Raw genomic sequence first — 144,179 nt, 5'->3', positions numbered from 1 at the left:
TTCTGCCTTCTCTGGAATCATCCCCATTTCCCCCCTTACATGGTCCATTCTGAAACAATCCCCATTCAGAGGTCTAAATGTCAACTGCTTTGAAATTCTGATGGTGAATGAATGTGTAACTTTTCAAATAGATACTCGGTGGAATTTTATCACCACTGCCAGAAAGCAGCCAGGGAGAGAACTCTGGCCATATACTGAAGCAAGGCCTGGTTTCTGGCCTTGTAAAGCAATATCTCAAGTATACAGTAGTATTTTAGTACCGCATCCCATTGACAGGTTTCCATCCCAACCTGGAGTGCTTCAGTAAACCCAGCATTGCACATGATCAGCCCCATTTCCTGACAAGGTCAGAGACAGGAGGGTTCAACACAAACCGAGAAACCCTCACCCAGGGTCACAGAGCAGAAAGTTCCAAAGAGATCTGCAAGAACTATGAATCTGAGGCCTTACAAATAAATAACTAGTGAGTCCATATTTTCAATGCTGTGACTGTCCCATACTCTTTGTCCTTTACCTCTATTGGCACTGTTATTTTGTTCCTGTCCAAATGTCCATTGGAGGACAGGCCAGAGGATACCTCTTATATGTTTTTTGTCTTAGCACACTGTTTTTGTTTTTTTTTTAAATCAACCTTACTTTATTTTCCTTTTGCAGACACCGCTAATGGAGACTGAGTTGGAGTTCCTCCTCGTTTGACCTTCTCTTGTACAATGTGTCTTAATAGTTACAATAACCAGTGTAGGTCAGAGCGTCATTCCAATGAGTGGAATCTTCTCATTAAATGACAGTGAACTACATATTCATTTTATCATTTAATTTTTTTTCTAAGCAATTTTCTAAGGAGTTGGAATAATTAAAGATCAGGTCATGATAAAAGATACAGAAGATATTCATTTTAAAGCAAGATTTTCATTTAAAGGCAAGTAAATGGTTTCAAATTCTGAAGCCGAATAGGTCATTATATTCATAATAACAATGTTAAGAACTAGGCTGCATTAGACTAAACACCGGCGTCTCTGCTTTATAGATGACAAAAGGAAGACTTTAAAAGGCTAAGAAAAATCACCTAATTTGAGCAAATATGAGGGTGTTTTGACCACAGGGTTAGCCTGAATAATAGGAAACACTGGGCTAGATTGGGTCTGATTCTGGAAATACATTCTGAAGAATATTGTTGAGCTATAAAAGAGAAGTTATTCATTTGTTCCCCATTTCTTGGGAATAAAATGAATAAAAATTTATCTATAGTTTCACTTCTCAGGTGAAGGAGGAAGGAGTACCATTCAAGATGCTGGACGGAGAGCTTCACAGGAGGACTGCTTCTTGGACGAAGTCCTTGCACCAGTTTCCTGTAAGGAAGCAAGTGTGCCAGGCAGGAGCACAGCAGGAGTGTGTGGGTTTGGCTGGGAGGGGTGGGATTTGATGGAGGGTCTTAGAGAGGAAGAGATGGAAGAAGTCCAAGAAATGCTGGTTACAAAAAGGCGAAGCCCATGTTATAGAATTAGACCAAAGAATTTGAGACAGTCTGTCACTTCAGTGGATGGCAGTAGAAATGACATCTTTACCAGTGTAATAGTAGGAGCAAATGTGACTCCATTTTGTTTTATGACTTCATCCTGTAAAACAACCCTGCCAAGTAGAAGAGTCATGACTGGAGCAAGATGTTCTTTTCCTTTTGCTATAGAAACCTTGAAGAACATGGAACTACCTAATGGGGTATGGTTTCTGTAACTAGGGTAACGGGGCTCTGTTTCTGTAACTGGGGTGACTGGGCTAATTGTGATTGGTTAGGCTTCCCTCCGCTTGACTGCACTGTCCCGCTTCTGTAACCTGGCTTGCTTGCGTCGGCTAGACCCCCTGATCATCCCTTTTGCGGTTTTCAGGCTTATAAGGAGCGCCCTTGCAATTGTTCGGGGCTGATCAGGGGAACAGCTTTATGTTCTGGTCAGCCGCCACCGGTGTGCTTCAATAAAGGCTTGATTCGATTATACGTGAGTGGTCTGGAAATTAGTTTATGAAACCCCGGGACGAAGCTTTAACTATAACACCAGCAACAGTTCAGCAATGAAAGAGGAAGGAAGTCCACAGTTTGGATTTGAGGTGCCACCCCTCCCCCCATGTTAATGGAGGAAGGGTCAAGGTTGAGGTGATTAGTTTATGAGAGCTGTAAGGTAATCAGTAGATTAGTCCGACTGATGGATTAGTAATTTGAAAGAACTACTGTACTGGGTGGTAACTGGAGGAAGTAGGTTACTGGGGGCGTGCATTTGTGGTTTATATTTTGTCCCTGGTGAGTGACTGCAGCACACTCTACTCCCTTCTCTCTCTCTCTCTCACACACACACAACTTCCTGGCTGTCATGACCTGAGTAGTTTTCTTCTCTTTCATCTTCTGCCTTGATGTTCTGCCTCTCCTCAGGCTCAAAGCCATGGAGTCAGTCCACCGTGGACTGAACCTCTGAAATCATGAGTCCTAAATAAACTTTTCCTCCTCTGAGTTTTTCCTGTCAGGTATTTGGATGACAGGGATGAAAAGCTGACACAATTGTGATCCAAGTGCAAGTAGTAAAGAATCAGAGTGGGATCTGTCTTGTTGCTCTGCCTGAAAGGTGCTCTGTTGCTTCAAGGCCTCCCTGCCCTGGTCCTCGGCAGTCTCCTCCATGGTTGTCCCCTTCCTCCTCTCACCACTCAATCATGGGGATGACCTCAGCATGCTGCAGTGGGGTGCTTCATGCGCTAAAGGTCATTTGTTCATTTTCTTCACACCGGAATGCTCAGTTCACAAACTGAGCAGCTCACAATATTTACCATCCTTCCTTTAGTTCTGCAAGCTCAGTTGGCTTTACCACTGAAATTTACAATAGCACTTTAATATTGATGAGTTCAGAGTAGAACTGGCTTCAAGACTATGGAAATGGCTTTAGCCCTACTTGAATAAATAGATTCTAAAAGGGTTGCTTACATTTTTTTGTCATATTATACCAAATTTTATGTTTTAGTGATATTCATAAATGTTAGGATTTGTACATATCTTGAATTATATCATTTATCAAGTCAATAATCATTATTATTAAAACTCTACCCCCAACTTTTCCCTTGAACCTCAGTTTTAGTATATCTACCTCCTTGACATGTTGGCCTGGCTGTTCCGTTTTCAGTTCAGATGTTGTAAAATAAAAATCTTCTCCCACAAACCACCTCTAAGACACTAATTTTCCAGCTTTTATCTTTTAAGTGAAAAGTACATTTGAAGCCAGTTTTTTTTTGTACATGTCCATTAGTAGTTTACTCAATTTCCACTCAGTGCTTGATCTCTGGAGTTAAAATCCCAGTTCCTTACTACTAGCACATGTTTCACAATGAACATCTTTACATTTCTCTTTTGAGCCTCAGGTTTTTTTTTTCTTTCATGTTTAAAATAATAATTATCTCATGGAATTGTGGAATTGGAAAAGATCACTCATGTGAGTAATGTAATGCACTACCCAACGGGCAGCAATCAATATTTGCTGCTGTCACCATCATCTCACCTCTACCCCATCCTCCTCTCGTTTTTCCCATCAACAATGTTGCCTCTTAAAACCCAGAGAAAACTGAGGCTATTAGATATAAAATTTCTCAACTTCTCCTACCCCTTCAAACAGGGCTGTATCTCTATCCATGTTCCCTCTCTGCATGATGGACAAAGGTGTCCCCTCCTATGTCTTTTCCTCCCTCCATTGTGCTCTTTCTGTCATGTCCTCCCTCCATGATGTCAGCCCCCCTTGGGGTATGGAGTGTGTTCAAGTGACTGAAGTTTGGAACTGAGCAGAGCTGGTGTCATTCTTAGATCTGCCTCTTCCTAATTCTTCCACAGCATCCTCATTTTGCAAAATGGAGATGATGATTGCACCCCTGTTAAAGGGCTTGGAGGCAGGGGAATTGAATAAAATAATGACCACACTGAGTGCGCCTAACCTCCTGGGACAGAGCAAGACCTGAACAAAAGCTAGCTTTTTAATTGTTCTTCTGCTGGTTAGTATCCCAGTGCCCATCCCTGCCGGCCTAGTGCCACTGTGCATTACACAGTGCAGGTGCTTGACAAACATTTGTTCAAGTGCTGGTGGTGAATGGTGAATTATTAGCCATGATAAGTTGCCTCTGGCTGTGGCTCAAGACTCTTGGCTCCTCATTGCTTCTTGATATCACCACCACAAGTCCCAGAGAACACCATTTATGTAGAAGGGGAATGCTCCAGGGAAAATCATTTTATTTCTATGAGGATTTTGCCCCCAAATTAATGTTGCCTGGACTGGGTCAGGCAAAAAAAAAAAAAAGGAAACAAAAACCTCATTCTAATTGATTTTAAGGCTTAGAACCAACTCTCTCAGTGTTTCTTTTCCTAGGATCATACTTCAGTCTATTAAAGAAGAAAGCCAATGCTAAAGTAAATGCCGAAAGAAAATGAAAAGATCCAGAAAATCCCTTGTAAACATGCTGGGAATGGGAGGAGGTGGCCTTCTAAAGTGAGGAAGCCCTGTTCTTCTTGTCTCATCAGCCACTTTAGACAACTAGGATTCCCATAATGCAGTCCTTGGCCCACATTTCCAAAAACATTGCCGAAAAGGAAAATAGAAAATTAACCTCAATGTTTGCAAAGGAGATTGTGGAGGAGGAAAGTATGTGGATGTGGCATGGGACAGCAGATGGATGGCAAGAGGCACAAGATACCAGTGCCCTTAGGGATGAGAATGTGCCAACAGTTTTGAGGAAGATTGTGATGTTTAGAATTAGAATCTCTGATTTAAATGTAGATCATCTCTGCCATAGTTTAGCCTAGTTCTAAGGACAGAGTACTGCATTTAACTAGAAGCATATGAATGCACATTGGCACCACGTCGCCAACATGCATCTTGCTTATTGATTGATTGAGCTCGTGCTATGTGCCAGGCTTCCTACTGGTTTCCAGGGAGATGCTTATGGAATACACCCTGTCCTTGAGTGGTCTGTGTTATTTGAGAAGACAGACATTCTGACCTTATCTTAGGGAAGCTGATACAACTCAGAGGTATGTCAACCATGTAACAGAGAATAACCATTCTTGTGCCTGGAATAACATCTTGGGGATACAGATTTTAAAATTATTTTAATCACAAATTGTGTCATTGGTTTTATTTCAAAGTTCACTCAGACGTTTGATCTTAGCTAAGCCAATGATGGCTCTGCAGGAAGAGTGGCAGAATGAAGATGACTGCAGAGATCTGGAAAAAAATGTCCTATATTTTTCCATAATTTGGCTACCCAGGTTCCATTTAGCAGTCTGGTTGGCTATTTAAAGAATTCTGTTGTTATCCTCCACTAGAATTCCTTTTAGGTGCTGTTATCAATCCCAACCACACAAAATCCCCTGAAATCATTACCCAGTGAGTCCTAAACACATAGCTGTGACAGATGGTTCATTAATGATTTTGAAGGTTATGTGAAGGACAAGATACATAGCTTTGGTTCCCTGGATGTAAATTGCATTGGAACAAGTTTAGTTGAAGGCACTTAATCTAAAATTCACTTTGTCATTTTCCAGTCATATCCACATTGCTTCGTAAGAATTACTTAAGCAGAATTACTGTCTTATGACATCATTTGATTAGATTGGAACTTGACTTTTTTAACCTGACCTTTTCCATTGAAGGGAAGAAAGAAAGATAGTCATGGGGATTAACTCAGCCTTTTAAGGCAGAAGTGACCATCTCTTTCTGTTTAAAAACCAGAAGTCTATTTCTGTAAATAAATTTGCCATTTCATCATTACTTAAAGCCAGAGATTGTCCATGGCTTCTAGTATTTTTCTCTTTGTTCTGTGCATGACATTTAATGAAGATGAGTCACATGTGAACTCTGAGTTCATGAAGGATATATAGCAGTAGTTTTGTTACAACATTCAGGCTATTGCTGGGATGCAGACCTTCTCTAAGAAGCTGTTCTGGATGCAGCTTTCTGAACTTGAAAATGAAAGGAGTTAGAAAAGTGGCTGCCAATTGATAAGGCAGGTCCCATTTGTTTCTCCCTCCTTCCTTCTCTCTTCCTGCAGACTATTAGATGCTGATCTCTGGCATTCCTTTCAGCCTTGAGAGTCAATTCTAAGTTACAGGGTTTGCCTTGGTGGATTGTAATGCTGGGAAGCAAGGGATCGATCTAGAACATTCTTTACCATGATCCAGTCTCAGACTGTGTCACTGACATTGACAGATTGATTAGGCTGAGTTGAATCTTTCTTATGAACACACATTTCTTTTTCTTACAGGTATCCATTATTTTTTATCATTAATTTTTATTGGTGTATTATAACTATACATAAAAGTGGAGTTTCATTGTTACATATTTGCACATGCACACAATATAACAATATAATTTGATCAGCTTTATTCCCTAGTACCTGCCCATTCTCTCCTCTTCTCCCTCCCCTTGCACCTCTTCCTCTATTCTACTGGTCTCCCTTCTATTTTCATAAGATGCCCCTGCCCCATATTTTCCCTTTATTTCTCTAGATTCGACATATAAGAAAGAAATACACAACTCTTTGATTTTTTGAGTTTTGTTTATTTCGCTTAACATAATGCTCTCAAGTTCTACCAATTTTAAATGAAATGACATAATTTCATTCTTCTTTATGACTGAAATATCCATTGTTTTATAACAGTCATTTTCCAAGTTTAGTATTATGAGTGTTGTTTCCCTTGACCTTGTAGCTCACTAAGCAAGATCCTGTTGGTGACCATTAGAAGAAGAGGTATGTGTTATTCCTTCAAAACATATGCATGCTGAATTCCACAGGCAAAGTGACCATATTTTCTTAATAAAAGAAAATAAGAGGAACTCATGTTTTTCCTGGTGCTCTGGGGAAGGTCTGCAACCACTTGTAATTGAATCTGACCTAGGAAATCTAGACATTAGAGTGTTCATTCAGCCAACTCTATGGACTATAAGTCTAACAAAGTGAATCTAGAGAATTAGGAGGAAACAGTGACTCTAAGTTTCCCCAACCATGTGAACTTGGGGCAATCCATTTAACCCTTTCAGCCTCAAGTTCATCTGTGAAAACAGGGAAACAAAGATCCTCTTACACAGTGAGACTTGGGTAGTGAGTATAAAGTGGCTAACAATAGTGGGGTTCAGTGAAGGACCCCGGGCCATGACGTGCTTGGAAAACCCAGCATTCTGAGGAATATGCTCTTGGTGGCTCCTCATGGAGTCAAAGTCAAATAATATTTGGAATCGGCCAATATTCTTCACTGAAATAATTGCACTTATTCTCATCTCTGCATTTTCCCTCTGAGTTGCTTTCTAGATCTGAGTGTCTTGTGAGGCGTGAATGGCAGCTTATCTTGCTGAGAGTGTGGAATAAACCCTTAGCAGCCTCTGGTGTTAAAGGGCTTGACTTATCTCAGTGTGGTGGCAGAGCGCCCTGGCTGGGTTTCCTTCTTTGTCTTTGCACTCTGTGTCGTTGCTTAGCACAGCTGTCAAACACCTCTAGTGATGCTAAGAGCAGGTTGATGTACTGTGTCTTCCACTCCCAGGATATCCTAGGTCGATGGGCATTTTCATTTTTAGCATTTATAACTTAAGAAGCACATGCAAAGAAGATTGTTAGCTTTCTAACAAAATATGTTTCTTAAAATTCAGATAATATAATCTTCTGTGACATGTAAAAAAGTTGCCTCACTCCAAGTCATAAATGTGTTTCTGAAAAGAGGGTAAGTGTAACGAGCTTGATTGAAAATGTAATTGGTAAACTCACTATTCCAAGGAAATCTTGGTGAAGCTCTATTTAAAGATGATGATCATGATGATATACTTTTGCAATTTGGAATTTGATGTATGATATCAAGCTTTTTCTAAATATAAGCTGTCTTCTCTCTCTCTCTCTCTCTCTCTCTCTCTCTCTCTCTCTCTCAGAAAATAGGATAATCCCATAATCTCCTTTTTATCCTCTAGGTTTGGAAATGGCATATGAGGCAACAGATTTTACCACAAAAGCCCCCCTCCTCCTAGGACTTCTCCCAGACACAAGTTTAGAATCATTCTTCCATGTGCATCCCTTAATCACCTAGATTTTATTTTTGCATAACATTTTTATTTAATTATTTATCTTTCCTCATTAATCTGCAATGCTGACTGTTTCACATCAATTCTATTATTTGTGTGAGTCTTTATTCCCAGGCTATGTATTCTATTGATCTATTCCTAAAACAACATAGTGCTGTCTTGAGTATTAAAATTTTTAATAGATTTTAATATTTGGTATGAAAAGTCTTCCACCTATTTCTTTTCCAAGAGTATCCTAGTTATTACTAATTCTTTGTTCCTACATACAAATTTTAGGATCATCTTTTCAAGTTCTACTGAAAAGTCTATCATGATTGTCAGCAAAGTTTAATTGAATTAAATTTCTGGGGATTATTGACACCTTTGTTATATTATCCTCCTATTGATAGGTGTGGAGTTTAGCTACATTTATGTAGGTTTCCCTTCCTGTTCTTCAATAAATTTTTTTGCTCCTGAGTGCCATGGGACCAATCACTCTAAGTGGGGGAGCCAACACAATACTTTAAAAGCAGTGCCTCCCAACTCAGACCAGAGACTGTCTCATTCCCTGCTGCAGATCTCAGATATGAGTAAGGGAGAGATCTCAGATATGAGTAAGGGAGAGTTGCAGAGACGAGAGCCTCCTAGGCTCAACCCAGAGTCCCCGCAGTCAACCAATGTGGTGCTGTTAGGGATTGGAGCAAAAAGAACTCTTGCTGGAAGGAACAGAATTAGGAAATTCGTTTAGGAAAACAATTTGGCACTACATAAGATTGTCAGAGTCTTCTTAGACTACTGATCAACAGTTCTATCCCTGTATGTATTCTTATTAAGTACTACCCAATATGGTAGTTACTACTCACTTGTGGCTATATATATGTAAATTAAGATTAATTAAAATAAAATTTAAAAATTCAGTGTTTCAGTTGTACTATCTGCCTTCCAAATGCTCAGTATCTATGAGTAGTTTCGGTGGTGGCTACTGCTTTGATTAGCTCAGACTGACATTTCCATCATAACAAGGAGTTTTTCTGGCCAGCACTTTTTAGATAATTTCCTGAACAGAAAAATAGTTCTAAGATTATTTACAGTAGTACTATGTATAACTAGAAAAAAAGAAAACAAATAATCCAAGTGTCTATTCATAAATGCACAAATAGAACTTTATATATTCATAAAACTGACAACCATTCAGTAGTGAAAAAGCAATGAACTATAGCTATACATGTCAGCATGTGTAGATTGAAAAACATTCTGTTGAGTGCAAAAAAAAAAAAAAGCAAGTCATACAAGAAAGCATAAAATGACTCAACTTGTATATGTTAACATAGGCAAACCTGTCATATAACTTATTCAATATTTTATTTTCACATGTGGTTTGAGATGCACCTCAAAGTCTTGAAAATTTCTGAGTAGGTAGCAATAATAATATGATACTTCTAATGTGGGATCCAAGGTGGAGAGCATTTCAAGAACCTAGAGTCATGTCCAAAGACCTGCTAAGTTCACTGGCCTCTTGTCAGCCAGGAGAAGTCTTCTGATAGCATCTGGTCAGGTTCTGCCCACTATTCAGAGAGAACAGCAGAATTCATAAGGAGGTAGCCCAATGGTTCTTACCTTGGCTGGATTTGATCACTGATCCATCTCTCGATGGATCCAATGAAGTTCAATGCTAGATCCTTCAAGTTTGCACAGTTATGGAACTAGTCTTAAAACCTGGCCCCAGACTTTTAAGTATTTTTCAGTGAGATAGGAAAGCACAATATATCATTAGTATTTTACTTTCCACATGTATGGGTTCTCTTAAAATGTCTAGAGCTGCCTTCTACATCTTTGGCTCAGCAGTATAATGACCTTCAGTCTACTCTGAATGAATTGGAACACATTTCCAATGAGTAACATCAAAAATAACAAGACATGTTGCTAAATAATAGAATACATTGTATCCAGAAAAATCAAGATAGGGAAAAGATAGTTGGATGTTTTAACATCAGAAAAGAATCATCAGGGAAAGATTTTGGAGAATAAATCAAAGGATAAAGAAACTCTGCAGTCAAAACGTAAGGTGTCCCAGGTCTAGATGAGGGAGGAAGCTGGTGCCTTCCTGCACAAAGCCCAGCCCCGCACCCCCAAGTCCAGCACAAGTGTGTGGTGTAAGGACTTTTACTAAACATGCATTTCAGAATGTTGTAGTAAGATGTGGTTATGGTCATTTTCCATTTTCTCTTTTAATCAGCTAAAAATATAAACATTTTGGTGAAGAAATGGTCCACATATTTAACTCTATAATTTCCCTAACACCAAGTATAGAAATATCAATGAAATCTGTTACATTATTTTCCTGCCTGAGAATGCAAAGGACCAGAACTCTGCAACATGGGACACATACCTCTCCTCTTGACCTTTGAAACCAGCGCAGCCAGGGGGCTGTACGTACCACCACTTGCTCTGTTGTCCTGTGGCAGTTTCACGCACATGCCTGCCATTCGGAGTTTTGGAGTGTGCGTTGACATCTCTGTGTGTGGAGATAAACCGGTGCTGGGTTTGATCAGGACATGATTAGCATGCCTTGCTGGTATGCTGTCAGAAACCTCACATTAAAATGTCCTACCCACGGAACAGGCTATGGCTTTAGGACTCAACTCACTTGGGCACCTGTTTGGGATATATTCAGTGTTACAACTTCCTTCTTTCTCTTTCTTTCTTTCTTTCTTTCTTTCTTTCTTTCTTTCTTTCTTTCTTTCTTTCTTTCTTTCTTTCTTTCTTTCTTTCTTTCCATAAGAGCAGGAACTTTAATCAAAATAGAACATTAAATGAAAATCATCAACTGCTAGACAAATGGGCATTTAACAGCTACTAAACAAAATGTAATTCTTTCTATGGTGACTAAAAAAATCATTGTAAAATTGTACATGTTAGGAGGAGAAATATTTGGAAGATGACTAGAAACCTTGGGAAGTCTGGTGAAAAGAGAAAAATTCAAAATATTCTGGGTAACTGCAGGAAAATATAGCTTGCAAACTAATGTATTCCAGGGTAACAAATATCAGATCCTGTCCTCTGAAAGTAGCAGCTTTGGGCTGCCTGAATAGTTGCACAGGGAGTGCACTAAACAAACCAGAGAGATACCAATACCTCTGCTCCAGCGGGAAAATCATTCCCTGCAGTTGTCCACAGGGTCACCCTGACTGCTCCATGGTTGCTACTGCAGCCATTCGGGTGGAAAGCGTGATAAGCCTGATTAGTGTTTCCTAAACTGGACACAATCATGTCTGCCATTTCTTTCCCTTTGGACCAAGGCATTTGGTATATTTCATCTGCCTAGTAATGCTTGACAAATTTTGCCGGGGCTTTTTTTTTTTCTGATGACTGATTTGATATAGTCTTAGAGACAAATTTGGCAGAGATTTTTGTCATATAATAGTTGCTTACACAAGCAAAGGAACTGAGGTCCACATCCAGCTGTAAATTGCTGCTTGTCACCTGGTGGTTATGCCTAACCAGTGAAGGGCTGTTCCGGGGACTGGGTGGCTTTTCAACATTGGGACTTATGCCCTAGTCTAATGGAAGAGTGGTTTTAGAGTTAAGATTGTGTTCTCTTTCATAAGAAACAGACTTCCTGAGTTTAACCTGTGGCTTTCTCACTTTGTAGCTTTGTGACTTCTGGCAAACTATGGAACCTCAGTGTATAAATATACATGTTTATACCCCCCCACACAGTGGGGATAATAATAGGATCACTACAGGAAGTATACTAGATGGTATATATGAGGCACTCAGCACAATGCCTATTTGTGGGAATCACTTAATAAATTTTAGTAACCATTATAATTAAGCACTTGCTCTATTTTTCAAAAGTCATTTTAGCCTGATGGAAGCTGTAGGAAAAAAGGCCATTGACCATGAAGTTCATACTTTCCTATTTCTAAAAATGTATGTTCCAAAGTTTATTTAAATTCATTTATGTTGATTTATCTAACTTGAAGTTAACTATTTGGTTCATCTTCAGAAATGTCTATTTGACACTGTAAGCCCAATCACTAGCACGAAGATGTATCACCGTTGATGCATATCATGTTGATTCTTAATATCTATTGTACGCATGTGTGACACTGAATGCCATAAAAGCAGAATATAGGCATTTCTGTTGAAAGGAAGCAAGAGCCTTTGCAAGGAGAAAATTGTCCTATCTCTCAACCAGTGTCAGAATGTGGAAATGTTTACAAAATGCTCATTAAAAGAAAAAAGGGATTGCAAGATAGAAACAAAATCTAGTGCACAAGTTTACACTAAGGAGATAAGAAAGGCTAGGCCCCTCTAGAGGATTTTGTTAGCCAATTACTGCAACCTGACTTTTGGGGGGAGAGGAAGAATGAAAGGGGGAGGGGGAGAGAGAGGAAGAGCTTCCAAACTTGTCTGCAGTGACATGAGACATTTACGCTCTGCTAGATAAAACTGCCACTTAGAGCCCAGGAGAGCTAGACTTTCCTGGGTTGGCCTGGGGGCTTGAGCGGAGTCATGGATTCTCTGGTCCTGCGGCTGTGCGCTGTCTTCTGCCTGGTGGCTCACTCCGTTTCTGGCAGTCCCATCATGGGCCTTGAGCCTCTGGAAGAAGATATGCCCTTCTTTGATGATGTCTTCTCAGAGCAAGATGGTGTTGACTTTAACACACTGCTGCAGAGCATGAAGGACGAGTTCCTCAAGACGTTGAACCTGTCGGACATCCCTATGCAGGACTCAGCCAAGGTGGACCCACCAGAGTACATGCTGGAACTCTACAACAAATTTGCCACAGACCGGACCTCCATGCCCTCTGCCAACATCATCAGGAGTTTCAAGAATGAAGGTAAGTCTGCACTTTCACTGATGAACTTCGGCTTGGGCTTTTTCCAAGAAGGTAATTTTCAATGCATGGGCATATGGGTAAGGATGAATACATCCATTTGAGGGTATGTATATACCAATAACCCCAAACAGTGCCGATTTTGATCTCTACCATTTATATGGTTGTTTTAGAACCCCAATAAAGACACAGAAAAACATCTTTTAATAAAAAGTCGCAGAATGTCTATAGTTATGATATCATAAGATCTTTAAAAAGTTTCAATTTAGGCAACAAGTAACACAAAACTATTGCTGGGCTGCTTACATTTTTCTCACTTTCCAGATGGGCCTCAATTTCCATTTTGGTTTTTACTTAGAATGGAAATAGTAAAAAAACATAAAAGCCTGGAAAGTTATTTTTTTGTTGTTGTTGTTCAAACTTTGGATGCTTCTATTTTGTTACCTTATTTAAGAAATCTTAGAATAGGATGGAGACTTGGATTGTGCAGATGCTTCCTAAAGTTGAACTGTGTTTGGTATGTTATGTACATCCTTGGAGCGCTGTTTATAGGAAGTATGCAATTAATGATCCAGCTTGTCATTTCTGTATTTTTATGAAGAGCAATGTACAGGCTTTAAATTATTGCTGAGAAGTGTGTTTTCTCCTCTCACATCTTTAAATTCAGTAACTAGATCTAGAGAGCTAGAAAGTTAATCCTTTATTTAGTACGGTACTAGTAGAGGAAAATTATCTATGATAGAAGCTGTGGATTGAAGAAGATGAATTCTTTAGTATTTTCCAATCATGCTTTTACAATCATTAAGCAGACATAAAAGAGGTTTTGATTGATGTTGTCCAGATGTTCTGAAAGCCAAAAGGCAGTGGCAAGAAAGAACTCAAGATATGAAATTTTGAGAGTTGGTTGACTTGGGTATTTATGGATAATTAATTTACTCTATCCAAGCCTCAATTTCCTTATCCATAAAATGGGAGCCGTAATACCAACATAACACAGTTGAGGGAATCATGTGAGGCTACAGATAAGCACTTTGGTTTCCTATGAAGGGCTGGAAAAACTTTAATTGTTATGAATGCATTGCTTAAAATTGTAGGCATTGGAATGTATGCTGACCAGGTATATCTTATGCCTTGAGATATTAATTGCCTTTAAAATTGACTGCTAAAATGTATATTTAGTAACATATTCCTAATAGAAAAGCCAAGCTCAAAGATTCCTTTTGGAGGAGAGTTTGAATTGGAAATTGAGCAAGCTCCTACTGTGGGAATGCTTCCTAAGGCTTCTCAGCACTTGTCCCTTAGTGTCTGGCTCAGGGTGTGGGTGGAGAAGTGTCTGCAAGCCCTGGGAAAGCAAGAACACTTTTCATTCTCACTTCTCCTGTGGAGGATTTGGGGGAAGCCAGGTCAGAATGTGGAATCTACCCAGTTTTTTACTGCTGAAGATCTCCGTGGGCACTCAGCCCCTACACCTCCCTCTGCCAGTCTGTGGGAGGAAATGCAGTCTGAAGACAAGTGTCCCCTCACTGGTCTCACTCTGTTGGCTGCTATGATCTCCCATCTGGTCCTTCAGTTCTGCTCAGTGCAGACCCAAGATCTCCAAACTTAACTCACGTGGGGAAAGCAAGTGCCATATCCAAAATGGGAAAACCATGCCTTCGGTTCCCTAGCTCCACTCCACCCTCCCTGCATCGTCTAGGGAAGTCAGTTCTCTGCACTGAGATCTAGTCTCTTTTGGTGCAAAATAGACAGAGGATCCTACTTGAATTATGGGGACATTGTAAGAACTACTTAAGGTCACACTTGCAAAGCCCTTGGCATGTGAAATTTGTGAAGAACATGAGTTCTCTTACTCTCAAATGTAACTCCTCCAAAATACACTCACTGCATCTGCATATGAAAAGAATTTCAGTGAGTTAATTTAAAAAAAAACAATTTTATTGAGTTATAATAGACATATAGATATCTGCATTTATTTAAGGTATATAATCAGATAGGTTTGCACATATGTAAGCATCCACTGAAAGCATCACCATGACAAATACAGTGAGTCTATCCATTAGCACCATTTTTTTATAATATCCATTATGCAAATTTTTCCTTATTTGCCTTTACAACCTCTCTCTGCCACTACAGTGAACTTTTACTTTGCACTTTTCTCATGGAGAGACCAGTCTTCTCTCCCATTTTTGGTCTTTTTGTGTTCCCTGTCCAGAGGAAGTAGTCTCCCTCATTTTTATACTAGAGAGACAACTCCCAAGTTACTTCTGTTTCTTACCCTAAAACCTGATATGTTATAGATATATGTCATGCCCTTAATCAGTTAGCCTGATACCCAGAAGCAACAAATAATTAACATCTTAAGACACTGTCTCTGTTTAAGGCATCATGATAAAATACAGATGTAATAGGGAGTTTGAGTCATAGTAACTGCCCCAAGGATATTGGCAATCTAGTTGTGAAGATTCATTCATAAAAATTACAACAGAAACAGAGTAAATGACAAAAGTCAGAGGGGAGACAGAGAGAGCAAGTGCTCAAGTGACTCATAACGGAGGAAGCTTTCAGATAGAGACTTGTTGTAAGGAGGGTCTCATAGGGGAGAGGCCAGAGATGGAAAGGGAAAGTGAGGCAAGAGGGCCTTCTGAAGGTAAAAAGAGCATATTTAAATGTGCAAAATACAGGAAAAAGGAGGTGTTTTTTAGGACATGAAAATATCAGTAATTGTCCAAAAAATATTAATAGAGCAATTGCAATGTTCTGTGCACTGTAGAGGATGAATAGGAACTGTGGCTGGATCGAGAGACCAGGACCCAGTTAAACCAGGTCTTGAAAGTCATCCCAGTGAGTTGAAATTCATTGCATAGGTCAGTATTTCCCACTGGCAGTGCGTAAGGTTATTTTGGGTGGTACCCAGAGCAAATTGTGAAGTACATGAAAAATCATTATAAATTTTTATTAATGTAGACTTTGTAAAACTCCAAATAATTATCACCTCAACCATAAGCCTTTCTGGTCTTTTAAGAGGCAGTTAAGTGTAAACTAATTAGATAAAGTTGAATAAAAGTATGAAAAGGATATAATCTGGTAGGGATCCCACTGAAATCATGAGCTGGATATACAATTGGGGGAATGTTGCCAAAGATGATAGAGAACGCCTCAATTGGTGGTCCTTAGCATCTTTGGTGTTTTGGAATCCTTGGACAGTCTGATGACAAATGTCCTCAGGGATTCTTTTTAGATATATATTGCCTAAGTCAAGTATGCAGGAGCTTTGGGCTCATTGTAAAATTCTCAGATAGAAAGTCAACATGATAGTTTGGAGGTGTGCTTCCATGACTAAAGGAACTTTTAAGAAGTGTTTCACATAGGTTCTTGAGTGATTTGTATGCATGTTGAACTCCTTGTAAGTTGGTGGAGGTATAAGACTAAGGCAATCCATCTGCCCTCAGTATTCATTTTCTCCTACTCCTTCTTATAAAGGATCACAAAATCAACTGCCGTGGTCCCTGATTAATGGCTGTTGTTATTGACCCTAATAGGCTTTGTTAACTAGAGCCAAGGCCAACAAACTTTTTTTTCTGCAAAGGTCCAGAGATAGTCAATATTTTAGACTTTGCAGGTCATATATTCTCCGTTGAGACTACCTAACTCTGCCCTCAACCATAGACAATGGAGAAATAAATGGGTGAGGCTGTGCTCCAATAAAGCTTTATTTTGAAAAACAGGTAGCAGGCTCAATTGGCCCATGGGCATTAGTTTACCAACCCTCCGTCTATATGCAGATCTTTCAGGAAGATCAGTGCCCAACTGGAAGGCCAGATCTCCAACTCTGTGGGGATCTCCACCCATGATAAACACAAACAGGAAAAGCCATGAAGTCATTATCCATGAGAAACTGCAAGAAAAGAACAATCACCACACACCCCATTTAATGTCTCTTTATTGGTTAGAAAAATAGAGTGCTCTTCCACGCCATCTCCAGGGTCCCTTCCAGATCTATAACTCAAAGGAGGATAAGTTACTCAAGGAAAGCTGAGTGAGAGTTCTCTCGTCCGTTTGGCGGTCATTTTCTGTGTTAGTTCTGAATTCTCAACTCAGCTTAGCATTCTGTCATTGACCTTTCGGTATTTTCTGTGTCACAGAATATTAACATTATTTTGGTTTTCATTGATCTTTTCCGCTTATTTACTCTACATCAAACTTCCTGCATGAGCAGGCCTTCTTCTGACGTAAATAAACATCTGTTTTTCTATGAAACATACAGCAAGTCTGATTTTTTGCAAATCTCCCCCCCCCCTTTTTTTTTTCAGATCTGTTTTCTCAGCCAGCCAGTTTTAATGGACTCCGAAAATACCCTCTCCTCTTCAACGTGTCCATCCCTCATCATGAAGAGGTGATCATGGCTGAACTCAGGCTGTACACGCTGGTGCAAAGAGATCGCATGATATATGATGGAGTGGACCGGAAAATTACCATTTTTGAAGTTCTAGAGAGTGAAGGGGACAATGAGGCTGAAAGAAACATGCTAGTCCTAGTGTCAGGGGAGATCTATGGAACCAACAGTGAGTGGGAGACGTTCGACGTCACGGATGCCATCAGACGTTGGCAAAAGTCAGGCTCGTCCACCCACCAGCTGGAGGTCCACATTGAGAGCAGACATGACCAGATCGAAGATGCAGGAAGGGGACAACTGGAAATAGACACCAGTGCCCAGAATAAGCATGACCCTTTGCTTGTTGTGTATTCTGATGACCAAAGCAATGACAAGGAGCAGAAGGAGGAATTGAATGAAATGATCGCCCATGAGCAAATCCCGGAGCTGGATAACCTGGACCTGGATGGTTTTTCCAATGGACCTGGGGAAGAGGCTTTGCTACAGATGAGGTCCAACATCATCTATGACTCCACTGCCCGAATCAGAAGGAACGCCAAAGGAAACTACTGCAAGAGGACCCCGCTGTACATCGACTTCAAGGAGATTGGCTGGGACTCCTGGATCATCGCTCCCCCAGGATATGAAGCCTATGAATGCCGTGGCGTTTGTAATTACCCCCTGGCAGAGCATCTCACGCCCACAAAGCATGCCATTATCCAAGCCTTGGTCCACCTCAAGAATTCCCAGAAAGCTTCCAAAGCCTGCTGTGTGCCAACCAAGCTTGAGCCCATCTCGATCCTCTACTTAGACAAAGGTGTCGTCACCTACAAGTTTAAATATGAAGGCATGGCGGTCTCTGAATGTGGCTGTAGATAGGAGTCCTGTGGCTTATTTAATAACTGTAAATGTGTATATTTTGTGTTTTATTTAATGAGAATATTTAATGAGGGTGTACAGATAACAGAGGCTTGCTGCCTTAGGGAAACGGACAGGTTGGTTTATTGTAGGAAATGCATATTTTGCTAAACAATCTAGTCCCTCGCAAACTGTTTTTGTCTAAACTTGCCATTTCCTGGCAGTCCCATCTTTAATAGGAATGGCAAGTCACACTACTTATTCTCCAAATCAATATGGAAAGAGCAACCCCTAGTAAAATAACAGCATCAAAAAATTTGTCTATAAGGATATGTGGACATAAATGAAATTAGGAAAATCTTTTTGGCTCTAGAGGAAGATAATACTCATATACATGTATGACTCACTGAAATATATATGTATGAAAAGCCAATGTATGTTCTCAGTCACCTCTTCTCTGAATAGGGTCTATGTCACTATTAAATTCACATCAGGAATTTAATAGTGGTAGGAAGTATTAACCATTGTAGGAAGATATCTGAAGATATCCTGTTATCTTCAGAGTGTCTGAAATACTCTGGAAAGTGTAGCTGTTGTCAGTTGAGTTCTGCCATGGCTCAGAGCAGCAGGCCTGGTGAAGGAGGCTGCATGCTCCAGAGGAAGGTTTTTAAGATAACAGAAACCAAACAGCTCTGGGAGGCAGTAGCCCCAGGGGCACAACAGCAAAGAAGGAGCCCCATAGAGACTAAATTGCTCTAAAGGGTAGTGCCTGGTCAAGAATTGAAGACAGAGGGGACTTGGGGATGAACTCAGATGATAGGTCTTTCTGGCTGCAGGGTGTAGAGCACTTGGGAGAGGGAGAGGTGGGAAGGACATAGATGCTGTCCTCAGATGAGTTTGTGAAATCCAAAGCAGTTCTAATTGGAGAATCAAGTCTTTTAGATGAAAAAATGATCAAAGAGCCAGAGGAGGGAAACAGAAGGGAACTTTTTGTCAGATTCTTCACTTCTTAAAATACTTGTCTGTGCTTCATAAACTTTCTCCCTTGCCTTTGCACCTCTGCTTTCTCTCTTTTCCATCTTTCTCTCTTTCCCCAACTATCCTGTGTCCTCTGTCTCCATTGGTCTGCTGTGAGCCAGAGGGAGATCGCCAACAGATTCACTCTCAGGGAGAAAGGAGTTAGTGATCTAATGTCTAGATTTCCCCATGATATTTAATTCAATTTTATTTTAATAATATCCTTTATTACATGTTTTATGCATGAAGAATACTCAAATACAAGAAAAAGAACACCAGAATCCAGATGAATACATTGAAATGTGGGAATAGGCACATGAGCAAATGACTTACAAACTTAGCTTGAATTTTGAGATCAGATTTGCTCATGGTAAACACCTTGCAGCTTTCCAGTTCTGCCTTCTTCCCATTTTGGAACTGGCCAGGACTTAGGGGCTGGGAAGTGTTCCCAACAGGAATGATCTGGCAGGCAGCTAATTCCGCCTAGATGGAATTTCGCCTAGGTTGGAAGGACATTGAGATTCTGACTGCCGTTTTAGTGCCCCCGAGCAGAACCATGCTCTGTGCAGGAGGAACCAGAGTCCAGCAGGTCCCATGCCATCCTGATGTCTCCAGGCAGAGGACACAGACCATTTACACTGAAATAGAGAGTGTGGTTCCAGGATGTTGCCACACCCTGCAGAACGCTTCATTAGGAAATCTTGCGCTTTTTATTTTTAGCCCTGGAAAACTATTAGCTTCCTTTTTGCAAACCTCTTGAGGTCATAAACTCATGTTGCCCTAGAAAAAGAGGTCAGGAAAGCTGTTTTGAAGATCTTTTTCCCAAGTTGCAGCTCAACTGAGTACATTTATTGTTCATTGGTTCCCAGAGGGCAAATCCTCAGGAATTCTTTGCTTCTGGAAGAGTGATATTTTGACTATCAATGGTAATTGACAATTTGAGGTAACCATAGTACTCAGAAGCACTATTTCTGGGCTGACTTCTATGTGACAGGTGGGCACATGTATGTATGCTGTGCATGGGCAGGTGGCTTTGGGTAGCCTCGCTCAGCATCCTTGGTGGAAGATGGTGCATTTTTCATACTCCATGGTACGCCACGTAGTCTCAATACTCCAAGGTACTTCTCCTAAGGACACTGTAAGAGATGAACAGTAAAACCTCTTAAACTACATAGGATAGTTTCTTGGTAAGTTTTATTTATTTTTATGTCTAAAACATATAAGAGAGTGGTGTGCTGGTAAATCCTTTACAACCAGCATGCGAGGGTGGGAAAAAGTCCTGATTCACAAATCTCAATAGTGTGAACACTCTCATCATGGCCTACTTTAAGCTACCAATGTGATCCCATTTGGCTTGCAAACTTCCTGAATCTATAACAATCAGCTCTAGGGAGCTGTGTGTGTGGCAGCCCCAGCAATCCACTGACATTAGCACGCCAATATTAGAAAGCTGACCAGGTGACAACCCCTTCATCCTGGGTGCCCACTGCTGGCTCTACCAAGCTTCTAGAAAATCCTTGTCTTGAGCACTTGTAATCACTCTGCTGTAAAAGAGAGGTGAAAACCTTGGCTGTCTGAAATCAGGCTGCATATCCCAAATGTTTCTCCATTAACTGCAGTCTAGATATAAACCTGTGTTTCTATGATGTTCTTACTTATAAAACAGGAATACAGAATGTCACATATTGGATATTCAAATGTTGCTAGTTGTATGATTATTATTATTTGATTTCTTCTATAAAAAAAGTGAAAAGTCAAAATACATAAAAAGGGGATTCTCCCTGCCTCTAACAGCACACCTGCAACTCTGCTGTATTACTACAAAGCCATACAATTGTCAGATCCTTAGAGCTTTCTAATGTTTTCTTTGCTCATAGAGCTTTTGCTACAGCCCACACCAGTCTTTTCTTTCTCTTCCTTAGAACAACAAAACAAAACAAATTTTATGGCAGAATTATGAGCACTGAAGTTGAAATTTTTCCTGAGAAAAATTATAGCAGAGGCACTTGGGCAGCCCACAATCAAAATAGTCATGTAAAAGTTTCTAGGCTTCCTACTATTTATTGACTGATATATTTATTTTTGTAATATAGTGTAGAATACCAAATATTTTATTTTTATGTTTGTGATTCCCTCCTGAATAAAATATTCTTCTGTGCATTTCAAATAGTACCCTGTCCCAGAATATGGCTCACTTAGCATATATGGCCTGTAATTCCATCTCTCATTTTTTTTTTTTTGCATCTAGATGTCCTGTTATTTTAAGGAGTCTTGACCTAAGCTTGCCATAACTTTGTATATTTGTGTCTTGTAGGTATGCTGTGAGCCTCTTTATGTATTCACTGTTTTGTAAATAGTACAATTTTAACCGAAGTGTCGATGTTCCAGAAAATAACTAACCAATAAATTGCCATGCCATTTCATAAGCTGACATTGTCATTTTTATCATGAGAGGCAGATACTGTCCAGCTGTGAGGGAACATGATTGCTACTCAGTGAATGGAGGTAGAGCTAAATTGGATTCCACCTAAACAGGTGTGCTCCATCTAAATGTACCCTTTGCCTTCACAGATCCACCAATTCAGAGACCTGATTGGCTAACTTTGTCATTGGACCAACTGCTCTCTAAATGTAAAAAATATTAATTCAGTGATTCCTCAAAGAATTGGCCTCAAAGGGCCAGATTCTTTTCCAGTGTATCATTGTTGGTCTGGAAAATTAATGACACAAACTTGTTTTCGAAACTGTTACTAAATGTTTTCGTATTCTTTCTAATTTATAGTCTTCAAGTAAAAGATATATTCATATAAAGAATTTTTATATATTATTTATTATTGAATTTATCAACAGAAAACAAAACCCAGGCATGTTCTGGCAAAACTATTTGTCCTTTATCTGTGACACAGAAGGACATCACTCTTTTTAAGGATTGTAGATCTTTGTCAGAGTCCGTAGATTATACTTAGCCCTTTGCGGTTCTGTAAGCTCATGTGGTAAAGGAAGGAACTGTGTCTCTGTGCATTTTCTTGCCCCTAAAAAAGAACGTTTGACTTCACCCATTAAATGGAAGGAAAGTAGATTATACTGTACTATAGCAGTAAAAATGGTGTTTCTGCATGTGGAAATGTATTCATAAGTTAATAACTCCATGAAGGAATGACTGTTGTGATCAGCATGTTTCTCACACACACAAGCACTAACTTTGTTGTTTTGTGAACAACTGGCCTGATTGTGGTGGGAAGACCCACTCACTGGTGCCCACCTGATGGGCTTCCATGCATGTGGGAAATCCGTTAATACCTCAGATGCACCAGATCAGCCGAAGCACCATCACATTCTTGGGTAAAACTAGTCTATTATTCATTTTCAGACTTATTTAGTGATTGCTAGATTGAAATGATGATGGAAATATCTTACACTGTGTTCAAAAACCAAATGTGTACATTTGAAGTCATCTTGTTAAATAAAATCGAAAAATTATTTTGACAAGAATTATTGGCAGCTATTTTTCCTTGAGATGAAAACTTTTTCTTGCAATGAAACTTCTTGCTGGATTCTTAGAGAATGGCCTGATGAAACAATCAGTTATTTGGAATTTCTCAATGGTCTCACTAGAAAGAAAGATTTTGTAAGGATATGGTTCTCTCATTTGATCAGACTTTGGGTGAATTCCCTAAATGCAGAGACATACACAGAAAATGAAATTGGCTCCTTTGTTGCTAACTGGGAAATAGTTCTCCTTCAAATTTCAAATGAGACAAATTAAAGAGAAATTACTTTGGGAAAAACATTCAGGCTTAATTTCACTATAATGATGAAACTCCACAGACTCTCAGTTACCTAGTATGCCCTACTCCCTTGAAGCATGCCAAAGCACTTTTCATCTCTGTGAATGTCACTGATGCAAAGGGAACCTGCTACCTTCTTAAGGGTACATATTACATTTTTAGAGGTCTCTGCCTCACTACTCTTAGTTTAAGGAATAGTTTGGGTCATTATGTATGCTAGTCACTGGAGACAGCAGCAAAGGTAAGCAGAAAGTTGTTAGTAATTCTTCCTTATAGGTTACTGAAGTCCATCCTGGTACCCCTTATAACCTCCCAATCCATAACTCTTGGGGCCTCACGTGCATGTCTAATCCGCCATCTTCATGATAGGTTTAAGGGTAGCTCTTCTGCCATTCTGGGTCTACTGTTTGCTATTCCCTACAATGATGTGTGCTATGATTTGAATTTGTTCCCCAAGTTCATGTATTGGAAACTGAATCTACAAATCCATATGTTAATGATATTAATGGGTGGGACCCTTGGGTGGTGAGACCATTCACAGATCAGTGGCTAATGGGCTACGCAGAAGTGCTGTTTTATAAAAGTGAGCTCTCCCTGGCACTCTTGCTCCATCTCACCATGTGATGCCTCCCTCTGCCATATTACGATGCAGTAAGAAGACCCTTACCAAGGGCTGACCAGATGGCAGTTCCATGCTCTTGGACTTCCTGGCCTTCTGAACCGTGAGCTAAAGGAATCTATTTTTAATGAATCACCTAGTCTCGGGTATTTTGTTATAGTAACAGAAAATAATGTGTATCTGAGCATGCGGCCAGACATAGTTGGTTCCCTCAACTGGATGGAAACAGATGGAAGGGCTGGACCTGGGCTGAACCTGTCACTTTACAGGCAACAGGGCTGGTTGTCAGACTCTGCTGCCTGATCTGAAAGGAAGTTCATTCTTATGGCAGAATGTGGGACTTGAGGGGCACAGAGACAGCCCACGGTAGAATAAAATTCCTCCCATCAGATAATCATCCTGCATCTCATTTGAGGGGAATCCTCCAATATCCTGTCTGGCAGCCTAGCTCTATCCAGGGTGTCAGCAGGGAGAAGAGGCCTTGTCCTTGGCTAAGTCCTCACAAGGTGAGACAGAGTTCCAGTCATGGGGGAAGGGAGCTGAGCACCCAAGATGGGCTGAAGCCAGGGTTTGGACTGAGGAAGCCTGAAAAGCCATTCTTACAACTTGATTTTGAATCTTTTAACAATCTATTAATTCTCTCCTATAATAAATAATTCCATTTATGGATGTCCCTCAGGTTGGGGCTTAGAACCACTCTCCACATGTGGTCTGACCTGAGCATGGAAGCTCTGGCTCTGCCGCTTTGTTCTGGGGTTTCTTTTCCACCGATGAGGGCTGGGATTGTATTGGGCAAACGCAGGGCTGCAAGTTATTGGGGGGCGGGGGGGGTAGTTTAAGATAAAAACTAGCAAGAGAAAAACTTATGTTCAAAGTGCATATTATACATGAATAATAGATTATGAATTCTAAGCGTGCTCCTAATGTCAATTGATCTTTGTGGTATTGTGGGAAAATAAGGCCATGAGACTCACTGCATGTGACTCTAGTCACATGGACGAGAGCCCACTTTTGCACAGAAGTGACTATTTGTAAATAAGGGGCCTATTTGGAGAAGGTGAGAGCTTGTTAACTTGGGCGGTTATAAATGGATTATGTGATTATCTTGGACTCACTCTCTTGAACTGTCAGCTTACAAGAAACAGTTCCTGCCCTCTCTTAACCTTCCTCAGACCATTCACGCAGATCTGAAGTAGCTCGTCTCACCCCAAGAAAGCCCCCAAATTCATGGGTGCCTCTGTCCATTTTTACTTTAAAATGTGATTCTGAGAGTCATAAAAAAAAAAAATCAGGTCACCCAGTTCAAATTAAGATTCTTGAAGGCAGATGTGGAGCCGTATCAAATTGAAAGTCAGTAGAAAATTTTCACACGCAGAATCTTGGGCCAACTTCCTTGCACAGCATGGAAATCGTTTTAGAAAATCTAGCTCTAGCTTGTCATTAGTATTCCTGACTCAAATGTGTACCATAACCCATAATTGTGAGGAAACATCAGATGAACATTGGAGAACTTTCTACAAAATAGATGGTACATTTTAAAAAACAATAAAAGGCAAAGGAACTGTACAAGATTAAAAGACACTAAAAAGATATGACAGCTAAGTGCAAAATATAATTCTGAGGCAGACCCTAGGCACCCCTCCCCTGACCCCCTGCCAAATTTGTCAAAAGGACTTTTGTTAAACTCACTTCTTTTCTGCTAGTAGTTGGTAAACTATTAATTGCACATTCCTAAGTGACATTCATTTAAAGGAATCTTCTGCCTGATTACTGCTCTTTTTCTGAAGCAGTTAGAATTCGTCTTAGGAGGCACGAATAGGCTTTTGCTCAATGCAGTGACTAAGAAGCCAGCAGCAGGCAGCTGTCATTCCAATGAGAGCTTTGACCACTAGGCGAACTCAACAGAAGGGACAGAGCTCAGGGGAAAGTGTTCTTCAGAGTGGCCATACCTGCTGTGGATAAATGAGCTGGAACACAACATTTTCCTGAAATAACCAAGTTCAACACTCTATTCCCCGAAAGGAAGCATGCTTTTCAGGCAAGAAGCCATCTGTTCCAAGTGTTTAGAAAACAGCTCTCCAAACACTGGTAATTTAAACTTCCTTATACCCCAGTTCAATGTTTGATAAGGAAAGAGTGCTAACAGGATGGGAACTGAGTTACTATATTAAGAAACAGAACAAAAACCAGCCCCCCCTGCAGTTATTTTGTTTATGCTGTAGACCCATCTGTTTTAATTAACATCATATTTACATGAGATCAGCTCCTGTGACTTCTTTTGCTGTAACTTCACATGTTTTGTTCTTTGTTGTTTTTCATTTTTTTTAAAAAAAAGTTTCTGCAAAAATAAAATTGCAAAATATGATTGGAGTGTAACGGTGGAATCACATGGTAGCACTCTATTTCCCAAGGGCCAGGCAGACTCTCTTGATGCATTTCAAGTGCCAGATACCATACAGGATGTCTAGTTAAATTTGAATCAAAATTAAACAATGAATATTTTTTTTAATATAAGTACATCTCAAATATTACATGAGATATACTTGCACTAAAAAAGTGTTCATTGTCTATCTGACATTCAAAAATTAATCGGATACTTACATTTGTTAAATCTGGCAGCCTATGGCAGGCATTACTCAGAAAGTTACAAGAAAGAGAGAAAAATAAAGCAATTTGCCCCCTTAATCCTAAAAGGGCTATATAGATGGTTACAAATCTAGCCTGGCTGGGTTCATTGTTGAACAGCTTTGAGATCTGAGATGGAGGTTCACTTGCCTGTGATACCTACTAATGCTACAATAATAATTCCTAACACACGATTCTCCCTGCTTTATATGTGATGAACTAAATCACAGTGGAAGGAGGCATACATCAGAACTCACACAGCCAGGCAAGAGTTGAACTAGGACTTAAACTACATGTCATGCTGCTTTTTTGTTTAAAATAGTCATTTGCACTCTGAGTCCTGATGACCCATCCTCTATTTTTATTTCTTCCTAAGATTGTCGTAGATCTGGAAGAAGTTTCAGGCTTCAGTTGCTCATGGGAGTTCTTCGAAAACCTGCAGTTCCTGTTACCTGACAGCTGGTTGCTGACTCCTGCAATATCCAGAGATTGGGAGTCTAGCCCAGGTTCTCGTGAGCTCATGTTCCATGTGCTTCTAGAAGTTTAATTAGATGATGTCTCATAGCTACCCTTTGCTGTATATGAAGCCATAGTTAAACAGTGCTTTGAACTATAAAGCTCTTTCGTTTTGCTCATGAATCTGGGGTTGACTTGGCCCTGGGGAGGGAATGGCTTCTTCTTTGAAGTGTCATACAGTCCAATGATGGCTGGGTCCTTATCATGCTGAAGACACCTGGCGGGGTGTGTGTGTGTGTGTGATTCTTGGGTCTCTCTGTTCTCACTATGCTCGCTCCAAGTGACCACCTCAAGATAACTAGACTTCTCCTGTATGGTGACAGAAAACTCCCAGAGTGTGCATTTTAGAGGAAAAAGAAGCAGAAACTTATTACCTAGCCTTGAATGCCAGGCGGTGTCACCTCCTCCATATTCTATTTGGTAGGGGTGATTCACTAAGACCAACTCAGAATCAAGGGGAGGAGAATCAGACTCCACCTTTTGATGGGTGGTATATTGAGGAATTTTCAGACATCTTTAAAAACTTCCACAGATTGGATCCAAAAAACTTCTAAGTGGTTTCTGTCTCTTCTGTGGACTGTTTGTATCAGGTTTCTTTCCACTGCTAACCCAGTCCCTGCTCATTCATGACATCTCTTCTCCCCTTCTCTACTATTCTAGATGTCCCTTCTCTCCTTTGACCTCAGATTTTCTGGGTGGGGCTCTGATTGAAGTGCTTCCCATCCCCCTTCCCCTAAACACCATAAATGCATTAAATTCTCTGGTTGGAAGCAACACCTACTACATTTGAAATGATGGACAGCCACTCCTTCCTTCCCCTTAATTCCAACAACCAGAGTTTAGCTAAATAAATTAAGACACATTTAAAAAAATCAAATAATAGCCACAAAATCAAATTTTTAATAATACTTCCATATATGAAAAATATTTCCTAATGGAATAACAATTCTTCTGAAGTCAAACCATGATAGGAATTTTTAAACTCAATGATCCAAGATGGCTAAACAATTGTGCTTCAGCTAGAGTTGTAGACCCTTTTCAGTTATTTTTGTTTGCTAGTATATATTAAAGTTATATTTGGCATTCTTGCTCTTTGGAAAAAGGAATCAGAGAAGATTAAGTAGTTTAACCCAAGTCACATTATCAATCAGTGGAAGAATTAGTCATAAACTTACCTTTCTTAATTTCTGATACTAACACTCAACCTCGTGTGACCAAGGATGTTTTTGATGAAGTTTTGTCCTAGGATTTTTTTTTTTTTTGTCCTGTCTTAATACTTTCTTTTTTTTTTTTTTTTTTTGTTGTCTGCTTTAATGAGGCAGAAAACAAACAAACAACTCCAGATCCCTCTAGACTCTACATTTTCCAAACTTTCACGGATGTATTTGAACAAAAGTCATATTTTAACAAATAAATAGTGCCCAATGATATTTTTTTAGTAGGTAGGCATCCACATGATGTGGTTGAATGCCATCTGCTTGAGGAGTTGCAAAGTGAGAAGCAAAGTGCTTTTGAGACAACCCAGGACGTGGTGTTGAAAAGCTGCGTGTGGAGTAAGCAAAGGTTGAAGGCAGGGTGGATTCACCCAGCAAGTACAGTAACCCAGTCCCATGATCTATCACCTTCAGGTTTGTTGTGTTTTGCCATGACAACTGCTTATCTTTAGTAGATGTTTTTGGATCCGTAGCTGACACTTGAGGAAGTGGCTTTCCTTAACTGGCTTGACAAATATGAAAATTCAGCCAGAGAGCAAGAGATTTCCATATGGAGAATACTATGGAGCCTGTTACTACTCTTTTTATGTCCATATACATGATATAAAAAAAAAGACATTGAATGGAAAATGCTCATTACTCCAACCTCCTGGTATTCCCAATAGGATGTAATTAACCAACCACCTAAAGCTATTTGATCTACTTCAAAGTTATCACTGGAGCTTAAAATTGGTGAGTGGAAGATGAAACTTTTGCCTCTCACCCTTGCATCTCAGGTGAATTAGATCAACCTGAGGTCCCAGTGTCATATGGCAGACTCTTCTGTGCCACTCTAACCCTGCATGACCAATTTCTTGTCCACCGATAGAAGGCCCTAGTTCCTTCTTCTCACACCATCAAAGGATTCCAGAGGTTTCTGTGAGCTTCCTAGAAAAGACGTGGCAACTTCAGAGATGAGAAAAGTAACAAACGGTGAGGTGGCCCAAGGCTTTGGATCACTGGAGAGCATAGGTCCCTGCTGTCAACAGTAGCAACAGTGAAACTCCAGATCAATGCTGCCATGATAGATTTTAGGCCACATCTTCCAGATCATCTAGATCCTTTCAGAATAAACTAGAAATATGGAATTTCAAAGTTTAAAAATTTTCCATCTGATTCCACAAAGTGTTTACATTCTAGGACACACAGATAATTCATATCTGGGAGTTAAATTTGGATCCGAAGCTACCTCTTTTACCCTCTTTGGCTTTGAGGATAGTGTGAATACTGGGGGAATCACATTCCTCCCCCCATGCCTGTTCCCAGTAAACCTACAGTTCTGATAATGTATGCAGAACTGCAGTAGTTCCTTTGGGGGCTCATCCCTCCATTTGGCTCCTAGCTGGCAGCCAGGAGTTGGGTCAGAAGCTTCGTTGCTTTTACTTTTATTTTGTTTCTGCTCTTCAAAGATGTAGAGCCAACAGCATTTTTGAAGTTCTCAATAAGCCTGTTAAGTATTGCTTTTGATTCTAGCATTGTTCCTGCCATTCAATAACGGAATGGGACTTTCTTCAACCCAGAGCATTCTGCTTTGTTGGTTTTTAAGCTCATTTATGCATCAGAATCATCTGACGGATAATTTCCAAAATAGATTCCCTGGGGTCACTGAGAAGAATCATATTTGGTCAAAGGCATATGACATAAGGCAGAAATTTATCACCTTAAAAGTGATTGCTCCAGGTTGGGATTGTGGCTTAGCAGTAGAATGCTCGACTCCCACATGCGGGACCCTGGGTTCAATCCTCAGCAAAATAAATAAGTGAAATAAAGGTATTGTGTCCAACTACAACTAAAAAATAAATCCTTTTTTTTTTTTTTTTAAAAGTGACTGCCCCTACAGAATGTGAGTTTATATAGGTTATATCTATCTATATTTACTCTGTCAGGGACTGAAAATTTCAAAATATGTACATATTCATGCATTTTAAGATGAAAAACCCATTGCATAAAAATATAAATAACATTTTTTGTTAGTGATATATTTGTTAAAACAAAACTGAGATCAAGAAGAGATCAGCATTGCTTTACAACTTCGTAAATCTCATCAATGTCTAACTTATTAGAAGGCAGCTGAAGTCTTCATCTATTTTGGCATTCAGTGCATTGCAATCTATTGTTTTGGTTGGAGTATATTAATAAAATTTAGCCTCATACAAATTTGTAAATGAAAAGAGAGTCATATTTTAAAAGCTCATTCCAATAATTATGGCTATTCCCATCAAAGCTATCTTAAAACATATTAATGAATTCTTTGTGCTTAGTTACATTAAAATCCACTGGTCTTCTTGCATTTTTTTTATCCAAGCACAATTCCAAAATGTCATAAAGTTGTCATTTGGAAAATGGACTGTTTGCGGTCCTTCTAAATGATAACACATTTCATTACACAGTATTACCACTTGGCCTCTGGAAAACTCCTTCATAACTCTGGGAAAGAATTTGGGTGATAAAAGCAAATAATGCCTTAGCATTATTATGAAAATAATTTTGACACCTATGGACCCTCAGATGTAGCAAAAAAATAAATAAATAAATAAAAGTAAAAGGCCTTTCCTAGAAATGCACAGATCTGGAAGAACCTTCAAGGCTGTACTACAAATAGCTCAATAACCATAAGAAGGATTTTCCGTTTTCCTATGGTTTACTTTACTTTCTTTCTTTTTTTTTTTTTTTTGTTTTGGTGGGGGCGGGGGTGGTCGGGGGAGGGAATTGAACTCAGGGCCACCCAACCACTGAGCCACATCCCTATCCCTATTTTGGATTTTATTTAGAGACAGGGTCTCACTGAGTTGCTCAGTGACTCGCTGTTGCTGAGGCTGGCTTTGAACTCATGTCCTATGATTCATTTTCAACCATACAATGGAAGTTTTGAACTTGAGTCAGTGTGTATCAATGGGACCTGGGTTGGCATTTGAAGAAAAAGTTGTTGTGAGAGATTGTCCCTCATGTTATATGATATTTAATATCCCTGACCACCTTCACTAAATACAAGTAGCATCCCACCTCACCCCAATCTTTATGAAAGCCCAGAACCCTAGATAAATCCCTTGGAGGATAATATTGCTTATAGGTGAGAACTATTGGACTATGTGTCTTTTCAATTCTGATGCCGATTCTATTAAAATGTGACAAAATACCCATTTAAAAAATATAAAACATATTTTGACTTTGTTTTTCCTGTGCATGTGTGCATCTATGTAGACATTCTTAAGTATATTTGATTTGGATAAATGTTTGTGACTATATGGAGAAGAGAAAATCAGAAGAGTAGATGGAGATGGAGGAAGAAAGGAGAAAACAGAGATATCATCCCGGAGCTGAACAGCGGGGTGAAAAGAAGAGCTAAGATTCCCCCCATCTCAGACCATCAAGCTCTAGGAACCTATAGGTAGCCACACAACCATCCCTTGGGCGGCCCTGCTTCCTGCTTCTGGGGGTGAACGGCTGAGTGCTGGAGCCTGCCTGGCTGGGTTTGGATCCCAGCTTGCTACTTCTTGGCTGTGTTACCTTAGAAAGTTATTTAACCTCTCTGTGTCTGAGTTTCTTCATTTGCTCAAAGAATAAAATTCCCTACCTCTTCAATGTGATAATACATTCAAGAAGTAGTAAGGAACAATAAAGGTTAAGGGTAAGGAACAATAAATATCAACTCACAGCATTGCTGAGTAAAGGCAGGAAACCCTACTCACCTCCACTAAAATGGAGTTCACCTTTCAATGTTATGTCCACCTTTCTCTATAATGTTTTTCTATTCTTCTTCCATGAGGCTGAGCAAGAAGCTGATTTTATCATACGCTGATGTGTGCACATGGTTTGCTGGTTATGACAGAAGAAGGACCTTAGTTCAAACTGGAAGGTTTCAGCAAAGATTTCCCAGGGAGCCTTCCTGATGTCCATTCTCAGTGAAGACAAAGACATTTTTTCAAAGCCCATGGGACCCCCATACCAGAAATCGGGGGGGGGGGGGAATTCATCTGAAACAGTTCCCTTTAGCAAATCCCACAGAAGCAGGCCAAAATGAAATTCCCAATATTTTCAGCTTTCCAATGACCACTGAAAAGAAAATTCAGATTTAAAAATTAAAAAAGGCCATCCTTGACAAGACTTTCTACAGTGAGCACTTGAGAGGTTTTGCAGGTGGATCTCGGAGAGTTCTGCCTCTCCTGAATTTGACAGTTCACCCAAAGGTCGGGTCTTCTTTCCTATCCTCCTCCAGAAAGAAAGACCTGGATTCATATTTGCCGTTGACTCCCTGCAGAAACCTCCCCTGGGCTCCAGAGGATGTTCACTTTCACATCTCCAGAAAAATGAAGGAGGTGGAGAGATAAGAAGCAAAGGCACCTACCTCCCCAGTTCATTGTGGACCTTTTCGTGACTTGGTTTCCGGCTGACTAGTGCACTCTGAGAGAAGAAATCTGACAGATATGTATATTCTGTCAGCCTTGCGAGATAAGGAAGGTGACCTCATGACAAAGTGTCCATATGTTTGTGTCTCTGGATAAACACTTTCCAGGGGCCTGTGTTTCTCATTTTTCTTCCTAAGTGGTCCTGATACTTGCCACTCTTGCCTCAAGATTCTACTAATGACCAATTTAAGTGCTTTTTGGATAATGGGAAAGATGATTTCCAATCCTGTACAAATCTACATATTTGTAGAGATGAAAATGGCTTCTGAATTCATCCGGTTTAACCCTCTTATTTCCCACATGGAGGCTGAATTCAGAGAGGTTAAATGAACCTCCCAGATTAGGAAGTGTTTTCACAGCAGAACTGGGGTGAGAACTCCCAAACCGTAAGCCTTTCTTTGTCTAACTTATTCTACGGTTCTTGAAATGGGGGTCCATGTGTTCCCTTGGCTTGATTATGGACACAGGCCCACAAAAGCCACGGGATACAACTTGGGGCATCTCCCTCGATTTCCCCCTATGGTCAGTACTAGGACAACTTTCAAATCCCACAACCACCGAGTCCCTGGCTCCAGAACAGTGCCTGGCAGAATAGGAATTAATAAGTGAATGGAAAGAAAAAAAAGAATGCTTAAAAAATAAAACATGTATTTCCTCAAAAACAAGCTTGTAATGGACTCTTCCACTATTAGAAATATGTCAGTGGAAATATCTGAGAAACTATGGTGTTGCTAAAATCAGTGGTTTCAAAGAATGATATCAATCATATCCATGTGCTTCATTTTTCTCTCTATTCATTTACAAGGTTCAATGTATTTTGAAATTGAATGAGTAAGAAAAATGTGTCTTTTGTTCCTCTTTCTGAAGAACAGTTCCTCCTTCTCACAGTTCCACCAACTGCAGACATTCCCAACCAGCATAAGCTTTCTATTACTTCTCTGAACCCCCAGACCAGGTTAAGTCTTCCAGGTGTACGTCACACTGTATGCTATCCGTCTTTGTAACATTCCACACACTTGATCCAAGCCTGTCTTTACAGGTAGACTATAAGTTTATTCATGAGGTGTGGTCCCTGTTGGCTCATTCACTGCCTGCCTAGGATTTGAAACAGGATAGGTACTTCATAAATAGGGTTTAATTGAAGCAAAATTGAGTTTCCTGAGCTAATCATAGTAGCAATTGGAGGTACCTGAGTTCCAATCGGCAAGCTCAGCCTGCTGGGGGATTTCAGTAGCTTGCTTCACATCAGATCCTAGACAGTGGATCCTGCTGCTCAGCTTCCAGGAGCAGAAACATCTGTGTCACTGGCTTTTCAGAGCCAATGGGCACTCACTGTGACTCAGGTATTTGTTCATCTCTTCCTGTCATGGTCACTGGTTCCCAGAATCATCCAATTCCCTTGTTGAGAGTTATTGAAGATAGGAAATGCACCAAGGAAATTGAAAGAAAGGTCTTGTTTGAAGCAGTATAAGCACTTGGGGCCAGAAGAAGATGTATTCAAGAGGCATAGAGTTGCCTGAGTTTGGAGAGGGCAGGGACATGATGGGAATAGAAGACAGAGTGTGGTGGACTCTAGGTGATTCCGTGTTTTCCAGCTCCGGTGACTGGTTGAATGGCAACTCTATTAACGAAGAGTGGAGAATGGTGACACATTAATTCAGAATGATGAAAGAGAGGGGGATGTCTAAGGGGCAACTGAGAGTTCTGCTTGGAAGTGCTGAGTGTGAGATGCCCATTCTTGCAGTGGACGTGCCCCACGGGTGAATGTGAAGATAAGAGAAAGGTCAGGGACACAGACCCACACTGGGAAAACAGATGACTTCAGTCTGCCATGCCATTAAAGACTGCCTCGTTTACAGTCAACTTCTCCTACCCAAGACCCTGAGAAAGAGACCCCAAATCTACCCTCTTTCTCAGTAAGTGGCCACTGTGACTATGGCCTTTGGGTCAGCATGACAAAGTGACAGTGGCTGACAGCCTCCGTGGAGTCATGTGTCAAGACACCGGACTTGCCCCAGTTCCACTGAAGGTTCACCCTTGAGCATAACCCAAGAGGGAGCAGGGGTCCCTGCACCGTGAGTGGTGGCTCCTGGTGATGCTTTGGGAGAGAGAACACATTGTAAACCTGCAATAAAGCTGTGGGGGTTTACAAATGTTGATAGAACAAAACAGAAGCTTGGGAATATTTTTATAGAAACACATAAGTCAAACAAGGTAGAACTGCAATGAGTGGCACAGGCAGACAGGAATAGACTTATTCAGTCCTTATTTTATTAGCGATGCTGCATGGTCCATCCCTCTGGATGCTCAGCCAGGTGTCTAGTCTTCTGGCTCTCTCTTCATCACTCCCATTGACTTGGATTTAAAAAGGCCTCAGTTCTTGACTGCCCTTTGTTTTGTCCTAATTTTTCAGCTCCGTGTTTTTCTCTCATAGATCCACCATCCATCAGTCTATCCATCTGGCTTCTGTTCTCAGGTCATTGTCTCCTTGTCCTTTCAGCTCACCTATAAGGCAAAGCTCCAGACCTGGACTTATGTCACTTCTTACCCTTCTCACTCCTATCCTTAACTGATATGGGGAAACCATGCAGGCAGGGGATTGATGCTGATGGTCTGTAGTCTTCTAGTCTGCAGACCACAAGACTTTCCCACAATCCATTTAGGTATCACCAGTGGCCTCCAAGTTCCATTTGGTTAAAGAGTATTCCAAACTCTAAACTCTTCTCATGCTCGGATACCCTTGTCCTTTCTGTGGATGCATCTACCACTGCAGCTTCAATAAAAATTAGATCCCTTTGTCTTGGTTGTGTTGAACACAGGTATGCACACCAGGGAGTGAACACAAAATGATTACGCTAAGACTCCAGGCTGCTGCAACGAGAGGTAATGAGACAGGCTCAAAAATGATTAAGATAAAAATAAAAAATAGTAGCTAACACTTACTAAGCTCTTAGTGCCAGGCAGAGTTCCAGTGGTGTCACCTCACTTAATCTTCCTGACAACGTCATGAAGAAGTGGGTAAAACAGATTCCTGTTTACGCATGCTTCTTTGCTAGGAGAACCCCCAATTTAGTTCATTGTCATGGCAAGGTAAGGAGCCAAGATTAAACACACAAACCAAAGGAACATTTGGGGTGGGGGTAGAGGAAGTGATTTTGAGACTCCAGTAAGGGTGGAATGTAAAAGACTAAGGATAAAGAAAGTGCTGGGGATGTTTCCAAAGATAGCAGTTAGACACAGAAATTCCTTTCTTAAAAAGAAGTTCTGATCTCTCCTCACTGTCTTCCATACTCCCATACTATACAGAGAGAAGTTAAGTAGAGAGTGGTCCACATGACATGCTCAGCGCTACAGTTTATTATGGAATAATAAAGACCCCAGGGCTGTTCAAGAGATGAAACTTTTCTTTTTTTTTTTTGGATACTAGGGATTGAACCCAGGGCTCTCAACCACTGAGCTACATCCCCATCCTGGTTTTTATTTTTTATTTTGAGACAGGGTCTCGCTAATTTGCTTAGGGCCTTTCTATGTTGCTGAGGCTAGCTTTGAACTTGCCATCCTCCTGTCTCAGCTGCTGCGATTACAGTCATGTGCCACCTCACCTGGCCACAAGAAACTTGTTAAAGTAAAAATTTATTCTCCTGAATTCCTGATTCTTCCAGCTGCCACCCTGGAGTGGAAGGAAGAGAGACAACAATGTAGTCAAAGAAAGAAATGGATGATGAATGGCCAGCACCAGGCCAATCCTCAGAGCATTTATTTTTAAAAAGTTCTTAAAATCCAGAGTTGCACCAATCTATCCAGCAGCAAAAATTTAAAAGGCCAGGCTGGAACTAAAGACATACAACTGACAATGGCTCTTTTCAGAGATGTGAACTTGGAACAATCGGAATACAATCCAGCTGCCTTCACTGCAATCCCATCTTTTCTCCCCTCTTCGGGCGCCTGGTTCTGTGCAGCCACATTGATTGAGAATTCCTAAATAGAATGATGGATGCACTTTGCATATCCTACCCTGGCTGTTCTGACCCTTCTCCTCCCTCTGAAGTCACTTCTTAACCACTTTCTGCTCACCATCATACAGCTCACCAGACATCTTCTCTAATTTGCTCCCCACATTGGGCATTGGGTGATCCTGTTTTGCATGTCCCAACAGCAACTTGTCTCTATTGTGGCTCTGCTCTTGTTTATCTAGAAATGTTAGATACTGGGGCTGTGTTTTAAATCATTTAATCTCTGTGCCTACTAGGAACATTGTCTCTGCCATTTCCTCTGTTGCTGAAATGATTTTCTCGGGTCTTGGTCTTTCTCTCTCTCTCTCTCTCTCTCTCTCTCTCTCTCTCATTTTCAGATCTCTTCTGATTCTCTAGCAGCACTTTATTTACTTCTTTAACAGCATGAGTCACAACCTGCAGGTCTTTGATCTATTTGCTTTCTTGTATCTGTCCCTCCCCTATGAGAAGAAAAGGACTTTGAGAAGAAAAGGACTTTGCTTCCTTGTCTCTGTCACAGAAGAGAAGAAAAGGACTTTGCTTCCTTGTCTCTGTCACAGAGCCTGTCATTGACTGGTATTCTAAAAACATCTCTTAAATAATATCATATCTCGTACAAAATAGTCAAAACTAAAATTCAATCTGAGGCTGCTTTCCTGCATATCTTTCAGAAAACTAATGATCTACATTTTTATTGTTAATTTTTTTTTCATTGCGAATATAAAACTTGAAAACCCCAAAATGCTTAGGTAGAAACTGTGTAGAAGGTTTTTTTCATTGAGATGATGTCTCCTAGTGGCAAGGACTGTATGCTTCTCTGGAGAGTATTGGTTCTTCATGAGCTTTTGAGACAAAGCATATTGTCTTTTAAAACCTTTACTTTTGGAAGGAAAAAAGGTTTTGAGAGGAATCAGTAGTACCCTTGGGCATTCTCCTGTGACTGTCCCCTGCCTGCCCTGTGCCAGTGGGCTATGTCTGATGCTAGCTCTAGCCCAGCACTCGGACCCCTATTAATTCATGTTCCCAACTCAACTTACTATTCAGGTGGAGTGACATGATCAGAAAATATTGTTTCCTCAATAATTTGTGTTATCGTTTGTCACCAAGGAATAAAGGAGCCAGGATTTTCTTTTAGCATTGCTTTAATGGCCACCCTGGCCTTCAGCACACTGCATGGCGACAGTAGAAGACAGGTCGAGCAGGGGAGGGGCACCAAGGGCACCTGGCTCTCTCCCTGTCACTCAACACAACTCATTCTCCAAATGCAGAGTAAGCTTCCTGGCTCAGAGAGGCCCACCTTCAACCACAGTAGCTGGGAGATTTGGGGATAGTCATGTGACCCTCCTTTACATACTGACATAGGAGCCATCCTCCTAAAAATACCTGTTTTAGTTAGCTTTTTCCACTGCTGTGACTGAAAGACCTGACAAGAACAAATGTAGAGGAGGAAAGGTTTATCTAGAAGCTAACGGTTTCGGAGGTCCATAGAAGGCTGCCTCCATTCCTTGGGACTTGAGGTGAGGCAGAATATCATGTTGGAAGAGTGTGGCAGGGAAAAGCAGCTCACATGACGATCAGAAAGCAGAGAGAGAGAGATCTCTACTTGCCAGATACAAATATATATACCTCAAAACCACACCCCAATTTCCAACCCTTCCAGCCACACCTTCCCACTTCAGTTACTACTACCAGTTAATCCCTATCAGGGGATTAATTCACTGATTTGTTAGGACTCTCACAACCCAATCATTTCTCCTCTGAACCTTCTTGCATTGTCTCACATGTGAGCTTTTTGGGAACACCTCACATCCAAACCATAACATTCTGCCCCTGGCCCCCCAAAAGTTTACAACCATCTCACAATGTAAAACATATTTTGTCCATTTCCAAGAATCCCCACAGTCAACAGTTTTGAGACTGCTTAACGTTCAAGTCCAAAGTCTTTTCTGAGGTTGAAGGCAATCTCGCACTGTGAGCTCCTATAAAATTAAAAGCAATTTAAAAGTATCCAATGTAGAGATTGGTGACTGAGATTGGGGGTTCCTGATTGCTTCATGGCTGTGACGCACCGGCTACGGAATGTCTCTGGGCAAGGGTACAGGATGCCCCGTTGCTATGGTGACACCCTAGCCAAAGAGGCTCTGTGAGAGAGTCTTATCAGTTTCGACCTTGATCTCAGGCACATAGCTCCCTGGGATGGAGGAATTCTGAGCATGACAAGACAACCACAACAGTTCATCAGCTTTGAGCCTGCCCTTGGCTTAACAGTAACTTTAGACAATGGGATTCCTGAGTGCTGCAGGAAGCTTCTAACATTGCAACTATGGAACAGCTACTTAAATGTTTCTAAGGCTGTAACTTTCTTGGTCACAAAGAACAATTTCTCCATAGTCTTTAACTTCTTGATTATGAGACCTTATATAATAAACTTGTTGGATCGATCCTGCACTCACTGATCTCCATCAGAGTGCAGTGTTTCCACCTAAACCAGCTTTCTTTTGATATCTGATTGTGTGTTTTCTTAATCCCCCATTACCTCTCGCTAATTTCTTGGGTTTTGGCTGTGCAAGTAGCGGCAATCCAATATATAATGGTACAGAGTAAATATTTCCACTCACAAAATTAGGATCAAAATTAGAAAGGAGGGATGGGACCGAAGCAAGACCAAAATCCAGCTGGGAAACAAGTCCTGTACCTCCATGTCCAGCAACAGGGGCACATGGCATTGAGATTCTCTTCAAAGGGCTTGTGTAGCTCCACGCCTGTGGCCTAGTTGGTTACAGCCCAAGTAGCCTTCCTGTTGGCTTGTCTCTGCTTGATTCCTGCAGCTTTCCTAGGACGATGTCCCATGTTACTGGAATTAATCTTGCAGCTTTGGCTTCCTCTTCAAATTTCCACACTTTGCCTCCCCAGGGGGTGCCTACAGGGACTCCAACCTTGCTGCATCTTGCCTGGCCTCCAAGGCCTTCCTTGGAAATCTTGGTGGAAGCTTCCTTGACCCCTTATCTCCAGCATCTTGCATTCCTGCAGAAAGCAGCATCATGTGGTTGACACCAAATTCTGCCACATTCTGAGCACTAGCCAAGCCTCTAGGGATTTTGGCTGTAGCAGCCTGAGTGCCTGGGTGCTGGCTGAAAAAAACTTTCCAGGCCTCCTTGTGTAAGACGGGTGGCCCACTTGTCTTTTCTCAAGAGAATTTTCACTTTTACTCCCTTGAACTTGAAATGGGTGTGGTCTTGCCAGCTCCTGAGATGCCCTCAAGCCATCTTTCTTATGTCTTTGGGCAAAGTCTTTAGCATTTTAGCATTTCTTTCTTTCTTTTTTCTTTCTTTTTTTAGTTATAGTTGGACAGAATACCTTTTTTAAAAATGTATTTATTTTTATGTGGTGCTGAGGATCTAACCCAGGTATGGACATGTGCTAGGTGAGTGCTCTACCACTGAGCCACAACCCCAGCCCCAAGTCTGTAGCATTTCTTTAGTGGTAGTAATGTCCTTAACATCTGCAACTTCTTTAGCCCCAGTTTTACTCCATCTTTTCAAGTCTTAGTTTTCCAAATAGTTCTACTTTGCTTTCTACTCCTGATCATCACAATAAATTTGGCTAAAAGCCGACAGCAATATCCATGCCACTGCCTGAATGCTATGATGCCTAGAAATTTTTTCCACCAGATAAAGAAGTCCATTGCTTAAATATCAACCTCACAGAAAGTCTCAGGACACAGGCAAAATTCAGACAACCTCTCAGTCAGAACATAATAGGAATGGCCTCTAGTCCAATTCCAATAGAGTACTCCTCTGAACCCTCTTGAGCCCTGTCTTCACGGTCCATGGTCCTATTGGCATTCTGGTCTTCTGAGCTCCCACCAGAACTGGCCATTAAGCTCCACTTACAACAACCTAAAGCATTTCCAGCTTGCACTGCTAAACCTCTCAAAATTTTTCCACCAATTCCAAAAAGCTCCAAATGCTTATGAACCATATGATCAGGTTAGTCACAGCAACAACTCCACTTCTTGGTACCAACTTTTGTTTTAGTCAGCTTTTCGGCAGCTGTGACTGAAAGACCTGACAAGAACAATTGTAGAAAAAAATTTAAAAAAAAATTTTCATGGTTTTAGACCATAGCAGACTGGCTCCATTCCTGGGACTTGAGATGAGGCAGAACATCATGGCAGAAGAGTTAGTGGAAGGAAGAGGCTCACATGACGATCAGGAAGCAGAGAGAGGTCTCTACTTGCCAGACACAAAAAAATATACCCCTAAGCCATGCCCCAGTTTTCACTTCCTCCAGCCACACCCTGCCACTTCAGCTACCATTCAGTTTATCCCTATTAGGGGATTAATTCACTGATTGTGTTAAGATTCCTACAACCCAACCATTTCTCCTCTGAACCTTTTTGCATTGTCTCACATGTGAGCTTTTGGGGGACACCTCACATCCAAACCATAACGATACCCATTTCTTACAATTCTGTCATTATTAAGTGGAATAATCCAAGTAGCTGCTTATATAATATCTGGCATATTGTTAAAGTTTAACATTTTACAATAGCAATAAAAGCATGGCTAGTCAAAAGTATAGCTAATTATCAAATGTATCAAAATTTATCATCATAATCACAAAGAGAACAGGTATAAAGCCAAACTGACCTTTTGTATCCATGACTTATCTTCTTTGGGCTGTTTTCTTCCTGTGTAAATATGAACATTATAATCTCCCTGAACACATTACTGGGTGGATTAAGGAAGGTTATGTTAAAAATAAATAAATCAAGTCTTAGGTCCTGGCTATTCGTAAGTGTTCAATCAATTAGAAGTGTTTAAAAAAGAGAACTCAATGATAAAGCTCTCTTCTCTGTAAGAAAGAAATAAAATTCAATAATTCTTCTTCTCCAGAGGGGCTTTTCTGTTTCTTTGAATTACTTCATGCGTTAAGTGACCAGGCACATATCTAAAAGCATTGATTGGTCCTGAGTCTACCAGTCAATCAAAAAGCTAGAGGTTTCCAAACCTTTTCTGCTCACGGGGGTTTTTAGTTTCTCAGAAAGTATTTCACAGCACCATGGTTTAGAAGAAACACCTAATTATGCCATTTATTAGGCAAAGTCCAAATAATTTAGTAAGCACTCATGTCTTACTAACTTAGTAAATATTTACAAAAATACTCATTAATTGAAAGAATAATGCTTCTGAAATTTTGTTTGCCAATAACCACAGTTCCTAATGGGATACATACAGTTTGGGGATAATACATGATTTAGCAAACCTTAGAATCAGAGTGGATGCTGCCACCCTCTTTTCCTGTTCCACGTTGATTTGTGTGTGGCGCTTGCATTTTATCATACGGCTAAACAACATCTCAGCTTCAAAAGATTTGATGTAATTAAAAGAAATGCAGACAACCTGCAGGCGAAATGGCTGACTACCAAGCTGGTGGTCTGCTCTGGATTCCCATGGATATCAAGGACCAGTGTGAATCCCTCAAAAATGTAAAATATCAGGGTGCCCTTGTGAGTTTGCTGCAGTGGCTAGTCGCGGGTGCCTTAGCACACGATTGGGGAACCACCAGAGTAGTCCATTTCTGTGTGCCAGGAATCTGTTAAGCAAGTCTGTGTAGTGATGCAGACAGATACAGCCTGTGCTCTGTGTTACAGATGAGACCAATATTAATCAAGTAATCTCCAGGTCAGAATGGTGATTATCAAGAATACAAGTAACAATAAATGTTGGTGAGGATGTGGGGTAAAAGGTACACTCATACATTGCTGGTGGGACTGCAAATTGGTGCAACCACTATGGAAAGCAGTATGGAAAGTCCTTAGAAAACTTGCAATGGAACCACCATTTGACTCAGTTATCCCACTCCTTGGTATATACCCAAAGGACTTAAAATCAATATCCTACAGTGATACAGCCAAATCAATGTTAATAGCAATTCAATTCTCAGTAGCTAAACTGTGGAACCAATCTAGGTGCCCCTAAAGAGATGAATGAATAAAGAAAATGTGATCTCTCTGTGTGTGTGTGTGTGTGTGTGTGTGTGTGTATAATGATATATATATACACACACACACGAACACATACACACACACACACACACACACACACACACACACACACACATATATATATATATATCATTATACACATACCTACACACATTCATTGAAATATTACTCAGCCATAAAAAAAGAATGATTTTATGACTTTTGCTGGTAAATGGATGGATCTGGAGACTCTCATGCTAATTGAGATAACCAATCCCCCAAACCAAAGCTTGAATGTTCTCTCTGATATGCAGATGCTAATATACAACAAGGGGTGGTGGTGAGAATAGAAGTTCAGTGGATTAGACAAAGGGAAATAAAGGTAAAGGAAGGGGATAGGATAGGAAAGAGAGTAGAATGAATCTGACACAACTTTCCTATGCATATATATGAATACACCCCCAGTGAAATTCCACACCATGTACAACCACAAGAATGGGATCCTAATTAGTATAAGTTATACTCCATGTATGTATAATATGTCAAAATATACTCCACTGTCACGTATATCTAAAAAGAACAAGTAATACATACATAAATAATCTTGCCAACAGATACATCATCAGGAACAATGGGAAGCACAGGAAAGTCAGACCAGGTGGGGGCTGGCTAGGCCTTGTTCTTGGGCCTGAGGGGGGACTCCATCTGCATTTGGTTCTCAGCAGATGTTTCCTTCGGAAGAAGCAGCTCTACAATTATGCTCAGCAGGATCCTTCCTAGAACAATGACTTGGACAGAGAAGACCTTGTAAAGTCCCAGCTGAGGAATTAAAAACAAGGATGTTCATCTTGATGAAATGAATCTGACTGAGGATTCATAGCATCAGTCTGATTTTCAAGAACAGGTTTAATGAGAGTTCTCCAGAAAGCTCACTTTAATTGTTTCAACAAAGTTTTTGCTACCAACCTAGCAGTTGGGCCAGGCTGGAGGCCTGGAGCTTTCGGATGGACACCCTCTGTCAGGATACCACCTGTTTGGCTTCCTTGGCCTCTGTTTCCTGGGCTCTCATCTTCATCTCTAGCACTTGAAATGTCTAAGGGGCTAAAGAGGTGAGCCATGACCCCAGGACTCTCTTGCCAAGCTAGCTTTATAGATTCACAGGACTCCCAAAAGATAATACTGTAGGGGAGAATTTTGACCATAGACAGCATCTCATCCTCTAATCCCAGGCTCACCAAAATGGCCTCACAAGATATTCTAGTTGCCTGTGGGTTAAGGGAAAGGCATGAACCTAGAGCTCCCACTAGTGGCAGGAGTGGGCCACCAACATTGCTTGGCATTTATTCCTTCCCTTACACACACTAGGCTTAACAGCCAGGCCCGAGGCCTACAGAAAGCTCTGTACAAAGATTAAGAATACTCTCTTGCCCTCCTTCCCTTTGATGCTTTTCGAAGGTGTGCCTTTCCTCCGGGTCAGGATGCTGAGATGGGGGACCTCAGCAGCCTTCCTAGGGTAGAGACTGCAGATCCACCTTGAGCGCAGGTACAGTGGGCCCCTGTGCTGCCTTGAGGTCCAGCCCAGGTCCCTGGGGGTCAAGTAGTTTGGGGCAAATATCTTAATTTTAATTTTTTTTTTTTTAGTTGTAGATGGACACAATATCTTTCATTTTATTGTTTATTTTTATGTGGTGCTGAGGATCGAACCCAGGGTCTTGGACATGCTAGGCAAGCACTCTACCGCTGAGCTATGACCCAAGCCCCCAAAATCTTTATAGTAATAAAGAATGTGCTTATCTGGCATTTTACCAGAGACCTATCACGGTAATAACTATGTAAGTATAGGGTCAGGTATTCAGGGTTCCTGGGTCAAGGTAATTCTGCCTCATCACATCAAACTAATAAAAATATTATTATTAACAACAGCTTAGTAAGTAATCTCATAATAAAATGCTGAATATCACAATTAAGAACCAGTTTTTCTGGTCCTTATCCAGGGACCTTATCATGACATTCACACATCAACAAGATTTGGATCTCATTTATCTCCTAAGGGAGAGAAAGTAAAACAGAAGATGCAGAAACTTATGGTTCCTACTTATGAATTTATGAAGACTTGAACATATTTTCAGGGGAGATTCCAAAATGTGGAGAGTCCACTTCATCAAAGAACTAAGTGACAATACTAAAGTGGTTACCAAATGCTTTAGGCTGAATTGTGTCCCCCTGAAATTCATATGATGACATTCTACCTTCTTACTATCTCTAAATGTGTTATGTTTGGAGATGTAGACTTTAAAAAGGCGATTAGGTGTTTTAGTCGGCTTTTTTGCTACTGTGACCAAAATACCTGATAAGAACAATTTTAAAGGGCTGGGACTGTGGCTCAGCAGTAGAGTGCCCACCATGCATCTGCGAGGCCCTGGGTTTGATCCTCAGTACCACATAAATAAAATAAAGTAAGATATATATATATATATATATATATATATCTTACTTTATTTTATATATCTTACTTTATTTTATATATATATATATAACTTTATTTAAAAAAAGAATAATTTTAAGGAGGAAAAGTTTATTTGGGGTTCACAGTTTAGAGGTTTTAGTACATAGATGGCTGACTCCATGTCTGGGGCCTGAGGTGAGGCAGAATATTGGCAAAGTGTGCAGTAGAGGAAAGCACCAGGAAGGGGACAGTGGGGAGAGAGAGAAAGAAAGAGAGAGACTCCTTCACTTGTCAGGGACAAAATATGTACCTCAAAGGCACACCCCTAGTGACCTATCTCTTTCAGCCACACCCTACCGGCGTATAGTTAGCACCCGGTTAATCCATTCAAGTGGATTAATGCACTGATTAGGGTAAGGCTCTCATAACCCAATCATTTCACTTCTAAACTTTCTTACATTGTGTCACACATGAGTTTTAGGGGGAAATCTCAGATCTAAACCTTAACACTAGGTTAAAATAAGATCATTAAGTTGAACCCGAATCCAATAGGACTGGTATCCTTTTAGGAATATCATATGATACAGAAAAGTTGGCCAACCATAACCCAAGGAAATAAGCCTCAGAAGAAACATACCCTATCAATACTTTGATCTGGGCCATGGGATGGAATAGAAATTGGATTCCTATTTAGGTAATTTTCACTCTGCAGTTTTTATATAAATGGCAAATGTTAACTGTTCACCACCTTGGGGGATTTTGAAACAATGACATTCCAAAGTTTGTTGAAGAACATTATGGAGGAAAAATGTTTTTTAGTAAAACTGTTCTCTATGTGCTTTTGGGTCATTTTGTGAAGCTTCCGGCTGAAGACAAGCCTGGCTTCTGCATCTCCTCCAGGTGTTTCCCCCACACTAAGTGCTCTGGTGAGAACGTGGGTCCTTGAAGGAAAACTGAGGCTGCCAGTCCCTCCGATACCATGGGTTGTGTGAGCACACTGCTGCTCTGGAAGCTGGTCATGGGCACATTGGGTCAAAGATTTGAAACTTCCTATTATGGTTTGGATCTGGAACATCCTTGCAAGGCTCATGTGTTAAAGGCTTGGTCCCTAGTGCAGGAATGTTCAGGGGTGGGTGCCCCAGCCTGGCTGGCTGGGCAAAATAGCTGGGGCATGACGAGCAACTTGTGCACATTGATACAGCAGGAGTGGGAGCCGTTTATTGTAGGACAGGAGGGGTATATATACATTCCACACAGATTATCTTAATTAACATAAACTAGATACAGCAGTCAACCAATAAGGAATCTCCACACTTATTGGCTCACTGGCGCCACTTCATAACCACTCCCTCTGGCAAAATGCCAGGCGCCATCTTGACTTGTTTACAGACCTTAACAGGTGGGGCTTTGGGAAGTGATTCCATCTTGAGGGCTCTGACCTCAACACTGCATTAATCCATTTACTGGACAAATGATGTGAATGGACTCCTGGGTGGAGGTGGAAACTATCAGGTGGGGCATGATTGGAGGAAGTAGATCTCTGGGTGTGCCCTGAAAGGGTGTTTTTGGACCCCTCCCCCTTCCTCTTCCTTTGATTCATGACTGCAAAGGCCTTTCTGCCGCGATGATCTGAGTACTTCTGGCCCAAAGCAATGGAGCCTCTGAAACCATGAGCCAAAGAAAATCTTCTCTCCTTTACGCTGGTTTTCTTTGGTATTTGTTACCAGTGACACAAGGTCGACACGCTTCTCATATTGACCTCTGTGCCCATTTTCTCAGGCTGTATCAGCCACTCAGATATTCTTTTGGGGGCTTGGACCGTCATCTAAGAGCCCCTACGTATTCAGTGTCGCTGGGAAGAATTTCTGCCCCATTGGGATATCACTGCATGGTGGCAGGTCTCACTGTGAGAGCACCTTGCCAACAGGGAAATAGAGGATACAACCCAATTTGAGAATTTCTCATTCTGAGGACCTTAAAATTCAATGCATCTTTCATCCTCATCCAATAGCTAAACTTGTGTAGTCCTTTCACTTGCACTAGCCTGTTCTGTCCTAAAGACCATCTGGTGGGGTGAGTGGGCTATTTATTTTCAATATGCCAGGTATACAGGTAAGGAAAATGATGCCCCACAGGGTGACCAAGACTGACAGCTACACTGCCGTCAAATAGTGGCATGGAAATGTACACAGAAGAGATGCCCTTAAAGCAGCTGAGTGCTAGTTCCTGCAACAGCACGGTCTTAGCATTTTTCCTGGCGCTCCAAAGGGAAAAAAAAAACTGGGACCAAGGAACATGTATGTTAAACTAACCCAGTAGCTTCCATGGTAACACAGTGACTAAGAATGTATGTACATGAGCCTGTGCAGGGGCACAGGTCCTACAGTAGGGCCTCCAGACTGATCATTCTTTAAGTACCTGCTACACTGAATAAAGGTATCTGCACTTGTGTTGTTGGCAGGCAGAGGTTTATGAGGAGAGCAGTGTGACAGATCTCTTAGATGTAGAGCACACCATAAAGTAGACTAAGGAAACTCTTGCAATGATCTCTCCTGCTTAAACTTAACCAGCACTACCCACCATAACAGTGGACCACTTTATGCTTTGAATATAACCCTTGCTGCTCTGCCACTGTAACTTATTTTTAAAATGAACGGGTTTCCGTTCTCTTCTTCTCTCCCTGCTCCTCCCTAATCTCTCCCCTTCCCTAATCTCAGGGGAAACACAATTACCTTTCTTCCCCATCATAGATAGAGTTATCTTCCCTGAGTATGCACCTACCATTTGAAGGAAGTAATCCAGACTTTGGGTATGGTACCAGAAGATCTCAGAAATGACTATCTCCCAAATTAACAAGTAAATTACAACTTCAAACAGAGAACACGTGGAATGTAACCCTTGAATTGCCTCTTTAAAAGCCCTCCGTTCCTGCTGATGGGCAGAATCACAACCTTTGGAACAGGAGTCCCCTATGTTTCTTCTTTGCTAGCAAAGCAATAAACCTTCTTTTTCCTTTTTTTCAAAACCGTGTCCTCATTTTTGGATTGGCATTGGGGACAAGGACCAAGCTTTCAGCAACACAACTACCTGAACCAGAGAAAGGAAGTCATTTTTATATCTGAAGTCTGTCCTAAATTCACAGCCTAATGTTTCTCTCCATTACTATAGCTTTTTGATCTTGACTTCTTTATCTACAAAAAGATGTTCCCATCTACTATAAGTAACAACAATAACAATAATTACAATAGTTTCATTTACTAATAAAGAGCTATCTTAAAATGGCCTTCTTAGAAAATCTCCTGAAACCTGGGAATCCCCAAAGCCCCCTCCTTCCCTGAGTTTTCACTTACTTTCTATGGACAACTGTGACCTGCTGCACTTTCTCATTCTTAAGGTGCTACATGACATTTCTGATCCCCTGAGACTAACTCATGGAGAGTCATTAACAGTCTATGAGGCTCCTTGGTGGGAGTTTAAAACTGTGCCCACTCCAGGCTGACACAGCCCTGCAGGTGCTGGGCTTACTGAGCTGCCTTGGCTTAGAGGGAAGGGCCCCCTCCCCTGGTTGAAGGAGTCAGGCGAAGGCGTGGAGAGCGGAGTGCAGGCTGGACTGGAGCTGGCCCTGGGCCCTCAGCTGTTCAGATGTACCTGCTGCCTGAAGGCACTCAGACCCCACCCTGGAGTCCAAATGGCCAGTTCCCTCCACCTTCTGCCTCCTTCTGATCCTCTCTGTGGGATTGCTCACCTCTGGGCCTTATCTCATCACCAGCTACACTTTTTAATAGTCCAGAAGTGGCTTTGCCTTGCTGTATCCTCTTGCGGGAACTCTCTTCTCCTTGCTAGGTGGGAACTTCAAGTATGCCATTGTCTCCTTCCTCTCTTCTTTTTGGTTTCTGGTAAAATCTCTGTTCCAAGTTGGCCAAGGTGAGCTATTAGATCACAAAAGCTGGCGAATTTGCCAGAGAAGCAATATATCCAGTAACTAGAGATTTTTCAAAGTGTTAACTTTGTCCTAAACTTGCCCTAGCTCCATCCCTACCTACAGAAGTTTCAAGAAAAATGTTTTCCTCTGGGCACAGGACAGTTTGCAGAGTCGCTGTATTGCTAAAGGCAGGAGCAAAAGCAGAAGCAAGCTACTTTGTTATATAGAAAGGTCATACTAGTACCTGACCCTGGGTTTTTGTTAGGCTTAAACTCCACTTAATATAAATAGAACAGTATGGCAGGCAGTAGTCAGAAGCCAATAATTGTTATTAATTCTTAATGTTATTACTATTACAATAATTATTAATTTAAATTTTACACGTGCACACAAATTACATGCATGTTTAACTATGCAATAAATGAAAAGTAAAAATAACAACTTAAATAGGAATGCCAGAAAATGGAGACAGCTATCACTAGGGCCAATCCAGTGGTATATATTCTTGGTTTCATCATTTACTTTGCTTTAGAATCATACATCTTAATGATCAGGATACACATATAAAGCTATGAATTATGAATCTCATAAGTGAATTTTTCAAGATTTTCCAAAGTAATTTTAACAAAAGGGGATTATTTTCTGATGGGTTTAAGAATTAGACTTCAAGTATGACAAGGCTGCCCTGTCTTATAAGACTCAGAGGGGGTACAGGGTTCCACAAACTTATTTGAGAATAATTCCATTTGAGAATGGAATACCTCTCTTCCTCCTCCTCCTCCTCCTCCTCCTCTTCCTCCTCCTCCTCCTCCTCCTCCTCCTCCTTCTCCTCCTCCTCCTTCTCTTCCTTCTAATGCTGGGGCTCAAACCTAAGGGTTCACATGTTAGGCAAGTGTTCTACCACTGAGCTAATTCCTAGCCCTTTTTATTTATTTTTGGACCAGGGATTGAACGCAGGGGCAGTTAACTACTGAACTGCATCCCTAGCCCTTTTCTTATTTTTTACTTTATTTTATTTTGAGACAAATTCTGGATAAGTTGCTGAGAGCCTTCCTAAGTTGCTAAGGCTGGCTTTGAACTTGCAAACCTCCTGTCTCAGCCTCCCTAATTGCTGGATTACCTGTGTGTGACATAGCACCCAGCTTGGAATCTACTCTTCAGAGTCTCTCTTACAAAGAGAAGCCTTCCAAGAACAAACTTGGGTGAGCACTTCTCTAAGGAATTACCAAGAAATCTTCCAGAGGCAGAAATGTAATGTAGAGTTAGAGATGTTAGAGATGTACTGTAAGTACTGAAAACCTTTAGGGCGGGTCTATCCCCAGGCAGAGCCAGAGATAAATAATGGGCTGCTCTGACTTTGGAAGAATAGCAGGTGCTGTGGTTCTGTGTGCAGCCTCTCAAACTTCTGGGAGCAACAGATCTGCATGCAGATATACTGAGGTCTGAGCGCTTGATCAATGAAATATGCTTTGAAAAATTCTCACTGGAGAAAGGAAAAATCTGAAGTCTTCTAAATGGTGCCAAAACCACACCAAAACAAAACTAAACAAACAAAAAACCCAATGATTCTCTACATAGAATAAATTGATCATTTTAATTGAATGAACCAAATTGTTCCAGTGTTCTAACAGAGTAATTAATGTCAAATATGCAGGTGTTCTTACTGCTCTTCTGAGAGTATTAGAATACATCTCCACAAGAATTTGAGGTAATTGAACACCTATTGTTCAGGTAATTATTATTATGGTCATTACTGAATTGCAGGTTGAATGTTTCCTCTGACACTTAAGCCATTGTATCATTAAGCAGACCTGGCTTCTATACTTGTCCTGTCACTTATTATATTTTCTCAGTTTAAGTAGCCAACCACTTGAGAGATGTTATGTTTGAAATGTATCAATTAGCTATAAGATGCATATCAATTTTGAAAGTATTGAAATGGAAAAAAAATCTTTTAGAAATGAGATCCCGTGAGTCTGAGAAAAATTCTTAGTCTCTCTAAACCTCAGTTTCCTCATCTGTAGAATAGGAATAAGACTATCACCTACCTAATAATATTCTATGAGAATTAGGATATTGCAGGCAAAGCAGGGAACAACATAGGTCAGACACAGAAAACAGTCAATAATTGTATTTTTAAAAAAGTGGCCCTGGTCAAATGTAGCTTTTCTAAAATGCTATTAATTGTAGGAGGAAGAATGTAACCTGTTGTAACCTTGGGGTGCAACTGTCTTGTGCAAAGTAAAGCTATCACTGGTATCACTACCCAGATTATCTTTGTATAGAGATCGATCAATTACTCAAGATTGAATAATGGGCTGCTCTGACTTTGGAAGAATAGCATGTGCTGTTGCAGCAGCTGAATGCTCTAGAATTTTTGTAAATTTTATTTCTCTGTTTACCCTCAAATACTTTGGAAGATGTATTATTCAGATGTATTATTTCAGAAAGCAATGGAGACACACAAGAATGACTTTCAATGAGTAAATAAGTAGCATAAAGAGCAAGCCAAACTGTTGATATTTACATAATTGGACTAAAATATGAAATCCTGCATAAGAACTTGAATTCTGAGGGTGTTAGCTTTATGTAATAGCCAGCATTTCAATAAGCAAGTCAATTCAGTATTCACAACGTAATGTCAGCTTTCACTGATGTTTTTTTTTTTTAAACTGAAGGTAATATAGTTGGTTGTCTGTTCTACTTTTGTGAATTCAGAAAATCACAGATAAAAAGTATTCAAAAAATTGCATCTGCACTGAGCATATACAGACTTGTTTCTTGCTATTATAACACAGTACTATTTCAGGGTATTAAATTGAATTAGGTGTTACAAGTAATCTAGAGATTATTTAAAGTGTCCTGGAGGATGGCGGTAGGATAATATGCAAGTATTAGGCCATTTAATATAAAGAAGTTGAGGATCTGTGGATTTTGCAATCCACAGGGGGTCCTGGAACTGAACCCCTGAGAACACCAAAGGATGGCTCTATGCAGCCTTCAAATAGACACAGCACCTAATCCAGACTTCCTGTTCCCTCCTTATCAAGTTCAAGTTCCCACAGAACGCATCTGGTGTTCCACCTCAGACAAGCTGAGTGGGCCATGTGCCCACCCAGCTCTTTCTCTGAAAGGGGACCAGCAGGCAAACCACTGCCCTCTTCAACAGCCTGGGAAGGAGCGACTTTTAAGGAAAATAGGGCTTTGAATACGTGCCGGAAAGTTAGCAAGGATAAAACACAAGGAGCGAAGGGCAAGTTCGCTCCAATGAATCAGTACATGGGCCTCGTATCCAAGTGCTCAGGTGGCAACACGTCTTTTTCCACTCTCATCTACCAGGATTGTTTTGAAAGCAGTCAGATCACATGAAATGGGCTGAAGACCATTAGTGCGCTATGCCCAGAAGCCGCAAGCCCCCAGCCAGGACAGGTGTCTTAGGCTGTCATCTCCGCAGGGCAGATCCTGTGTTCAACTTATCACACATCTCAAGATGGGGAAGGATGGGGAATGCATGGCTCTCGTTTCTCCTGCATCACACCATTCATATGAAGAGGTTTTTCTCCCTCAAAGTTCTTGCTGGCAGTATGTTCTTCACACTTATCCAGTATGCCTCACTTGAAGGCTGCCTAGTCCTAAATGGAAGAGAAAAGAATTCTCTAAGTGGAAAGGCGGTTTGAAAATAAGTGGGGCAGTTCAGCATGGAGGTCTGAGAGACTCATTCTTTAGCCACTTGGGACCAGAGACCCAGGAGACCCAAATCCAGAGTTATTCCTAAGAGATCTTTTGAGGGTGAACGGATGCATGGGGACCATGAATGACTTCTGGCAAGGAGTTGGTGATTTGTGGCCTCCCAGCAGTCTCAAGACAAGTAGATGGGCATGACTCAGGGGTGTGGGAAAGGCCTTTGCCTGCAGATATGTCTTCATCTTGATGCTGAATCAGAAAAGGCACAATTAGTGGTTCTCTCCCCAAACCCCTGACAGGGTTCTCTTTAAAAAAAAGAAAAAAGAAAAAGAAAAAGAAAAAAAAAATATATATATATTATATATATACCTTTGGTGTGTTAATAAGCTTTGTGTTACTATAACAAAATACCCAAGAGAATGGATTTAAAAAGAGGAAAGGTTTATTATTATTGTCACAGTTTCAGAAGTTTCAGCCTGTGGTCATTTGCCTCTGCTTCTTTGAGGCCTGTGGTGAGGCAGTTGATTATGGTGGTTATATTTGGTAGAGAAAGCTGCTTACCTCATGGTGGCCAGGAAGCAAACAGAAAGTAAGAAGAGGAACCAGGGTCCAAATATCTCTTTCAAGGACATGCCCCCAGTGACATAACTTCCTTCCACTAGGCCCCACCTCCTAAAGTTTCTGTCAGCTCCCAATAGCACCACAGGTTGGGGACCAAATCTTCAACACATGGGCCTTTGAGGGACATTTAAGATCCAAACTACAGTACTTGACATTTTTATTCCTCTCTTTACCATTAAAAGATAGTTTCCAATGTGGCACTGTTTCCGTAAGTAGGGGCATAGCCAATATCACACCACACAAATTGGATGAATCCACTTCAATTCCTAGCTCTGCTGCACTGAAACCTCAGCAAAATAGACTCAATTGCAATAAAAAAAAAGAATTGATTTGAGAGCTACAGGAGATGAGATAAACAAAATACTTGTCACAGAACCTGATGGAGAAATAAATATATCTGCTTCTCTTTAATGCTAGTTATTGTCATGATGTTGGTACTGATGCCAGCCAGGAATCCAGGATGAATTTAGCATGCTGGGCCTAGGCAGGACTGAGAGGACTTCAATAAAGGAGAGAACAGAGGTAGAAATAAGTCAAAGTGTCAACTTCAACTAGTTAACAGGTGTGCTTCAGGGCAAACTGGCCCCAGTTTCTCTTCAGCATCTCCCTTTCCCCTTTTAAGGACCTATTTTTAGCTCCTAGCCCCATCACAGGAGGCAAAAGCCCAACATTGTAGCATTGCCTGCTGACCTCCTTAATCTTGATCTATCCCTCCAATCACAACATGCCTTATCCAGCCAGACTCTCATTCTTTCATTACCTAGCTCTCTGCTGGGAATTGGATAATGAATAAACACAATATTCATGATCAATGGTGGCTTTGTGGTTATTTCCTAGTAACATAACATCCAAGTAAGGATTTCTTGATCTGATATGGGCTGTTTGAAAGGAGTGATGTTTTAATCAGAGCTATTCTCAAGACTCTTTAAAATCAAGCCCTCAAGTCTTACTTCTTTGCCTGTATAGAGAGTCAACCTTGAAAATAAGTTCAGAGTATTCTCATATGTCAAATCTCAAAATCCTTGGATTTGTTCCTAAGTTACTGTTATATTGATATTCTTTTATAACATCTTTGAGGTCAGTTTCAATCATCCTCAAAATAGGTAGGTAAATAAATCCATTCTTCATCCCTTAAGCAGTTGTTATAATTTGTATCATTTTTTGAGGGGAGTTCCGGGGATTGAACTCAGGGGCACTCAGCCACTGAGCCATGTCCCCAGCACTATTTTGTATTTTATTTAGAGACAGGGTCTCACTGAGTTGCTTAGTGCCTCCCTTTTGCTGAGGCTGGCTTTGAACTTGCGACCCTCCTGCCTCAGCCTTCCAAGCCACTGAGATTACTGGTGTGCACCACCGTGCCCGTCATGAAATGTTCAATACAGTACACTGGATGTACGTGTTCCTTCAAGCATATATCCTTCATTATAATTTGCAACCTGCTTCTTTTCATGAAGTCTTCCAACAAAACCAACATTCTGGGGATGTAGATCCGTAGTTAAGCACTTGTGTAGCATGTGCAAGACCCTGAGTTAGATCCTCAGCATCCTACAAAAAAGTTGGGAAAACCCAATACTCTCCTAACTGCTCTCTTCTAATAACAGGGTGGGTCCCATTAACAATTCCTTTAGTCCTGAAATAGGGTTAGAGCAAAATCTTTTTTTTAAAAAATATTTTTTAGTTGTAAATAGACACAATACTTTTATTTTTTAAATTTATTTTTATGTGGTGCTGAGGATTAAACCCAGTGCCTCACACATGCCAGGCAAGCCTCTATCACTGAGCCACAACCCCAGCCCTAGAGCAAAATCTTGAGTTTATAAAGTTACTGTTCTCCATAAAACATGCAGAGTCACTGCCTTAATTTTTTTCTAGGTAGCCTTTAAATTTTTTTTTTCATTGTTGGGGATTGAACTCAGGAGTGTTTAACCATCAAGCCACATCCCAGCCCTTTTAAAAATGTTTTTATTAGAGATAGCGTCTTGCTAAGTTGCTTAGGGCCTTGCTAAGTTGCTTAGGGCCTTGCTAAGTTGCTGAAGCTGGATTTGAACTCGAAATCCTGCTGCCTCAGCCTCTGGAACCTCTTGAATTACAGATACACCACGGCACCCAGCTGGTAATGTATTATTTTTTGATCAATCTAAGCTTCATTTTGTGACAATATGTTATCCCCTGCCTCAAATTAACAGAAAGGTGCATTTCTTTAGAGTTAATCAGCTTAGATGTTGATTAGTTGTGGACAAAACACTAGTTTAGAAGCCAGGAGATAGTACTGGCTCTGTCACTATGTAATTTTGAAGGTACATATGGATATCTTATATTCAACAAGGAGGGTTGATTTGGTCTCAGAGTCCCTTTCTAACAGTAAATGCTGTGTGTATTATAACTATCAATTGGTAAGATGTCATGCAAGATGAGGAGAAGCTGGGCATGGTGGTATTGGCTATAATCCAGCAACTCAGGAGTCTGAAGCAGGAAGATTGCAAGTTCAATGCCAGCTTCAATAACTTAGACTCTTTATCAAATAAAATAAAATAAAAAGGGCTGTGGATGTAGCTCAGAGGTAGTGTGCCCTTGGGTTCAATCTCTAGTACCAGAGTTAGGGGATGAGGAGCAAAGTTAATAACATGAAGTGAATGTACTTTCAGACCTATGGTTTCTAGAAAACCTTATGACGCTGGGATGTGAGATCCAAGATATCTCTCTCTCTCTCTCTCTCTCTCTCTCTCTCTCTCTCTCTCTCTCTTCTATTTCCATTGCTGAGGATAGAACCCAGGGACTTACACATCCTAGGCAAATGCTCTGCCTCTAAACTATATCCTAACTTCCAAAATCTCATTTCAAAACCTATTTGAGAAATAAGAAACTTTAGTAATGCCAGATCTTCAGATCTGTGCAAGAAATAGTTAACCGTCATTGAATGCAGTGTCTCTCTCTCTCTCTCTCTCTGGTCCCATTATCTGGCCTATAAGGAGCCTTTTTAGACATTTTTTCCCCTAATCACTCCTCTTCCACCAAATTTTCACGCCACAGATGTATATCTGTGTTTGGTACATGAAAATAATAAAATTTTTCACACACACACCCTTCCAAGAACCAGTTTTCCTCCTTTTTGGTGGGAATCTTATTACCCATTGAAAATGTGTAACTTAGGAGACTGAACTTTCATAGTACCTAAAATTGCTGCTCAAATAAAAACTAGGTACAAGAAAGGTCCAAGTTTATTTGCTTGACAATCATTTTCATCTTGAGTGTGCAAGAGACAGAGGTCGGAGGTGACAAAGCAGTTGAGAATGAGAAAAAAAAAATAGGACAGGAGATCTGGAAGCAGGGAGGGATTGCAGAAGGTGCTGTTTCTTCAAGGGAGTGGGTAAGAGATGGGCTGAAATTAGAAAGAGGTGGTGCTCCACACTTTGTTGCAGCCTCAGGGTGGGACGGGTACTCTCCCTCAGGCCAGCCTATTCCACACCAACCCCCACTCCACCAGGCTGAAGGTGGGATCTCCAGACACCAGGGACAAGGGAGATACCTTCAGAACCTCCATAAATTCAAGGAAGAGAAGGCCAAACCCATTGACCAAAGGGACACTGTTGGCTCTTCTCAGGGCATTGCCAGTTGTAGTAGTGGAATTTGGGGGCAACTCCAAGTCTATTTCCATTTTCTCCTGTGCCATGTCCCTGTCAAGGATGAAATCGTGGCTTAGTTTGAAGTTCTCAAGGCTTTTTGGCTCTGGTTCACAGAAGGACAAACCATCGCCTTCCACAGTTGGTTGAGTTCCGCCCCTTCCCGCATGTGCTGTGTGTCTGACCAGATAACATGGGCTTACCTCCAGTTTGGATCTTTAATGTTTCCTGAAAAGTTCACGTGCAAGGCAAGGCAAGAACGTTCAGAGATGATCAGAGTATGAGAACTATAGCTTCATAAGTGGATCAGTCCATTTGATGGATTAATAATTTGAATGGACTCTGGCTGGTAACTGTAGGCAGGTGAGTCATGGCTGGAGGAAGTAGATCACTGGGAGCCGTGGTCTGGATTATAATTTCCCTCTGTTTCCCAGCTGCTATGAACTGAGCAGCTTTCTTCCACCAGGCCCTTCCACCATGATGTTCTGCCTCACTGCAGTCCCAGAGTGATGGAGTCAGCCAACCATGCACTGAACCTCTGAAACTGAGAGCCCCAAATAAACTTTTCCTCCTCTAAGTCGTTCTTGTCAGGTATTTTGATCACAGCAATGAAAAGCTGATGGTCACCTGTGTTATCCTAAATGAATGAGCAAGAGATAAACCAGTCTGTAGGGAAGACCAGAGAATGGAGTTGCATTGATTGTAGACAAGAGAGGGGAGTCATGATTCAGAACAAACTTATCAGTTTTAGAACCATGTGAACAATTCTGGTTGCATATTGAAATCAACTGGGAATTCTAAAAATTATATTTTGAGACCCCATCCCCAAAGATTTTGATTCAATTGATATCTGAGGAAAGTTTTATATATAAAAGCTTCCAGCAATTGATGTTTGGTGGATTTCACACCATGATTGCAGTTTGGGGAAAAAAAAGAACCTTGGAGAGAAGTCAAGGATCCCAAGAATCTCCGAATGGTGGGTTAGAGGAGCCCTCAAAAATCACCTTGAATCCTCTTCCTTGGGCAGTGGGAGCACCGGTCATTTCAGTTTATGTCTCTGGGCCTCAGTTTTCCTGTCCATTAAGGGAACACCTTGGATTAGACTCAAGAGTATCTTCCTGTTCTGTAATCCCATGATTCTGAGACAGTTTTCCAGCATCCAAGAAAATATAAGTTAGAAGATTCACATCCTCATTAGTATTCTCTTCTCATTCCTTTTGTCTGAAGTTGCCCTGGGAAGTCTTCTGAGCCTCCCTCCAGCCCCAGCCCTCTCTGCTACTGGACAAATGCTAGCCTGAGCTGGTGGCAGCTGGAGCTCCATCTTTGGGGCCTCCCTCCTCCTCCCAGCCTTCTCAACAGGATGAAGGATTTCATGTGATTTTTTTTGTAAGGCATCCCATTTTAATTGCAGGAGCAGCCTCCAAGAGCTCTTTGTGCTGCCCGGCAAGCACATGACCTGATCACTGCTGGTATCTGCACAGGAAGTGGTGGAATGTGGAAGTTTACCCGATGTTAGTGTACGCGCATCTTCCCGTTCCCAGCCGGTGGAGCCCAGCCAGCGGTTGCTGTGGCACCATGCTCCTTTGTCCTCCCCCCTCAGCGGCTCCCAGTTGCCTCTGAGTCTCTTCTGCTTCTTACTTTTCTGAGCAGAGCTTGAGGAAGTTGGTCCAAACCAAAAAAACCAAGAATTTTTATTGCTTCCATCCTATGCAGCAGGCTCTGAACTAGAAATACAGCACTTGGTCTCAGACTCCAACCAAAATCTATTGGGAGGGGATCATCCCTGACACTCCTGAGTACAAACTGTCCCATCTGATACATAAACTTACTGGGAAATCACCAAATGTGCCTTAAATGTAAGAGAAATGTGCCCTCATATGTGCCATGCTCAAGGCTGGGAAGGAAAAAGACTAGTAGGGAAGATGGCAGGGGGGTTACAGTGCACAGTGCAGACCTTCCAAGTTCTCAGCACGTGAGCTGGCAGGAGAAGGGGTAAGGTGAAGGTAGGGGGTATGGCTGGAAAAGGGGGCAGATTTAGTACAGCCCTGTTCGTGGAATGGCTTTGAAAATAAAGGTGGGAACTCCTGGGTCCAACAGAACACCTGGCATAGGTCTGTCTCCAGAATTGCCCTCTAGAAACTGGCCCATGGGTCCAGGTGAGGTCTGAAGCTAACATGTCATGCATCACATGCTTTTCCTTTTGAGGACAGTGGCATCAGACCTCAGATCTTGCCTGGCCCTTCCTTGGACTCATGAGGGCCTGGAGTCCAAGAGGAACTGTTTCTTGTGTTCTCCTTGAATGGAGAGTCATGTGTGCAGGGCAACTGAAGCAAGCCAGATTTTTCTCTTCACTGTCTGGTGCTTGTGAAGCTGGATCCAGCTCTGCTGACTCATAAGATGGGTGATAGGAACAGGATAAGAGGCATCACCAGGCCAGGAGCGGGTTGGGATTCAGACGTGACCCTTTCTACTTAGCCTGAGCTCTGGCTGCCGGACCCAGCAAGGTCTTAGGATGTGGATCTCAAAACAGGCTTCAGGGCCTCCTCTTTGTACCTTCAAGCAGATATTCCCTGTGGAATTGTGACACAGGCTACCTTCATCATCAACTCTGTTTGGGACCCAAAGACCCGGCGCATGGCATCTGTGGGAGAACATAGGGACATAAGCTAGCAGAACTAACCACAGGCACTCCTCAACTCAAATCAGAGGTCTGGGTAAGTGTTGCCATGTTTATGACTCTGTAATTAAAAAGCAAATTGACCCAGGAAATTAATTTTATTACCTTCTCTAATGTTCCAAATCATTTCCTCCCAATCTTTGGCAAGGAGGCTTATAAGAAGATGCTCTGTGCTGTCCCCAACCCCTCCTTCGGGGCGGTCCTCAGGGAGATCGGAGTGACAGAGCAGGGCCTGAGTAGCAGGAATAAGCAGCACTGGCCCTCCTGTCCTTACCTCCCACTCTGTAGGTCATAAGTCCAAAGGCAGGGGGATTAACTGGAGTAAGGAAAACAAAGGGAAAGAACACCGGAGGAGGCACATGACCCAGGAAGGCTGAATCCTCACTGTGGTGACCGGATTGGAAACCACTCATTAAGCCACGTGGCTTCTAGAGTTCAAGTAAATTTTAGAAGCAATGGAATAAAAGATGTAAAATTGGGACAGATCAGAAAGGAAAAAGGGGGCCAGTGGTCTCCAGAGCTGAAAACATACTGGGGAAATCTATGAAGCTGTGCTTTTAATTTCATCATTATTCAATTTCTTCCCTGTGTTTTATGAGACACATGATGCAGCAATACAGTAGTATTTAGTCATCCCTCAGTGTCTCTGAGAAATCAATTCCAGGACTTCCTGCAGATAACAAAATCCACAGATACTCAAGTCCCTTGTGTCAAATTTCCTGATATTTGCACACAACCTATGCACATCTTCCTGATATTTTAAACCATCTCCAGGTCACTCATAATATCTAAGACAATGTAAACCCTTTGCAAACAGTGGATATGCTGAGCAGATTAGTGAATAATGACAAGGAAAAGAAAAAGTCTGTACATGTTCAGTACAAGTGTAATTTTTCTCCCAAATATTTTTCATCTGAAGTTGGTTGAATCCATGGATGTAGAACCCACAGATACAGAGGGTTGACTGTAATTTACAAATAAAATAAATATGCCTATTTGGAGGGATGTGGGCTTGAACATTTTCTACTGATGTGGCATATGATCAAAAATACTAGAAGTCCACCTAACTAAAATGTTGTCAAAGACCATAAAAGGCTCAGCTGGACTACCTGAGTCCTGACATAGATGAGGAATAGTCAGCGCTCTGCTGGGAAAGCCCCTCTGTCAGTAAACTCTCTTGCATTTGGACAAAATAGGGGGAAAAATAATATATATGTAATCATGACTATTACTGTATTAACCCACAATATGCACAACTGAGGCCACTGAAAGGCAGGAAGAGGCTGTAACACAGCTCATATCCTGTTCACCAAGCTGTGTCCCCTGAGAAGGGTGCATCTGCTTCAAGGAGCAAGGGTCTTTCACTAGATCTCATAAAGATTTTATATGCATTGGCAACCATCTTGTTCTTTCCTTTTTCTTTATTTGGATATAATTTTCTCATAATTTTGCTTTTATAAATACAATTCATTTTTTTTTTTTTTTTGTCTTTGTCTATGGTGAAGTTTGAGAATTCCTGGAGAATTTCATCTCGTGGTAGCATGACAGAATGGCGATGTGACCTCAGCCAAAACAGTCTTCTGGGGTGAGCACTTGAGCACTGAATTGCATTGTCTGCCAGAGATGCCCTAAGGCCATCTGACTCAGCGAATCATTCCACATAGGAAACAAAGAACTCAGGCCTCAGCCTAGCTTCAGGGGCGGGACCAGATGTCTGCCTGTGTCCTCTGACGTTTGTCTCAAACTTCTTCACTGGACCCCACCTTCCACTGTAGAAGGTTCCACTTTGCTCTGCCTGCCACTGCAGTGGAATAAAATGGTCCCTTTGAGTACAGCAACAGGTGATCTTAGGTGTCCCTGCTCCCCCTCATCTTCTTTCAAACTCCTTTGATTTACTGATGTTTCCCCCGCAAACCATCCCTTCCCTCTTAGGGAGTAATTCTGCTCCTCCATTGTCAGGTAGCACCAAGAAAAGGAACAGAGTTGATCTCCTCTGGGACATCGCTGGTACTCCCGGGACCCTCAAGCATCAGCCTTGGGTTCCTTCACTGATTTCACAAATTCCTTGACTTCTTCTTCCAAGACCTTGTTCCTCCTCTCAACATCCTCCCGGGAGCGCTCCACATTGCGGAGAGTGATTTCCAGAGCCGCAAACTTCTTCTTTTCCTTCTCCAGTTCTTCATTGAGCCTCACCACCTTAGCCCAGACGTCATAATTTTCCTTCTCAAGGCTACAAGGAAAGAAAGAAAAGAATGAAAGAACCGGGTTTTAATTTGAGACCTTTCACCCTTACTCAGAACCTCCTGCTCATTTTCCATTCCAAAACACAAGACCGGATCCAACAGGGGCCTCTTATTGATGTCCTTCCTCTCAGGTAAAGACTCCCCAGTAAATCTGATTTCATGTCTGAGCCCCACATTTGTCATTTAACACCATCCTGTGACCTTTCTGGCATTACTGTTTTTTATGTCATCTTGTGTTTTGTATCTTCAACCAGATAATAAAATCTTTGAAACATGAGACCATCTCTAATGTATGGTCTGTGACCACTTCTACAGCACTTTGTACCTGTTCTGTTCAATAGAAAGTATGGAAGTCTCATCCAAATTCCAGACTCTCAACACCTTTGTGCACATGATACCTCCTCATCCTGCTCCCATGCAAAATGTGGTTTGGAGCCTGCCTTTATTAAGGTCCTTTTGGGGGATCAAGACTTGGAAAGCAAAGGGAACTGCTCTTAGGAAGTATGGTCTGGCAGCCCCCCATCCCCACTTCTGAATCTTGCTTCAGGTGAAAGATCTGCAGCTTTCCTGAATTCTCAGAATTTTCTTCCGTCCCTTCTTCCCTCCCTCTTTCCCTCCCTCCCTCCCTTCCTTCCTCCCTCCCTCCCTCCCTTCCTCCCTCCCTCCCTTCCTCCCTTCCTCCCTTCCTTCCTTACTTCCTCTTATTCTCTTTGGACTGGATATTCAACCCAGGGGCACTCTACCACTGAGACACATCCCCAGCCCTATTTTGTATTTTATTTAGACACAGGGTCTCACTGAGTTGCTTAGGGCCTCACTAAGTTGCTGAAGCTAGCTTTGAACTCACAATGCCTCCTGCCTCAGCCTCCCAAACCTCTGGGAAGAATTTTCATTATTATTGGCCAAAATCATAATAGACTCCCAGGTGCCTCCGGCCAGGTTAGGCTGAATTAACCCTTAGGAATGAGTGTACACTTTGAATTTTTAAGTTAATGGAAGGGATTTTAGTCCTATGGGGTGAAATTCAGATTGGATTGTGTGATTGGAAATTTGACTCAGCTTCATTCTGTGGGGTGCTCCCTCCCTACTCTCTGAACAACCTGCCCAAGTTTATGTGGAGACTTGAGCTACCATCAGAGCCCATGTCTCAGACTTTATCTTCTAGGGCCTTGGCCCATTCCGCATGTAACAGCCCCTCTTCAGAGCCTTGCCTATCCTTGCTTATCCCTGTCAATCTCTTCTTAGAGCAAAACTGGCCCTATTCCTTTTGACTCTCTCATCACAAATCTAATTTTCTTCTCCACATTCTATAAAGCCTTCTGGATTGGAGAAAATCCCAAGCAAGATACTGTGCTAGATCTTGACTCCAGAATCCAGTGGAGAGGTGGAGGCTGGATGGGCTCAGGGGCCTGGCTGACCTGGGTTCAAATCCCATCCTTTTATACTTCCTAAGCCCCCCTTTCTTCTGGGAAATGGGGATAGAGGATTTCTGTGGGGGTTCCATGACAAGATGTTTCTGAAACACAAAACTTAGAGTAAGCTAACTGCCAGGCTGTCAATCCTCCTCCCTCTGCTGTGGACAGGGGATCCCCTGACAGGTCGATTCACAGGACTCTGTTCTATTCAGGAGCAGCCACCTTTGTGGCAGCTGCTTCTCTTTCTACCCTGTCAATGACACTTGTCTTAGAGTGTGATGTGAGCTTTCTCTAGGGCTGTTTTGTTCACTGCCAAGATGTCACAGAAAGCGTATAATTCCACAGATGATTGATTACAGGTTCTTGGTCAAAGGAGCTGCATTTTGCTTTTGATGGAGCTCTCTGCAGGGAGCAATAGATGGGGGCTCACAACAGTCTTCCTATCAGGTACTTGAGTCTAAATGGATGAAGTATTCATAAATACAAATCCCCGCTAATTCACATTTCAAGATCTTATGACTAGTGCTCATGCAGGCAAACTTAGATTGAGGTTTTCCTCTTGCAAAAAACAATTTGCTGGCCAATCAGTAGTAAAAAAAAAAAAAAAAAAAAAAAAAAAAAAAGTTATCTACCCAAAGGAATAAATTGTGGACAAACATTTTTGGAATTTGTATGAGATTGTAGCACCAGGTGCCCTAACTGGCCTCCCACTTCCGTTTGCCCCTTGCAGTCTGTGCTCAACAGAAAGCCGATGATCAGACAAAGCATTAAGTGAGGTAGAAACTGTCCAGAAGCTTCCATCTTAATCAGCCTTCCTGATGGCTGACAACACCCTACTGTGCCCTGAACACCCTACTTCTCTTCCCGGATCTCCTACTCGTCACTCTCCTCCTACTCCAGGCTCTTTAGCTCTTAGTGTGCAGAATATACCAGACCCACCTGCTTCTAGGCCTCTGCACCTTTGCTTCTGTTTCCCCATCTATGGGCCTGACTGTGTCCTCATCTCCTTTAGGCCTTTACTTACACACCTTCTTAGAGAGGCCTTCCCTAACCACCCCATTTAACACTAGCATTTCTAACTGACTTCCTGAACTTTCCAAGGCCAACAGCATTTTCTATCATCTGGCATGACATATATTTTATATATATATATATATATATATATATATATATATATATATAGAGAGAGAGAGAGAGAGAGAGAGAGAGAGAGAGAGAGAATTTTTAAAATATTTACTTTTTAGTTTTTGATGGACACAACATCTTTATTTTATTTTTATGTGGTGCTGAGGATCGAACCCAGAGCCCCGCGCATGCCAGGCGAGCACGCTACGGCTTGAGCCTCATCCCCTGCCCCATTATTATATATTTTTATTGTTTGCTTATCCTCACTAGAAGAGAGCTGTCTATAAGCACAGGCACTTTTATCTGTGTTGTTCAGTGCTGTTCTCCAACATCTGGATCAGTGCCTGGTCCACAGGAGGTGCTCATGAAATATTTGGAGAATCCACAAATGACATGATATGAAATATTTTTTAAAGTTCTTCTTAATTCATTAAGGCCTGTTTACCTTAAGGGACCACTCTCTGGAAAATGTTGGTAAAGCTACATAGGCTTAGCTATTTAGGTTTTTATAAATTTAATCTATAGTTTAGGGTTTTCATTCATTGAGGAATCTCATTTCTCCTTTAACCCTTTGACTTATTAGGCTTGACTGCTCTAAGATTACTGGCTTCCCTAAAAGTTTCAGAATGTGAATTTTTTGGCCAATAAGAACAACATCCATTGCTTCCATAGATGGAAACCAAGTACCGCCTGGTGCTCCTCCTACCATAACTTACTTTTTAATCTGTTCCTCATACATTTGCTTCTGTGTTTCTATTTCCTTTTGTAGTTCCTGGACCACCCTCTGCAAAGAATCAATTTCCTCTTCTCCAGAGTTCTTTCTTGCAGGCCCAGTGTCAGAGTCTGTGCTGGCAAGAGGATCTCTCTTGGAGTCACAGGCAGGGGCAGACAGTGCACTGGGTTGATTCCCGGGGGACCCGGGCTGGGCAGGGACGTTATCATAGGTGGAAGTCCTCTGGGAGTCCGAGAGGTGGCGCAAGTCTTGAGACAAGGCTCTCCTGTGCCCTTCCCCTGCCTTAGCGTCTGATGAAGGTGACCAGAACTCATTTTTAAAGATCTCCACTTTGCTACTGTTGGCACCTTGAAAAGCTGATGTCAGGAAACATTTCCGGTTAGGGAGTGTTTGAGTCCTTTTTCGGGATTGCAGCTTCCAATCTCCTGGCTTTTCCTTGGGGGCTTTGCTGTTGTCCTGATGCTGGTCACTTGGCTGTGGTCCAGTAGGGCTTGTGGCATCAGAGTCACTTGCCTAGAAAAAAATGGCCATGGGTGTTACATGGGATTTTTCCACCTCTGTGTTCTGCCCCTGAGATAAGGACTAGAGTCTTGCAAAAATGGGTCACATCTGTGACACTTTTAATTAGGAGACCATCTCTTAATTTGTCACTTTTCTTGATTATCTGGATGGTAATTTTCCAAAAAGATACTGTACATAAGGAACTTGTCATGCTCTAAAGGTGAAGCACTGATGAAAATCATTTGCTTGTCTGTGATAAATGAATTATTTTATGACGGGAATCCTTTCTATGGTTCAAAATCCAGAGACCATAAAGGAAAGCTCAATAAATTCAATTGACATGCATTTCCATAACCTCCGAAAGTAAAAAGAGCAAAACTAGAACAAACAAATTATCCCATGTTAAACAAAAGCAAAATGACAAATTGGCCAAAATACTGGCAATGCATCTCCTAGGCAACTCTCCCCAATATATAAAGGGGTAAACTCCCATTGGCTACTCTTCCTATCACATAAAGCTTATACAAATTGGGAAGAAAAAGATCAACAATCAGTATAAATATGGGCACAGGACAAGATTAGACAGGTCATAGAGGAAAAAATGCAACCAGACCTTTCACATAAGAAACAATGTTCAACCCTCTCTCATAGTAGGAGGAAACTCAAATTAAAATTATGAAACTACCAGTTCTCACCTATCAGATGGGCAAACCCCTAAATCTGGTGGAGCACTCTGTTGGTGAAACTGTAGAGAAATAGGTTCTTTAATGCATGGCTTGTAGAAATATAAAATGACACAAACTCTAATCATTTTTATCAAAATTACAGTTTTGATCCACTTATCCTCTGAACCAGCAAAACCACTTCTGGGAATTTATCTCACAAATATATCTAGCTGACTACAAAAGGAAGTGTGGTCAAAGTTATTCCTTGTGGCCTTGTCTGTGGTGCAAAGGGCTGAAAATAAGCTGAGCATCTACACAGACTGGTTAAGTAGAGTATGGCACATGAACAGAATAGAATACAATATGCCTGCCAAAAATATGAGATCATGTGAGGTAGCTGTTTATGTGTCTACATGAAAAAGTCTCTAGGGTATACCACAATGTTAAAAAATGCAAGAGACAGAGTAATGTGTACATGTAGAAAGAGTGCAGATAGACAGAAAGAGAGAGAGAAATCATGCTACATTTTGTGTAAAAAGAGAGATAACAATTTACATTCAAGTCTTTATATTTGTACAAAAAAATCGAAGGCATGAATTGAAAAAAACTAATAAAAGTAGGAAAGAAGGTGTGTGAGAATAGGAGAGGGAACATGACTTTTCAATGCACATCATTTTCCTCACTTTTTGAACCATGTGTATATATTGTATATTTTAAATTTAAATGAGAGAGAGAGAGAGAGAGAGAGAGAGAGAGAGAGACAAACAGAGAGAGAGAGAGAGAGAGAGAGAGAGAGAGAGAGAGAGACAGAGACAGACAGACAGAATTGAGTACAAAACATAAAATGTGAAAATCAGGGTTCAAGTTCCCTCTCTCTTACCCACTGGTGTCAGAAGCACCTGGGTCCTAAAGTGGGAACTAGACCCGGGTCCTGGTCTGTAACATCCTAGTGCTGCCATGCTGGACCAACTGGTTGACTTCTCTGGCCTCAGCTCCTCAATCAAAAAATGTACATGGCAGGGTAGGGGTTGTGGCTCAGCAGTGGAGCGCTTGCCTAGCACAAGTGAGGCACTGGGTTCAATCCTTGGCACCACATAAAAATAAAATGAATGAAATAAAGGTATTGTGTTCATCTACAACTAAAAAAAGTTTTTTTTTTTTTTAAATGTTCATGGTAAATTTTGTCTTACAATCATGATGAGGACTCTAGAGGTGATCTAATTAAGTTTCCCAGCATAATAGCTGGCCATAGCAAACAGCAAATAGTGGAAATCTGACAAATAAGTATAGCAATGGCTATTCTCAAAGACTGCTAGGATAACTTTTTCACAGGAAATATGAACATTTTTAAAGTGCAATTTAATTCTTGAGTGTTAGTAGGATGCCTATGTCCAGACAAATTTCATTTAAGAAATCACTATCACTTTTGTTTTCTCATCTTCAGGACTAATAGTACTATAGGTGGTTTAAATGATCTGGTCAACCAGAAATCTTAAATTCATTTCTTGGCCACACATAAAGATGAAGCTGCTATATAAAGTTCACATGGTCTTTTTAAAAATATTTGTCCTTATAAATATATAAAAATATTTGACCTTTGTAAATTATTGCCCTCGAGGCATCTACATGTTGGAATCTGCAGTTTGGGGACATTGGGAACGTGAGCTCCAGCTCTTCTGTACAAATGAGGGGACTGACATTGCTGAGACAGCTTATCAGGGAATGAGAAGTATTACACGAACACATTACTTACTCTGAGGAAGGAATCACGTTTCAGGGTTAGCAGGAAGCCAGTTCTCTCTGGACTTTCACACAGAACTTTCAACAACTCTCACCAAAACATTTACAATGTGGTATCTATTTTTTTCCCCTTGAACTTCCCTGGTACGTGTTTGAAAAGGTTTCTCTTTTAGAGAGACTTGCAGAGGGGATGGCACTGCCCAGTCTTTAGGCAGCTTGTATGCATGTCAGTAACTCCATCTCCATGAAGCCCACAGAAGCCAAATTTTAAAAGAGGCCAGGATCTCAAGATGTGTTCAGTGGATCTGCAGCAGCTGGGGCCCCTGCCATAGCATCATCCTTAATGCCAGATTGTCACCCAAAGCAGCTCTACACGGAATGACCTGGATGAAAGGAAAGTTCTATGGTGACAGAAAGTTTTCTCTGTGTCTTACCGTGTTACTGAAGCTGTCCGTCCTAGAAATTGGGGGGTCTTCAGTGGCATCCCAGCCCACAGAGCTTCGGGGCACTGGAGGTTTCTTGGGATCATTTTTCTGGGCAGAGGGGGACAGGGGTGCATCCTTGGACTTCGGGAAGAGGACTTCATGGTCTCTGATCATCATGGTCATCACTCTTTGGATCTGAGGAGTCCCTGAAAGAAGAAGAGATTTGTAGTACTGGACTATGGGATAGGAGGCAGGTAGTTAGTCTTCAACAGTTTCCAACCAAACTCGGCCCTAAGCCACAAGGCCCCAAAGAACCTCATTTTGCTTCTTTCAGGACCCTTCTTAATTGCTTGGAGTAAAAAATTATGGTGAAAGGGATGGTCTAAGATGGTAAAAGAGAGAGCCATGAAGGATATTTTCAGCCTATCGTTCTCTGGATTCATTTCTGATCAGGAAAATAGCAATATGACAAAAGAAAAAATGAAGACATCATTCATTTATGCTGTGGTCCTCAGTGACACCTGGTTTCATACTGGACACCTATCAAATGTGTGCTGGGTACACTACCTTCCAGCACCCATGGCAGGCATCAGTACTCAATGCCAGGACTTTTGCTTATGGAGACAAGAACCTCAAAAGTCTTCTCCATCCAGGTTTTCAGAAGCCTTTTTGTGATCTGACTTACAACATGAAATCTTGCTTACTCCACCTAGTGAAGAGTGTTTAAAAATAATAATAATAAAAAAAAAAACTAGGAAACACTAGCTGTTTACATGTCAGCCTACTATGCTGCGTGACCACAGGCAAGTTCTTGTTCTCTCTCAGATGTGTGGTTTGGCAATGGGATGTCATTCCAGCCCTCCTTGCCTCACAGGGCTGTTAATATGATTCAGACAAGAGAATCAATTGAAAGCCCTTGGCAAAAAATGCAGAGCCGTGCACAAACAGGAGGGACGGTGCTATCGTTTGTTGCTGCCTCTGGGCCTGCCTTCTCTGCAGGACCAGGCTTGTGTACCTCTCATGATCACAGCAGGGTCTTCAACCTTGGACCGGATGAGATTCACACCAATCACAGTAGCCAGGTTGTCCACGCTCATCTTGTTGACAGCACAGTTCAGCTGGATTTCATGTAGAAACCTGCAGGCAACCAAGAAATCCCAGAGTAGAAAACAGGAAATTGCCAGGAGAAGGTACTTAACAGGTACAGCCAGATTCTTGCTAGATCTCAACTCTTTCCTTCTGTCTCAGGAATGGAATCAGTCTGCTCAGCCCACAAAGAGTTTATCTGAAAGATTCAAGACTAAGGAGGGAAGAGAAACCATGGAGGATTGCCCAGCTGCTGGGGGCTGGGTGGGTCTGAGCACACAGAATCACAGAAGAGGGCGGCTGGATGAAATCCAGGGAGCTAAGGGATGACAAGGGGGACTAAAATGGGCAACTGACTGCCCTCCTGTCTCGCCTTTATATACTTGTCTCCCAGTTCTCAGAGATATCCCACCCACATCTCCAGAGAGGAAAACTGTATCAGTGAGGGTCTCAGAGACAGAAGCCATGGTGCATCCTCCCTCTCATCCTCCCCTCAGAGGACCCAGCAGAGGCTCTAACCCTCAGCAGGTCCAATAACTGACCATTAATTTTGACTATAGTTTTACCCATTTGAGGCATGAAATTCTCAGATTCACTGTAAAAGAAACAACCACCACCAAAGCCTGAACAAATCTATAAGGGAATTTCAGGGTACTTTTTCTAAAAATATTTTTAAATGGATAGACGGAAGCAACATAACTCTACTATCATGTAAAACTAAAGAGCTAATAAAAAAATTTTACAAAATATGATATCAATAGTGATAATCAGAGACTTGCCAAAACCTAGGAAGTTTCCAAATATAAAAAATAAAAATAAAGTCCCAAATATACAGAAATTATTAAATAAATAGTGATATATCCACATGATAAAACATTATGAAATATTATGGAGTCATTTATAATCCTATTTTATGACTTAGGAGAGTGCTCACGGCACAAAAATAAGGCAAAAAAGTCAGATGCGATTTAAAAATTTCAATCTGATATAAAAAGTCTTCCTATTTGTAGATGGATGTATGAAAAGATCCATCACAGAGAGAAACATCCAGAAGGAAACGTGTCCAAATGTTCATAGAGACTAGTGCTACAAGAGGGATTGTGTAATTTTCATTTTTTATTTACAATTTGCTGTATCTTTCTGGTTTCCAAATCAAGAAAGTAACACTTTTAGGATCTGGAAATTATAACAAATTTACTTTTACAAAATAGAAGACAAAATTTGGGTCTGTCTGGGATGGTGATTCAGATTCCCACCCCAGCACACTCACATCACAAGGATGTCACATGGCAGGTCCCCAGAAAAGGTTGAAGGAAACAAAAAGCATGGCTCATAATAAATGTCTCTGGGGTGTTAAGTTATGGTCCTGTATCAGGAAGACCAGAGATCATTCTAGAAACATTAAAAAGATTCTGGGTTCTCTGGCATGTCCCAGGACTCTGGCAAGCATGATGGAGGAGCTTGTTCATTCTGAGTGCCAACCAGATTTCTAGGGATCCTTGAAATTATCTTGTAGAAACAGGAAGTTTCCTCAATGTTATGTGAATAGAGTTGACCTTTCTAAGTTCTGGGCCTGAATCTCTGCATTCTTGGAAATAGCTTCTCCTTTTCTAACCAGGGAATTCGTTCTGAATTTTCTGATGTGGCCAAACATGGTAGAGTTGACATCAGGAGACCCTCACCTGCAGATGTAGCTCAGGAGACTATAGTTGTCCCGAGGAAGGCTGGAAAGCTGCTTTATCAATTCCTGCTGAGCCTGGGAAGAGATTTTTAACACCAGTAAGGAAGCCTGCCCAGTTGCCAACGATGAGATCAAGCAACATAATTGGTGCATCTGTGCAGAAACAACACTTTGGCAGTCACTCCTGTTCCTATACTTTTGTGAGTTTTTAAAAATTACTTGGAAATAACTGTAAGTTCTCAGAAAGTTGCAAAAAATAGCACAGGGTGTGTCAAAGTTTTTGTTATGGTGCATTTTTTTTTTTTTTTTTTTTTTTACATTTGACTGGAATTCTGCCAGCCTACTCCACCCTTGACCTTGAGCTACTATAAAACCTGGACAATGTTACCCACTCACACAATAATTGTTTGCTTAATGCATGTTTGAGATGTGATGATCCATTAAATAAAGAATTGGACCACAATCAAATATCTCAGAATCACTTTCAAAGTGAATGGGCTTAAGAAGGCTTACAAGCTCTGTAGCCTTGCTGAGACCTGCTGGGACACAAGGACAGGCTGACCAAGCCAGAGAGCTGGTGCAAGTTTGGGCTGGTCAAGCTCTGTGACGGCAGCAGATATCAGGAGTGGCTGCTGGAGGAAAGCACGTTCCAGAGAGGGGAAGGACAGGAGACCTTTGTTCTTTTCAGCTATCAGTGGGGGTCTACAGTCATCATCTGTGATCTCCAGCTTGTGAGAGTACACAAGTTCACATGTGGCCCAAGGGTACCCTCATCATAAAACCTGAGCTGCTCTCCTGGAGAAAACTCACCCTGTAGCCTTGTCAGTCCAAATGCAGCCTCTTGGTGTCTGATCCAGAGTGCCTACTTCATGATGAGATCCCTCCTTGTCAGCTGAGTCCTCCCTCCAAGCAACCACCCCTGCCATATTTTAGCTAGTGAGATCTTAGCCCTTAGTATGAACAGAATATGCATCACCATGGACATAGAGACTTTCAAATATGTTGAGACTGGAGATGTTGGGAGAAGGTGGTCTTACAGGAGGAAGTTCAGGGGTTGGAATCTTGTTTGGGCTGCATCTGAGAGTCTTTCTTCTTCTCCCTAGAACTGAGGGGTGGGACGTCACCTGAAACGTCTGTCTTTTTAGCCCAATTTTAAAACTTTTTTCATCACATTTTTTCATAAAACAATAAAATTGATTTATTAAAAATCTATAAATCAAGACATTTCACATCCTCATCTCCCTCACCCCACAAAATTCATAATTTACATACAAAATATCCTACATCAGATCATGTGATCTGATTTTTATTCAGAAAAACAGCTATAATGGCCACAGCAGGTTAGCTACATCTTTATTGCTCTCTTCCTGTCCCGGTTTTGAAATGTAAAATAGCCTTTCTACTCATGTCAGGATCTGAGGCTTCCCACTGTCAGTCAGTCAGGATGGCAATTCTCACAGCTGTGTTTTCCTAAGGGGTTAGGACACTATTTCTTCATTCATTTGAAAATTCCATTAAATATATATATACACACACATATATATATATATTCTATGGAGGTGACCTTCAACAAATTCTGAGGCAGATTAGAAAAGAAACCCCCATACCAATATTCTTTAAAAATGTCACTCACACTCACTATGTCATATCCCTTAGCCCTCAAAGCAATCCTGGGTATTGTGAATATTATGAAAATTTTCTCAGCCCATGTTGTCTATCAAAATAGCTAATTGATACATGTGGTTACTTAAATTAATTAAGAATTTGATTCCTCAGGTACACTAGCCACATTTCAAGAACCCAATAGCCATGAGTAACTAGGGGTTACTATAGTATATGCGGACAGTGCAAATATATGCAAATATATAATGGTTCCATCCTTATAAAAAGTTCTATTGGTCTAAGAAAGTAAACCAAATCTCATAGAAGATGCATAATTTGCCCAAGGGTAAAAGCAAAGTTAAGTCCAGGTCTTCATCAGAGGTTTTTCTGTGCACCATTTTGCCAGACAGAGTTTTAGAAAATGTCATGCTAAGTCAACTTAGTTAAAAGGGGAGACTTAGGCCCCTAAATAAACTGTGTAGCACAAATATATTCATGGACATTTGGTATTAAAAGTCTTTGTTAAAAAAATGAAGGTTTTATTACTGTTAGTTATTTTGTTGACTAATCAGTTGGTTTTCTAATATGATTCCTGTGGTAGTGGACTATGAGACCTCTATGGAAACAATCTGCATAGGATCAAAACTCCTGCTGGTGAACTTACGTACTCTCACTAGCATGATGCTGCAGATGGTGATTCCAGACCCCACAGTCAGCTATCACAGAAAAACAATTCAAAGCAAACCTCCCTGTCCTTCCTTTCTCTGGCATGTGCTTTCCTCCAGCAACCATTCCTGATATCCACTGCCATCACAGAGCTTAACCAGCCCAAACCTGCCCCGCCCCTCTGGCTTGGTCAGCCTGTCCTTGTATCCCAGCAGGTCTCAGCAAGGCTACAGAGCTCTTCAGCCTTCTCAGGTTTATTCTCCCTCTCTCATTATTTTAAAAGTGATTCTCAGATAATTGACTGTGGTGCATTACCTTCCTTAGAGAAGGCTGGGTACCAATCACCATGATTGGCATCATCTGTCATTATGCTGCCGCGGAAGACCCAGTTTGACAAAGCATCTCACCAAAGGGTGTGGGTCCCACTGATGCACTGCTTCCTGCCATAAGAGTGTTCAGGAAACCAGTCACTTTGTTCTAAAGCAGGACAACTGAACTAAGGAGACACAAACCTTTGCTTCATCTGCATTCATGAGCTGCCCACAGAGGAGGAAGCCCTCATACTGGCTCCAGGGAACCACTGGCTCTGGGAGGTCCCGGAGGTAGAGCTTTAACAGAGAGGCCACCGTGTGCACATCTGTGTCTCTGGAAGAAAATAAGCAACACTCCTTGACTCCCCAGAACTCTCCTCACCTCCACCCTGAGTACAACCAGGAGTTCCTGGGGAAAGCTGCAAACTGTAGAGTCCCACACATTTTTACTTATTCCTTCTTCTGGAACCCAATCCCGAACACTTTCCCCCTCTATTTCCACCCAACTGCTTCAAAGTTAAATTCAAGGCCCACTTTTTCACTAAACCATTTTCAACTATTTTGTCTTTACTGCTTTCTTCTTTCTCAAGTCATTTAGATCTAACAATTTGCAGTCTAATTTGTCTCTAATTTTTTTTATGCGTCAACTCTTTTATATCTTTGACTCACTGACTTCTTTAATCTCCCAGAGTGCTTAAAATAACTCTCAGATTCATTCCTGGAGTTCCTCAATAATCCATTCAACTGATAAGCAATGAGAGAACTTTTTTCTTTTGTTTTGTTCTTGTCAAGCACAAGGATTTTAGTAGTAAACCCAAGAGACCTCACTGGCCACACAGCTGGAAGGACATCAGCGTTACCAGGTCCTTACCACGTTGTGTGGTTAGTGCCATGAAATGGGAAGCCCAGGACCCAGGAAGTGGATGGGCTCAGGAAGTATATCATATGGAAGTATAGAAAGGAAACCCAAGCCAGGGTTGGGGAGCCATAGGTGATTTGTCAGATGAAGGAGCACCTCTGAGAAGCATCAAAGAGTTACACCATGAGACAGGTGGCCTGTGGCTGGAGGGTAGGGAGAGGAGTTCCCACTGTAGGAGCTGGGACAACATTCAGATGACTGTGTGATCGAGTGAAAGAGACTGGCTCTGTGGTTCAGTTTCTCTGTTTAAATCCGAGGTTGGCAAACCACAGCCTGGGAGGCAAATCTGGCCCAGCCCCTGCAAGCTGAAAATGAGTTCTATGTGTTTGAATGATTGAGGTAAAAAAGCTCAAAGACTATCTCACAAGATGACAGAATGGAGAAGGTTGCGCTCCTGGGGCTGCTCTGTGGTGTGAAACCAAGAAAGCAGACAGGTAGCTTCTCAGCAAGGTGGATGAACAATAGCAACCAAAAATGTTGAGGGAGACTTTACTGGAATTTAAAACTGGATACGATACTGAAAGCAAATCAGAAACTCAGGAGGCTGGGTATAATAAAATAAGGAAGAAATCCTAGTACCACAGCTGCCACGGCCAGAAGCACCAGCCAGGGTGGTTCCCCCATGAGCAAAGTAGAAGGACAAGGGAATTAAAGGAACCTGAATTTTTATGAGGCCTGAAATGTGTCTGGGTATGAAGACTTTAGAGATCAAACCCAAACTGTGTGACATAGAGTGTGCCTAAGTGACCAGGAGAAAATTAAACATGGAGATAAGTTTACACAGGGGACAACTGGTCATGGAAACCCACCAGACTCCCCGCCACCCCAATCTGGTTGTTTGTAGGATGGGCTGGGAGACACACGATAGGCTGGGAATTCGAAAGGGCAGGGGTGGGACAGATTGAGTTTGGAGACTGAATCCAAGACCAGGAAACATGGGGTCTATAGGTGACATAGTGGCTCCTCTACCAAACAAGTAGAACCCAGGTGAGGTCCCTGGGGTGCAGTCTTCCAGCATAGACTGGCAATTTCTGGGTCCTAGAGGTATACCAATTTAAAATCTCCAGACCAGCTGGCATTCAGTAAAGAGCCTGGAATCCACCTAAGCCTAAACCCTGCCTCAAGAAATTCCACCTGTGACATTGCCACTCCAAGCAATCCAGAGGGTAGAATTCTTTAACTTTTCATCTGGGTTTTTTTTTTTAATTTCCTTTTTTTTTTCCTTTTTTCCTTTCTGTGTTTAATTATGACCTTAATGGTTCATGGACATTTATACATATTCATATTTGTTTTATTTCCCATTTCTAGATTTTGAAATCAGTCATTGTTCATGGATCATTTTTTTGAGGACTAGGATGTTTAATTAGTATATTTCAGTTTTGTTTTGTATTCTTTTATTGTTATTTTTTAAAAATTATATATATATATATATATATATATATATATATATATTTTACTTTATATATATATTTTTTCTCTAACCTATTTCCCTTTTCTTCTGCTAACAGCCAATCTATATTCTTCTCTTTTTTACTCTTCCTTTAGTTTTTTTACTTTTATTTTCTTTCCTACTCCCTCACAATCATCACATCCTATATCACTTCTATTTTCTTCCTGTTCATCATTCAAAATTGTAAACACTTTTGCAAACTTACTGTTCTTATTGTAGGCAATAACTGATCATATTATTTCTGTTTTTTTGTGACAACTACCATTGTAGATTTCATAGCAGGAATATTTGGTTTAATGCTATATATTGTTTGCATGGTTGTTGTTATTATTTCTCTCCCCATAAATGGTAATGTACTGGAAATCTTCAGGGACATTATAAGTCCACAGGGTAAAAACTCTACTGCCTCATATTCATACTATTAGTAGGGTAGACACAGAAACAACATGAAAAAGAAATAACCAAATCATCCCAAACCAAGATACACCAATAACAGAATCCACTGACACCACAGTGGAAGAAATGTTAGTGAAGGAGTTTAGAATGTACGTGGTTAAACTGATCTGCAAGGTAAGGGATGATATAAGGAGTGAAATCTTGCAGTAAATACAGGAAGTGAAAGATCACTTCAAGAAAGAGAAAGAGATTCTAAAAAACATCAAGTAGAAATATTCAAAATGAAGGAATCAATAAGCCAAATTAAAAATTCAGTTGAAAGCATCAAGAGCAGACTAGATCACTTGGAAGACAGAGTTTCAGGTGATGAAGAAAAAATATATAATCTTGAAAAGAAAGTTGACCATGGAAAAAGATATTAAGAAACCATGAACTTCCAAGAAATATGGGATAACCTGAAAAGAGCAAATTTAAGATTAATCAGAATAGATGAAGGCTCAGAGACACAAGTCAAAGGAATGTACAATATTTTCAATGAAATAATATCAGAAAATTTCCCAAACCTAAAGAATGAAATGGAAAATCAAGTACAGAAATCTTACAGGACCCCAAATGTACAAAATTACAACAGATCCACAACAATTATGTAAATGCCTAACATACTATATAAGAATAAAACGTTAAAGGCTGCTAGAGAAAAATGACAGGTTATTTTTAGAGGGAAATCAATCTGGATCTCAGCTGATTTCTCAACACAGACCCTCAAAGTTAGAAGGTCATGGAATAACATATTCCAAGCTCTGCAAGAAAACGGATGCCAGCCAAGAATACTATACCCAGCAAAATTAAGTTTCAGATTTGACAATGAAATAAAAACCTTCCATGATAAACAAAAGTTAAAAGAATTCACAACTAGAAAGCTTATACTACAAAACACACTCAATAAGATATTTCATGAAGAAAAAATAAAAGTGAAAACCAGCAAAGGGAGAAACTACACTAGAACAATAATCAATCAAAGGAGAAACTAATTCAAACTAAAATCCAGAAATAAATCAAAATCACAGGGAATAGAAATCATATTTCAATAATAACACTGAATGTAAATGGCCTAAACTCATCAATCAAAATACATAGACTAGCAGATTGGATTAAGAAACAAGTCAAGAATATGCTGTCTTCAAGTCATTCACCTCATAAGCAAAAACATCCATAGACTGAAGGTAAAAGGATGGAAAAAAACATATCATTCACATGATTCTTGTAAACAAGCAGGCGTTTCTATACTTATATCAGATAAGTATAGAAACTTTCAAGCCAAAGTTAATCAAAAGGGACAAAACAGGAACATTTTATACTGCTTAAGGGAATTATACATCAATAATACATAACAATCATAAATATTTATGCCCCAAACAATTGAGCATCTACATACATGAAACAAACCCTTAAATTTCAAGAATCAAATAGACTACAACACAAAAATACTGGGTGACTCTAATGTACCTCTCTCACCATTAGATAAATTCTCCAAACAAAAACCTAGATAAAGAAGCTATAGAACTAAAAAATACAATTAATTAATTATGATTTAATAGACACATATAGAATATTTCATCCATTGATGACTGAATACACTTTCTTCTTAGTAGCACATGGATCCTTCTCTAAAATAGACCATATCTTAGTAGTCCACAAAGCAACTCTTAGCAAATATGAAAAATAGAGATAATACCTTACATTCTATCAGATCATAATGGAATAAAATTAGAAATCAATAATAAAATAAAAATAGAAACTACTCTAACACCTGAATACTAAATAATATGCTATTGGATGGCCAATCAATAGCAGAGAAAATCAGGAGTGAAATAAAAATACTTAGAGGTAAATGAGAAAAGCAATATAGCATTCTAAAATATCTGGGACACTAGGAAGACCTTAGAAGATGGAAAGATCTCTTTCATTCCTGGATAGGCAGAATTAATATTGTCAAATGGCCATACTACAAAAGCTTTATACATATTTCATGCAACTCCTATTAAGGTTCCAATGATGTTCTTCATAGAAATGAAAAAAGCAGTCATCAAATTCATTGGAAAAATAAGAGACCCAGAATAGCTAAAGCAATTCTCAGTGAGAAAAATGAAGCAGGAGGTATCACAACACCAGACCTTAAATTACACTACAGAGCTATAGTAACAAAAACAGCATGGTATTGGCACCAAAACAGACACGTAGATCAATGGTACAGAATAGAAAACACAGAGACAAACCTACATAAATACAGTTATCTCATACTAGATAAAAATGCCAAAAACATAAACTGAAGAAAAGATAGCCTTTTCAATAAATAATGCTGGGAAAACTGGAAATCCATATGTAAAAAAAAAAAAAAAAAAAAAAAAAAAAAAAAACGAAATTAGACCCCAATCTCTCACCCTGTACAAAAATCAACTCAAAGTGGATCAAGTTCCTTGGCATTAGACCAGAGACCCTGCACCTACTAGAAGAAAAAGTAGACCCAAATCTCCATCATGTTGGCTCAGGAACCGAATTCCTCAACAAGACTCCTAAAGCACGAGAAGTAAAAAAATCAAGAATCAATTAATGGGATGGTATCAAACTAAAAACTTCTTCACAGCAAGAAATGATTGAGAACATGAAGAGAGCCTATAGAACGGGAGAAAATCTTTGCCACCTGTACCTCAGATAGGGCATTAATCTCCAGAATGTTTTAAAAACTAAAAAAAAAAACTTAATACCAAAAATCAAATAACCCAATCAATAAATGGGCTAAGGAATTGAGCAGACATTTCACAGAAGAAATACAAATGGTCAACAAATACATGAAAAAATGTTCAACATCACTAACAATTAGAGAAATGAAAATTAAAACTACACTGAGATTTCATCTCACTCCAGTCAGATGGCAATTCTCGAGAATACAAGTAACAATAAATGTTGGCCAAGTTGTGGAGAAAAAGGTACACTCATACATTGCTGGTGGGATTGCAAATTGGAGCAACTGCTCTGGAAAGCAGTATGGAGAGTCCTCAGAAAACTTGGAATGGAACCACCAATTGACCTATTTATCCCACTCCTTGGGATATACCCAGAGGACTTAAAATCAGCATACAATAATGACATGACCACATAAATGTTTATAGCAGCTCAATTCACAATAGCTAAGGTATGGAACCAAGCTAGGTGCCCTTCAACAGATGAATGGATAAGAAAAATCTGGTCCATATATATAAGGGAATATTACTCTGCCATAAAGGCAAATGAAATTATGGCATTTGCCAGTAAATGGATAGAATTGGAGGCTATTATGCTAAGTGAAATAAACCAACCCCCCAAAACCACAGGCTGAATGTTCTCTCCGACATGTGGACACTGACTTACAATTGGGTGGGGAGTATGGGGAATGGAGGTAAATGGAATGGAGAGGGGAATGGGGTGACAAGACGGGGGATGGGAATGGGAAAGATAGTAGAATGAATCGGCTATAACTTTACTATGTTCATATATGCATACACAACCAGTGAAACTCCACTTCATGTACAACCACAAAAATAGAAAGTATATTCCATGAAAGTGTGATATGTCAAAATGCACTATATAACTAAAAAGAACAAATAAAAATATTAAAATAAAAAAGATTATCTCATGACATGTGAAAATTATACGAAATTCAAATTCCAGTACCCATAAATTGAATTTTAGAAGGACACAGCCACATTTATGTATTGCCTTTGCTTTCTTACTGTAAGAACATCATGTACTAGTTGTGGCAATGACCATCTAGCCTACAAATCCTAAATATTTAATATGTAGCCCATTAAGAAAATTTTTCATACCCACGGCTTCCAAGGGCTAGTGTGTTTATTCTGCAGAGCTGTAAGGGAAAAATAAATCTTCACCTACCATATACAGTCATGGGTTGCTTAACAACAAGAATGTGTTCTAAGAAATGAGTAATTAGGCAATTTAGTCATTGTGTAAACATCATAGCGTGTACTTCCACAAACCTACATGTTCCTATGTTGTAAACCTAGGCTGTATGGTTTACACTATTGTATATGTGGTCTGTCATTGACCAAAACCTTATGTGACAATATGATGGTATTTGAAGCTCTTTAGTGAAGAAATGTTTATTTCAGGTTAATAAAAGCTGCTGTTCCTCAAAGGAAACTCTGGGAGTGTATTGAAAAGCTTTGAAGTGGTAAGAGGTCCAGGCAACCTGAGAATCTCCTTGGTTTCAGGATTGGGGATTATAGATCCGACTGGGTGAGGGCAACTCCTGGACGAAGGAGAGGATGGGTGGATTGGGACAGGAGAAGGGAGCCATTTGAGGCAACAGAAACAAGAACACCCTGAGTACCTGATCGTAAAGCTACATCTTGGATTCGTGAGTATATTTTCCTTTTTGGTTTTGCTCTTGATAGTCTATAATTGGCACTATCTTCTGAGAACTTCCCCTTTTGCAACTTGTGAACTTTCTACCTCAAAAGGAGAACACAAGCTGGCCTGGAGCCCTGTCTATACTCCATGGCTGACCTCAGGAAATCTAGGGCGGTACCATTCCCTTAACGCAGGGATTCTGAAAAAAAAAAACCCTGCTTAGTCACTGTCTAAAAATGCCTTTAAGCACAGTCAGGTTAGGAAATGTGCTATTGTTGAAACATAATGAGAGGTTCCCAAGAAAAATGGCAGAAAGATAATCAGCTGACAATCTGCAGGACCGCAGTCTCTGAATGCTCCTATGTGGCAGTTCATCCTGCTGTCTTTATTAGAACCTAAGGACCCTGGTTTGATTGGGGCCCCTCCTTCACCACACACGTCCATCAATCTCCCAAAGTCCCTCAGTTCTGGGATGTCATGTAGAGCCCTCAGCCCCCACCCCTTGCCTTTCACTGCATTAGTTCAGAAATTCATTGCCTTTTCCAGGATTCTTTGCCAGCCTCCTCTCTGAAGTTCTGCTTCCTGAATCCTGTTCCATTATACACTGTCCACTACCTGTCATAGCCCCCAACCCAGAAAACACCCACAGACTGAATGAAGAAAACAAAGAAATGAGAAAAACAGCATAAATAGTAAAAAACAAACAAAAACTGTTTAAAGTGAAACAATAAAAGAGACAAATCATTTGATACAGTACATTCCCTGCTATACTCCATGCATGTCTGTAGGCTCAACTCCTATCTTCCCAAAGGGTGGCTTTAGAGTAGTTATCAGCTTTCTGCCCTACTCTGCACGTCCCATTCCCTGTATCCTGGATGTCACCTATCCTAGAAGGCTCTAGTGCCAGTTCACATCATCTCTGCTATAAATAACAGCAAACTCTCTTGACTGTGTTACAGGTCCCGAATTCTCAACTGTGAACAGAACAAAAGGCTCTTTCTGTTGTAAGCCACAGTTCTTGGAAGTGTCTGTGCAGGACCCATGGCTCAACTGGAATAGAGAGTTCCTCTTACCGGGCCAGGCAGAGGAGAGGGCAGAGGGGGCACCGCAGGAGAGGACCACGCACCTGTCAAAGGAGGGCCGCTCCCCGGCATCAAAAGCATCTCTCAGCTGCTTCACCAGGTTGTCCTGACCCGGTAGGCGGAAGATGCCCTCTTCATTCACACCGTGTTCGAGGATGAACTCTGCACACTTCTCCACCAGGATGGGCACCAGGTGGGGGCCAAACTTCTGTTCATAGGCCACAGTCTCATCCAAGCGCTGGCCAAACACCGCTGGAAAGAGAGCAAAGCCCATCATTCGGACCTTTCCTAGTTCAACTGACAGATCAAAGTGCTTTGCTTACTTTTGTGTGTGGCCTGTGGCTTTAAAGAATTCAGTGCAAAGATACTAACCAAAACACGGGAGACAAATTACTCATTATATTTCCTGAAGCTATAAATTTGGGGCAGTCTCTGTCAGGTTTTTTTTTTTTTTCTATTCACCCACATATTTATATATTTAAAACAACAGCTGGAGTTTACCAAGTACTTGTGTGCTAAGGATGGTACCAAGTATTTTGCACACCTTTTATTATTTAATCTTGTACCCATTTTACGTTAAAGACACTGAGCTTAGACATGTTGGTGAACTTGCCAGTTCATATATAGGACATGGCACTGTCAGAATTCAAGCCCAGACAATAAACTCCTGGGAACGTGCAGTAAACCATGACAGCAAGCAGCCCATTTTGAATTCTGTTTGTGTCAGAGAGCATTAAAGCATAATAGCCACATAGGGTTGTCTCATACTGTGCTAAAACATTGTGACATTTAAAATAACTACTACTATAAACATTGCTACAGTGCACACATTCTCCACCTCGCAGAGTTCCTGGGGTGTATGCAGCACACATGCATTACGTCTAATTAATTAATTAATTAACACTTGGCTAGGTGAACAGACATTTGATTCTTTTGAACTACTGCCATAGGACACACTCCCACATGAAGCATTACAGGGTCAAGTGGTTTGAACATTTTTATGACCTGATGTTATGCAAATTGCTTTCCAAAAAAATCTTTTCTCCAATTGCACTGCCTCCAGCAAAGCAAGCATGGACCAGCGCCACCCCAGCCCCAATAGCACTGGGCTATCTGGAATTCCCCCACCCGCCCTGGGTAACAAACTGAGTTTCTAAATGAGCACAATCCTTGCCTACCTATTCTGCCATCAAGCTCCAGGCCCCTAGTGTCCCGAGGGTTCAGAAGACAGATCATGGCTTCAGTTCTGTCTTGCCTGGTCCTACTTCTTTTACAACCAGGACCCTGCTCCCCCTGGCACTTCAATCCCCAGGACACTGGTTTGCAAAGATCCTAGGTTCTCCTCACGATTCTATCTCTGGCTGAAATGCTCTATCCCGAGTCTAATTAAGGTGGATTCCACCTATACAGAGCTATACCAGGCTCTCAAATCTTCCGTGTCCTCCTGGCCTTCACTGCAGCCAAACTGCCACAGTCCCCTCTTTTTACCATTTTCAAAACCTTCCTGCTCCCTACCTTCCTGAATCACTGCTCTACCCGAGCAACACCATTCCACTGGGCTTGAATAATCATTTAGTTCTCCAATTGCCACAGCAGTGGTCTTCAGTTTGCTCCTCCAAACCTGGGAGCTCCTCCGAGCCCCATAGCCCATCATGTCCTGGGTGCTGGAAGGTGAGAGTGTTGGGTCTAATCCCAACCAGATCTCTGGGCTGCTGTCTGTCTCACTGCATTTCAGTGAGACTTAGATTAAACAGTCCTGTGGTACAAGTGTGAAAGCCAAGGCTGGCAGTCCTCAGGTTGGCCTGGTACCCACCAACATTTTTGGTGTGACTTACTGTCATGCCCCAAAGGCACCTCACCCTGATGTTCCCAAAACACAGTGCTCTCCAGTCTCCGTGTCCTCGGACAGTCTCTTCTGGCTGCCCAGCCTGTTCTCTCCCTTCCCTGTCTGATGGATTCTGTGTTTTTTCCCTGGCCCCTCTCGAATAGGGCTGGTCTCTGCTGGCAAGTCCCCCGATAGACAGTCCACATCCCTACTCTGTGCATCTGCCTCCCTTCTTGAATGTCCCATTTCTTCCTACACCAAGCCTATGTGCTGCAGGAGATCAGAAGCCCCCTGAGGCCAGGAGCAGGGGGAGGGTCTCTTTTTGTCCCCAACATTTAGCATAATGTCTGGCACAAGGCAGATGCAAATTCTGCTGAATTACTTAATGAATTAACTTATCCTTAAGCAAGTATTTTGGCATTTCTTTAGTTGAAACATTAGCAGGCATCTCTGCAGACATGTAGGACCTGATTCTTGCTTTCTAGGAGCTTACCATCCAGTTATGGAAATGACAGGACCATACAAAAAATGGCGAGAGACAACCAGAGAATGTCCATAAACAGAATTAGGTTTCTGTCCGTCTGTGAAAGGAGGTGAAGAGAGATTTCCACCAAATGAGAAGGACACGATTAAAATGATCTGACTTAAAACAGACCACATGGTATTTGGGAAATTCCCTTTGAGGAGTTTTTTGTGAGGTCCAGAGAGTGGCCGGCCCTTAGGGGGCCAGGCAGATGTCTTTTGGAGCAGTTAAAACTTGGGCTCCAGGAGTCTTCAGGACTCACCTGGGGGAAACCCAAACATAATATAAGGATGAGAAGTCAGGCTTTTCTCCTCAGCAGAGACCATCAGCCTTGCTGGGTCCGGCCTCCACTCCTCCACACACCCTGAGTTGTTCTCACCAGGACATTCACTTCCCAACATTACTTTTCCCTCCAATATGCCTACCATGCCGGTTCCCACTACCTTCCCCACACCTTCATCAGGCCCCTGGGAGCCATGAGGAACAAGCCATTGCCATCTCCTGGAAATTTATAATTCCTTGGTTCCAAATTGTTGTCACCCCCTTGAGCTCACCACCTCTTCCCTCCCCTCTGTGTCAGTAGGTAATCGTGTCTCCTCGGTCCCTATGTCTCCAAATGGAGAAGATGAGTGTACTCCCTCACCCCTAGTCCTGTCTCTCTTTCCTTCCTCTACTTCTGTCCCTGTCCTCTCAGGGAAAGGAAGGGTTCTGTCTTCCTGAGTGACGCTTTCCTGAACTGTCAGCTCCATCCCTTCCATCTCCTCTGGGACTTAATCTTTATAATATAAATTATATTTTTTTGATATAGAGAACTTATGTTAGCTTAGGTCTTTGTCAATTTATGAAAGAATAATCTCCTACCCAGCTCTTACATGAACGACCTGCACCCAAATAGCCTGATGAACAAAATTCCAAGCATTAGAATTTTCCATACTACCTTTCTTTCCCCGAATATGGATCCCATCTTACATATGCTTCAAACAACTTTCTGTTATCAATCTGACATCTACATCATTCCTGCAATGGTTGCTTTCTTCCTTTCTTTTTTTTTTTTTTTTGGTACCAAGTATCGAAACCAGGGCCCTTAACCACTGAGTCACATCCCCAGCCTTTTTTTTTTTTTTTTTTGTACTTTATTTAGAAACAGGGTCTGGCTGAGTTGCTTAGGGCCTCACTAAGTTGCTGAGGCTGGCTTTGAACTCATTATCATTCTGCCTCAACCTCCCAAACTGCTGAGATGACAGGAATATGCCACTGTGCCCAGCCCACAAGGGTTTCTTTTGCAGCTCTGTTTCAAGAAAAATCCTTCTACCAGAATTCACAAAATCATTCAGCAAATGCCAACTGAGCATCTGTCCTTGTGCCAGGCTCCTTGGTGGCTGGAGATTATGATAGAAAGAATGAAAGGTGATCTTTGTGCTTAAAAACTCTTGTGCTAATGCCATTCCTCCTATCCCCTACCTGGAAACCCAATCATTCTGAGTTTCGATGTTTCTTCAAAGGGATCTGGTCACTCCTTCCTCTGGGCTAATGGAGTTCCCGATGCACACCTCTGTTTTTATGGCCTCTCATGTAGTTTTATGATGATTTATTTAAACATCTTTCCCTTCCACTGGACTGTGGGCTCCTCAAAGGCAGACGGCTTGTCTGGTTCACCATCTATTTTTATTTCCTGGCACAGAAATTGGCACGTGATGGACCAGACCACCAAGAGCTATTTCTACCTGCTGCCTCCCATTCCTCTGGGTCTCCACCCCTTCTCTATTCAGCATTTCTCCAAACCTGCTCTTGTCCGGAGATCAATGGCCTTTAGAGTTCTAAGCCCAGGAATCAAATGTCCAGGCCTCAACTCAGCTGCTATTAGCAGCATATGACAAAGCAAATCATGTAGCCTTGGGTACACCACTGTCTCTCGCTTCCTCATTTTATCTCATTTGCTGTTCCCTCTCTGCCTCTCTAGATCATTGGTCCTTTCTCACTGTCCCCCAAATGCCGGAGTGTTCCAGGGCTTCCCATCCCCATCTTCATGAACTTCCTCATAATCTCATGGCTTTAAATATCAGATTTAAAGACTCCAAACTTCACATCTCCAGCCTAGAAACCAGTTGAAGCTCTTTCCTCCAGCCAGAACTCACCGTGGGCTACATTAGGACCACAGTGCCTCTTCTTCCACCAGAGAAGAACATTCTTGTTACCTTTAGTTTGTCTAGGTCAGGTTTTGTCCTTCTCCAACTCAGATCACATATGAGGAGTTTGGAATCCAAAACTTCAGTGGAACTCCAAAGGCCCAAGCCTGAATAGTACTGATTTCTGATCTCTAGACCCTTATCTCTACCCTTTGATTCTGAGTGGACGTGAAAAAGCCTAAATGTGGGAAAACAGATAAACAGAGAAAAGCTTAAGAAGAAAACAGGAAGAGGCCATTGAAGGAAGAAGACACCGGGGCAGGAGTTACTCCAAGGCCATTCTCCACGCCAAGGACAAGAAGAGGCAAGTCCCAGGCTGCCACTTCTGTGTCATGCCCTGGTAGGCTGGACCCACTCTTTCAGGGGATGGGTGCTCCATGCTGACTACCCTCTGGCAGCAGGATAGGGTCTGATCAACTCCTACTCAGAAGTCATCACCACTTTGAGCCAGTCACCATTACACAGGCATTTCCATCCTAACCATTATAACATTTCATTAATTATAATTGCTCTACGTGATAGAATTATTATAATTGCTAAAAGTAATATCATGATCCTCATAATTGGCCACTTTAAGATCATTTTGTGCTGGGAACTGCCTAAGATGTTTCCATGTGTGCTATCTAGTTTGGTCCTCACCAAGCCCCACAAAGTGTTCTATTTTACAGATGAAGAAACTGAGACTCAGATGAAGAATTTATCTTTAGGTCAGAGTTACTCTGTGGGTCTATATTTACTGCTTTAATTCCTTTTGTTTAAAGTCTATAGAATAAAATTTCAGATACCATCAAGTCTCAAGGGGAGGGACTAAGGGGTGGAGATTCTTGGTGCGTATTCCACAGTCCTCTGGCCATCCCGTGCCATCCCACTTCCGTTCTACTATGTCCATCTTGTTCTTCTCCAGCCCTCCAGACCTAACGGCTTTGGACAGAAGGCACCCACCCCACCCTGAACAACCACAGGCGGGTGACATTTCATTATCACAGACTGGACAACTGCCCGGACTCTGTATACAGCACATCCTCCATCCTCAGCTCCATCTCCCCGTCCCAAGTTGGGTTAGAAAACACCAGGACCCTGAGGTGATTTGGGGACCTAAAGATGGAAAGATCAGCTGTCACCTCCCTCCCAATCTCATTCTTTCTTTGTCATCACTCAAATACCCCACCCCCTGCATACCCCCAGACCCTGAGGACAGTCTTTCCCTCACCCCGACCTGCCATCCCACTACTGGTCCCCGTGTCCCAGTGGCTCAGTTCCAGCGTCATCCCCCATCCCTGACAAGACAGTAAAAAGGAACTGAGAAAAAAGTGTGTCTTCTGGCAGAAGAATCGAATCACAAAATAGGAAGAAGTACCTTTCTTTCGGAGACCAGGGGTTTTCTTCTTGAAATCCCAGCAAAAGAGCAGCGCCAGGACAGGAAAGCCACAGTCCAGTTCCCACCGCGGCATCCTGGGAATATGAGGCATGGCGGCACCGAGGACTCAGAGCCTCTGACAAGCCAGCCCCAGGCCTCCTCTCCTCCCGGCGCTGGAAGAACCGTCCCTTTTCCTTTCCAGATCAGCACATGCTTGCAAACACTGCTCAGGCTCTGAGTCCCATACGGAAACCACGGGATCTGTTTGCACCTGCCCCGGCCCTCCTGGCCCTGATTCCCACACCACTCCCCTCCTCACTCACCTTTACACACAGGACCTGTGGCTTTTAAAGAGTCAACATAAAGCTGTCCGTGCTGCAATAAAAATAAGTGCCTCCTTTTACTTAGCAGCTAATTGTCAACAGCCATTCAGGGGATAGCTCAGAGATGGATTAAAAAAGAAAAAGAAAAAGAAGAAAAGCCCAGACGCTTACCAGCATTGCTCCATACATCAAAGTGTCTGGCAGGAACACAGAATTTCACTTAGCATTTATGAAGCCAGCCCACCCTTCCCTGGAAATGCTTTCAGAGTTGCACGTGGCTCAGAGACAATGCTCTTGGAAGTGGGCTGTTGGGTAGACCAATATGTTCTCCCACCCCCACAGAGAAGATGAAACCCACAGTACAGCAATCGAACAGATATACCCAGGAGACCAAGAGTGGACTCTCAGTGACACAGAGGAACAGGCAGGAGCAAGGTTGCCAGGAAGGGCCCCCGGGCAGTCTCACAGTGCCAACCTAATGTTCATCCCTCCAGCAGTCACAGTTCAGGAATGGAGGACTCAGCTTTGACACCACCTTCTCCCTCCGTGTTAAATCCACTCCCACATCCTGACAATATTACTTCCAGAATGTTGGGTGAACCTGTTTCACTCTCTCCATCTCCATGGCCACCACTCTTGTCCATGCTTCTCTTGCCCAGATGTCAGCCTGACTTTCACATTTAGTCTCCTGCCTTTATTCGGATCTGAGACCTTTAGTTCACGTCATCCTTTTTTCTTTCTTTTTCTTTTCTTTTCTTTTTTTTTTTTTTTTTTTTTTTGCTGTGCTGGAGATTGAACCCAGGGCCCTGTGCAAGGCAAGCACTCCACCAACTGAGCTAAATCCCCAACCCTCAAGCCATTCTTGACAAAGCAACTAGAATGACCTTTTAAATATAATCTGACTGTCTCACCTTCTTACTTGAAACCTCCCAATGGCTACCTGTTGGTCCTAGGATGAAGGTCAACATCCTTGACCAAACCATCTCTGCTGTTACCACCTTCCCTGTCCTTCAGAGCCTGTTCTCCTGTCACAGGACTTCTGCACATGCCGCTCCCTCTGACTGAGATGCCATTCCTTGTCCCCCTTCTCTGCCTGGCCAGTCTCATCACCAGCTTAGGGATGCCTTTCTTTACCTTCTTGACAAATACTCATATTTTTTTTCACATACTACCATGTATTTTTTTTCCAGGTGTAATTTTGTATTTTTCCCTTCACTCTTTCGACTGACTTTTGTGCCTACTAGTAGACTGAAAGCTCCTTGAGAGAAGGGATTTTGTCTTTTTTTTCTCTTTCCTCTCTTCCTTTGTTACTGTTGAACCCCTGGGGCAGGCACCATGGTTGGCATGACGCATGCGCTCAAGAAATAGTTGTTGAATAAATAAATAAACAAGTATCTAACTTAAGTTAGGAGCTGGATGAAGGCGAGACAAGGGAATTAGCTGAGACAAGTATAAATCATTTCTTTTAATATTCACTTCAGCTAGAGAGAAAGGACTAGATCACATGGAAGAAGGGTGAATCACAGAGGCAGCATATGCCACAGGCTAAACTGTGGTAGATTGTGAAATCCTGCTCTCAAGGATGCAGAGAACCTAAAAGAATTAGAGAAAGAAAAGGTACTTAAGCCAGAGAACAATCCGATGTTTACATACTATATTATATGCCTTGTACTGGCAAAATCCCAAAGGTGATGAGAACACAGGACGTGCCCCAATGCCCACAATTGGAGCAGAACAGAACTATGAACAACTTAATGCACTACTTCCGTGCCCAGAAGTGGCCTGAGCTAAACTTAAGATGGCTAGCATCAGGAGGAAGCAGTAAAAGCAGCCTGGATTAATAAAAACTGGCAACAGAAACCAGGTTTCAATGTAGGGATCCAGAGAAACCATAGAAGGGGGTAGTTTGGGGAAAACAGGCAGAGCCAGACTGGGACACGTTGACAGAAGTTGAGATGTGATTGACTCTATTCCCTTTCTCCTACTTATATTAGGGAAACTTGGAATTGCAATCAGAATTTCCTGGGAGAAGAGTTGGTCTAAACTTTCCAGCAAGAGGGTTATGACAAGCTTGCCTACCTCTAGAGAAGGCTGAACAGTGAGGTGCCATTCTCCAAGGTTCAAGGAAGCTCCAGAGCCAGCTCCCCGGCAGGAGAGGCTAGGAGAAAGAATGGGAGAGCCGTGGACCTCGTGGCCATTTCTCCAGTCAAGGGAGAAAGGAGCCAAAAGGGAATTGGGGGCAGGAAGAGGAGTCAGCTCTGCAGGATTATCACCAGAGTGACTTCTCTAATTTAATATTAAGATTCACTACCTGGGGTGTACAGATGGGCTACAGTTGTCTGTAAAATATTTTGCTGTCGAGAGAAAAATTGTTTGTGTCTAGTTATCATTCCAGGAGTTTCCATAGCTTTTATCAGATTTTCTAAAGGAGCCTTTGAACCATAGAGAGATTCATCCAGACTCATCCATGGCATGCTTAGAGGAAGAAAATTCTAGAGGGAGGGGTCAGAAGAGCTGAACATCATTCAACAGAGAGGACAGCCTAGGAGAGTAGAAAGTGACACTTATAAGAAGAGGTAGCCTTTCATTTCATTTCATTTAATAACTATTTATTGAGCACTTGCTATGTCAGACACTGCTAAGACTCTGGGATACACTACTGACCAATATAGAGAAAAACAATTCCTGCCAAAGAAACTAACTATGAACAAAGGAAAATGAGTACAATATTTAGCTTGTCAGAAAGGAGTACATGCTAAAGAGAAAAATGAAGGACAGAGTGATAGGGAGGGTTGGAGGAAGGGAAGAAAGGGTTAAGGGTTAAATAGAATGGTCAGGAGAAGGCCTCCTGAGGTGACCTTTGAGCAAGGACCTGATGAAGGTAAAGAAGCAAGCCATGTAGCCACCCAGGACAAGAGGATGCCAGGCAGAGGGTCCTGAGGCAGGAGCATGCCTCGAGTGTGAGAAGAGACAGGTGTAGCTGGACAGAAATAGTATGGAAGATCATTCTGGAAAACAAGAACAGAGAGGTAACCAGGTACACCATGAGTCAGTATAAGGCTTTGAACTCTTACTCTGAGTAAGAAAGAAGCTATCGGCCAGTGTTGAACAGAACAGAACCTTGATGTGACAGGTTCAACAGGCTTACCCCAGCTGAATGACAACAGACTGCAGGGAGGCAGGGGTGAGGGTGTGGAGATGTTTGGAGGCTGTGGCTGGAATTTGGACAAGAAAGGATTCCTTCTCCAGGGGGTGGTAATAGTGAAGGTAGTGGGTAGTGGGCAGCTCCCTAGTGGGAAAAGCCACACAGTTGCACGAAGGACTAGAAAGAGGTGACAACAAAACTTCTCAGTGACTTCACAAAGCTTGGGGGACAAGTCCTGTGGACCTAGGTGTGCGTGGACCCAGGTGTGCTTTACAAATGATACTGTGCAAAGAAACCTTGGCCCTACCTCTTGCCCCACCCCTTGGATAGGCCATTTATTCCCTTAGAACTGAAGTTCCCTGACTTAGGAATAGAAAGAACAAGTATCTGATTTGCCCAGTGGCCTTAGATGGGACTCTGCTGTCTTAAAATGCCTTCTTAGGCTGGGATCTATGATTTGGTTCACTGGGTGACTTTAAAAATATCCAAGATGCCACATCAGAACCAACACTGATCTCTGAATTAGTAAGTAGTGATGTATTCTGACTTCCGCTCCCCTGGACTTTCCACCACCTACAGGACTTATGCTTGATTTGCTTCTCAGGGTGGCGGCCTTGGGGTGGGGGTGGGGGGAGAAGTCCCCTGTGTACCCGGACAAAGTGCAGCAGGTCACCATGGCAAGGCTCAGTCAAGCACCACAAAAGGCATAGATCCTGGTGAAAGTACATCGACAGCATTTTGACTCAGAGCAGGTGCATATTTAGGCAACATTGGCTGTCCTGGTCAATGGGGGCAGCCTGATAAGCCCTGCACTGGGGAAAGCAGAAAATGTCAACAGGGCTCAAAATAATATAATCTAAGGCAATAAGGAAGGTCACAGCTAAGATTATGCAGGCTGAAACAGCATAGAATCAAGCTTTAATACATAAAAATCATTGTCCCTTAGCACAGTTTTTTTTTTTTTTTAAAGTGTTTAGGGCCTCAGAAATGGTTAACAAAACTATGTAACTTTTGCTGCTACAAGATACAGATGGCTGGGCACGCACTCTTGAGTTTAGCTGTCCCATTCAGGGTACATTTTATTTTTTCTCAAAGCCCTTGCTGGTGGGTCGGAGCCAGAGCTGCCTGCCACCCCAGATCTTGGAACCACAAATGAACTCGGGACCTTAGCTGAAACAGGCAGTTTTTTTTTTTTCTCAGTTTGTAATGGGACTTTTAGGATTAAACGCTGCTTGTGGGAGAAGCGGAGGAATGCTGGGTTGGCATGGCAGTACTTGGGACAAGCAGACGCACGTCCATGCCCACTAGATGAAAACAGGCAGATTTGCAGAGAAAAGCAGGAGAAACTGCATGTCGCCAGAGAAACGGACAGGATAAAGCTGAATTCCACACTTCATCTCTCACCCCAGGCTCTTGTCAGACCCTCTCATAGTTTCTGCTTTTGGTTTCTATGAGTAGCTCCTCTATCTGCCTGGTAAGTCCCTCTGTGTTGTTTAATGTCATCATATATGATTTCTTTCCAAATAATCCCTGAAATGTATCAATTAAGATCCTTTTTCACAACAGGTTTGCTACAGGAACACGTCATGAAAACCACCACTAAATCAGAGCCAAAAATGAGAAAGAAAAAGATTCATATTAACATTGTTGTTATCGAATATGTAGATTCCAGCAAAGTCCACCACTACCGGCCATCTGGTCTACAAATATGGTGGGATCTACGAAAAGAACCATTGGAAATTTTGTAAAGGAGGCTGCTGAGATGGGAGAGGCTCCTTTGGATATGCCTGGATCTTGGATACACTGAGAGCTGAGCATGAGCGTTGTATCACCCTTGACATGTCCCCTGGAAATATGAGACCAGCAAGTGTTATAAGACTATCATTGATGCCCCAGGACACAGAGACTTTAACAGAAATCCAATTACAGACACATCTCAGGCTGACTGTGCTATCCTGATTATTGATGTTGGTGTTGATGAATTTGAAGTTGACATCTCTGAGAATGAGAAGAACCCTGAGCATGCCCTTCTGGCTTACACACTGGGTATGAACAAACAATTGTTGGTGTCAACAAGATGGATCCCACTGAGCCATCCACAGCCAGAAGAGAGATGAAAAAATTCTTAAGGAAGTCAGCACCCATACTAAGAAATCTGGCTACAACCCCAACACAGTAGCATTTGGGCCAACTTCTGGTTGGAATGGTGACAACATGTTGGAGCTAAGTGTTGATATGCCTTGGTCCAAGGCATGGAAAGCCACCCACAAAGTTGGCACTGCCAGTGGAACCACTCTGCCCGAGTTTGGATTGCATCCTGCCAACAACATGTCCAACTCATGAGTCTTTGTGTCTGCCCCTCCAGGACGTCTACAACATTGGTGAGATAGGTGCAGTCTCCGTGGGCTGAGTGGAAACTGCTGTTCCCAAACCTGACATGGAGGTCACTTTTGCTTCAGGCAATGTCACAATGTCACAACTGAGGTAAAGTCTGTTGAAATGCACCATGAGGCTTTGAGTGAAGCTGGGGACAAAACAGACTTCAATGTCAAGAATGTGTCTGTCCAAAATGTTTGTGGAGCTGGGCACAGTGGCCCCAGCCTGTAATTCCAGCAGCTCAGGAGGCTGAGGCAGGAGAATCATGAGTTCAAAGCCAGCCTCAGCAACTTAGTGAGGCCCTAAGCAACTCAGTGAGACCCTGTCTCTTAATAATGTACAAAAAAGGGCTGGGGATGTAGCTTAGTGGTTAAGCATCCCTGGGTTCAATACCCAGTTCTGAACACCCCCCTGCCAAAAAAAAAAAAAATGATGTTTGTGATGGCAACACTGCTGGTGACAGCAAAAGTGACCCAACAGGGGAAGCAGTTGGCTTCACTGTTTGGGTGATCATCCTGAATCATCCAGGCCAACTCAGTGCCAGCCTTGCTCCTGGATGGCACTGTCACAGCTAACATTGCCAACAACCCTGCAGAGCTGAAAGAAAAGATTAATTGCCATTCTGGTAAGAAGATAGAAGATGGCCCTAAATTCTTGAAATCTGGTGAGGCTTCATCGTTGATATGGTTCCAGGCAGGCCAGGCGTGTCCAGCTTCTCTCACTATCCTACTCTGGGTTCTTTTGCTGCTTTGTGATACGAGACTGACAGTCGCTGTGGATGACATCAAAGCATGGACAGAGGCTACTGGAGCTGGCAAGGCCACTACATCTTCCCAGAAAGCTCAGGTAGCTAAATGAATGCCACCCCTAACATTAAATATTTATTTATTAAATATAAAAATATATTTAATGTACAGTGGGAGAACCATCTCAGAATTATTTGTCTCAATCAGCCATTTAAGTCTCATAGTAAAAGACTGGCTAATGACGACAATGCATCATAAAGACTTCAGAAGGAAAGAAGAATGTTCTGGGGGCCATTGTGTGTGTGTGTGTGTGTGTGTGTGTGTGTGTGTGTGTGTTGTGTGTGAGTTTTAAGTTATTAGTTTTTAAATCAGTACTTTTACTTTTTTTTTTTTTTAGTACCAGGTATTAAACTAAGGGCACTTAACCACATCCTAGCCCCCAACCAGCGCCGCTTTTTTTTTTTTTTTGTATTTTATTTAGAGACAGGTCTCACTGAGTTGCTTAGCACCTTGCTAAGTGGCCAAGGCTGGCTTTGAACTCGCGATCCTCCTGCCTCAGCCTCCTGAACTGCTGGGATTATAAGGTATGGGCCACCATATCCAGTCTCTACTTTTACTTTTTAATGGAAAAAACTTGACCAAAAATCTGTCATAGAATCTTAAGACTCCTTTAAATAAAGTTTAATTGGGGAACAATAAAAGAGAGGAGCATGGAGAAATTTTTAAGTTATAAAATAAAAGATACCAAATTGTATATATCCTATATTTATCATTCTGAAAAATGTTTGTGTACATTTAAAACAAACCTAAAAGTACCTCTCATGGTTTAAGGGGTATTTTTTTTCAAATTTCCATAAAATTATCATGGTGTTCTTAAAACTTTTGGAAGAATCTGTTGGGTAATCAAATCAATGTTTACTATTTAAACCCGAAAGTTTCCATAAATGGTTTCTGAAATAAGAAGAAATTAGTCAATAAATAATTTTATATTTCTAAAGTGGTCCTGAAGTTGACACAAATACGAGAGTCCCTAAAAAGCTGGAGAAAATTGTGTCTTGTGAGCTCATCCATATCAATTCTTTCACATTTTTATAGAAAAGAGAAAACACACTAGATTCATGTGCTTGTTGATTTTAGAAGCCTTCTGCCATCGGTTTTTGCTGTTGCTGCTGTTGTTGGCTATTTTGCCGACAAGATACTTCTCTGGTATAGAAATATCAATAAAATTCCCAGAGAGCTCAAACACTAGAATCATGTAACCCAGAGAAGTGTTGAATGCAGAATTCACCATGTACCTGCAAGACCTCCAGTCTGACTGCTTCTATTTCAGACAGCAGCTCTGTTTTCCTATGCGGATCAGCTTGTTACAGCTCTTGCTATCAGCCCTCTTGGGTCCCATAAGTCCCATAACTGGGCAGATCCATAGGTTCCACGTGGGTTAGTGCTGCAAGGAACCTTGGGTCAGCTGGACCAACCCCCTCATTTCACAGAGGGGAGTGCATTGGCCCAGAGAGTCTCCTCTCTGGAGATGCTTTAGGGCATCACACACATTTGATGATCCATTGGCAAAGGACTTGCCATCCCTCCAGTTGATCTGGAGTTGGCTCTTTAAAAGTTGACCCAGGAGAAAAGCTGGATGCTCTCAACCCTCTTTTCCTTCACATTCATCAGAGAACTTGGCCATGACCATGGTCTCAGCATTGTTCTCTGGTTGTCTCCCTTGAACCACTGTTTCAAGGAGGGATCACATTTGGAGCTACTTCCTCTTTATGCCTGAAATGCCACAGATACCTGCCCAGGAGAGCCTGGTCCCTTACCTCCAGAAGGTGTGCCAGCAACTCTCCTGAGGAATTTAACCCACTCCTCCATCTCTGCCTGGGAGCTGGCCATGAGGACATAGGAGTCCTGTCCCATGCGATTCTGGTCCCACGGGGCTGGAGGGAAAAGTAGAACACATGAAGGTCTTAGAGAGGTGGGGGAGGAACTATAAGTAAAAGAAGGAAAGGAAGCTGAACCTGTACAGATTCCTTGACTCAGCAAACACTACCAGTCAAATAACATAAGGCATTCTCCAAGATCCCAGTGCGACTGGATCTCCATGCACTCTTATGCTTTTTGCAGAAATTCTAATTCTACAGAAAAATAATTAAACACCATGGTTTGCAATTGGGATGGTTTCGGCCTACAGCCGCTTCCACAGAAGACAGATGCCAATCCTACCAAAATAAAGAGGAAGTTCACCATACAAGTTCAGCATTAGAGACAGGATCAACCCCACAAGTCTGGAGTCTTCAGGTCATCGTGTCAATCATGGGTACTTCCCTAAGCTAGCTAGCTCGGAGCTCAATTGTGGGAAATTGGAAGGAGACAGTAACCTTAGGTGGGAGCGACAATGAATATAAGTGTGACTTTTTAGCAAAATCACTACTTCCTGTTCAGATCACTGTTCTTTTGATTGTATAAAACTTTGCAAATGGTAAGTTCTCAATATTTAGTTACTGAACATGTGAATTTGTTAGGACTTTCTTTACCATTTTCAATTTAAACCTAAGATACAGACATAAGTAGTATTCTTGAGTTTGGTATTCTTAAAAGGGTGAAACAATAAGGAGGCAAAGGTGGTACAGAGGGAGACCAAAGGAAAGAATGGGGGAAAATGACAGAAAAAGGAAAATCAGGAGAGAAGGGTAGGAGAGGGAAAGGATGGGTATTAACCTAGTAAACCTATTAGACTTAGGTTGTAGACCATGTAGTTAGTACATATCTGGAACTAGAATTTTAACATCTTCCATGAGCCTCCTTATAAGCAGGAATCTACAAAACTGGAATTTTCTTTAGTTGGCTAAAAAAAAAAAAAAAAAAAAAAAGGGCTTTAGAAGGGATAAGAAAGTAATAGTAATCCTTTTCAATTATAGGGTACTGTCATCTTTTAAAATAGCCTTGTAAACCTTAACCTGTTATTCTCACAGTGTCAGGCCATGTCCCTCAGAGAGAGCCTATTCTATTGTTTTTGTCCAAACCTGTATTTTCCTACAGGCAACAAAAGATTTTCAAATTCGCCTTGGTTCTGGTCTCCTGGAGTTAGTGAAATGTCACAAGTCTCTCATATTTTCTCCTTTTGGGACATCTTGTCATCAGATCATCAGTTTTTCTGACCTGAAGGGTCAGTTTGTGAAAGCCTTGGCCATTCGGAAAAAATCCTGTGATCTGGGTGTTTCCAAAAGTAAAATGAAAAGTAAAACGTGCTTGGGGAAGAACTAAAGATACCCTAGGTACCAAAATGTCCCTTTGAAATAAAATGAGGAGTTGTACTATTTCTGTTTTATAAATAATAAAATTGAAGCCCAAAGATCCAAAGATGCAAAGATACCTGCCCAGATGGTTACTGCCAAACTCAAGGCAACATCTAAATTGTTGTCTGCCTCACATTTTAAAAATAATAGCCTAACTACAATTAAAGGCTTCTATCTGAACCTTGTACGACTAAAACTGCTGATCCCAGAGAGATGGCCCTGATTATAAAGCCCATTTCTTATGCCAGCATTGGCCCCCAAGAATTGTCATATGCAAAAGGAGCATTAAAAGAGGAACTGAAAATTCTCTGCATTAAAGAGAAAAATCTGAAAATTCACAGCATAAAGAGTTATCTCACTTTAGGTTGGGTGGAGCCTTGGGGACAGTGGTGGCTATAGAAAAATGGTTTCCTACCTTACTACTGCTTTAGAATTATTTGTTGTTATGAAGTGTGTGTTGGGAGAAGAGAATGAATATGAATCTATCCAAGAATTCCCCCAGCAGTCTAGGAAACTGCTGTGAGCATGAATGACCAACAGAGGACAGACCTTCCTCCTGCCCCACAGAGCAATCTTCTAGGGAACTGGACTTTGGTGCAAAGCCCACAGTGAATTTCAGGGGAAGCTCTCGATAGAGTATTCTGAGTTGAAAGCTCAGGCTTTGGGAAAGGTGTTCCCATGGATGATTGTGTCCCACAAATTGCACTGGGAGAGGGATTCTAAGAACAAAAGAAGAGACTTTAAGAGGAAAGGGTGGGATTTTCCCAGAAAGGGAGGAGAGACAAAAAGCAAGCTCTTCCTCTGAGGAGGAAGAAAGGAAGCTAGACCTTCAAACCAAAAGGCAAGGGTGTGCCCATGAGGGAACCACCCTGGGACTCAGACTTTTTTTTTCCTTTATTTTCTCTAATCATAGCCGGTGTTAGGATTTTTCTCTGTATTATAATTCTCTAGTTATCCTCAAAATGTCAGGCACTTACATGACACTACTATATACCAGGCCCTGTATCAAGTGTTTCATATGGATTTCTCTATTTAATCTCCATCATCATGATCACTGTCCCCATTTATGGATAAAGAGACAGAGACAGAGGCCTGTTACACAAATTATAAGTGGCAGCATCAGGATCTGGACCTGGGCAGGCTGGTTCTAGACTGGGCACTTCTACCCTTTCTGCTATGCCTCCTTCTCCATCAGTGTCCTGTTCTACGCACACAGCTGCCTTGTGCAAGTGGGATTAAGGAAAAGGGCATTCTGGGAACTTGTAAGCTCCTCTGCCATAGCAGCAACACAGCACAGCCAAGTGGGCAGTCTTGAGGACTCAAAGGACTAGGTCTGGCACAGGGGCAAGAGACAGGGAAAAGCAGCCTCAGTGGGGCAGATTCAGGAGCCTGAGCCAAACCGCCCTTGCTTCCAATGCTTTCAAGGTGGTAACTCTTGCTTGGGAAGAGGATCCTCCAACATACAGATCAAGTGTACAACATGTGACATGCAACACCTAGCATGTGCTAAGTGTGTTGTGCAGCATGTCATTTCTCATTAGGTCCTCTTGAGTTGCATGAGATTGCTGACTTCCCATCATTTTTTAACCCACCTAAAGGGCCATTTAACATGGTTCATTTATATTTCAACTGTTAATTTTAATGTTCCACTCGCCTTCTAGGCTAAGCTAACTTTTAGTGGTTACAGGAAAATCCACTGTCCACATGAGGGCTGCAGGGCTTGGGACAGTATCTAGCTCCAAGTACACTCACAATGTGCTTACAGAATTGAGCTGAATGAGCACCTACTTAGGGCATTACTCAGGCCCTTAATGCTAGTTGACCAACTTGGGTAGTCTTACAAACTACATGAGGATCCTCTATGTTATTAACAGGTTGACTGGTTAGTTGGTGAAGGACTCACTGAATAAAATCTTGACTTCTAGGATCCAGAAGTCAAATGGGAATATAAAACACCTCTGTCTAACCATTTGGCACCTACCTGGAATGACTTCAAAGACAAACTTCCCAGCTTCTTCTGGGTTTGAGGCAATCTCTTTGATGGTACTTCCTGGTAGATACATGCAACCCTGAAAGAGCCAAAGTCAGACCTTTAAGATAAGCAGAAATTTTATCACCTATGAGCTAAAATTAAATTGAAGAACAGATAGGATAATAATGATGGGACGAGGAGGCAGGCAGGTAGACAAGAACAGGAAAGCTGGCATCCAGATATTAATGGGGGCCCTTCTGCTCTTCAGGCCTTGGTCAAATTAAGTGGCAGCAATCTGACAGCAAGCTAGGTTCCTAGAAAGAGAAGGTCGAGGTCCAGCTGGGAGAATGTGCTGAGAGGGTGTCATCACCAACACTTGCCACATTCCACCTTTCTAAGACCCAACTTCATGGTCAGATAAGACACATGATCCTTGTGAAGGCAATGGCGGACACCAGTGGGACCATACTACTTGCCCGGCCACCAGAGGGGGTCAAGAGGATGGAAGTGCAGGTGCCTTTTGAAGGGGAATTTAGTAGCAGCAGTCAATGAGAAGCACAGTCCAGGTGTCTGCCCTTTGTTAACCACCTTGAATGTCTGATTCATTTAGTTCCTCTGGCAGTCCTCCAAGCAGGGCATCATTATGCACATTTTGCAAACAAGGAAAATGGAGATGAGAAAGATTCTGTAATTTGCCTACACAGGGCTGGTAAATGTCATAATGGTAGTACATTCCAGAAGCGAGTTCAAAGTCAGTGCCCCCAACCATCACAACTGAGATGGTAGGGAACAAACAGCTTAACCCTCCACCCCACCCCTGGATCCATGGAGGAGGAGGAGGAGGTTCAGTGACCTCAGAGACACAGATGCATTTTCAGAAAAACAAGTCAATGCCACTGTGTGTGAGCCTGGTGCATTATCACCTTCAGTGCACTTTCATACACAAAGTCTCATTAGACGGGCTGGGGCTATAGCTTAGTGGATGAGCACCTGCCTAGCCCATGTGAAGCAATGGGTTCATTCCTCAGCACCACATAAAAATAAATAAATAATAATAAAGGTATTGTGTCCATATACAACTAAAAAAAATTTTAAAAAAAAATCTCACTAGATTCCCACCACAGCTTCAGATCAAGAGCATGGCAAGATTTATGACTTCTACTTTGCAGGCAAGGAGACTGGCACTAGGAAAATATAAAGGACTACACAAAGTGATATAGCTAATTTTAATGGAGTTAATTATTTGTAACTTACATCTCACTGGATGTTGCAAGTAATGCCTCTAAGAGGACTCAGGTGTCTTTATTTAAAAAAAAAAAAAAAGGAAGAAGAAGACAGGTGACACAGAAAGCTATAAGTGTGAAGAGTCTTCAGAAAATCTCAGAAATAAAAGCAACTCAGGAGCCTGAAAGAATGAGTGTTTCTTGAGGGTCAGGAAATAAAGATGTCACGACTAAGTGAGGAAAAGAAAAAGAGGAGGAGAAGGAGGAGCTGGTGGTGGTAGAGAGGGAGAATGAGAAGCGGGAGGGAAGAGGGAAAAGAAAAAAGATATCTGTCTATGAAATGGAATTCTGTAATTCCTTAACATTCCTCTGATTTTATCACTTAAAAATAACCTCCATTCACATGATCTTCACCATCTTTAGTCAATCACATCAATGCCTTCAGGAAAATGACCTTGAGATTGTGTTGCTGCTAGGCTACTTCTGATGAGTTATGGCACCAGAGCAAAAGTCCCTGTGGCTTTTAGACAGGAAGGAACAACGGCTAGGCAGGGAAGGAAAGTCAAGTTCAGAGTGAACTGCCTCTCTAGATTGTCAACTGGTACTCTAGATCATTTCAACAGAAAATAGTAGAAATAAAATACTAAATAAATATATGCTGTTTACTGAGCAGTTACTAGGTGCCAGACTCCTTTCTTATTTCCCTGAATATATTAGCACATGTAATTTTCACAAGAAATCTATGACTTCTAATATTTAGTATTAGAAAATCTAGTATTTTCCCCCACTGCAACGATGAAGAAATAAAGCTTAGAGAGGTTAATGAGTGGACCCAAGATCACAAGCTAGTTCATAAGAAAATGATGATTCGAACCTTGGTCAGTGTGATTCCAGAATTATAAATAAGGCCTTATTTAAAAGTCCCACCTGCTAGAAGAGTTGAACTTATTCACTCCAAGGCATAAATTATAAATCTCTGGTCCTTTCCTCAGACCGAGCAGGAGAGACCCTTCAATATCGTAAATGGATAAAAAAGATGGGCTACAGGAAGAGACACCAGTTGGGGTGAGGGTGGGGATACTGATGAGGAAGAAGCTGTCCCAGAAAGGGAAGGGCCCAAGCTGCCTATAACCACATTCACCCACTTTGCAAGTTGACTAGGGTAGACTGCATGTAAAGATAGGGGAAGGGTATAAGGGTTTTGAGGCCACAAGCCCTGCAGCATCGAAGCAGGGGTGACAGATATGGCAGTGATATGCTGGAGTCAGATGCTACAGGTTCATGAGAACTGTCATTTCAGGAACTTGAGCCAGCTGCCAAATACAGCCATTAGGAAGACCTAAACCATTCGAATCTGCGATCAAATATTTTAATAAAGATTCACTCAAACTTTATTACTTCCTAATAACTTACTATATTTGACTGTTATTTCTGTTGTGGTGGTTATTTTCATTTGTAGTTATCTGTGTGGTGGAAATTTGTATGACATGGTGCTATCTCACAGCTCTTCTTGAGGTCAGTCACATATTGGTGGTTTGAATCAATCATGATAGGAATATCTGCACCACAGAAGTTGGTGAATACCACACACAAGTCAACTTCCCCACCAGAGAGCCTGTTGTTAAGTATTCACCAGCACACCACTGACCGAAAATTACCTGTTAGTTTAAATTCCTACACTTAGAAATGTGGGTCAAAAGATTTGTACATTTTAAAGACAAAATACCCTCCAGAAAGGTTGTTTGAATTTTCATTTCCACTAGTTGTGCATGAGGATTCCTGTTCCCTAGGTCTAATTCACTAAAATTTCTAGAAAACCTTTCTCAATTTGATAAGGGGACAGTGTTGTCTCAATATCTTACATTGCTTATCTTTCACGAGATTTAACTTTTTAACATATGTTTACTGGCCATCGTATTTCTTAGATAAATTGCCCCTTTGAATCATTGCTCATTTTCTCTTAAGTCATTTGAACTTTCTCATGGATTTGGACAAATATTTTGAATATTAAGAAAATTTGTTTATCAGAAATACATGCATTTTTTTCTTGAAGTTTTATTTTATTATGCTGATTTTTAAGATATAATTTTTATTTATGAAATTATTTTTTCCCTCATGTTATCTTTGTTGTGCTTTAAAAAACTTTAGCTTCTTAAAGATCATGCAGATAACTCTATGTTCATCTGGTATTTTTATAAATTTATTTTTTTACATTTAAGTCTTAATCTAGAATCATGAATGGTGTGAAATGCAATGTGGAAATGTACCTTTGCTCTTACCTAATAAATTGTCTGTAAAACTTTCATTTCATTTCATTACTCGGAATCCCAAAACAATGTTAAGTGACAGTATAGTAACAGTATTTTAAGTAGATTTTTCTTTATTGTAATCAAATAATTAGGAGTGTATGCAGCCTATAAGCATGGCCACTTAATTCTTGTTTGTGATAATACCTAGATGTTAGTCCAAATTCCCAACAGTAAGAAATTAGTTAAATAAAATACAGAATATCCATCTGATACATTATTTTGCCACTATTATTATTTATATCACAGAATAATGTCAATATTAAGGGGCACTATTCATGATACATTATTACTTTTTAAATTAAGTAGTATTATACTAATTTTACATTTACAATAGATGACTTTCTAAATGTCTATGTGTAGGGAATGCTGAACTTTTTATTTCCTGTTGATGGGATTGTTAATTTTTTTTCTTTGGGTTTTCTACATTTTTCAAATTTCCTACCGTGCACATGTGTAACTTTTATAATCAAAACACACATGAGGATATATAGTAAAATATACTCATTCTTCCGAAGGAATTCTAAAAACTTTATTTTTAAAATTTCTACATCTGAAAAGATTGTTAGATTTTAACAAATGCTTTATATAGCTACCTGTTGAGAGGCTGTGTAGTTTTTCTAATTTGCCATAGGGCATTGGTGAATTACATTTAATAGATTTCTTAAAAATAAATCATCTTTGAAGCTTTACCTAATTATCTCAGGCTAACCAAATCCTGATAAGCCTTGGGTTTCCTCCTCCTAGAAGTAAGGGGAAGAAGCAAGGACCTCCAAATACTAATTTTACCCTTCATCAATAGACTGTTTTTACAAAACATTTTCTTATACATGCTTCATATCATTGGGTCACAAAACAAATGCAGGCAATATAGTATTGTCTCATACATGAAATAAGAAAGAAGCACCCAGAAAAACTAAATAATTACGTGATCAATTGTGGAACCAGGACAAGAACACAACTTTTGCTATAAAGTACTTTTCACTCTCTACACTTCACAGAAGCAAAAGTCACCCAGTGGCCCTTTCCATTGCTTTGGGATGGTCAAAGAGGACTGACACTTCCCTCACTCGCTGCGGATGGGAAAACTTCCCACACTGTCTCAATGCACCAACTACCACTGTCTTGACCTGGAATTGCTCACCTCTGCTAAGGTCTGAGTTGTTCATAAGGAAAAGGAAGTCTGGTTACCACACACAGGACACCAGCAATAACAAAGTGTGTGGTAGGGACTCTGGGGCCCTTCCTCAGCCTCTAGAGTGACAGACACTCAAAACACTCAGAGCCATCAAGGGATGCATGGTTAACCAAGTCATGCTCATCTGCTGCCGGTCCTCAAGCCTGCCTTCCAAAACTGCTGTCCTCTTCCAAAATGACTATTTCATTTTGGCTTCACCTGTCCATATCCACACATTCTTATCCTCACTCTTTTCAGTCAAGACCACCTACTCACCTACACAGACAAAAGCTCTAGGTGGGTACCCAGGCATCCTGGTTATCCCAAGACATCCAGCTTACATCTGGAATCTTCTCTTTCTCCCACACACCACAATGGGCCACAAAGAATCCATAAGGTGAGGAAGAGAGTCCTAGGCCCGAAACTTGGGATCACTAAGCCTACTCTTACAGCCTTGTGCATGCCATCAGGAAACCCTGCTCACTCTACCTTCAAAGCACCTCCGAAATCTGACCACGTGCTTCTAGCCCACTGTGATTCTAAATAGCACAGCCTCTCACCTAGATTACCTTGGGTCCTGTTCCAGCCTGCATTTATTTTAGAGCATGGAACCCAGAGCCATATTTTTACAACATAAACTAAAAGATGTCACCTCTCTGCTCAGAAACCTGCAATGCCACCTGTGATACTCAATATAAATGCTCAAGTCCTCAGTATCCCCCACCCCAGACTCTGACCTCAGCACTCAATTCATTGTCCTCATCCTCTTCGGTTCTCATTCCCAGCTCTCTCCCTGCCACAATGACCTCCTGCTACTGTCCACACAGGCCAGCCATGCTCCCCTTTAGGCTTCATGGGGGCTGTCCCCTCTGCCTGGAATGCTCTTTCCCAAGATCTGCCACACTAACTCCCTCTCCTAAAATATCACCTTCTTCATAGGGCCACTCTGACCACCGTATTTAAATTGCAACACCCCAATTTGTCCATATTCCTTACCTCATTCAATTTTTTTTCCTCCTAGAACTAATCTTTTTCTAACAATCTACATACTTTTCCTTATTATGTTTATATTCTATCTTTCTAAGCTCCATATGGCAGCATTTTTACCCGTTTTACTCACTGGTTAATTTTCAGTATGCAACATACCGTCTGGCATTAGAACACTAAGGTATCAATGCCTTATGTTCAAACATACAAATGACCAATATATACTGATCAAAGGAACAAATCTAAGAGCCCCCAAATCAGTTTTTCTGAGCCCAAATGAACTCTCTGAGCCCTTGACTCAGTGTTGCAACCACAATGGGATCCTTGACTTAGCAATGCATTTAGGAAGCACTGCACTGGGGACAGTGCTCCTGTCATCTTTACTAGGATTATATATGTAGAATATAGTAAAAAGGCAAAAGCAAGCTCCCCACAGATGGATATGTGAGCAGCTCTATTGAGAAGGCCCACGTGAGTTTAGGTACTGTCTAACCTGGCCCCAGCCCGGCCTCTTCTGCGCCTGCAGAGGGTATTAATGGGGACAAATGCCCGTAGGGTACCTGCGGCTTCACGTCCTCCTCGTCCTTGTAGTAGTAGAGCTGCTGTGCCCTCAGCACAAAGTACCTCTGCTGCCAGTTTTTCACGATTGACCTCTGCTTCTTCAGCCATCCCATCTTGATGGGCCTTTCCAGGGGGTTGGGGGTGGACGACGGGTGAAAGGCCGCCATCTGCTCACCGGTCATCACGCTCCTGGACCGAGCTATAGAGAGGAAGAGAGAGGCCGACTGACCGAGGGACATGAACCAGTGAGCAAAAGGCGAGAGGGGAGGCAAAAGAGGAAGCCCCGAGGGGGCTGAGGAGCGGGGTGCAGCCACTGCTGGGTCCAGCTCAAGGGTCCAGATCTGGATCAGAGAAAGTCCCCCCCAGAAGGCCGGGAGAGGAGCGAGGGGCCCCTGCTGACCACAGCCGGACTCAGCGACTCGCACGCCGGCCAGCAGCTGCTGCCAGCCCCCGCATTCTGCAAAGCGAAAGATTGGCTGGAGCCTTCTGAAAAGGAAGTGGCCGCAGCATCTGACAAAAGGTGCTTCCTTTTCCTGCGTGGGAGTTAGTATCTGACAAGAGAGAGGAGAAAAAAAATAATGCCTCGCTCTGAGGGTTCACGGTGAGTTCCACGCAGCTGCATTTGCCTCCGGAAGCTGCCTGGGCATTCTTCCACAGCCACGGGTTCCAAGGAAGAGCTGGGGTGTTAGCTCTGACCTCACTGTCCGATGGAGTCCTTGACCAGCAGACCCCACTAAAATCCCCAGGGCTGTCCTTGTGACCCCTATCAGGCAGTTGGCACTTCCTTGATTTTCCTTCTGTGTGAGGTGCTGGACCCTTCTGTCCCCCTGCCCACTGAGAGGATTTACAGCCCTTTATGCTGAACGAAAGGCCTTGGGTATTGCCTTCCTATGACCATTCCAGTCAGATGGTCACTGCCAATAAAACTCAGAAGGACCACCTGAAGCCAGACCCCTCCACCCACTGCAAGGTATAACTGACTTTTGCTTTCCCACAAAAGTTCTACATGGTCATTCAGTTGGGTCTTGGCCTATGTCTCCAGAGTGACTCTCACCCAGGGCAACTCTCTCTTTTTCCCTAGCCTGCATCAATCAATCACATTGGTCCCCATTCAATATCTCCTTCTGATGTCCAACTTCCTTCTTTCCCAGCCCGTTTAATCATGACTCTAAAACCAGTCAGAGCTCCAGGGCTCCTGGACTTTGTGCTGGTTCTCCCTCACTTACTCATACCAAGAATCTGCATTTCTTTCTTTCTGGCAAAGGTTGCTGGAGGAAGTTTCCATCTTTACAATCCCTGTATCAGAATTTGTGATCCCTGGAACATTCAAGACATAGCTGAACTAAGCCCTCAGCTCCACTCTCACCCCCTATTTCACCTGATCAAAGAGAAATTTTTGCTTTCCTGGATTTTTTAACCATGAATAAATTATACAAACTCTCTGAGCCTCATTTTCCTCATAGTCCTTATTATATGGAATATTTGTGGAGATTAAACAAAGGAACCATTTGGCACTGTCCCTGGACAAAGGTAAGCATATGTCACTCTAATTTTGTCAAAAGTGACTTTACATCCTACTACAAATATGGAGATCATTTCTGAGAGCTTCCTCAGCTTCTTTCTTCAAAATGTTGCTCTATCATTAAACTTCCTCTCTTCCTTCGTTCCTACCTTTAGTGCCTTTAATTACCAATTTCTCCCCAAAATTGCTTTTGATTCCTTTATTTTCATCTCCTTCCTGGTTTATGGTTCTCAGCTTTTATTCATGTTTATAGCATACTTTCAAATACTAGAATTTTATACAGAATGATAATCTTTATTCCACTAATTCCAATTGTATTCAGAATTATCTCATTTAATGTTCTGCCCTTCAGTTCTGTAGTGCTGTCTGCAGAGAACTTTGTCCTAACTGCAGTCTCTTGACCCTCATAAGGGGTCCATGTTCCTGTAACATACCCTCACACCTGGGTTCCAGCTGAAGTCACTCCTTACTTCCTACAGGGACCTGGAGAGGTCTCAAGATGCACCTCACTCAGCCCCCAATTAAATGAACATCAAAGAGGATATGTATATTCAATATTAGTGCAAAAAATTGTATTTTGATGAAAATTTGGCAACATTCATGCAAAGGGTTTGCTTCATGTCAGTGCTTCCTGGCAACCCAATAGAGAACTTTGTTTCAGATCTTGTTCCTCAGCCATCTGCTGTTTTCAAGGTCTTTCACTGGAGCTGAGCACTTACTCTAAGGCTGTGCAAATGATCCAAAAGAACTACAGGAGGGTTTCTGCAGGAGTACAGTGGGGGGGGGGAGGAAGGAATTTGAAGGCCTATATTCAGCTCTGTATCTCTCCAAGTCAGGCATGTACCTTGCAAAGATGCTTATCTGCCCTAGAAAGAGGGCATATAGAAATGAAAACTGTGGTTCATACATGAAACTTTTAGAGAAAGTGGAAGAGCAAGGCAGCCCATCAGATGTGGGCATTCTATCCCACCTTAATAGTTTCTGTGTAGCCTATCCCAGTGTGACTTTTGTGATCATCCACCTGTAGTGATATTAGACATGGGGTGGTGGTGCTTATTGCAGTAATGTAATGAGGAACCTTCATGAGGCCACAAAAGGACACCACACAGGAGAGGAGAAGATCAGCAGGTGTCACACAGTGGCTACAAGGACTCAGGCTTCTTGGGCCACCCAGAAAAACCCAAAGACTCTGTGTTTTTGTTTTTGTTTTTGGTTCTGGGGATTGAACCCATGGGCACTCAACCACTGAGTCATATCCCCAGTCCTTTTTTTTAAAAAAAAATATTTCTTTTTTTTAAGGGGGGGGGGGAGAGAGAGAGAGAGAGAGAGAGAGAGAATTTTAAATTTATTTTTCAGTTTTCAGCGGACACAACATCTTTGTTTGTATGTGGTGCTGAGGATCGAACCCGGGCTGCGCACATGGTAGGCGAGCACGCTACTGCTTGAGCCACATTCCCAGCCCCTCCCCAGCCCTTTTTTAAAAATTTTATTTGGAGACAGAGTCTCACTGAGTTGCTTGGGGCCTCACTAAGTTGCTGAGACTGGCTTTGAACTCGCAATCCTCCTGCTTCAGCCTCCCCAGCTGCTGGGATTATAGGCTTGCACCACAATGCCCAGCTCCAAAGACTCTGTTAGGACCATTATGGGATACAGAAAAAGTGAAAGGTGTCCAGCAGCACAGAAGGGGTGGGGCAGGCATTAGCAAGAGCCACTAAGACACCACAGATTGAAGAGAATTCACTCTGCACAGAAGAACTCAGTTGCAGGGATATCAGTTTGTGCTTAATTCTGGGGAATTTTTCATGCCTTTTCATGGCAAAAACAACAATAACCACAATAAACCCCTTCCCCTAGGAGCATCTGAGTGTTGCAGAATGGCCTGGTAAAGCAAGAGATATGAGGACCTTGTTTTCTCAGAGTTGGCCAAAAGGAGATTTGATAACCTCGAGACAGCAAGGCAAACCACCTGTTAGCCTATGACTGGCCAAGGCCTGACTACCTTCTTTTGTATTTTCAAATGACGCCGCTCACCACATATCCAGCCAGTATTTTTTCAGTGCTTATTCTTATCCCACTCAAATTGATTTGACTATGGGCCTGGGGCCACCCACTACAAGTTAGAGGATATAATGGCTCCACACTGACCTCTATACTACTATAACAAGGCCCAAACACTGGGGGCAGGGAGGGTTGACAGCTAGGTGCTCAGTGAGCCAGTGACTAAACAGGGGAATTGGGGGTCCTACCTGAAGAGTGATCTGTATCTTAACCCTCAGCATTGTTCACAAGCCAGACCTATCAAGGGATGGTTCAGATATCAGAGAAGAAAGCTGGGTGGGCCTTGGTTCTAAGTTTCTTTGCTAGTTTCTTTGAACAGTCTCTCTTCTTCATGGGTGTGACTTGTCCTTGGATGAGATAAGCAAGGATATCTATTACTATTAATGGAGCTGTTTCTCATAATGAAAATAATACCCATGATAAGCTTTGCTTGCGAGCCAGTCATTGTACACATCATGCGTGTTCCCTTGGGGAAGGAGGTCCGAGTCAGTTGTTTAAGATTCATAGAACACTCTGGAGCAAGTAGGTAACTTGGTGAGACTAGAAACACATCCTTACTATATTAGAGAGAGAAAGAACAGGCTCTTATCTAGTGGTGCACTGCCCAGTACATTAGCCACTGTGACTGGCTGTCTACAATTCAATGAATTAAAGTAAATTGGACTAAAATTCATTTCACCAGTCACACCAGCCTCATCACAAGTGCAACACGTGGCCACAGTAATGGACACCAGAGATAGAGAAAACTTTTGATTCTGATTCTGTTGGTCAGCACTCACTTCCTGGAATCTGAGTGCTATCATTACAAAGTGTGGGGTTAAGTGAGCTATAAATGGAGAAATCAGGCTGGGGGTTCCCAGAGAAGTGGCTCTAGGTGGCAGAGTAAGACTTCAACCTTGATCTGAGAGGTATCAGGGAGCCATTTCACATTGCAGAGCAAAAGAGGACCACAGGTGAGTTATGTCACTGGACTGTTTGTGTTGAGTTTTGATCTGAAGATGAGGGAACGTGCCAGAAGGAAATAGAGCACAATTGGTCTCAACGCAGACATGTCTCCTGAGCTGCAGACCCCATCTAGCCAGCTGTCTGTATGTCTGTATGTACCTAGTGAGATTATCAAGCTTACCACATTGTTGTCCAGGCTTATCACTGACCTCCTTCTGACCTTCTATGACTTCCCTGTCTGCACCAACAAGCGCACACCAACCTGTCATCCTCCGCTGGTCTCTGTATTTTACTAAAAGGGGACATCTTCCCAGCCAACTAACACTAGAAACCTTCCTCCAGTCAGCACAGACATGGTCCTTGTAAAACACAAATCTCATGTTTTCTCCTCCTAAAAGCCTCTCATGACCCCCAGAATCCACCTCCTGAAGAGAAGTTATATTTTAACATTATTATAGTATGTACTTGATCTTATATTAAATGAGGAAAAGAAAAGAAGACATGAGGGGTAAAAATTGGAGAGAGATGGACAAAGGAAGACTAGCTGGTCATTGCAGTATGACCTGGAAGGACCCAAGTTAGGATCGTGCTAATGGAAATGGAAAGACTATGACAGGCAGCAGTAAGGCAGAATGGCAGACCTTGGTCCTTGGTGTAGCAAGGAGCAGGAGGCAAAGATCTCTGAGTGACTCAGGTTAGCTAGCCTTCCCCGTTAACCATTCAACTCACAGTAACTACAATGGCCGAGCACTGGGTCTGCACTGGGAAAAGTGTCTGGTTCTGGGGATCTAAGTTCAGCTAGATATAATTCTGCTCTAAAGAGGTCCCAGAGCTGGGAGAGCCATAATTGGAAGCAAGGAAGGAAGTCTGTTTTGAACAGACAGGTGAGGCTGGGTGGAGTTCAAAGGTAGACTGAGAGATTCCAGTTTCCCCCAGAGTTCTGGTTTTGACAGGTGAAGCCTCAGGATTTAAACAGAGTTTGGAAGAGGTGCAAGTGAAAACCAGGAGACATGAGTCACTTGAAAATCTCAGATCAGAAAAGCAACATGATAGATATTCAGAAACCAAAAAAGAAGCTGAACACAGAGCAAACTAGCTGAAGGAAGTATTTACCACTTCAGGCTATGGAGACAGACAAAGCTGGATGCAAGAGAAAAGGTTATTTCCCTGGGGATTTGTAGATCTCCCCATATCTTACCTAAAGAAGCATCTGGATAACTAAAGGACTTTTGTAACTATTTGCTGAGTGGGTAAAATACATATTTTAGAATGAATTGAGAGCTTCCCTCAAGGTATTTGATATTTTTAACAAATATTGGCAAATTTACCTAATCTTGGGACTTCTAGATACATTCACTTGTGCCCATTCCGAGTGGCTTATAGAAAATATAATCCCTAATCTAGTAACAATAAAAACCAATAGTTATTTATTGATTTATTGAGTACTTAAAATGTACTAGCCACAGGGCAAGTATTTTTTTTAATATTTATTCTTAAGTTTTAGATGGACACAGTATCCTTATTTTACATTTATGTGGTGCTGAGGCTCGAACCCAGTGCCTCATGCATGCCAGGCAAGCACTCTACCACTGAGCCACAACCCCAGCCCCAAAAAGCAAGTATTTTGTATGATTAGTTTCATTTAATGCTCACACTAACTCTTCATAATAAGTACCACATTGACACCTCTGCTTTAAAGGCAAGGAACTGAAGCTGGAAGAGGTGAAATGATTTGCTTCAGTTACACAGCTAGAAATCTGATTTCAAAGCCCAATATCCCTATTTAGGCCACACGGCCCAGAAAGGAGCATATATTCTAGTGGTAAAGAGAGGCAAAAATGAGGCAACATTTCCACATTACAAATCAAGGTAGTTAGAGAATAAGAGATGGAGACAGAAGAGACAGCCCTATCCTTCCTCTGCGCAAGAAAACAGCCACAATTCCTAACCTACCATGTGAAGTACCTTGTCTTAGTCTGTTTCTGCTGCTGTAACAGAACACTTGAGGCTGAGTGGGTTTGTCATCATGAATTTTGCCTCAACATCATGCATAAACAACTCTGGGCTACTATTTCCGCCCAACATATCCTCTGCAGGACTCAGTAAGCCTTGAAAAAAACAGTCACAGAGAAATGGTACTGAAACCTCAAGCCCACCACCAGAGCTGTGCCGAAACCCAACAGGAAAATGGACACATTAGGTCAGAAGCTCGGTCTTACCAGTGGTCTGTGCCCAAGCTGATTGAAGAGACGCAAAGATTCAGATCAAAGCCAAGTGTGACCAAGGTGTGGGGAGGAGGGAGACACAGTTAAGTAATGTGGGTCCAGCACTCAGACCCAGTGCTCAGGTGGAGATGAGAACCCCTGGGGAGCCTCTGGGGCAGCAGTGCTGGCACCACTGGCTCTTGAAATGATAAAGCTAGGTCCATCCATCCTCGCCCACACCCTGCATGGTATACATGTGCACAACCCCCCCCCACACACACACACAGCCTGTGACCGGCCTTTGATCAGAATTTGGGATGAAGGACCTCAGTTTCCACCAGAAGAAAATGAGGACATTTGACTATAGAACTTCAAGGCTCATTTTCTTTTTTCTTACTTTCTCTCTTTATTTTGGGTACAGGGGTTTGAACTCAGGGGCACTTGACCACTGAGCCACATCCCCAGCCCTATTTTGTATTTTATTCAGAGCTAGGGTCTCACTGAGTTGCTTAGCGCCTCGCAGTTGCTGAGGCTGGCTTTGAACTCGTGATCCTCCTGCTTCTGCCTTCCCAGCCGCTGGGATTACAGGGGTGCGCCACTGCGCCCGGCAAGGGTCATTTTCTTAATTCTTTTTCTGTGAACAAAGCAAGCTGCCCTCCATTTAAAAACACTCACCGTTTAGGGAGGGGGAAGGACTTTTAAAATCTTTCCAATTTAAGACCTGTCATTTGGACTTTTAGACAAACTTATCCTGTCATTCTCTGGGTTTATTTTAATTCTAAATATCATTGTTAACTTTGGTAATAAAAATGTTATCCCTTCCAGAAGACAGACAAGCTGTAAAATTGATGACAACACAGAGGCTCTCTCTGTGTATTCTGAAATTAAACCGCACGGGCCTTCCCGGGACACTTACCCTTGAGACCAATTTATGAAACTTAATGGATGGACACATCTAAAAGTTGTTTCCTGAATGCAGGCCTCAGCAGCCAGGAATTTAGGGTTCAGTTACCTCTTCTGGGTCTGTGGGTATCTCCATCAGTTGCAACACCTTCCCAGCCGCTCTCTGCTCTCTCCGCCCATCTCTGCATAACAGGAAGCCAGTGTAATAACAAGAAGCTCTCAGAATTGTGAACACTTCCTACTAAACTCTGCCCTGGCGCTGCCTCTTCCTCAGCACAAAGCAAAGTGGAGATTTGGCAATCTGCTGGTAAATTTAGCCTGAGTTGTGTAATGTGACTGGTTAACTGCTTATAGGGAAACTATCTGCCTTCCCAGGGGTGAATAGAAGGAAGAACAATTCATATCATGTAGGACTGTGGGGGTAATTAGCCCCAAAAGCTCTGTTGAGTAATGTGTCAAATTAAGGCCATTGAGAGAAGCATTGATCTCTCCATTGTCAAAGCTCGTCACTCATTTTAGGTAAGGCGTTCCACGTCATTGGTCATTAACATTCATAAATAAATAGTGTATTAGGATGCTTGAAGTTATTTGTGTTTCAGAAACACAAATGAGAGCCCTGCATTTCACAGCAAGGATCCTGCCAGGGAAACAATGTTCTGGGACTAGTGACAATCAATCCTGGGACCTCAGGAGGCTGAGAGACTTTGTCCTTCCTAAGATGGAGCTCCACTCAGTTCCTGAGCCTTCCCTGGTCTTTGGGAATCCTGATTTTAGCCTTTAACTCTACTGAGAGTGTGAAGAATGAACAGTTACTTGCCATTGATGGGCCTGGGATACAACCTGATAAAAAGATCCCATCACACATTGAGGCACTATGTTTATGGATAGGAGATAGATGATGCCAAAAAATTATTGATTAGTTTTGTTAAGCATGATCAGGGCAATGTAGTTAGGGATAAAATATTCATATTTTAAAAGATGCTTACTTAGGCATAAGGGGAAAAAATGACATTGCATCTGGGATTTGTTTTAAGATATCTCAACAAAGTAAAGAAAAGAAAGGGAGAGATGCAGACATAAAGAAATCTAATGTGTAATTTCAGCAATGAGTATACACGGGAGTCTGTTATTCTCTGTGTTGCTGCTTCAAGTGTTTGCAGGATAAAAAAGATCTTTTTTCAAGATTCTAGTAAGGATTATTTTTTTTTTTTTACACATCAGTTATTGCTCTGAACTTCAACTTCAGCCTTTCCCAGGCCTATATTTCCAAACCTGTTTGTTAGTTAATCCTTTAGCCCACAGCCAGTGATACTACCCAGATGTTATACCACACACTTAACATTCTCTCCCTGTCAGACCCACCCGTCCATTTCCCCTGCTCTGTCATTTTATCAGTTAATGAATGAAAGGAACAGAGGGGGCTTCCAGTGTGGAAAGTGTTACCCGTAGAGTCAGCTTTACTCAAATACCTGATGGTGGTGGAGAGGCGGAAAGTGCGGCAGAAACCCCAAGGGAACACCAGGTGAACTCTGAAGGAGCCCTGGACAGAATGACCACCTGGATTTCTAGGGGACCTAACTTCCTGGTGACAGCTCCCATTTCCAAATTGACAATGAAGTGATCAAAAGACTATCTCAGTAACAATGAAGGGAAATCTGAAATTAGTGAAATGAAAGCTGAAATGATAGTGCACGTGTGTGTGTGTGTGTGTAGTGTGTAGGTGGGCGTGAAGGAGAGGTGCCGCATGCACGAAAAACTCAAAATGGAAACAGTGAGAGCAAAATAGTCTCTGTGTAAGAAAAAAAGAAGGTCTAAATCTCAAGGCATTTTATAAAGTTAAATAAAACAAACGCTCCACAAAATTGGAGATTTTTGCTTATTGTTGTCATTCACCTATTCTGTGTGCAGAATATTCCAGGAATGTGAGAATATTTCAGTACTAAGAAATATTTCAATAGTAAGAAAACTAATAAATGGTTTATCCCATTGAGAGTTAAAAGAAAACACCTACATATTCTCAAAAAATCATGAACTTGCTTTTGACAAATCCAACTAGAGTCTCTATTAAAATTTAATTAACAAGAATTAGAGACAAATTTTTAGGTTTTCGGAGGAACCGTAGGAGAGAATTGAAAGGGTACTCTATGAAAATTCAAATTGAAAGGGTACTCTACTGAAAATTGAAAGGATTCCAAATTCTTCGGAATCGGGTGATGTATTTGCTTGGTGGTTTAGCTGCATAAGAAAAAAAGATGAAGTACAGATGAGACTTTTTAAAGAAACAGAAAATGACACAGCAGGAAATTTCTGATGTTTCTTCAGTGTTATATAGTTGGTATTGTGGTGTGTGTGAAAATTTCCACTGTTGTGACATTTTGCATTTCTGTTAAAAAGTCAGTCTTACAGAAGAAATAGAATAATGGAAAAAATAGAATAGAAAAAAAAATTAAAGGTCTTGCTTAGAGCTACTAGCTTGTGAAAAATTAATATTTTACTTCTTCATAGAATTATGCCATTCACCAGCATTTTTACCCATTTCAGGCTATGCTTCATGGTCCTGAAGTGAGGCTCTGAGGAACCCAGAATTTTCCCTTTGATTCTGCCGACATCTGTCAGTTCCATTTCCTCTTTAAAGCTGTCAAACTTTATCAGCTGTCTGAAAAAATGCTGTAGAGGGTTTCCCTTTTATCATCCAAGGTACTCACAAAAATGTTGGGACTTATTTCATGTGTATCTGCAGGCAACCGTGGTGCCTCTGTGGGACCCAGGATCTCCTGCAACTCATCCATTGGATTTTTGCCCTGTTAGGTCTCTGCGGGTGGCCAGTCCTTCACAGGAGAACTGGAAAAGCTCCTTTCTGTGTATTTGTTTGTTTGTTTGAGCTGACAGTCATTGGTGGAAAGAAAGAGTGGTTTTACAAGCTCAGGAACCACAGAGTAACAAACAAAAGGAAGCGCCATTCAGCAAACTGAGGCCATGACACCTAGATTTACTCTCCATTCTGAGTACACTGAACCTGGCCCAGCTAATGAGACCTTTTTAAGGTGAAAAAATAAAACTTGGAATGTTTGATTTGGGTTATTTTTTCTAATTTTTTTATTGTGGTAAAATATAATAAAATTTACCAGTGTAACCATTTTTAAGTGAAAAGCACATTCATGTTGTCATACAACCATCACCACCAGCTATCTCCAGGACTCTTTTATCTTGCAAAACTGAAATTCTGTATCTATTAGATAGTAACTTCCCATTTCCCCTTCCTCAACCCCCGTTAACCACCACTCAACTTTCTGTCTGTCATGAGTTTATCTTCCCTAGGTAACTTATGTAAGTGGAACCATACAATATTTATTTTTTCGTGACTGCTTTATTTCACTTAGCATAATGTCCTCGAGGTTCATCCATGATGTAGCATGTTATAGAATTTTCTTCTTTGTTAAGATTGAATAAACTTTTATTGTATATATACCATATTCTATTAATCCACTCCTTTGTCGAGAGAGATCACTTTGACATTTTAACTATCATGAACAATATTTCTATGAATGTAGTATACGTACATCTTTTTGAAATTCTGCTTTCAATTTTTTTAGGTGTGTGTGGTACTGGAGATGGATCCCAGGAGAATTTTACCTCTGAGCTACATCCCCAGCCCGTTTTTCCTTTTAAGTTTTATTGTAAGGGAGGGTCTCACTAATTTGTCCAGGCTGGCCTCAAATTTGTAATCCTCCTGCCTGTGCCTCATCAGTCAGTGGGATTACAGCGATGTGCCACCCCCTACCCACGCACCCAGCGGCTGTCAATTCTTTCAAAAGTATAACAAAATTGGAATTGCTGGAGGATATGGCAATTTTATTTTTGATTTTTTAAGGAATCCCTATACTGTCTCCCCCAGAGGTTTCACTGTTTTTTTTTTTCTTTTTTTCATTCCCTCTAACGGGACACAGGGGTTACAATTTCTCCACATCCTGTCAACACTTGTTGTTTTCTGCTTTTTTTTTTTTTTAAATATTGATCATCCTAATGCTATCTCATTGTGGTTTTGACTTGCATTTCCTTAATGATTGGCCATTTGTATATCGTTTTTAAAGAAATGTCCTATTCAAGTCCTTTGTTCATTTTTGAATTGGGGAGGTATAGTTTTAGTAGTTCTGTATATTCTGAAGGTGTTTGTTCCCTATGGGTTGCCTTTCTTATTGTGTTGATAATGTCTTTTGATGCAATGGAGTTGGCCAACTATAGACTAAACCTCTGAAACTGTGAGACAAAATAAACTTTCCGTCCTCCTAAGTTGTTCTTGTCAGGTATTTTGGTGACCGTAATGGAAAGTTGATTTAACACATCTTACATCTATTTATTCTCATCTATTTTTTTCTTTAGTTTCCTTCATAAATGTTTTGTAGTTTTGGTGACTTCCTTGGTTAATTCCTAAATATTTTTATTCTTTTTGGTGCTCTTATAAATGGAATTTTTTTTTTAAATTTCATTTTTGGATTGCTTACCACGGTTAGTATATAAAAATGCAAGTGATTTTTGAGTGTTGACTCTGTGTCCTGCTGGTTGCTGGATTTATGAGTTCTAACAGTTCTTTGGTGAAATCTTTGTGTTTTCTATGTACTTCTTCCTTTCCAATTTGGATGTCTTTAATTTCTTTATTCTTGCCAACTTCTCTGACTAGGACTTTTAGTAGTATGTTGATTTTAAGCAGCAAAAGTAGGCATTCACCTCTTGTTCCTGATCTGAGCAGAAAAGCAAAAGCTGTCAGTCTTTCTCCATTGGATAGGATGTTCACTGTGATTATTTTTATTTTCTTTGTACTGGAGATTGGACCCAAGGGCACTTAACCACGGAGTCACATCCCCAGCCTTTTTTTTTTTTTTTCTTTTTTTTTTTTTTTTTTTTTTGTAGATAGGGTCTTTCTAAACTGCTTAGGGCCTTGCTAAGTTGCTGAGGCTGGCCTGGAACTTGTGACCTTCCTGCCTCAGCCTCCTGAACCATTAGAGTACAGGCATGTGCTACTCATGCCCAGCCACTGTACACAGATTTCATTATGCTGAGATATTTTCCTCCCATTTCTAACTTGTTGAACACTTTCATCATGAAGGGATGTTGAATTTTGTGCTTTTTCTAATCAATTGAAAGGATCATGAATTATTTTCCCTTCATTCTGCTAATGTGGCAAATCAGATTGATGATTGATTTTTTTTTAACTGCTGAATTGTTCTGGAATTCCAGGAATAAATCCCATTTTGTCATGATGTATCATGTTTTGATGTGACGTTGAATTCAGCTCGCTGTGTTTTGCTGGGGATTTTCCTATAAGTGTTATAAGGGATATTGGTCTGTTGATTTCTTGTAGAGTTTTTTTATTGGCTTTGGCTATCAGGGTAAAGCTGGCCTTGTACAATGAGTTAGGTAGTTTTCTCTCCTCTAAAATTTTTTGGAAGAGACCAAAGGATTGTAATTCTTCAAATGTTTGGTAGAATTCACTGATGAAGTCATGAAGTGTTTTCTTTGTCAGGGAACTTTTGATAACTGATCCTCGCCTTACTATTATTTATAGGTATATTCAGATCTATTCCTTCATGGGCTAGCATTCATTGGGTTGTGCTTCTAGGAATGTTTGCATTTAATCTAGGTTATCAAACTTGTAAGTGCATGGTTATTCATAATAATCTCAATCCTTTTAGTATCTGTAGGATAGGTAATAATGTCCCCACTCTCATTTCTAATTTTCATCATTTGAGTCTTTGTTTTCTCATAGCTCATTTAGTTAATTTTGTTGATCTTACTATATAGAACCTTGTATGTTTAATTTTTTAAAATTTTTGTTCTTTTTAGTTATACATGGTAGTAGAGTATAATTTGATTTATTTATGCAAATATGGTGTACATCTTATTCTAATTAGGATCCCAGTCTTGTGGTTGTACCTGATGCAGAGATTCACCATAGTGTGTTCACATATGTACATAGGAAAGTTATGTCAGAATCATTCCACTATCTTTCCTATTCCTTTCCCTCCTCCCTTCCTTTCATTCCTCTTTGTCTAATCTACTAAATTTCTATTCCCACCCACCTTGTTATGTGTTAGTATCCTTATATCAGAGAGAACATTCAATCTTTGGGTTTTGGGGACTGGCTTATTTTGCTTAGCATAATAGTCTCCAGATCCATCCCATTTCCACCAAATGTCATAAAAATCATTCTTTTTATGGCTGAGTAATATTCCATTATGTAAATTTATCACTTTTTTTCTTTATCCATTCATCTGTTGAAGGGCACCTAAATTGGTTTCATAGCTTAGCTATTGAGAATTGAGATGCTAAAAACATTGATGTGGCTGCATCACAGTAGCATGCTGATTTTAAGTCCTTTGGGTATATGCCAAGGAGGAGGATAACTGGGTCAAATAGTGGTTCCATTCTAAGTTTTCTAAGGACTCTCCATACTGCTTTCCGGAGAGGTTGCACCAATTTGCAGTCCCACCAGCAATGTATGAGTGTACATTTTCCCCCACATCTTCACCAGCATTTATTGTTACTTGCATTCTTGATAATTGCCGTTCTGCAGGAGTGAGATGCATTTCTCTAATTGTTAGAGATGTTGAACATTCTTTCATATATTTGTTGACTGATCATATTTCTTCTTCTGTGAGGTGCCTGCTCAGTTCCTTTGACATTTAATAATTGGGTTATTTGTTTTTTGCCATTATGTTATTTATCTCATGTTTTTTGTCATTATGGTTATTTGGTTTTATGTCATTATATCTTGGAGATTAAGGCTCTATCTGAGGTACAGATGGCAAAGATTTTCTCCCATTTTGTAGGCTCTCTCTTCATGTTCTTCATTGTTTCCTTTTCTGTGAAGAACAATTTTAGTTTGATACCATCCCATTTACTGATTCTTGATTTTAATTCTTGTGCTTTGGGAGTCTTGTTGAGGAAGTTGTTGTTCCTAAGCCTACATAATGGAGTGTTGGGCTACATTTTCTTCTAGTAGATGTAGGGTTTCTGGTCTAAAGTCTAGGTTCTTGCTCCACTTTGAGTTGAGTTTTGTGTAGGGTAGTAATTTCATTCTGCTACATGTGGATTTCCAGTTTTCCCAGCACCATTTGTTGAAGAGGCTCTTTTCTCCAATGTATGTTTATGGTGCCTTTGTCTAGGATAAGAAAACTGTATTTATTTGGGTTTGTCTCTATTTCTTCTATTCTGTTCCATTGGTCTTCATGTCTGTTTTGGTACCAACATCATGCCGTTTCTGTTACTATAGCTCTGTAGTATAATTTAAGGTCTTGTATTGTGATGCTTCCTGCTTTACTTTTCTAAGGATTGCTTTGGCTATACTGGGCCTCCTATATATCTAAATGAATTCCATGATTACTTTTTCTATTTCTATGAAGACCGTCTTTGGAATTTTAATAGGAATTGCATTAAATCTGCATAGCATTTTTGGTAGTATGGCCATTTTGATAATATTAATTCTGCCTATCCAAGAACATAAGAGATCTTCCATCTTCTAGAACTTCAATTTCTTTTGTTCTGTAGTTTTCCATGTAGAAGTTTTTCACTTCTTTTGTTAGATTGATTCCCACGTGGAATCTTTATTAAAATATAATGTCCTTCTTTGTTTCTTGTAGCATTTTATATTTCAACTCCATTTTGTTTGACATTAGTCTAGCTGAATACACTAATGGACTACCTATTTGCATGGAAAACCTTTCCTTTTAATATTTTAACTTTCAATCTATTCCTGTCTTTGAATCTAAAGTGAGCCTCTTGTCGACAGCATATGGCTGGACCATTCTTTCTTATCCATTCTGCAGATTCTCAATCTATCGAATGGAGAGCCTAATCTCAATTACATTTTACTTCTGTAATTTTGTTATTTGCTTTCTACATGTCTTATATCATTTTGGTCCTTTATTTCCTGCATTGCAATCTTTGTTACAGTGTTTAGTTGATTTTTTTTAACTTTATTTTGTTTATTTATTTAAGTGCTCTACCACTGAGCCACCACCCCAGCCCTAGTTGATATTTTTGTAGTAAAAGGTTTTTAATTTTTTCTTGTCTCCTTTTGTGTATATTATTTAGCTCTTTTCTTTTGGTTGTGATTGGAATTACATTGAACATTCTAAAATTATAATACTATAACTGGAACTTATGCCAACTTAACTTTAATAGAATGCAAACACTCTGCTTCTTTAACAGCTATGTTCCCATACTTTCCAGTTGTTAATTTCACAAAATTATGTCTTTATATATGTGTATCCAAGAAAATAGCTAATTTTTAAAGAAATTTTTTAAAAAGTTTAAGTCTAGTAAATTATGTAGAAAACAAAATGTATAGTTATAAACCAAAAGTATAGTAATATTTGCTTCTAAACTAATTGCTTTTTTAACTCACTTGTCTTTTAAATTATTCAGCAAACAAAAGTTAAAAATATACACCATTGTTATAATAATACTGGCTTTTATATATGTATTTACCTTTCCTGAAGTCCTTACTACTTCAGATAGCTTTGTGTTACTGTTCAGTAACTTGAATTACTCTTCAGTGTCCTCTCATTTCAACCTGTGAGACTCTTGTTATCATTTTTGCAGGGCAGGTGTAATGGTAACACATTCCCTCCGTTTTGCATTATAATGGGAACATCTTAATTTTTCTATCACTTAATTATCTCTATCCAAATAATTTTGCTGGATAAGATTCTTGGTTGAGAGTTCCCCCCCACACCTTTTAGCTCTTTGGAAGCTTCTATCTTCCAAAATTTCTAATGCAAAATCTGTTCTAATCTTATTGAAAATACTTTGGGTGTGATGAGTCACTTCTCTCTGTTTGCTTTCGAAATTCTCTTTATTTATTTATTGACAGCTTGATTGATTTGTTTGCCTCTGTGTAGGTCCCTTGAAGTTCATCAGACTTAGAGTTCATTAAGCTTCTTGGATGTTTATATTGATGTTTTTTCATCAACTTGGGGGATTATTCAGTTATTATTTCTTCAACTATTCCCTCTTCTGCTTCTCTCTTCTCCTTTTGTGACCTCCAAAATGAGTCTATTGGTCAGCTTGCTGGTCTCAGAGGTTTCTTAGCTCTGATCACTTTTCTTTTCTTCTTCTTTTTTAAAAAATTCTAATTTGTTATATATAACAGCAGAATGCATTACAATTCATATTAAACATATAGAGCACATTTTTTCATATCTCTGGTTGTATAGAAAGTCTATTCACACCGTTCGTGTCTTCATACAGGTACTTAGGGTAAGGATGTCCATCTCATTCCACCATCTTTTGATCACTTCTCTTTACTCTTGTTTTTGTTCCTCTGATGCAACTGTTTCCATGACCCTATCCTCCGGTATGCTGATTCTTTTTTTCTTCCTGTTTGAATCTGTTTTTGAAACTCTCTCTAGTGAACTTTTCATTTCAGCATAATAATTTTCAGTTCCAGAATTTCTTTCAGTTTCCTTTTAGGGTTTTTAATCTCTTCATTGATATTTCCGATTTGTTCATAAATCATTTTCTTTACTTTCTCCACATCTTCTTTTAGTTCTTGGAGTATCTTTAAGCCCTTTGTTTTAAAGTCTTTCATAGTAGATTTGCCATCAGGTCTTTCTCAAAAACAATTTCTATTTTTATTTTTCCCCTTTGAATAGACCATACTTCTCTGTTTCTTTGTCTGCCTTGTGATTTTTGTTGTTGTTGTTGTTGTTATTTTTGTTGAAAACTGAATCATTTGAATCTAATGCAGTGACTCTAAGTTATCTATTCCCTTTCTCAAGATTTTGATGGCATTTTGTTTTGGTTCTTTGTTATGACCGGTAGAGGATATTTCTGTGTTAATGATCAGCCTGAAGCATAAGTTTAAGATCTCAGTTCTTTTCTGCCATGTTTGGGCATGCTCAATGACTTTCTAATTTCGCTAGTATATGTAGTTGCTTTTGAGTGTCCTACTCTTCAATGTTTGACTTCCAAAGATGATGAAGAGGAAATTGAAGGAAATGAGGGTGGGGGGGAAGCACAGGGTCTTTAAATCTTCTGAAGCTCATTTTAGTCAGAGAAGGAAGAGCTCACAACAATGGGGTGAGATTCAGGAAGAGTGGTGGCCAGTTCTTTGTACCTGTTTGATCAGAAGCAACCATTAGTGATCAGAGCACAGATCCCTGTTATGTGGAGACCAGGTTCATTCCACTACACTGGTTCCTGCATAGCTTGTGCTCAGCTTGCAGGAATGCATGCATAGCTGCTGTCATAGGACTGGGGTGGAAGACAGGCAGCTAACAGTGTGCTGAGAGCTGAAACTGAACAAAAGAAAGCAACATTTACTATCCAAGTCTTCCCTTGTGAGATTCAAGTCTCCATGAGACAGCAGACTTCCAAGACAGTTACATCAGATGGATTGTACAAGGGTAATTATTGTGTAAGTGGAGAGAGATTCTGCTTCTTCCTATTCTGCCATCTTCCCAGCAAATTTATGGGTTACGTTTTAAGGGAATAATTCACTAAATTTAATATATGCATGAAGTAGATATTCATTAAACATAAAATATAAACTGGCATGAGGTACATTTAGGAAAGAAATAGTAGACATTTTAATGTGAAATTTAACAAATGAAAGAAAGAGGATTTGTTTCGTGTGTAGAAAAATTATATTTTTTCCTCTTTTAACTTTTTAACCAAACTATTCTGTTTCCTTTTTCTTTCTCTGCATTTTTAAAAATTGCATCAACTGTGAAATGGGCTGACTAAAATTCAGACTGAAAATATGTAGGAGGGAGTTGCACTGAGATGAAATAAAAGACTCTGAAAACATCTGTTCCTTTTAACAGATATTCCAAAATACCAATAAATGATTACAAATAATTGACTTGAACATTAAATTTCATTGATATACAATGTGAGTTTTGTTACTCCAGGGATACAGTTTGGGAGGATGAATTTCCAGGATGTGGTTCAAATTAAATTGCACAATTTTGAGAAAGAAGATGCAGAATGATATTCCCGAGTAGTCGGCCATATTAAAAAAAAAACAACAAAAAAAAAAACACAGACCATTCTATTCTTCCAGAACTTTTCTCTTGAGTGATAAAAGATATTTTGGAAAATGTGAATTTTATGATCTTTGGGAGGCCTGGAAAAGGAGGGCCCAGGGTACAGAGTGAAACAAGAAATCTATGTTGTAATGCCAGTGTGTGGGTGTGTTCACAGGCAGTGCAGATGGGAAAAAATGAAAGAAAATGTCTGCAAGGCACTATAGGGAGGAGTTGAATGGAAGACCCAGAGTCCATAATGCTGTTATTCACAGAATATCAATTTCAAATAGGGTGAGATTATTAAAAACAATTCTTGACCCTAAAAACGCTATCTATAAAAGGAAAATTTGATATTAGATTTCATCAAAATTATAAGTGCCCTGTGAAAGAGAATGAAAAGTGAGTAACAGATTGGGAAAAAATATTTTCAAAACACATGTCAGACAAAAACTATATTCAAAATATATAAAGAAATATCAGGATGGGAAGGAGAGAGGGCATGGGGCAGGAAAGATGGTGGAATCAGACAGAAATCATTACCTGAGGTACATGTATGATTACAGTGGTGTGACTCTCTATTGTATACAACCAGAGAAATGAAAAGCTGTGTTCCATTTATGTACCATGAATCAAAATGCATCCTGCTGTCATGTATAACTAATTAGGACAAATAAAAACATAAAAATTAAAAAAAAGAAATGTCAAAACTCAAAAATGATAATAAAATAAGCCAATTTTTTAAATGGGCAAAATATTTGAATGGACACTTTACCAAATAATAAGATGCTAATCATCATTAGTCAGTAGGGAAATATAAATGATATAACACTACAAACATATTAGAAGACTAAAATAAAATTTAACAATATCTAGGACTGGTGAGGACTTTCATACATGGCTAGTACTGTCAAATATAAAATGGTACTGTTACTTTAGAAAACAATTGGGAATTTCTTATAATGTTAAACATATACTCACATCTAATCCAGTGATACCATTCCTCAATATTTACCCAAGAGAATGAAACACTGTTTTCACATAAAAACAGTAAGCAGATATTTGTAGCAGTTTATTAATAATCTCTAGTAATTAGAAATAACCCCAATATATTTCAACTGATAAATGGATATATCCACACAATAGAATATTATTCAGAAATGAAAAGGACAATGCTGTTTGTACAAACAATAACATGGATGAATCTCAAATGCATTATACTAAGTTTGAAAAACCAGACTCCAAAGAGTGCATACTATACAATTCCGTTTATCTGTCAATTCTGGAAAGAGCAAAACTATAGGGAAAGAACAGAAGACTGGTTGTCTCAGGTGACGGTTGAGGAAGAAGGATTAGCTAGAAATAGATAACAGAAATTTTTTACAGCAATGGAATTGTTCTATATCTTGATTGCGGCAGCTGATATATGATTCTGGATTTGTCAAAACTCACGTAACTGCAGACCAGAATGAATAAATTTTACTGAACGTCCATTGAAAAATAAACATTTTTTTCAACTTCTTACTTTTTTTTTACATGTTTATTACACAGAATTGACACTCGAGCCTCCTTGTGACCTTCCAATGTTTCCATAGCTAATACATGTTCTAAATGAAAAAAAAAAAAAAAAGTAACATTGGCCATTTCCCAGTGACTTGGATGAAGTGAGTGACCTTACCAAACTGAAATGTGCGGAAATCTACCCCACTGATAGGGGAGTAAGTGACCAGAATTGACCAACAGTGTCCCCTCATTTAGCTTGTCCCGTTGACAGGTGGTAGGGACAGCCATGGCAATGCTACCCCTAGCAACAAGCCCACTGCTTCAACTTCCTGTTGAAGAGAGAGTGTGGCTATGATCCTCACCCCCATTATGTATTCTGGAATCCCAACCATGTTGATATTCATCAGTTGAAAGGTATCAGGGTTATTTCTAATTTTTAGAGATTGTGCAGAAACAAAGGAATGTAGCCAGTGGTGTTTCCTTCCATAAACATGACCTCTTAATTCAAGTACCCCTGAATTTTAGTATAAGGAACAATGACATGTTGGGAAAGTTGGTGTAGTCAAAGACTGCAAAGGAGTTCTCTTGGGAAGAGAAGTAGAAAGTTCTTTGGTGTCAAAAAAATCTGACATCTAGTTTTGGTGCTGTCACACCTTGCTGTGTTCATATTGGGCACTTTACATACTTTCTCCAAGCCTTTATTTTCTCATTGTCTTAAAAAAAACAGGTAATGTACTCAATCAAATTGGTTTAATCTAGATAGACACATAGATAGATAATGGTTCTCAACTGAGGGTGGTTTATACACCCTTCCCCACCTGGCCATGGACACTTGGCAAGGTCTGAAGATATTTTTTGGTTGTCACAACTGTGGAGGCTGCTGTCAGCATTAGGTGGGTAAAGTCAGGGACACCGCTAATATCCTATAATGCACAGGATGATCCCAATAACAGAATTATCTGGCCCCAACATGTCAAAACATTGGAAAGAAACCTCAATGTATAAATAGTGTATATGTAGGCACAATTTTTCAAGGATAGCATATTCTTTCACAAAATAAAAATTTGAGGAAAAATCCTGGCTCAACAAGAGTAGAAATCGAGGCATATTTTTCAGATTTTATGTCCCCAGAAGAGCTCACGGGCCTTTTTCTTAACACCCTCTGATTTACAGGACTCAGTTCCAAATGTCTATTCTCTGGGAACCTCAGACCAAAAAAAAAAAGAGGTAAACTCAGGCCAAGTCCGTTGTTCCCCCTATTCCAGTCAGCCATGTCATAGGGACAGGGTTGTCAATCAAGTTCAAGCTTGTGGCCATCCACACAAACTGGGCTGGGAACCCTCAGAAAGGTGGAGTTTGGAAAACAGCCACAAAGAAACCTATTACATCGGCTTGTCAAGGGGTAATCATGCCACCTACCCTCAGAAGCGTACTCAATAAATGGCTATGGGTTCCAGGTAACTTAGAAAAAGGAATAGCAGGTCTCTCCTTGAAATGAAATTCATAGTATTTCTTTTTCATTTCTGTGTTGAAGAAGAAGTTTGCAAGGAATTTATAACACCAGAGACAATTGCTATAAAACAAATGGATCCACAACTTATATTCCAACGATTTGCATAACTGATTTTCTTGCTCATTATAAATCTTGCTTATTCCTGGCAGTCCCGAGGTTTCCTCCTTATAGATGGCAGGGGGAAGGGTAATTTTGCTTTCCCTGTATGATATAAGGACTGTAAATTCCTGCCCCCTCCCAATCAGTGGGGTCACCCTCACTTACCCTCACCCCCTCATCTCAGCTAACTGACCATACTACAAAACTGATATGGAGCTCCAGGTCTGTATTTCCTGAGTAGTTATTTTTCTCATGCTCACTAGTAAAATATGAATTGTATTTTTCTCTAAGGAAGAAAAAAAAAAACAAAATTAAAGTGCTCATTTTCCCTGTAGCCCTCAATATGAAAAAGCTTTCAAGTTGCCTAAGTTGTTTGCTGCCTGGAGGGTAAAAAGAACAAATGTCCAATCAGAGAGAAGAGGTGGAGGGGAGGTGGGTGAGCAAGAACCGCCACCCCCACCACCACCCCGCCCCCCCCCCCCCCCCCCCCCGAGTTCCCTGAGTCAGAAACAGTGGAAATCTTTGCCCAGACATTAGCCTTAGTCATCAGGAAGACTTCTGATTGTAGAAGCAAGAACCACCCCTTTGTGACCCTATTCAGCAGTATAAATCCCATGACTGAGACCCGACCTCCCTGGGGAATAGGTCAGTCACCCATGTGCTCTTCCAACTTAGCTTCAGAAACCGAAAGTCCTACTTCCCTTCCATGAGAAAGTCAACATCATCTCTCTCTACTAAACCACTGCTCAGTCATTAATCAGGACAGAAAATATGTAAATAATGTTTTTTAAAAAGCATGCTTTTGTCTTATTTTAATTTCACTGGGGTGGAGGAGAGTCGGCAGGGCAGAGACCAGACTTAAGCAATTCCACTAAAATCTTTTTGCCTGCTGTATGACAGGCACTGCTCTTGTTCTTTGCCTAATCTAAAAGTGAACAAGAGAGAAAAAGTCCTGATTTCTAAGGAGACTACTGTTGCATGCAAAGTCATGAAAACAAATGAGGTCATTTTAGGCTCAAACAGCATTACGGAGAAAACAAAGTAAGACGATGGAATAAAGAGAATGAAGAAGGATTGCAGTTCTGCTAGATCCTGTGGTCAGGAAAGACCTCTCTGGAGGGAGAGTGAACCAAAGTGGAGGAAAGGCCATGGTAAGTTCTGGAAAAGGGAGTTTCAGGGAGCACAGCAGACAAGTCTTGAGATAGCCACAAGCACCATTTCCAGAAATGGAAGGTTGGTGGGCCCAGTGTAGTGTCAGAGCGGCAGAGGAATAGCACATGGGTCTGGAGACAGGTCAGGGGCCTAGCCCACAGGCGGGGGATCCTGAGTTTAAATCTCATTTTAAGATCTCTGATGGTTTGAAGACATCATTTGATTTCTACTTTTAAAAGCCGTTGAGTCTGGCCATGGTATGGAGAATATATAGTACAGAACAAGAATAGGGGAGGGCAGGAAGGTTAGTGAGCAAAAGACTGTGAGAAGTCACGGGATTTATAACACCTGAGACAATGGAGTGGATCAAATTGGAGACATGGACTGCTGATGAATCCCAAAGTGTTTTTTCCAGTGGATGAGATGTGGGGTAGGAAGGAAGAAGGTGAGCAGAAGTTGACTCTAGGTTTTTAGCTTAAGCAAGCTAATGAATAGCAGGAGCTCATACCAATTAGCTAAGCTGGGCTGGAAGAGAGAATGCAGAATCCTGTGTTGGCCAGCCTGGGAGAGAGCATCCCATGAAGCATCCAAGTGGGAATGCGGAGCTGCCCAGAACCTAGAAGAGAGGTGAGGGCTGGTGACAAAAGTATGGGTGAAGTATGGGTGGAGTTCAAAGCCATAGGAAGGGTTGAGATCACGTAAGGAGGAGGTTGGATAAAAAAAAGTGAAGATGAGAGGAGCGAGCCTTGGGATTAGGACGAGCTTTATAGACATGTAGCCTGCCCAGTTTCAAAGGGTCCTGCACTTAGGAAGTCCCTGTGCTTGGTTTAAGGCACAGCTGCAACCATCTTGGAATCCTTAATGCCTTTTGAACAGGGACTCCACGTTTTCATTTTGCACTAACCCCACAAGTGATGTAGACAGCGCTGCCTGGGACACCTCAATGCTAAGAGGTCTGGGTTCAGAAGGACATTCCATTAAAACTAACTCTGAAAGTGACCAGCAAGGTCAGGTAATAAAGCCGAGGTGGGAGATAGTGGGGTGGCATCAAGGAAGCCTTGAAATTAACTACTCTAAGGAGAAAACAGCTGACTGCATCAAATGTTGCAGGATAATTAAGAAGAGGACAGGGGACTTCCCCTTGGCTTGGGAGGTATGGATGACTAGTGGCTTTGATTAGCACCCCCTGGGGGGTGGCATGCAGCAATGCTTAATGAGGCTGACAGCAGAGGGAGAGGGGACCAGGTCCAGCACTGACATTTGGGAGCCCACGGCAAGAATACAAAGAGAGGTCCCTGCCTTAAAACCCAGGCTCCTTCTCTTCCCACCCCCAGCTCCATTTTGCATAGCAAGGACCCCACACACATTCACATGGACACTTCAGCCCCAAAGTCAAACTGCTCTGCCATTCCCTGCAATCCACCATCCATGGGACAACCATCCCAGGAACACACTTGTAGCTCCTGGCCATCTGTGGGGGGAGTTGCACAGTCCCAGGTGGTTCAGGCTGGGCACCAGGTCTGGGTGGGCATGTCCCTTGGCTTGCCTCCTTTCCCCTGCAGGGAGGCAAACAGCTAGAGCAAGGCTAGAGCAGGACATTCTAAAATAGGAGTCTCCAGGTGGAGCCTGTGTCGTCCATGTCTAAGGGTGATTAGAGGCAAAGGTGTGGGTAGAGGGAAGCCCCTGATGGTAGGGAAATGGAATCATTTTCATGTAGCCACACGTATTTTTCTCTATGATGTAGAAAAGTGAGAGTGACCATAGAGGGAAGAGTGGAGTCCTTGAGGAGAGTAAAGGAGTGGGTGTTAAGAGCTCTGGGAAAAGGAAAGTCTGTTTGGAAAGATGGCATCTTTTCCACCTCCATGTTGAAACTGAATCCCCAACGCCACAATGTTAAGAGGTATGGTGTCCAGAAGGCAATTGAGGCAGAAGAATTAGGACCCTTATAAAAGAGCTCGGGGGAGTGGGTTCTCTTCCACTCTTCCATATAAGAGGCCACAGTGTTCATCTCCTTTTGCCCTGGAGTCCTTTCTATCATAACAATACCATCTATAAGAAGTAGGCTTTCACCAGACAACAAACCTGCCAACACCTGGATCTCAGACTTTCCAGCCTCCAGAACTGTGAGAAATAAATTTCTGTTTTTATAAATTACCCAGTCTCTGGTATTTTGTTATAGCAACACAAGCAGATTAAGACCATAGGTATTCTATTTTCATCTGGCTCTTTTAAGTGCCCGTGTTAAATGGCTGGTCAGAAATTTAAAGCAAGGTCCTGGCCACACAGCGGTCTAATTTTTTTTTCTAGTGATTGCCAGCTACCCAGGTAGAGGCACTGAGAAGGTGGACTGTTAGGTTTAAACAAGGTTAGGATTTTTCCAGGTGGTCATGATGAGGAAAGAGGGCCAGAGGCGTTAAAGATGCTTGTTCAACAGTAGATTTAATGCCAGGGTTGGGAATCTATGGCAAGGAGAATGCGATGATGTGATCGATAGTGACAAAGTAGGAGGACCAATGGAATGGTGGCTCGTGATATCAGAGAACAGATAGAGTGGGTGAGCTGGGTGCCCAGGATGTGGTCATCACCAAGTGGGAAGCCTGAAAGCAAGGCTTATAGAGAGTGGCATGGTTTACTTATGACTATGAGTGACTGGGCTGCTTGGATAAAGCCTTGCATCACAACTACTAGGTAAGCAGATCTTCTCTTCCACTTTTGCAGAAAACCGAGGTGCAGACATCAAAGTGACTTGTCCAAAGTCAGAGGTGACACAAGGCTGAGCTGGGAATAAAACCCAGGTTTATCTGTCTTCATGGCTCTGTACTTAGAGATACCCTAACTCCACCCCCTCCCCTCGCAACACATACACACATTCAGGTCTGGCTTCTTAGTTACGTTTAAAAAAAAAAAATTGTTTTTCTTCCAAGAAATACTTAACACCTTGAATTTTACATTTTACCCATTGGAAAAAAAAAAAAGGTGAAAACTGCCTTATCAGTTGCTTTCATTATAGTGACAGACATTTTAGGTGAGATATGGGGATAATTCTGAGTTGACCAGAGAACTGGTTCAATTCAGGACTTTCTGGAAAGTAATAAGGCAAATGGATAAAAGTTTATGGATAGAAATGCGACTACAGTGTGTTATCTGCAGGCGCCCTCTCCTGGCGCTAAGTCAGAATAGCAATCTGGGACTGGAAACTATATCTTTTTTGGAAGAAACATGGATTTCAATTAGCATGTAAAAACTTACCCCTCGTAGATTTTTTAGGGGATGTGGCTCAGGAGGGGTAATAAAAAAAAACCTACAGTAGTTACATATCAAATTCTGTGTCAACCCTTTAAACGTCACAATGATGATTATGCTTGTGGTGTCTGGTTCTCTTTAGTGGGACAGCCCTGTTTCCCCCTCAGTCTGTCTAGTGAGACTATCAGAGTGTTAATCTAGCATAAGGTCTGGCACACAATAGGTATCCAACAAATATGTGTCAGCCAGAACGGAAAACAATGAGCACCGAGGTGCGGTTTCACAGGAGGAGGACCAATCCTACTTTGGGAGGGTGGAGGCCACAGTGGTGGGGAAGGAAGAATAAAGTAGAAAAAGAACCCCAGGAAGTAGAATGACAAACCAGGGAGCCAGATGGAAGATTTATAGGGGCAGGAATTTTTGTGTGATTCTGGAAAGAAGAACCCTGAAAGATACTGATGGGTGTAGCTTCCAGTGTGAGCAAAAATAAAAGATTTGTTAAAAACAGATGGAGGAAGCTAGCATGACGGTTTCAAGTGGGTTGAACAGAATATAACATTCTATGGGGACTAGAAAGAACAACTGCTCCTGTTTTAAAGATGTTTTTTTTCCTCTGACTTCATTTTTACCCAAAATGGGGTGACCTCGTGGGAAATTCAGTTCAAGAAACATACAGAGGATCTATCAAGATCATGGCAATTGTTTTCTCAAAATACCTTGCATTCTCAGGTCTAGAGAGCTGATTCTGAGACGACTGGTTTTTATACTGAGAGTCCCATGTCCTTGAACTCTCTACGTTAACAGGCAAAGGAAGACAGCTGGTCACCCTGGTGGGGAGGGAAAACTTTCAGTGCTCAGAAGGAGAAGACCAGTGCCAAAAGGGAGGATAAGACAGCTGGGATTCAGGAAAGAGCAGAGGACCCGTGCTGAGAAGGGACCAGAGGAGACAACTGTGTATCTATCATCAGCCTAACTCTGGGTTGTGTGCAGGATAAGATGCCTCTTGCACCAGCAGAGGGGACTTCTAGGTTCTAAGTGACAAGGTGCATGGAATAAAACCTAGAGCAATCCTGAGAGGGGAAGGATGCACTCACAAGAAAAATTGAGGACAAGAAAGATGGGAGCCTACTTTCAAATGTTCTCTACCCTCACAATTATATTTAAAAATAACAATAAGAAAATGAAGAGCAAGCCAGGTGCAGGATTCTTAGAGCAAGTAGGAAAAAAAAACAACATTGTGCTGTTCCTCTAATCCACATGTAAGTGATCACAAACAGCTAACCACGGAGCCTTAAGGAGACCCAAACTAGCAATTTTCAACCTCTCTTCAGTGGCCACAAGTACATGTGACACTAGGAGACAGTAACAGCTCTGGAGGAGGTGGCTCCTAACTCATGGAGGAGGGTCTTCCAGGCAGTGCACAACTGTTTTCCCACCTGATGAAAGGAAATGAGGACATAACACCTGTCACAGCAGCACAGGGACAGTGGTGCTTCAGGAAACTCACCAGGGGCTATCACTATACTTCTAGAAAAATCACAACTCAGACATCTTGCTGATTTGGGAAAGAACTGGCAACAATAAGCCCACAAAACAAAAAGAGAAGAAAGCCAACACAATCGATCAGATTCACGTGAATTAAGGAAAAACTGAATGTGTGGAATTTGGAGGAATAAAAAGTCAGAAACAAAATACAACCTGTCAACGACAGACCAGCTATGTTTGTTGTGGGTCAGGGATGGAAACTGGGCAGGAAAGTAGACCAGTCAATATTGTAAAGATCATATGTCTAAAGAAAAGAAAGAAAAACTCAACTTGACCAAGAGGAAAGAAGTAAGAAAGAACCAAAACAAACAAAAAAATCCTATCCAAGTTGGCTTTGGCTTTCACCAATGACTTGATCCTAAGGGGTTGATTGATGTCAGACCAGCTGTTACACCAAGAGTTTGACATAAATTGTCTCCCTCAATCTGCACCGTAACTGTATGGGTTAGCACTATGATGGCACCCATTTAACAGTGGAAGAAGGTGAAGGCCAAGGTCACATAGCTAGCGATTATGATCCTGGGATTCAAACTTGGGCAACCTGACTCCAAAGCCAGCTTCCCAACCGCTGTACTGTTGCTGACGTCTTCCATTATAGTTATGTTAGTCTTGGGCAGCAAATTCCTTTTAGGAAACATTATGAAACTACTTTAAAATATGAAAAGTATTCTACATCAGACTCAGGAACTCTATGCTGTAGAGCTTCCTCTTTCACTCTGAATCTCCAAACCAACAAGGAAGCCCACAAATGGCTGAGGAGCCATGGGCCAGATGCCAGCAGTACAGTATCCCAGCCTCATCCAGGCTGTGTGCCCACTGGGGACAGATGAGTGGCATGGGGTGGGGGAGAGTGAAGCAGCTGTCACCTGAGTTGGTCACCGTCCTGGTGATAGAGATCTCACAGCTTATGGAGAGTGTGTGGTGGTAGCAAAGTTGAGAAAGACTTTCTCTAGAAAGGTGTGTGTGAGGTAGGGCGCTCAACCTGAGTGACGCAGCGGGGAATGCTCCTTAAAAACTGCCCATTACATAGAGGTGAGCAAATCAATGTTTTATGAATGAATGAATAAATGAATGAATGAAGTGACTGGCCTGGATGTACTGAAAACACCACAATTTTATGTAGCTCCAAAGAAAGAATATGAGTGATCATAGAATTGGGTTTTCTTTTTTGAACTAAAGTCAATGACCCTCAGCATTTTGACGTTGTTCAAACCCTTCTTAGAAAAATCGTAACACTCAGTTTCTACTAAATATGAAATCTCCCTGCAGGATGTCTGAGGAGTTGTTTGTTGATATATTGCATACAAATACTCTATTCTTAAAAGACGATGGGGTTTTCATATTCACAGAGAAAATAATTTTTAATGAGAAAAAGACAAAGACAGTAAGTATGTAAATCAAATGGGTGGAAGTCACTGTGCCTAAGCTTCAAATTTAGCTCAGCTTCCCAGCGGTCACGATAAAGATGGAGAGCCAGTGAGTTGCACTGCCTTGTCAGACAAGAGGAAGCCCAGCAGTCCCTCTGAGGAGGTGAAGTTTTTTTCTGGGCTCTGAATTCTCAAATAACTTTCTCCCACAGAGTTATGCATAGGAGTTCCTGGCATGATCCAGTCCTGGTTTTCATTTTTTTTCCAACACAATTAGGAGCAACTTTCATGAAATCATGACTTTCAGTGAAGATAAAAACTGAAGGTGTGACATTAAAACACAACCCAGGGAGCTCTCTCCTGTGAGGCCACTAAGATAAGGGTGTCCAAGCACAGCTACAGGTATGATCCGAGGTTGGAAATGAGATTGTCTATAAAGAAAGGAAGCAAATGCTTGCTGAGCACCTCATATGCCTTATGTGCATGAAATCTTTTCTTCCTCTCACCATATTATTAACCTTAATTGTAGAAGTTAAGCAATTTGTCCCACATTCGCTTTCAATTGGTGATCTTTGCCCAAGCTGGTAAACCGTTCCTCCCTGTTCTACATCACAAGCCCTCCTGGCTTCTGCCACGCCTATCCAGAATAGCGAAAGGATGATTCAGCCCTTAGACAATGATGCCACCTTTTTTTTCAGGCAATTTGAGGTTATTCTCTCCCATGAAGCATAGAATGGTGGTGTTACATATTTTACGAAGAACAAATTATTTTGATTAAAAAATAAACGTCAGTTAGTTGGTAGGCTCAACTTGTATGATGCAAGTTCAAAAGCATTCACGGATCTCACCCCAGAGGCAGTCCATGGTCTCCTAAGCTGCAGACATCACTGTGTCAGTGGTTTGGAAGAGTATTATTATACTCTCTTTCCAGTGGTTAGCAAACTTAGGGACTTCCAATAGACAAGATGTGCTCAGTGTAACCAAAGCATGGGTGGCAACTGGGTGATGAAGATTATGCACAGAAAAATCAGTTTGGGACTCACTGAAGAATATGCTGGTCCGTATCTTAAAGGATTAGTGGCACTGGGGAGAGGTGTGGTGGGACCAGATTTCCCGCTCACTGGCGCCACCCAGTGGCTCCCAGGGGGCTTCTCATCACAGGACTTTCCTTACTGTCCGGGATAATTTCCTTGTCTGTGCCTCCACTTAACCTGTGAGCTCTGCAGGTGTGGTGAGCAGGACAATCTTGACACTGCGGCCTAATTTATGGCTACCATTGTTTTTCTGGAAAGCAATTTTTAGTTTTTTAAGAAAGTTTTTTCCAAGAAAAAAGGGTAATGAGTAAAGGCTGAGGCAAAAACTGGAAATTCTTTTTCTCTCTTTGTAACTTTCATATCTTACTTCTTTATGGGGATTCTGAAAATTTCCCATGTCATCCTGTGTGATGGCATCCCTCCAAATCTCCCATTCTTCTCTGTGGCTCTTCCCATGGCTCCCCACTCTCGCAGGGCACCATTTGGTCTCTATTGCTCTTTACACCCTCCCTCCCACATCTTCTATCTCAGCTTCCCTAAATATTCAACCATGATGCTGTCTCCTGTGAGATTCTTTTCTTTCAAGTTGCCTCAAGTATGAAAGGACCATCATCACCAACCTCATTCTCTCCATCGGTCCCGGGATTTTTCTGACACCCACAAAGTGAGCACTCCTTACTCAAGGACTACACTCCAGCTATGGGGAGTCTCCATTGAGCTTCCCCATGGCATGCGTGAAAGTGCTTTATACACTCAGATTTATGAGACAGAGGGACACAGTACCACTGCTCCTGTAGCATATGGATATACATACCCACACCAGGGTCAGAGACACACGTATCAAGAGCCCCTGAGCTCTTGATTCTGACCATCCAAGTGCACTTGGCTCCCAATCTATCAGAAAGAGTCATAAGCCAGCCATGCTTGTGTCTGCAGGCAGGACTTTGTGCAAAAGTGACTATAAAACAAGTTTTGTCTATCCTCCACCACTCAGGTTGCTCCTCATTCTGCTACAGGAGGCCCAGAGATGACACCCATCCCTTTTTCCCAGGTAGCCAGAAGGTTCTCAGCCTGGATAGCAAGAAGCATGTCTCTCGTGAAAAGAATTTAATTTATGACTAAAGGTAAGTCAATAACACAGGGACAGACATTTTTACTCAAACAAACAATAAAAAACTGAGCTCCCAAGTGTGCAAGATCAGCTCATCAGCTGGGGTTGTGGCTCAGTGGTAAAGTGCTTGCCTTGCATGTGTGAGGCACTGGGTTCGATCCTCAGCACCACATAAAAGTAAATAAAATAAAGGCATTGTGTTCAACTACAACTAAAGTAAATAAATAATTTTTTGAAACGAAGAAGAATGGTGTAACCTCTGCAAAAAGACAGGTGTGGGCACTGGAAAAAAGCACCTTTGTGTCCATGTTCATTGTTTAAGGAAGGCGTGCTCTTATTAAGGAGCCTTCATGTGAGGGGAATCTTTAACCATCAGGGCCTGGGAGTAAGCCAGGAAACGCAGTGACATCAGCCATATCAAACACATTACACCAGGTCCAGAATCCAGGCTGGTCTGGATTAGCTCATGTTGAGTTTGATTATTAATCATAAAGAATTTTTTTCACCAAAACTGAACTCCCCAAGTGTACAAAATCAGCTCATCACAGACTGCATGGTTTTAGGATTCCCAGCATTTCAGTGTTCAGGTAAGGCACAAAATACGCTCAAGCAGACAGACCTGGTCTCTGTGGAACCATGTAGCTCATTGAAAAAGGCCTTTTCTCATGAGACTAGGAATCCAGAAAGTCTAAAAAAAAAAAAACATGTATGGCCCTCTCTTAGTGGAATCTCTTCAGCTAGACCAGGGCTTTGGAACTGGCTGCTGGATTTCCACAGAGTATGTGCCCTCTGTAACAATGCAGGCCAGTATGAGCCTGGATGAGCCGTGGGCAATATGCTTTAGCTTTCTGTAGTTTTAATAATGCAGCTCATATTTGTTTGTTATAGAAAACCTGGAAAGAACTTGTAAAGTAAAAAAAATGTGTGGATGAGTATATCTCACCCATAAAATTTTTACCTATTGCTCACTGCTATTAACAAAGGTTATAAATCTTTATAGATTTTTGAGTGTTTACTTACATGTGAGTTTCTTTGTTCATTTGGCATACAGTAATATAAACTCTCATGTACTACTGAAGATAGGGAGGTAAACAGAATTCCATTCTATTCTTCCATGACTTCCTTTTTTGCCTAATATTAAGATTCTGCTATTCAATTTCATACAAGTGTATAACTACAATTAATTGCACTTTGCTTTTGTGCAGTATTCCATCTTAAAAAGATGCTACAGTCACTTTCCCATTTTTTGTGTGTGTGTGTCTGTGTGTATGTGTGTGTGTGCATGCATGTGTGTTGCAGTACTGGGGATTTGAACCCAGGACTTACACATGCAAGGTAAGTGCTCTACCACTAAGCTATGTCCTCAGCCCCTCCTATTATTGATGAGCATTGGAGTGTTTCCTGTCTCCATTATTACATGCAATATTGCTATAAAATATCTACACATTTATTGTGGTTCCCATGCACAGAGCTTCTCTAGGGAATAGTCTCAGGAGAAAAATGCTGCTTTGTAGGATTTGTGCATCGTGGGTTTTACTGAGCCAAACTGTTTTTAAATATGGTTGTATCCTCAGCCTTGAGAGATCCTGCTGCTCCACTCAGGGGACAACATTTGTATGAGCAGTCATTTTAGTTAATTTGGTGGGTGAGAACAAGTATGTAATTTTGCTTTTAATGTGCATTCCTGGTTATTGATATTAAGTATTTTTTATTGGCCAAGTGTTATTTTCTATTCTGTGAAATGCCTATTCATGTTATTTGCCTATTTTTAAATATTTCCCAAGACTTCTTTATATATTCAAATCTATCTCTATGTATTTATATATGAATCTATCTAAAACTATACTTTCAAATCTGACTTATTTTAACAAAAATAATAATCTCTGTTACATAAAGTCTTATGGTTTTATAAATTGAGTGAGTTATGATAGTTTTTGGTACTTAAAACTATCATAACTCACTATTTTTATTACTTTCACTCTGATTTTTTTAGAGAGAGAGAATTTATATATATATATATATATATATATATATATATATATATATTTTTTTTTTTTTTTTTTTTTAAGTTTTTTTTTTCTTAGTTTTCGGCGGACACAACATCTTTGTTTGTATGTGGTGCTGAGGATTGAACCCGGGCTGCACGCATGCCAGTCAAGCGCGCTACCACTTGAGCCACATCCCCAGCCCCTCACTCTGATGTTTTAAAGGGCAAAAATAGAAACTATGTCAAATAAATAATGATTAGGCCTATAGAAAATGGAAAATCAAGTGTGTCAGGGGACCCATTATTGGTTTTATTCACTCCATTACTTAAAGACTACAATGAATAAATTTCTACTTTCGAATAGCTTTTCTTTTTTTCAATGTTAAATTTCAGGAGGAAAAAGTTAAACACAACCACCTCCATAGTCACTTTCATTGTGTATCTTAGGATCATCTACCTACTTGGCTCCATTTTCTCCTATTTAGGCTTAGGGAATCTGAGAAAAAATAAAAATTAGATGTGTTTGCATTAGTTCAGTACGGGTGGCCTTGAGATTCACCCAGTAATCTTTCAACTAAAAACTCCCAAACCACAAAGCAGAGGGGACTTTCCTTGGATAGTTGATATCCTCTCAATGTGGCATCTACATTGCAAGACACCAAATGTGCCGGATCCTACTTTCCAGGGACGACAATTCCGCTGGAAAGACACAAATGTGTATCTGAGTAACCGAGTGAACACAGTGGAAGGTTCTAATTTGGTTCTAATTTCTGGACTAAAATTGAAAATGGTAAAGGATCAAAGGAAGAAACATGTGCTCCTAGGCTCTCAAGTCAAGATGGTTGGTTCTGTATCTCCCTCTTCCTTTCAACCCCTGTTTCCTATCAGGATCCATAGGACACAAGGCCTGTGTCATGTGCTCTCATAACTGCACCAAGATCCATCATGGTGGTCTCTAGGGCCATCCTGCCATCCAAGGGTCTTCAGCTCTCCGAGATGGAGTGCAGCACAGAGTCTCCCCCACTCTCAGACACTTTTGCTTTCACTCCGGCCCTGGATCAGCACTCAGGGTTAAGGGGAACTGGAAACTCAAGAGAAGACAGGGCCCTTTCTTGGGCAACACAGAGGGTCAGTGTCTTGTTATTTCCCCAGCATGTGTCCATCCTGGTGATCTTTCTGAGCTACTGTCTATCCTCCTGAAGTCGTATTTTAATAAAAACTTCCTAAAAATCAAGCTAGAGAGTGTATCATGAGGTGATTTGTGGGTTCCAATTTCAAGTGACCTTGTAATCACCCCTTTTTGTGATCCTCTAGGGACACTATCACCCCCACTCCATGCCTCAGGATATATTTAACAATGTCTAGAGACATTTTCCAGTTGACACAATGGTTGGTAATAGAGAGGTGCTACCCCCTAGTGGGCAGAGGCCAGGGACACTGCTAAATATCTTATGGTGCACAGGAGAGTCCCTACCACAGTGAATTACCCAGCCAAAAATGTCAACAGTGACCAGGCCAAGAAACCCTGATCTACTCCTTATTACCCAGACTGGAAAAGGGAAAGATCATTGGCTTCCCTGAGATGACTCCCAATTCCACAGGTCCTCCTAATGGAGGTGGCTTCTTTAACTATTAAGCTAGTTCCTACTGTTGCACCTGGACACAGGATGCTGAAGAGGAGCCCAGGGTCCTGTAATTGAGTCAGGGACTCTCCTCTTTCTGAGAATTCAGCTCATGATCTGGATTCTAGTTAATACCACCACATTGGTGAAGTGCAGCGCACAGCAGTCCAGTCCCTCAGGGCAACAAACTTGTTGACACCATGGATAATGTTAAAGGCTCCTCTAAATTTCATTATCATTAGTTTTTTTTTTTTCATTAAAAAAATACTAAGTAATATCATCTGGTAGTCCAACTTTATTCACTCAACAAATATTTCTTGTGTGACCAGATAGTCCAGGTACTAGGCACTCTGCTAACTGAATGATCTCTCTCCAAGGCTAGTACACTTGAACCACTGCACCTGCAGCAGTTCATCATCTGATGAGTTCTTGTTAAAATGCCAACTCCTGAGCCTCCTGCAGAGATTCTGACTTCATGCATCAGGATGAGGGCCCAGGAGTTTATAATTGTTAGCCAGCACTTGAGATGACTGAGAAGAAGGGTATCCATGGAACCCCACTTTAAGAAGTGCTGGTAGAAATCATGAAATCCACACAGACTAATCCTAGGCTTGAGAATCTAATGTGGTAATTTTCTATATTCCTGGGGGAAAAAAATCACTTACCTAGGAATTTTCTCAAGTTTTCCATTTTTAAACGGAGAGAGAGTAAAACCCCAATACCTGCTCAAACACAGATAGTGAGAGAGCAGAATGACCTTATGTAAGGAGAAGCAGGACATTGCCAAAGGAACAGAGCTATTGGAGTTCTACCTTGAAAATGAATTTTTATGACATAGAGTGAGCATTGGCCAAGTATATTTACTTCAACAGGAGAACGAGCTCTTGCTTATGTAAGAGATACAAACAGTACCTATTCCTATTCTCTGAAATGACTTCAGCAGAAGATAATGCCCACTTGATTAGGGAGCGCCAGTCCTCCCTAATTACCAAGACAAGTGGTTTCTCTGAGTACTCAGTTTTCTTTTGAACCCTTTCTCAGTCACTCCCCACTAGTGACTTTTCAATAGAACACTTATTTTAGTAGCATGCCAACTGCATGCTACTAAACCTAAACTTGCTCCAAGCAAGACTTTCAAGCTGTTACAAACACATTAGCATTTCTCTATGTCCAATATTAAGGACGTTATCTCACTATTTGGAATATGTGTATAGATAAAAAGGCATCACTAAATGCCACCCTGAATTAATGTGATCAGTTTAATCAAATAATACATTTACATAAAGACTATCGTGATAACAATTAAATAAAAGATGAAGATTAATGTATCATCATCTCTAGAGAAAAAGGTGTGAACTAAAGGTCAGATTATCTCAGAAGTATCCCTTAAGATAACTAATTAAAAACTCGTGTCTGTTTCAACTTTTCTGAGTTCCCTTCCATTCTGCTCCTTTAGAGACCTTCAAATGTCTCAGTCTTGTCCTCTCTGTCTACTTTTTGCTACAGGTAGCCCCACAGTGCCCCCCTGGGCTTACAAAACAGGATACTGTTGATCTTACTCACTGATGGAGGTTTTCAGAAGACTTTAGCCTTCTGGCTCCTGTTAAAAGCCATTCAAAATGTGTATGAGTTTTCAAACCAGAGGGAGATGGCTCTTCCGTGATATACAGAGAAAACCCAGTTTAGTGTGTGATCTGGAACCTACCACCAACCAAAGAACCCCAATCTCATACACCAGGGAGCTCCATTTCTCCACGATTTCCAGAAGAAAGAGGACTCCCCCTCCCCACCCCACATTTTGGTGGAACTTGGTGTCAGCATATTACTTTGAATGCAAATTTCCTGCCCCCAAACTCAAATTTGCTGCAAGATCCATGTTTAAGTAGACTTTGCTCCCAGCAAACCAACATGCAAATGGGGGGGGGGGGTGTTCAAGTACAAGAACCACAGCGGCAATGAAAAGACACGTGGGCCATACCTATTTTTGCAGCCTCCATTTTCAGGTTGAAATCCCAGTTCCTTGGCAGCTTGAGGGACATTTTGCTTTCGGTTTGGGTGAGTAGCTGGTGAGGCAGCCAGTCTGTCCCAGTTGGTGCCCTTCTGGACTTTTCGATCTCGTCCTCTGCCTTGTCTTTTCCCCCTTAATGTTGGCTTCACAAGCCGGGGTTAGGTTTGAAGTTGATCTGCAACGTGTCTCCTCCTTTCTCTCAGATGCAAGGTCCATCCATCTGTCAGTTGGGGATGGCACCCAAACTCCCCTCGTCCCCCACCCACACAGTCTTCCAGGGACTGATACCTGCTTTCCTTCTTTCAGTTTTAGCGGAAATATCCCAGGTGACACTTGGCTCTGAGTTGTGGGAAGCAGAGATCCTGTTCGAAAGAATCTCAGGCCTCACTGAGGCAAACTTGTAATAAACAACCGCTCCTCTCAGCTTTTTTTTTTTTTTTTTAACTGTCTGCTTCCTTGCATTTGAGGAAGTGGGTGCTGCTCAGTGTGGAGGATGCAGGAGGAGCACACTTTCTTGAGAAAATCATTTGGGGAAATGCTTGTCAAGCTGGAACGAAAGCATCTGTGACACAGGGCTACAGTTTTACTTAAAGGAAAAGCAAAATCCCAAGATCCTTCACCATATTCTTCTACTCTGTGTTCTCCTCACCTAAAGGGTCAAGCATCCCCAGGTAGCCTGTAGACAGCCAGCATTCTGCCAAAGCTACCTTCTTTAAAATCCTTCTTGTGTAAGGACCATGCAGTCGGCTCTCTGCCTGCACAGGGTAAAGGTTTCTACCAGCCAGATGTAGGAAGGGTTTGGTATATTGAGTCAATAAATCAATTTCAGCAGGCAGACCCCTCGAATATCATCTTGATTATTTGGCATTGAATCCAGGGTGTGTGTTTTAGAATCAGATCAACATGGATTCAAAACTCAGTTTTTCTACTTTCTAGTTCTACAACTTCTAACAAGCAATTGAATCTTTCTGAACCTCACTGTCATTAGGAAAAAAAAAAATGAGGTAGCTGTGGCTGTATAGAAATTTTGCAAAGACGTCTAATACAGACCTTGACACATAGTGGTTATACCACAAACATTATTTCTATCCTTATTCTGTTTAGTTCTGTGACAGGCTTTCATGTATTTATGGGTCAGCCTAACTTAGTGGCTAGGCATTTGGGCCCTGGAACCAGAGTGCCTATGTTCAAGTCTTAGCTTTATCAAGTTGCTTGCTGTGTGACTTTGGAACCAGTTCTTGACCACTCTGTGGTTCAATTGTCTCATTTGCAAATGAAGCAAATAATAAAACCTGCTTCCTAGGGCTGTTAGAGAGCAGGTACAAAGCACTCAGAATAATCACTGCTGGCCAGCAGATGAGTTATGCATTCTTGGCCCATATTCATTCTTCAGTCCCCTGGGTGACTCTCATACTTTCTTCTTCACCTCCCACATGCTTACTCTGTTGATGATCTGGCTTCCTGTCTCATTAAGAAAACTGGTGCAACTGGACAAGAACGCCTTCAAGTTCCCCCCATCAATCCACCTACCTACCCGCATGTGAGCCTGTGTGCTCAGCCTGCTGCAATAGATGAACCCTC

The 144,179-nt window shown here is 41.3% G+C and overlaps 2 protein-coding genes and 1 pseudogene across 4 annotated transcripts; 2 read left to right on the top strand and 1 right to left on the bottom strand.

Annotated features, from left to right (window-relative positions):
- The first annotated feature begins 12,578 nt into the window (after positions 1 to 12,578).
- On the top strand, positions 12,579 to 18,154 carry Bmp10 (bone morphogenetic protein 10). The gene is made up of 2 exons (XM_076833985.2): positions 12,579 to 12,906; positions 17,214 to 18,154. The coding sequence occupies exons 1-2, from the start codon at positions 12,579 to 12,581 to the stop codon at positions 18,152 to 18,154; spliced, it is 1,269 nt and encodes a 422-aa protein (XP_076690100.1).
- A 42,598-nt stretch (positions 18,155 to 60,752) lies between these two features.
- Arhgap25 (Rho GTPase activating protein 25) lies at positions 60,753 to 142,968 on the bottom strand. Of its 3 annotated transcripts, none has more exons than XM_076833365.2 (11): positions 142,569 to 142,968; positions 105,755 to 105,954; positions 99,511 to 99,598; positions 96,054 to 96,170; positions 81,800 to 82,007; positions 73,703 to 73,835; positions 70,924 to 70,997; positions 69,171 to 69,292; positions 68,165 to 68,361; positions 64,808 to 65,337; positions 60,753 to 61,538 (listed from the first exon to the last, which is right to left on the bottom strand). In XM_076833365.2, exons 1-11 carry the CDS (start codon positions 142,627 to 142,629, stop codon positions 61,331 to 61,333), a joined length of 1,938 nt encoding a protein of 645 aa, XP_076689480.2. In that variant the 5' UTR covers positions 142,630 to 142,968; the 3' UTR covers positions 60,753 to 61,330. The 3 variants fall into 3 exon arrangements, with proteins under 3 accessions (XP_076689480.2, XP_076689478.2, XP_076689481.2); XM_076833363.2 differs by lacking the exon at positions 142,569 to 142,968 and adding an exon at positions 113,497 to 113,651; XM_076833366.2 differs by lacking the exon at positions 142,569 to 142,968 and adding an exon at positions 113,401 to 113,461.
- LOC143380368 (elongation factor 1-alpha 1-like) lies at positions 92,731 to 94,348 on the top strand (annotated as a pseudogene).
- Positions 142,969 to 144,179: the final 1,211 nt, after the last annotated feature.

This window comes from Callospermophilus lateralis, chromosome 14, assembly GCF_048772815.1.
Source record: "Callospermophilus lateralis isolate mCalLat2 chromosome 14, mCalLat2.hap1, whole genome shotgun sequence".
Classification (NCBI taxonomy): Eukaryota; Metazoa; Chordata; class Mammalia; order Rodentia; family Sciuridae; genus Callospermophilus; species Callospermophilus lateralis.
Note: the sequence above shows the minus strand (reverse complement) of the source record. Positions and strands in the feature narration are given on the sequence as shown.

What these genes read in the sequence shown, in the direction of transcription:
- Bmp10 (XM_076833985.2), top strand. Translation starts at nt 12,579, where the DNA reads ATGGATTCTCTGGTCCTGCGGCTGTGCGCTGTCTTCTGCCTGGTGGCT. An exon ending in CAGGAGTTTCAAGAATGAAG is followed by an intron (nt 12,907 to 17,213) that starts GTAAGTCTGCAC and finishes TTTTTTTTTCAG; the next exon opens with ATCTGTTTTCTCAGCCAGCC.
- Arhgap25 (XM_076833363.2), bottom strand. Translation starts at nt 113,575, where the DNA reads ATGCAGAGATGGGCGGAGAGAGCAGAGAGCGGCTGGGAAGGTGTTGCA. An exon ending in TACCCACAGACCCAGAAGAG is followed by an intron (nt 105,955 to 113,496) that starts GTAACTGAACCC and finishes TCCTCTCTATAG; the next exon opens with CTCGGTCCAGGAGCGTGATG. An exon ending in CCCTGCTGTGATCATGAGAG is followed by an intron (nt 68,362 to 69,170) that starts GTACACAAGCCT and finishes TTCTTCTTTCAG; the next exon opens with GGACTCCTCAGATCCAAAGA.